A 144,179-nucleotide genomic window follows, 5' to 3' on the forward strand; every position below is an offset into this window, starting at 1 on the left:
ATGCCTTGCAGATTAAGGATGCACTGTGGTCTGCAGAAATCAAACACGAGATACTTGTTGAGCCCCAAACTGTTGACATGGGGCAGGCTCAGGGACTCTTTGGTAAACCAGGCTCTCTAGGAATAACCCTCTCCAGACTCTTAAGATAGGAACATGCAGCGTGGGGCACAGGGGGAGGCTGGAGTCTGTAAAAAGCTTCACCACTATCCGCCTTCTATACAAACCCATCTAATGAAAACCATACTGGGCCTGCTTGGTCTCACCTCCAAACTCCCTGTGCGATGTTGTAAACATTGGCAGACAATACATGTGATTAAGGTGGAGGGTGTTCCTGTAAAATGTTTGTTTCCATCTGTTAGCTGGCTCAGCTGTCTGGAGAGGAGTTCTTGTGGCCGGGCTCAGTAACAAGCAGAAGGGATTCTCAAGTCCTCACTGAGAAGAAACGGCACACAGATGGGTCTGGGTGAGCAGCTTGGATAAGGAACAGGAAGGTGAGTGTGTGGGGGCTAACATCCATTGTCTAAAACCACAGAATGCCCAATGGCTAGATGACATGACCACATTCTCCCCTATTTTAATTTATTAAAATATATGTTGGTGTGTATACATATGTATGTGTCTGTTTTTATGCAGACATATGCATGTGTGCATATATATGTGTGTATGCATATATGTTTGTGTGTATACATATGAATATATATGTGTAGACATGTGTATATATATTTGTGTGTGTATACATATGTGTGTTTGTGTGCATGCATATCTATGTATACGTTTGTGTATATTTATGAATATATCTGTAGACATGTGTATATACATGTGTATATATGCATGCGTGTATACATATGTGTGCATGTGTATGTGTGTATATATATGTTTGTGTGTATACATATGAATATATGTGTGTATACATGTGTGCATACGTGTGTGTGTAAAATATTCTTTGATTAATACCTTTCCCTGTAACCTCTCCTGACCCCTTCACCCTCCTACAGGATCCCTCCCTATTTTCATGTCTTTATTTTGTAATGTACTGTATTTATTTAGATTTGCCCGCATTATCCCCCTGGGGAGGAAGAAGGCGTCACTAACTTGAGGAAAGATAGACCAGTGGTCAAACAACCTAAACACATGACCTCTCTTCCTCTAGCAACCATCAATTGCTGATAGCTCAAGAAGGGAAAGGGCAGGGCCCTAGAGAGCCCCTCCCACATCTGTGATGGACTGTTGACGAAGCCAATCCTGTGCGGGTCTTTTGGAGGACGCCGCTACTGCGGTGTGTTTGTGGGTGCAACAGTCATGTGATATCCAGAAGACAGTTTTACAGTGCCTCTTTCCAACCTCAGGCTCTTGAATTCACTCCCCACCTCTTGCCGGTAAAGAAACACTGGGAGTCTGTGAACATTGTTGTCTTTCAATACCAAAGGGGAAGTGGGCGAACTAAAGAGTGCTCTGGCACCAGAATAATTTCTCCATTACCTCAATTAGTTCCAATGATGTGGAAAAGTTCTGTCTGGAGAAATCAAACTAAACGTAAAATCACTGCAGTGGCGGTGGCGGCGGCGGTAGGTGTTGATACAGGCATTAGTCAGCAATACTGATGGCCATGAAGTCACTCCATGGCCCTGTCGCTAGACCTGGGCTGAGAAATAAACTCATTAGACCAACCCCTTTAGTGAAGCATGTGGGTTTTAATGTGGCACCAACGCAACCTGGCACCCCGCAAAAGATTTAGCTGTCTGCCTTTAGAAGGCAACGTTTCCCAAGGTGTCTGGAAAAGAGATCTGGGTAAGTGCCATTATTTTTTTCCCTACAGAAACAAAAATAAGCCTTCTTTGTTCCTAGCCACATTTGCCATTAGCTGGGGATGGGGGGGGGGGACAGAGGGGAGAATGTTAGATTTTCATTAGAGAAATGATGAGATCTGTGTGGCTACAGAAGACAAAATGGGAACCTTTCCGAAGGGTGCCATTATCAAATGCATGTGGTCTCAGCACAGCAAAGACGTTCTGATACTTAAAATTAACCCTAAAGATACCGACTTCGTGCCAGGTGCTTTGTAAGTTCCCGATGAAGGCTGGGGGAATGGCTTAATTGGATAAGAGCTTGCTTTGAAAACACAAAGATCTGGACTTCATCCCCAGAGAGCACCTAAAAATGTTGGGTGTGATGATACTCAATACTTGGAGTTCCAGCACATGAGTATCCCTGGGGACACTGGCCAACCAAGTTACACTGATGGGTGACCCCTAGGCCAGCAAGATTCCCTATCACAAAGCAAAGTACAGGATTCTTAAGGATAACCCCCAAGACTTCAGCCTCTAGATGCATATCACATATGTGCACTCACAGGAACGCATACACAATAAACAGACAAACAAACATATATATACAAATATACAAATATACATACACATACATATACATATATGAAGGATTCTGTTGTTAAGAGCATTTGTTGCTCTTGCAAAGAACCTGGGTTTGGTTCCCAACACACACACAGCAACTCATAGCTGTCAGTAACTCCAGTTCCAGAGGACCTAATGCCCTCTTCTGGACTAAGGGTACCAGGCACACATGTGGTACATATACATACATGAAGGCAAAACAATAATACATGTAAAACAAAAACTGCAATTTATAAATGAATAAATAACTCCCCATGGAGAGTCAGTGACTTGTCTGGGACAGCCCCAAAAGATATTTGCATTAAGTTGTCATTCAGTGAGCCACAAATACTGTTCTCAAGTTCAAATACAATTCAGGGAAGAAGATACAGTGGTTTCTTGGTCCTGTGTGTTTTTCTCCATGAAATCTCTGTCTTTATTTCCTGTGGAGAGAGAAGTAAACCACACAATAAATAAACAAGGAGAGTTTGGACTGGAAAGATGTTTTCCCTCTCTAGGGTTCTATTGATAGGAACACTATGAGGTCTGGAAGAACTCACCAAAATTTAAACATTCTGTGATACACTGAGCCTCTTCCTCAATACAGCATCTCTCTCTTTCTGAGTTTAACCATTCCCTTTCTTTGGCGCCAATTTTGATATGAGGCTGATGAGTAAGACTCACATGAGGATGGATGATAGAGATAGACAGACAGACAGACAGACACATACAATGGTTACATACACAGAATAGATGAATAAATAGACAAGCAGAATTATCTGCTTCGTTTATGGTTTTCCTGTCTCCAGCATAGCCACTCTCTGATAATATTCTTCAATCATGTAACTAAAGGAACCGGACCATAGACGTTGGGCAATTTATCAAAAGTCATGTTAGAGCAGGGAGAAGTGGGGAAGAAGGTAGGTAGGAAGGGAAGGAAGGAAGAGAGGGAGGAAGGAAAGGAAAGAAAGCTAAAAGTCCATCCACACTCCAACATGCCACCTGTCAGTACCAAACAGAGCAGTGCACAGATTTCCCTGCTTAGAGAATTTGAGCATCAGTCCCCAAGTCGAAGAGAGGTAAATGTCTCATGCTTGTTTTCCATAGTTTCATCTTGTCATGGTGTTTACAAGTGGATGATAGAAAGGAAAGTTTAAAATGGCTCTTTAAAATGATTCTCCTTCTAACAGGATGTTTTGTGGGCCCCTCGAATGCTCTAAGAAAGCTGGCTTGTCATGCTGTTTCCACAGAGTCACCTGAACGCCAGCAGAGTAGTTTTTCATGATGTGAGCCCCCAGGGCGAGGTGGCAAAGGAGCCAGGCTCAGAAGCATCTTCACTCATGTTGGAGCCCTGCCTTTGAAAGTGGCTTCCCATAGTTTCACGTCTAGCATGCGGTAAGCTGGTTGACAATGGTTGAAAAGTAGTCCTCCATGCTCAGGGATGTGACACGGGAGAAATTTCAGGAAACTGTCACATGGTCTTTTTTTTTTTTCCCATCTTTATACAAAGATGAGTTGCACAGCTTAACTTTTACAGAGCAAGGCCTTTCATAAAACTGGGGCCAAGTTAGAAAAAGTCCTCTCTCATCCTCAACACCATGAAATAAAATTTGTGTATATCCAACTCCTCTTCCTTGTGCCCAGTGTCATATAGAAAATTCCCATCCAGCTCAAGAAAGAGCTCTTGTGGTTCGTGTCTGGGTTAAAATCTTGACTGTCAGTATCAATGTTGGGACAAGAATTCCCCAACAAAGACAAGCCCTAGGTACTTTGACAAGGCCCCATAATAGACTTCCAGTTCTGGAGTCCTCCCTGCTAGCTCCCCCATGTTAATTACTTGAAAACATCACAATACATTTTTATTATAGATAATTAAATATCTATGCTCCCTAGGGGTTCATCACCCCTGAAGTTGCAAGATATTAAAGTGATGATCTGAAACAAGACTGGGGGTGGGGGGGGAGAATCTTCACAAATTAGACTCCTTTGCAAAACAATTCGGGTAATCTGAAAGTTATTGTTTTATTTGGGGACAAAGTATCTGTATCGGTACTCACTTCATTCTCTGATTTTCTTAGTCTGCTGTTTTATACTTTGCCCAAGGCATCATTTAGTGTTTCAAAATATTAGCCTATTATAGGTATTCAGAAGCCCCGGGAGAAATGGAATACATTTACAGACCCATAAACATCTAAATTAGTGCTATAAAGGGGAAATATAGTCTACAGTTGGAGAGTGCCCAATACATAATATGTTGTGGCATTGAAGAAACTTCCTTTCTGGTGGCTGGAAAATCTATTTTCTCTACGTATTCAATTTTAAAATGGATCATAAACATAAATAATAGCCCCTGCTTATGCGTCCATTGCACTTTTCATGGGTGATCTCAAAGAGTTTCTCAGCCGTTCATTTACGACCCGTGGGGAAAGGTAGGTGGCAAGTAATATCTTTCTTCTCTAAATAGAGAAGCAGACAGTGAGGGGCCAGGTGACTTGTTCAGACACCCAAGACAAGCTTTGTGCAAAGGAGAGAAGAAAACCAGGAGATTCCACGAACGTTAGAAACCCACCCCATTCACCTACAAAACCCATTATGTGTGCTAATGGGGGCCAACTGATTATCTCTCATCCAGTACTGACTGTGTCATTCCATCTGGGATGGTGGCTCGGTCTTTCCACATAGGGGTTTGTCTGGAGTACTTCACCAAAACTGCAAAGGAGCATACCACACCATCATCATTGCTCATCTTCTTGGTCAAAGAAAGACAAATGGTTAGGCCCTACAAACATTCAGAGAACTGGGTACTGAACATCAAAAAAAAAAAAAAAATGGAAAATATATGACCCATCCCTCAAGTCAACTCCCTTTGAAATGAAACCTCGCAGTGTAAGTAAGAAAGGAAAATGGGCTCTTTTATGTAGCTGCACATGAATACGAATCCACGCACATGCATGTGAATGTGTGCAGGGGTTGGAGGACAACATCAGTTGTCTCCCCAATTATGCCCACTTTGACTTTGGAGACAGGGTCTTCCCCTCCCTGGCCTCCTGCTTTCTGTCTGGCTTGTAACTCACCAAGGAAATTAAGCTACATAAGTAAGTCTTAGAAATTCACAAAATTCGATCCCACCACTACTTCTGTGAGGGAATTCAAAACATGCCCACCACGTCCTTCACTTCATGTCCAGCTTTTGGAGGGATTCTTCTGGGACAAATGCTGGTCTTTGTGTGGACAGTGTGTACAAGGTAAGGACCCTGATGCCTGAGCTATATCCTTGGCCCTCAGAAGTTGTCGTATTTTATCATCATCCCTTGAGCCTCTCCAGTCTGCGCTAGTATCTACCCTGGTGACTATACCACATGTTTTTTGTAACTGCTACTCAGAAATCAATACGATCCTGTTCATCACCAGAAGGTAATCTCTGGGGGAGGTTCTCACATTTTTATCTACTGTATGGTACAGATCTCTCATTTTGTACAAATCAAACATTTAGCTGAGCTCCTTACAGAGAACAGAAATCAGACATATGCAAAACCTGGGCAATAGTAAGTATATGGTCTCTAAATATATTTTTAAATGTAATGTGTGTGATTGCTCTTTCTACATGGAAACAGGTGCACTGTGTGCCCTTAGAGGTCACAGGAAATGATGACATCAGATCCCCGGAACTGGAGTTACCGGCAATTGCCTATGGCCATGAGGGTCTTAGGGACTGAACCTGGATCCTCTTCAAGAACAGCGAGAGCCATAACTGCTGAGACATCTCTCTCCATCAGACTTTTAAAAATAAATAGAGTATTTACTGGCAACAGACCCATTCTCAACGTGTGGCCAAACTATCATCTTCTTTGGCAGCAAAATGGGCTATGAGATGTCTGATCTCCCAGGTTAAAGAAAATGGAATGTGGCGTTTATCGGAGTGATTCCTTCATGGTTACACAGAAGTTAGTAACATGGTTAGGAGGCAGGCCTAATATCTGACTCCTGAACACCTAAGCATGTGGGAATCACCACAGTGCAGTGAGATGAGGCTTAAAACTGATACGGTCTAGTGAGCACCAAGAAAGCAAAACACGAGTGCAGAAGATGGAAGAGAAGGAGAGAGTGGTCCTTATCTCCAGGTCTGTTACCTTACTGTGTAACCATGGGTAACCATGGGTAAGATGCTCACGTTCACTGTTTCCCCATTCATCAAAAGAAAATGATATCATGCTCATTTGGCTGGTTAGTACGCCATTTAAAGATGAGGCACGGACTTCCCTGTCATTTATTTCTATCTCCTTGACACTAAATACTTAATCAGAGACAGAAGCTAGACAGACGGAGGAATGGCTAAGAGCAATGGCTTCAGGTTCGGTTGCTAGCACTCACGTTGTTGCTCACAACCTTTTGTGACTCCAGGCCCAGGGAAGCTGTCGCCCTCTTTCGGTATCTATGTAGGTACTGAGTTTAGATTACAGTAAAAATGTTCATACACATAAAATAAAGCAAAATCTTGCTTTAAAAAGAATTAATCTGAGAGATCAAAAAGGACTTAATTGGGTCACCATTCTAATTAGTTACCATGACATAGAACATTTTGGCAAAATAAACACACCAAACCAAACTTCTGCCAAGGAGCCTCTTCAAAGTCCCACTGTCGTTCTTGAGAGTTCCAAGGTTTTAGGAAACCTTGATATGTACAAGACTCAGTGAAATGTCTTTAGCACAAGGGTGTTATTAGACAATTCAAAAGCTCCAGAAAGCTGCATGATTCCTTCTGACTTGCAGTATCCTGGGATAAGTCTATATCCCTGTCATGTAGCCTTGTTCTACATCTCTACTCTGTTCAGAATACATGACAAGAACAGCCAATTAAGGTAAGACACACCTCCCTTTGCTTCTGTCTCTGCCTCTGCCTCCCTTGTACTAGGGATGATCAAAGGCTACAGCTTTAATCTATCTTAAATTCTATACAACAATGTAATTTGAATCACACCAACAAAGGTAGTGCAAGATACCTTCATCTTAACCCTCAATGCTGCAAAGAGCCAGGCTCACTACATAAGGCACCACAGGGCAGCCTGTGGACAGGCTCCAGAGGACCGACTTTGCAACAGTATGTCCTTTTGACACTCTTCTTTGAAGTCTGGCTTTCTCCCCAAAGGAGCCCAGGTCCCGCCTCCATCACTGTCACCCTCTGCCTCCAGGCTCTATCTGAGTCTCTCTCTTCTCCATTAAATCTTTGGGTTCCTGTGGGGAGGAGAGTGGCCCCCACTGGCCCAGGCCTATTTCTCCAGGTTATATATGTCACCATTTTCCATGCCTTTAACAAGACTCAATTAAAAATTAATCAGTCCAGCATGGCAATTTGGAGTGGTAATTGTTTCTTTTCCTGACTCTGTGGCCATAGGCTAAAAGCACACCCAGTACCTAAATTAATCATCTAATTGGGATTTTTCCACACTCCAGACATTCAGCCTCCCTGCCGTCCCAGGACTGTGCTATGTGACCTTAGTAATTAGATTGCCTTGGTGTCCACTCCATGACTTTCTCTCTACTTTCCCTTCCAACTCCCTCTAGTGAAATGGAAGGTAGCCACATAGGGTGTTTACCTTGTTCCCTCCAATATCTAAGAGGCTTTCTCATTCAGAACCTAAAGCAGCCACACCAGAAAGGTCTGGAAATGAAGTCTCAGATTAATTTATGGAACATAACTTAAAATTTTTAAAACTAGTTACCACACAATGGGAGACCTTAGCTTATTAAATGCAGTAGGGAACATCCCACTTAATGGGCCCAATGTAGACCTCAAATATATGAGGAATGGGCTAGAGAGATGGCTCAGTGGTTAACAGCATAAACTACCCTTGCAGAAGATCTGAGTTCAATTCCCAGTACCCACATCAGGTGGCACCTGAGCACCTGTAAATCCAGGGTAATCTGACTCCTTTGCCCTCTGTGAGCACCTATACTCCTGTGCACATGCTTAAACACAGGCTCACACACGTATACATAATCCAAAGAAAAGCATGAGGAAATGTTGGATATACTACACAGGACATCCTCTGGGGTGTAGAACGAAGATGAGGTAAAGCAAGTTATAAAAAATGCAAAGAAATACATGAAATTAATCATGTATATGTAATGTATAATAGATAAAAACATGCATCTACTAAAGTGCACATGTACATGAGTCATCTCTGGAAGGAATGTCAAGAAGCTATAACATCAGTTATCCTTGAAAATGAACTCTTAAGTATAAAAATAGAAGACTGAATACAAAACTGTAATTGGATCTCCATACTAGGCCTCAGGCATTGTATTTTTCTTTACAATTAATTAACACTACTTGGTTTATAGTTTAAACTCATCTGTGTATTTATGCATGCATGAAAACAAGTCAATGTTAAATCTATGTGCATTTTTCAAAATAGTCAATCAAATAAATCTGAAACTAACATTTATTGAGCCACATAGCAGACCACACGTTTGCCCATTTATGAGTCACAGAAACCCTTCAGGGTCAAGTAGCCTTATGTCTCCTATTTAAAAGTGAATTACTGAGCATCAAGTGGAAAGTAGGGTAGTAGCAAGTATGTCGGTGTTTGTTCGTAATAGTTAATACACACATGCGAGTGTGCACACACACATTCAGGCACTTTGTTTATTCTTACCAGGTGCAAGACGAACAGCGATCTTTTCATTATTTGTTTCTGCAAACCAAAAACAAAATTTGCATTTTCACTTGAGTTTTAGTCTCTCCTAAGAGGTGACTTCAGAACCTTTGGAAGCTCTCCCTTATCCTCCTCTGTATTTATTTATAATACAGTAAAGTCTTCTTTTCCTCCTTCTCTTCCTCTTCCTTTTCTTCTTCTTCTTCTTCTTCTTCTTCTTCTTCTTCTTCTTCTTCTTCTTCTTCTTCTTCTTCTTCTTCTTCTTCTTCTTCTTCTTCTTCTTCTTCTTCCTCCTCCTCCTCCTCCTCCTTCTCCTCCTCTCTCCTCCTCCTCCTCCCCCTCCTCCTCTCTCCTCCTCCTCCCCCTTCTCCTCCTCCTCCTCCCCTTCTCCTCCTCCTCCTCCCCCTCCTCCTCTCTCCTCCTCCTCCCCCTTCTCCTCCTCCTCCTCCTCCTCCTCCTCCTCCTCCTCCTCCTCCTCTTTCTTCTTCAAAACCTCTGGATCTCCAAAAAAGATATGCTTGTCTCTTGTTACATAATTAAGAAATGAACTTCCACTGAATTTTATGACCACATTCTTCTGGGATATAGATAAACATCATTATCAACTTGGCCAGATTTAGAATCACAGAGAAGACATACCTTTTGTTATCCAGAAAGGATTAAATGATATTTGAATATTCATTCGGATTGTGGGTGGCACTGCTCCTTGGGCTGGAATGGAAAGGGAAGAAAGGAGAAAGCAAACTGAGCACTAGCCTTTGTCTCTCTCTCTCCTTCCTGGCAGCAGGTGTGATGTGATCATCTGTCTCAGTATCCTTCTACCATGCCTTCTCCATCATGATGAACTTTACTCTTTAAAGATGAACCTTAATAAATCCACTTTTCCCATGGTGCTTTCTGTCAGGTTGCTTTAAGGGATAATATACTTAATATAGTATCTGACTTCAAACTGTTCCAGTGGCAGACATATTTCTGAACTGTGAGCCACTGTACTCAACATTATACAGAAACACTGATAGTAACAGTAAGAAGCGTGTTTACTTGCAGTTGGCAGCATCCTGAGGGGTATATCCTTTTAACTGCTATCCTCCCTTCCGCCTCGACAGCTGATCCCTGGATGGTAACAGATGAGAAATCTCTGCAGATTACTGTGTGTGACTTTACAGTTGTACCAACGTATTGATTTCCATTGTTTTGCCGTGTGTGAGATCATAATACTACTCCCAGTGTATGACCTAAACCTTTCACTGAAGAGAGCCAGAAGGATGCTCTTCAGAGGGTCATGTTGCTGCTGCTGCTATTGATGGGGGTGGTAGTGATGGTGGTGGCATGTGCATGTATGTGCTGTGACGTATGTATGTATGTGTACAGCTATGTCCCTCAGTGCAGTGCACATCTGTACAGAGGCCAGAGGAGGCCTCCTGGTGGTTTTCTTTCTTTCTACCTTATTGCCTTGAACCAGAAATTTTCGCCAAGCCAAAGCCTTGGCTGGCTAGTGAACTCCACAGCTTTGGAGTCACAGCCTCACAGCCGTGCTCAACTTTTTACATGGCTACTAGAAACTCTAAACCAGGCCTTTGTGGCCACACAGGGAGCACCTTCTCCTCTAAGGCATCTCTTCTCTTCTTTGTGGCTGTGGTACCTAAATCCGTTCATTGCAACTACCATGCCAATACCATTGAGAGAGAGAGAGAGAGAGAGAGAGAGAGAGAGAGAGAGAGAGAGAGAGAGAGAGAGAGAGAGAGAGAGAGTCAATTCCTTCCCAGGAGATGCTTATCACTGAAGCAGGCCGTCCTGCTTTTATTAGCCTAACCCAAACTTTACCAAGACAAGTACTTATCTCTGGAGACAAAACAGCCTGTTGTGCTCATTGGAACGGAGCCAGTAAAATGATGCCCATGTGTGCCACAGCCTGTGTCTGCTCCTACGCCTGAAGTGGGAACAGGGCCCAGTTCTGCTTGCCCAGGGCTCCTACCATTGCTTCAACGATCCCAGCCGGACACAACACCATCACTCACACAGCTTCTCATGCCCTGTTCTAGATGCCACTGAAATGCTCCCCCTGCCATGTTTAAAACCTCACCCAGGCAGAAGGAATGGTATTTGAAGCCAGTAGGAAGCCCTGCTCTCTTTATGTTCCTATCAGAACAACTCAAAAGGACCCTCTGACCTCTGACCTCTTCTCCATGGTCCAGTTTGCCTCTAGGGCTCCTTTTCATGGCCAGCCTACTTTCCCCTCTGTCTTCCCTTCCTCCCTGGTCAGCCTCACCTGTGATCACCCAGGGCAGGAGGAGAAGCAAGCCCTCCCCTAACCCTGATAACAGGGTTACATGACTGTAATTACAGGTTTTTGCTTCCCAGCTCCCCAAATGACAGTCACCATCGAATCTGAATCCTCTCTCGGTCACATGGAATCAATTACTGAGCAAAATTAGGAGGTTAATTTTCTCCCGAATGAGATATGCCTTTTAGCTCTGCCCGTCTCTTTCTCTCCAGCTGGTAGCTTATTGGGTTGCATTGTTCCCTGGCCCAAGGAACAAAGTTCCATTTGGGAGGATCTCCACAAGAGTAGATTTGAAAAGGAAACTCCATCGGTCCTCACACGTAGAACACCTGAATAGAGAGGCTGTTTGGAAGAGATCAGCATGGATGGCTAATCACGAGAATTTCCATTCTGTGGGCATGTGAGTAATTCCGTAAGAATAAATAAAACCTATCAGGTAAGACCCTCTTCTTTAGCTATGCTGGTCCTACAGGACTAGGACCTATCCCTTGAACCATTGCCCATTTTAGAGACTACCATGAAGTTAAGCCATTGCTTTCTTTAGGATAAATCTCTGACCAGGACAAGGCAGCTCTATACAAGCAGTAACACAACTTACAGATGCAGTGAAATGTGATGTCTCTTCCACATAACTATAGCCAGGTATGACAAGGTCTGGAGAATCGTGGTGGCATTAATAAGGGACCTGTAATGTGTTTGGTGCATGCTACCGTTTAGGAAATGCTGTGTGTCTTCTTGGGAAATGGGGCACTGACAATGTGACTGACTTGCTCAGCCAACAGTTAAGGGACAGAATTAGAACGAACCCAGGTGATTAGATGCCAGAGCCCACACTGGGAGAGCCCTGCCACATGAGAGCTCTCCCCTTTTATGGCACTTTTGTTTCTTCCTTTCCTCGTGGGAGAGAAACACCACAGAGGAGGAAGGGTTTGCTGTAGATTTCAGTTCCAGGAATAGTTTATCAGGTCAGGCAGGGAATCACCATAGGACAGCTCAGGGCGTACTGGCTGGACCTTAAAATAGGCGGTTACATTCCTGTGGGGAGAAAGGAAGTAGAAAGAACTTCAGCATTGTCCAGACTAAGTTATAACCCATAAGCCAGTCCCTAAAGCCCCACGCCTGACAGGTCACATGGTCTGAAAGTCCACCATGTCTCAAAACAGCACCACCATCTATGATCTACGAGCCCTTTGGGGGACAGCCACAGAATCAGAATCCCTGAGGAACCAGTAACATCGAGATGCTAGCTAATAATCTAGAAGGAGGTTCTGTTTCCAGTAGATGCCGGGACATTTTTTGGCATGTAGAAATTAACACCTGATAATTCTTTACTCCGTAATGTTTCAGATCAGTAACATGTGATTTCTGGATTCAGAATGAAGGAAAGACCAGAATCTACTGTCTCTGATTACGCTTCTTCCCTTCCAACCATTATCTGGGACTTCTCATCCCATGGACCCTGCTTCCTTCCTAGAGAAAGGACCTCCCTAATAACACCTGGGCCACTGGCCCAGGACTCCTGAGCCCTAGCCTTTCCCCCATTTGGTGTCTTCCACCATAGGTATACAGGCAGACCTTGTAAAAGGGCCTTTCTCATTATTATTATTGTTATTATTTTGTGGTCCAAAGGTTGCGTACACTATTTTCTTTTCTGCTGTTAAAGCTTAGAAAGGGTGGAAAGCAAAATATTTTGATAATTATTCTGGCCATCGGGTTACATAAGAGCCCCTACAGCTTTCTGCATCAAACTTGAACAGTCAAAACCACAAATTCTGTTTTTGCAGCCATAAAACATTCATGGCACAAAAAGGGAGGGAGTGAGGGGAGAAGAGGGAGGGGGGCAGAAAATAATAAAATCCATTTTCCATTCGCTTGAAACTTATAAAATTTAATGTGGTGAAAAATGACAGTTTACTCCCCACGGAAAAGTGTTTGGAGCCATGGCTAGTAGGCACAGTAGACAGACTCTAATAGAAGGCTCGCCATCATTGGATAATGTGTGACATCACACACTGGCAGAGGCTGTCCCCAGTAGAGACCTGTGAGAAGGAAGCACATAAGGTGTTAGATACTAGGTGGCTGTGGTTAAAGGCAAGAACAGGATACCTGTCTCTCTTATCTATCTTGTCTCTCTCTCCTTCTCTCTCTCTCTCTCTCTCTCTCTCTCTCTCTCTCTCTCTCTCTCTATCTATCTATCTATCTATCTATCTATTTATCTTATCTATCTATCTATCTATCTGTCTATCTATCTATCTATCTATCTATCTATCTATCAGATGCAGTTTGGCTGGGAGCACACTTGTTTAGCACGCAGGACTCCCCGGGTTCTATCACTTTAATGCTGCATAAAGTAATGAAGCAGTGCCCACTTGTAACCCAGAATCTAGGGGAGTGAAGGCAGAACAACCAGAAGTCCGAGGCCATTTACAGTTACCTGGAGAGATGTAGGTCAGCCTGAGCCACAGGAGCCCTAATACAGAACGCAAAACCAAAAACTAGAAGGTTACAAGCTGCAACTTACACATCGTGGAGTGCTAATGCCTGTCACCCATGCCTTGATAAGAGATCACTCAAAGATCAGGTTCAAGACGTCGAGTGGTAAGGCCCTAAAGACACAGGGCAGAAGAGATATGGACCCGCCCTTCAAGTCAGCTGACTTTGACTCCTTTCTGTTCTACAAAGTCGGTGGGTGTTGTTCTACAAAGCCGGTGAGTGTGCGTCAAGCATCTCTACCTCCATTTTTAACTCATCTTATCCAGGAACTAGAGAAAATGGGAGTGCTCCAGTGCAGTGTCTTGAATAAGTGTCCCCTATAAAATGAGGTATTTGAACACTGGGCCCCCGGTGGGGGCACAGCCTTGCTGGAGGGAGCACATCACTAGGGGTTCAGTTTGGGTGTTCAGAGCCCTGCCCTGTTTTCAGTTCCCTCTCTGCTTTGTGCTTCCAATTGAGGCTGTGGACTTTCATCTTCCTACTCCAGCTTCTGTGCTTACCCACTGCCATACCTCCCGACCTGGCTCTTGACCCTACGAAACCCTGAACCAAAATAAACTCCCTCTTCTTAAGTTCTCTCTGGTCACGGTTTTTATCGCAGCAGCAGGAGAGTAACTAATACAGTTGGATAGCCAAAGCAAGGGAGTGCTGAACAAACTAATAACCAGAAATATGGGTTACCTTTGACTTGGATTGGCAAGATGGCTCTAGGGTTAAAGGTGCTTGCCACCAAGCCTGGAAAACTTGAGTTCAATCCCTGGATCACACATGGTAGGAACAGGTAATTGACTCTTCTAGTAAGTTTTCTTCTGGCCCCATAAGTGTGCTGTGATGTTCACTTAAATTAATTAATTAATAATGAAATGTAATGAAAATGGGAAAAAATCAGTGCCAGGAGTGTTTCTGAGTAAAATCAACACAGCCCTGTCATAAGCATCGACAGCATGCTGGTTCATATGAACAGCCTACTTGACAAGATCTAGGATCATGTAGAAAACAAGCCTCTGATTACTTCTATGAAAATAATTGTCTGGATTAGGTCATTCTCTGGTGGTGTCTATGAGGAATTATCATCGGTATGTTAGCTTCTGTGACAGATCATCTAGAATGGCCTCATTTAGTTGCTTTCAGTTTTTGACTTTGTAGGTATTAGGTTTTAATTAAATTACACAACACCTTTATTTTTTGTCCATTTCTGTGTGTGCTATGTGAGCCTGGTATGTTTTCATGTGTGTGTGTGGATGCATGTGGGCATGTGTGTGGAGGTCTGTGGTTTGTGTCCAGAACCCTCTTTCATGTATATGACAGCCCTGTCACATCCAGAAAGCACTGTTTGGGGGCAGACATCTACTACCTCTGGCCTTTATAATCTTTCTGGTCCCTCTCTTCCATAATGATCTCTGAGGTTTGGGAGAAGGATGGATGATGTAAAGTCGAGCTCTCCACTGTCTCTTATTGTCTTCATCATGAGGAGTTGTGTGTCTTTGTGTTAATCACTATCCCCTGCAAAAAGAAGTTTCTCTGATGGAAGGCAAGAGATACACTATAACCATAATAATGATAGGTTCGCTAATAGGCCCTCTGATTTCCCAGCCACAGGTTCTTAGCTAAGTCAATAGTACCTGGCTTGAGTTTTGCCTTATGAAATAGGTCTTGAGTGCAATACAGAACTGTTGGGTTACATACGTAACATTTATGCTATTCGTGCACCAAGGGGCATATCTTTCCAGGGTCAGTTAATAACATTCACAACTATTTTCCTTTCTCTGGTACCATACTCTAGTACCACGCTCCCGCACTATGAAAACAATATGGCAGGGATGAAATCTCTGAGTCCATACAGGTTTGATTCCGCCACACTGAAGTCTGTGATGTCTTTGGCAAGCAAGTCCCGAAAACCAATCAAGAGCAATGGCAATCTCCTATCATGTTTAGCACCCTGTGATCAATACCTGGAAAATAAGTATCTCAAACTTGGTGCTGGGTGTTTTGGTAGTTTTCATTGAGATGGGCATTGTTTCCTGTTGCAGAGCAAATTCATTTTAAATCTTTTAATGCGTGTGTGTGTGTGTGTGTAATTCTGAGGTAGCTTCTATACTAGTATGTTTCCACGTGGATTTCTCATGTGGTCTCAGTGTTAGCCATTCCCTTCCCAGAATTCTCTCTTCTGCTCTGCTTCCACATCTGCCATTCTGTTACTTTTACAGTCAACATTTTTACAATCTATTTGAAATTTCCCAATATCATCCAAAGGGTAAGATAAAAGAATATATTATTCTGGGATATTAAAAAATTAATACTATCAATTAAGAACCACGGCACTTTTTTTCCTCCTTGTTAGAATCTGACACATTTGAATATCAAATATAAATAAATGAATCTTTCTGTTTAAGATATAGAAAATGTAATGAAGGATGGTTTCGGTGTTTAAAATGCTTGCCCTAAAAGCAACTGGACCAGAGTTCAGATCCCAAGAACCCACAGAAATATATGGGTATGGTAGATGCGTGTTTCATGCTACCCTTAGACGGGGAGACCAGAGATTTCTAACCTAACTAGGTAGGGGGATTAGCTCTACCAGTGAGTTCTGGGTTTTGTTGAGAGACAGTGCTTCAGAAGAATAAGGTGGAGAGACATGAAGAAAGATTCTTGACATCAGCCACTGACCTTGACATACATGTACCATGAGCACATGCATGCACACATACATGAAAGGATACATATACACATGCACCCATAACACAAATGTATAAAAAGCAGAGGGGAACAAAGATAAATATAACTTTAATACGTGCAAATACAAGCACTGAAAGCAACTAAAATAAGACAGAGACTGTGCAGTGCACTTGGTCCTTAGCACCCTTAAGCTACTCAACACCAAACCCACATCTCTTTATTAGAGTTCTTAGGGTATCTCCAGGCAAAGCAGGGGGAAGGTGGATGTACTTTTTATATATTATGATATTTTACCAAGCTATTTTTGGGTGGCCCCACACAAACACAGAAAAATGGAAGCTTAAAGCCAGAACAAAAAAATCCACACATTTCATTCACATAGCAACTTGGGGTGACTGTGGTTGGCAACAAGCTCTTCCAGAAAAAAACACTTAAATCCTACAAGTTTCTCCTAAGTCTGGAGGCAATCTTAATCCCAGCTTATGGGTTTTCATCAAATGGGAACCTCTTTCTCAACCTCTGGGCTGAGGCCCCATTGGGGAGTCACATACCAGTTATCCTGCATAGCAGATATTTATATCACATGATTCATAACAGTAACAAAATTAAAGTCATGAAGGAGCAGCAGTACTGTTATGGTTGGGGGTCACCACAACATGAGGAACTGTATTTAAGGGTCACAGCATTAGGAAAGTCGAGAGCCACTGGTCTAAGGTATGCACTTGACACATTTTGAACTCTAAAAAATAAAAGGTTAAGAGATAGGAAGTGTTCAGTTCCTTTGAATTTCTAGCAGGGTAAGAAACCAAAGGTGCCACCTGTGAAAGACAGTCCCTGGCTGTTTCCCATGACCCTGTTCTACATTACTGTGCAGAATTTTACACTCTGCGGCCAGGCTTCACTACTTATTAATAGTAGGATCCTTGATGAGTCAGCTAACCTAACCGCTGTTTTTTAATGCATGTGTGAGTGTATTCATTTGAATGTCAGTTTGTGTGTGCATGCACATGTATGTGCACATGCGTGTCTGTGCATGCCCATGTGTGAGCACATGTGCATGTGTGTGCATAAGTGAAAAGTTATGTGTGAAGACAAAAAAATACAACCTCCGGTGTCATCCTCAGAGACACCATGCATGGACCTGAAGCCCACTAATTAGGCTAACCTGACCAATGAGCCCAAGAATCTGTCAGGTTCTGGCTTCCCCCGCACAGGGATTACAAGTGCATTCCATGGTACCTGGCAGTTTTCAATCTGGGTATTTAACTCAGGTTCTTGTGTTTGTAGTGTAAAACAGTTATCACATGAACCATCTCTCCATCCTGTAGCAATTTCTGTTGTACTTCTCATACATGATGTGAGGATAATATTAGACACTGCCCGTAGTGTTCTTACCCACACAAAGCATTACCACCATGTCTGGTAGGTGTTAACCATCTGATGTGTCTATCAACGGCTATTACTGCTAGAGACACACAAGCAAACATATATAAAGGAGTCTGACCAGACATATGATGTCAAACTCATTTACTCCTAATGTGTTTATTGCTAAAGAAGGGGAAATATGAGAACTGCCTCGCTGTCTCTGAGCGTCAGTGTTCCCCCAGAGCAAATCATTAATGAGACAGGGAGTCCCATCTCTCTGTTGAGTCCGTTCTCACTGTGGGAAGCTCTGTTCATTCCTGAAATCGTCTGTCAGTACTCGTAGAACACCAGGTCGGACAGAGAGAAGGGGGAAAGCATTCCACAGAGATCCAGGCTTCACGCCAGACACATCAGCCAGGGAGGAGCCAGCCATGGTCACATGTGATAACCATGTATCCATGCTTTATTTCTGCATGCACAGTAAGGCACCACACTCACAAGACACCTGAGACAGGTGAAACAAGAAAAGAGTAGTTGACAAGAAGATGCCACAAAATTTCTTATGTATTTCTTATGTGCTTGTCAAGGTAGAAGGCGCTGAAGTCAGCCACGCCGCACAGATCAGAGAAAGAATCACCACCAAAAAGAAAAGAAAAGAAAATCAAAAAGACCCTTTCTGCTTCCCAGAACGCATAAAGTTAAGGAGTAAAAGCCTGCATCGCTTCCAGAGCTGTATACAATCCTCAAAATGGGAAGAAATAACTGTCTGTATCCCCTTCCATTGTAACAGCACATTTCAATTGCTTTTGAAAAATAAGCCCCCAATGAATACTTGCTTTCCACAACCCAAATCTTACAACACACACACACACACACACACACACACACACACACACACACACACACCAAAGAAAAGAAAATCATATTTATTTTACCTCTTGCATGTACTTCTTACAAACATGGCGTTAGCCTCATATGGAAGCACTTTGAACAGGCCTCCGAAAATAATTCCTTAACCACAAACACATCTTCTACTTGTCTGATCTCAAATTGCTCTGAGTAAGTATCACAATTTCAGGTCAGGTTTGAAACTGAGACAGGCACTATCAGCCCATTAGATACGAATGATCTATGAGGTAGAGGGTGGGGGTTTTGACACGGGACAGAGATGCCAGTGAGGACCTTGCCTCGGGCTCTGTGGAGTGCCCGCCTCCCGAGGACACTACCAGGCCCACCTGAAGACTCTTAACAGGGGCACCCCAGCACAAATGAAAGGAGGAACAATGGAAGGTTTCTCTGTGTTCATCACCCAGACAGTATCTCGGGATCTCAGTGGGGCACAGTTATTGGAAGCAAAATAACACAGATAGGGTTTCACATCCGAGCCTCGGATACGAGAATCACCAAGATGCTGGGATGCAGGCAACCCCCTCCCGCTTCACTCTGGCCCCACACCACGCATACAGCCCTTGTTGCTGTCCTTCTTTCTCTTCCAGCTTCTAATTGGCTGATACCCGATCCTCACGGCTGTCTCGTTTTTGTGAACACACAAGGCCACTTGAGACCAGCTGATATGTGTGGGAAAGTGGCGGCCATGTTGACTGCACCTGCTGCGGCCGCCCCAGGCCCCTCCCTTCCCATTATGCCCCACCTGACTCCGTTTCAACAGTAGCAGAAAAGAAGTCAAAGTAGCCAGCATTCATCATGAACGCATCAAAAAATAAAAGGGGACGTGGGGGAGGCCAGAAAGTTTCCTTGAACCTCTTTCCCACGTAAGTCCTGCCCAGTGGCCTATTTCAATGGCAAATAGCAATCCTATCTCTTTTCAGAGTTAGAGAATGTAAGAATAAGAAAAGGGCAACAAGGGAACTCTTTATGATAATGGCCTAAGTAACATTACACACACACACATACACACACACACACACACACACACATACACACAACCTAATACAGAACTGCTCATATTTGGTGTCCCCAAGTAGACCATATCTATTTGGTATTTTTTTGTTTGTTTGTTTTTCTTTCTTTCTTTCTTTCTTTCTTTTTTCTTTTTTTTTTTTTTTTTTTTTTTTTTTTTTTTTTTTGGAAGTAAATAGATTTCAGATCAAAGAGACCAGGGCCTTTTGACTTTCAAGAGAATAGGCTGAAACACCAATCAGGGTCTGCAGCAACTTCCTCAGAATGCAGACAGAAGCAGAGCCATACTTCACTCAGATTGTAACAAACCAAAAGAATACACAAGTTCAAAGGAGGAGTAAACAGGAAGTCAGCATGAAGTCAGCAGCTGTCGTTTCAAGCCACTGGGCAACAACAAGAACAACAAAAAACTAAATCTTAGAGTCTGATGGACAAACTCTTGGGTGGTGGATATTAAAATGTTAGATAATACACATTCCCTGGTAGTTAAAAAAAAATACATCACAAGATCTGGAAATGGGAAAGACCCATTAAGTCAGGCAATGCCTTTACTAGCATGGAACATAGTTCCCTGAGACTACTTCTAAAATGCCCCTTGGGGTGAGCATTAGAAACCAAGCTCTCCTATCCACCTCAGTAGAGGCCAATTTATCTATGTATAGTATCCGGTTTCTGTTACGAAATTAAACTTTGGCCTCCAAAAGCATTGTCCCATACCAATCCACCCTCCATAGCAGGTTTTCATTAAAGACAGCCAGAGCCCTTGGAGGGGACCGGAAAGGTCATTTTATCCATCCCTCTACCTCCGGGCAGGTCTGCAGTGAAATGATACCAGCCTGGGTCTTATTATAAAATTCCCATAGCAGGCAGTCCAATAACCCCTGCTGTGATGCTGACTTCCCATGGCGCATAACCCACATGGCTGGTAACAGCCTCCTGCAACTTAGACAAAAGACATCTTAGTGCAGAGGAAGAGTGCCTTCCTACAGCAAGGCCTCACCGTTTACCATGTGCTTCCCAGCAGACACATGCACACAGAGGAGGCCAACACCATACTGCAGTATTCTCCTTATGACATACTCTTTCCATTTCGTCATACCGAAAGAATCACCGAGATCGCTAAACCAACTGAGTGTGCAAGTAAACAGAACCCAGAGATCTTAAAAGTATCTATCACCCAACAAATGATGTCACATCATCCTCCCATCCTCCCATCACTCAGAGGTCCCTTTGCCTGCAAGGCTCTTCTGAAATGTCAGAGCTTGCAAGGTTCCCTAGCCCCACTGAAATATCCCCCAGCCCTCTCATCATTGATTGCTACTAGATCTCTCTCTAGCTGATTGCTGCATTGTGAATCGTCCACTTGACCTTGGGAATTCAAGGGTTATTAAGGGTATGTCTTGGGAGCGTTTTCTTAATTGATGTTTGGTGTAGGAGAAACCAGCCCACCACAGGTGGGCCTGGGTTGTATTAGCCAAGCAATGGAGTGAGCTGATATGCTGACTTGTTCTGTTAATTTCTACTTCAACCTCTTGCCTTGGGTTCTTGCCTTGGCCTCCCTCAGTGATTTGCACTATAGTCTGTAAGCAGAAATAAACCCCCTCCTTCCTTAGTTGTTTGTGTTGAGTGTTTTATCACAACAACAGAACGAAAACTACCTACTGAAGCAAGGGAGGCAGGGCCTGTTTTGGAGAACTCCCCACTACTCTGTTCTTGGTGTGGTAAGTACTGGAAAGTCTTGAGACAGAAAATGGCATTCTGTTCTTATTACCTTCAACTGTTCTCTTCCAAATGGGTTGAGACCAGCCTGCATTGTCTTTTGGTTAGGGGCAGGTTTAGCCCTCTGAGGAAAACTTTACTCAACTCTCAGTCAAGTAGTCCAAAGATTCTCAGTCACCAGCTGTGCATTCTGAGGAAAGCAAGCAGAATGGATCCTGTTCATGATAAATTTTCATTTTCCCACTGTTTGAAAAACATTGTAAGTTCTAGGAATAGTTTATACTAAAAATACATAAATACATACACATACATACATACATACGTACATACATGCATAGAAACTGAGAAAAAATAGTTTATACAAGGACCCAAAACTCTTCTTGATATAAATATTTCTAAAAAGGAATCATAATAAAAATGAAGTGATACAAAATATAAAATATCTTAATAATTAAGTATCTATATTTCATGTCTGACTGAAAGTTTTGACAAGCTATGAAAACATTTCATTCAAGACTATAGTAGAGAACACTTCTGCCTTCTGCCTTTTGTTTGGAGTTACAGGGAGGAGAAAGAGGAGAGAGATGAAAGGTCTTTGTGCTCTGTGTCCATGTGTTTCCCTCCACATATTCATCTATGCACCTAGAGGCCAAGATCAATGTTGACTGTTTTAATCAATTGCCCCTACCTCATTTTTGAGATAGAGTTTCTTTCTGACTCTGTAGCTCACCAGTTTGTCTAGAAAGCCTGGCCAGCCCCTCCCAGGCATCTTCTCTTTTCCTCCCCAATACTGAGATGACAGGTGTACATGCTCCAAGACCTGGCTTTTTCATGTGCTTGCTGGCCCAACTCAAGTCCTCATGCTTGTTTCTGACTGAGCCATCTCAGAGCTCATGCACAAACGTTTCTCTGAGTCCTACCTTTTCCTAGCATTCTGCTTCCTTTGAATCAAACACATCCAACAGCTTGGGCTCACTAGAAAACAAACCACCTAAAAACAACAAAGCAAATAGATCTGGAATAAAAATAGCATTTTAAAGTATTCTCCTCCCCGCCCCCATGCAAGCTTGCAAGAGGTAATTATGAGGTTAAAATGATGTCCTCTGTTCAGTGGATCTCTGCAGCTAAAGCTGGAGAATACCTAGCCTGCCTAATTCTGATGGAGTTGTAACTTTGAGGAGCAGCAAGAGAAAAGCAGGTTTTCGACCAGGAAGTGAAAGAGGCTAGCCCAGTATCTTCAGCCTTTCTGCTAGAAATCATGATCGAAGCAACGTTTACATCCACCAAAGCCTTTGTAGGTTAATGTTGAAGCCACAGGCCCCTCAAGAAGGCAAAACTAAGTGGAGAAAGGTAAAAGATGAACCATCAAGACAATTACACCTTCTAAAGGGCATGATGTCTCCTTATATGGGATTTTAACTCTCCATCCTCTCTATCATCTTGAGTAAGCTCCGACTGGTTTTTTTTTTTTTTTTTTTTTTTTTTTTTTTTTTTTTTTTTTTTTTTTGGCTTTAGCCAAAAACCCCAAAGTTTCTGTATTTATTTTAGATAATCAAAAATATGGAGACATATAATCTTTGTTAGATATGTTAGAGGATCTGGTGGAAGGGGAAATGATTACTGGGCACAGTTGACCGTTTGGCTGACTTCAGAGCTTTCTGCTGGCTCTGGCCAGTCACTCCTGTGTAGAGAACAAACGGATAATTTTAGATCTCTGCTTTGGACCACTGGACACCGAGAATTAACAGATAACAGAAAACGGGGGAGGGGAAAGCATACGCTCTTTTGCTTCCTTCCTTTCTTTTCTTTCTTTCTTTTTTCTTGTCTTTCCAGATCTTGTCGAAGAATGATTGACACGTGCACACAGCCCTTGAAACACCAGCCACCGCCTGAGGCACTTCCTATAATCAAAGCCCACGCCCACCCAGAGCTAATTAGACACTAGATTAGTGTCAACTGATTGATTTAAAACAGCCATCCATCCCCTCCCCCACTCCCTCATCTCCAAGCACTGAGAAGATGGGGCTGGTACCCAAGATGGTTCTCTCCACAACAGACAAGACAAATTATTCATGCAACTTTCAGGCAGAAAACCTTGGAGACAATGCAGGTGGGCTAGAAATAACCCAGGAGAACTTGCCTGGGAAGAAAGCTCGTCGGGGTGTGTTTGCAAAGGGAATTGGTTGGGGGGGGGCGATGAAGATGAGAATCAATCTTTTCTGAGATCAATGAAACCCCTTGGTCCAATTTGTTGAGTTAAGAGTGTTTGTGATGTTTGAAAGAAAATTAGTTGCAATTTAGCCCAGCAGAGTTCTTAGTACATTTGGCTACAATTTAGATACCATTTTTCAAAGTCTTTTCTCTTTTTGCTGCCTTTTTTTTTCCTTCACTCTCTCTCTTTCTCTATAAATATGAGCCGGGAACATTCATCGTTGTCTTAATGGATTAAGCAGGAACAGGCTCAAGGAGAAAATTAAATATGAAGTCCGGTACAGCTGCTGCAACTAATATTGGATAGAGAGAAATAAGGAGGCTTTTCTCTTCTCACAGGGGAAGGGAGATTCCTCACAGCTCCTGTGGAGGTCAGACATACATGCCTACTAAACAGGAGGCAAGATTTCCCCCCTTCGCTAGCAACTAAAGGCAGAGTTCAGAGGCTGGCTCTGCTGAGGAGCCTCTAGTCACTGAATTTCAAGGAAATAGTGGACCCTTTCCCAGAAGAGACCACCAGAGTGGGGGGAGGGAGGGTTGCCAGGGGCCAAGTTCAGACTTTTCATTCTCAGATTAAAAGCCTTTTCCATTTGTGAGGCAGTTACTACTGTACTCTTGGGTCAGGCCTGATCCAACACAAACACACCTCTGGAATTATGTCTGTGGAAACGGCTCCTCAAGAAGTACCCTAAGTACAGTATAACCATAGAAGAGTAGCTCTAGCCAAAACACGCCATAGCCTTCCGCTATGGTTTGAGTGCAAAATGCTCTCTCCACATGTCCTTGTGTTTGAACACTTAGGCCCCAGCTGACAGTGCTGTTTATGAAATCTTCGCCTGGGAGGCACAGGTCACCTGGGGTGTCCCATAAAAGTGATATCCAGACTCTGCTTCTGGTCCTATCTTTGAATCATGGTCTGCCATGATGTGAACAAGCTACAAGCTCCCAAGAGCACTCCATAATCGTCTGTGTTCCCTGAGCCCATGAGCCAAGATAAATCCATCCCCTCTTGTCCTCCTAAGATGATTTTCTTTCAGAGCAATAAAAAAAAAAAAAGTCACTAAGGGTGTTCTGTGATATCCCAAGGTTTGATGTGGACAGAATGGTTTATCATCAACGTGAATCTGACAGGATTTAAGGGGTGGGGGAGATGACCTAGGAGAGATTCCACTGAACTTGTTTCTGAGAGAGGTTCCAGGGAGGTTTAACTGAGAAGAGCTGTCCCTAAATATGAACAGTCCTCTCTCATGGGTGCAGTCTGCAGTCTGTCCTCTGAGCACACACTCCTGCTGCCATGACTGCTTCTCTGAAATAGATTGGACCTTCAGATTGTGAGCCCAGACAAACCTTTCCTCAGCTTTCTTCTTTCCTGGCATTTTGCCATGGCAAAAAAAAAAAAAAAAAAATAATAATAATAATAATAATAATAATAATATCAGAGAAAGAACTCTAGGCAGTTACCTGGAGGCAGGGATTAAAGCAGAGGCTATGGAGGAGTGCAGCCTATTGGCTAGCTCAGTTTACTTTCTTACACTGTCCAGGATCACCTGCCCAGGCATGGCACGTGTTTGCCAACAGGCCTGTCTGGTAAGGGCATTTCCCAGTTGATGTTCCTTCCTCCCAAATGACCGCTATTTGTGCTGAGTTGACAAAACACCAGCCAGCACACAATTAGAAGCAAAGCAACAAGCTATGGAAGTGGGAAAATGAGAGGTCACATCGCAACTCTACAAGAAGGGGACAGAGCAAGTTGGAAGAGAGATGAAGCTACAAACCCTCAAAGCCACTCGAATGGTGTGCTTTTTTTTTTTTTTTTCGGCAAGACTAAAGGTTCCAGAATTTCCTCCAAACAGTGTCATCAACTAGGAACTAAGTGTTCAGATACATGAGCCTATGAAGGAAATTTCCCATTCAAACCACAAGAAGATGATGAATAGTTTATGGGAGGAGACAGGCGATAAGGAGGACAATTAGTAGCCTGTCAATAGGTCTGGGTTCCTATGGCTTGATGTCTGTAGAGCTCCTTACAGCTTTCAAGGCTGAATGCACTGTCCTACTGATGTCCTAGAAAATGACATTGATACCTTACTCAATAAAGATGAAAGACAGAAACCATATTTTTCCACCCAAGATGCTAGAACAAGTCAGTGAAGCAATTTTCAAAGGCTTTGATTCTCCAGCTCACTGAATTGCCTCCCACTTTTTCCTTGAAATTCAGTGACTAGAGGCTCCTCAGCAGAGCCAGCCTCTGAGCTCCGCCTTTAGTTGCTAGGGAAGGGGGGAAATCTTGCCTCCTGTTTAGTAGGCATGTATGTCTGACCTCCACAGGAGCTTGGAGGAATCTCCCTTCCCCTGTGAGAAGAGAAAAGCCTCCTCATTTCTCTCTGCCCAATATATACTAGTGGCGTGTAACACATATATAATACATACATACATACATACATACATACATACATACACACACTGAGGTGGGTTTTGTTTTAGTTTTTTGTTGTTGTTGTTGTTGGTTTTTGTTTGTTTTTTACTTAGATCTCAGCCCATCTGCAAGCATTCAAGAGAGCTATCCTAAGTAACTGAATAAGTGCCCCAAGCTACCAGCTGGAACCTAGGGTATCTGAAGAATCCAGGGAAGGAAATGCTGAATGTACAAGCAGTAACCCAGGTTTTTATTTGATGCAAGAATAACTTAAGCTTACTTCCCACTGATTGCCACCACTGAAGCAATAAAGGATGCAGGAACGTGAGCCCTGAAAACCTTTGACAGTGCTCTAAAATACACCCTGAAAAATGGACAAAACTTCCTGGAGACCAGCATGCACTGGGCTCTGGAGCAGAGTAAAGGGTTGCTTTGCTCAAGAGTGTGGTTTGGGCTTCAGCGTTGTTAGGCTGGCTTTCAAGGGCTGCTCCCAGGGAAGGCCAAGCATGGGTAAAGGCTGGAAGGTCTGATGGTCTTCTGACTTCCTGGGATCTCTGTGAGACAGGAATCCAGTGCTGCAAGAGGGTTGAGGCAGGCACACAGGAGAGTCCTTCGAATGCCGATTCGACAAATTTTAACTTTTTTTTTTTTAGCTATAAACCTTTCAATACCTCAAAAATAAATCCTTCAGTTTTATACGTGAGTTTGGTTTCTGCAGCTGCAGATTTATGCAGTGTGCCGAGGCTGGGCCAAGAGCAGTGAACATAAACGAAGTGACAGAGAGAGCATCAGGATGTGATGGGGCCTCTGGTGACCGCCTCCTCCCTTACTCAGGAACTTTCCAAATGTCACACATAAACCCTCTCACTAATTAGCTGCTGGACTGGTTGATCTCCTGCCAGGGATATGTCGCCAACTGCTGGGACCTGGGCTGGGGAGATGTGATAGAAAGAAGTGACCTTTGTCACTTCTGGCCTGGAGTTCTCTAAGATGCCAACAGGCTAGTCACTCCAGTACCTGGTCTGCAGACTCATCTCTGCTTTCTGGGTGTTCTGTCTGTGTGCCAGCTTATGCATCTGGGGTGCCCATGAGGAACGGAGGACTGCAAGCAGAAAAAAACAAAACTATTTAACAGACATCAACATCATAAGTAAGCAGCTGGTTTTGACCACAAGAAAGATTAACTAAGATGTTGTGAAAAATTACATGGGTCAGGCTCTGTATTTGTTTTCTTAAAACAATATATACTTATTAGTTTTTTGTTGGTTCTGGGGGGTTTTTTGGTGGTGAATTTTTTTTGGGGGGGGTTATGTTTTGTTTTGTCTTGTTTTGTTTTTATCAGCTTGACAAAGGTCATCTGGGAAGAAAGAACCTTGGGGATTAACTCTATCAGATTGTGTGCATGTATATAGGGCGTTCTCTAGGTTGATAGTTGATGTGGGATAGCCCAGTACTACTGGGGGTAATGCTACCCCTGGGCTAGTGGTCTTGGGTTGTACAGTAAGAAGAGCAAACCCTTGTGCCGAGTCTGTTCTTCCTTGGCCTCTGCTTCAGTTCCTGCCTCCAGCTTCCTGCTTGAGTTCTGCCTTGTCTTGCCTCAGTGATGAACTTTAGCCACAAAAGCCTCAACCCATTCCAACACCAATTCCATACTGTGGTGGCGCTACTGACCTGAGGTCTCCAGGATAGCCTTATTCTTGCAATTCATTCTCTGAGTGGCCTTCATTCCAAAATAATTGACATCTAAGTCCAAGCTCCTCTGAGGCAACTTTTACGTTAGTGAAGACTCTTAGGCCTCCACATATAATGTATTCAGAACTATCATGACAAGAACTGTACTGGGGCTTAGAGCTTGTGTCCTCCAGAGAAAAGGCCCGAGATGCACATAGGCCTATTTGAGACATATACAACAGCTAAGGAGTATTGTATCAGAATTTGGGGAACAGACTTGAGCCCATCCAGGGCAGAAAGTTCCCACATCCTCAGGCAAACTAGACTTATAATAGGCATGAGAAATGTAGATGTCTCCCAAACACCTTTAATGTTATCCCACCATTGTCTTGAATCACACCTGGCTTCCTTAAACGTAAGTCCAATGAGAATTCTCCACAATAAGTCTCCAAAGACTCAACTCAAAAATCTTAAGTCCAAACTTTTATTGAAGTCAAACACGAATAAGAGTTGGTCATGGTAGTGTATAGATGCCGAGAAGTGATTCTGCCATAGTCCCCTCTTGAACTATGACCTTACACTGAGCATTCTTGGGAATGTAGCCAACCATAAAAAGATTTCCTGTAAAAAAATAACATATACATAAAATATTAATATAAAATATAGATACATTATTATATATGATATAGCATACGTGATACAAGAATATGATTTATAATATACAATATGATAGTGTTATATATTATATATGTGTGTGTGTATATATGTATATATATATATATATATATATATATATATACCTCATATAGAAATCTCCTAGCTTCTTTTGTTCCAGAGGGTAGAGCTTTCTTTTTAACTATGAATATCATCTTTAAGACATATCTTCTTTCTTTCATTTTTATCATAAGTGGCTAAGAGAAGCCACATAGTATCCAGAATGTTTTGTATAAATTCTCTGCTCTTAGACCTCCCAGGTCATTGCCGTTTGGATCCTACTTTATACAAAGCACCGGGATGAGGATTCACCCAAACTCTGTCTTTATCACAGAATACCCACTTCTCATTTGCCATTGCCTATTTCCCTTCTCCAACTGAGAGCAGGCAAGAAGGTCTTCCTTCTCCTCCTCCTCTTTCTCCTCCTCCTCCTCCTCCTCCTCCTCCTCCTCCACTGCTCCTCCAACCTTCTGACCATCATCTCTATCTGCAGAGGAAATGGGGCTTTATGTCCCGCCATTTGCTTCTGCGCACAAGCAGGCCCTCCTCTCGCATTTGTACACAGCCACACAAGCTTTTTCTGGAAGTCAAACCAGACAGCCCTACCTTTTACTTATCACCCAGTTCTGAAAGCCACGTCTGCATAATTTTAGGTATTAGTCACAACAGCACCCCTGGTTCTTTAGGCCAGTTTTTGTCTTAATTGATTTTCTGTTGCTGTAACAGAAATTGGCAGAATTGGTGGTTCATAAAAAAAGAGAATTCACTAACTCTAAGTCCAAAGAGTCCATGAGAAAGATCTACAGCCAAGGCCTAAGCAAGGCCATCCATCTATAGGAGCTGCATCCTCTAGTAGAGAAGCAGGTTGTGTGGAAAAAGGATGGAAGGCAGGGACTTTAAAGATATTTTTGTGAGACCTTTAAATCCCATGCAGAGTGAATTAGCCCTGATATGGTTTGAATCTGGGATATCCCAAATAGACTCATGTTTTCAACACTTGGTCTCCAGATTGAGGTGCCATTTAGTAAGTTTCTAAAAATGTTGGGGATAGGGCATATGAGGAAGGAGGTTAGTGGAGGCAGGCAGTTATGGTTGTATTATCTCTGTTCACCCCCCCCCCCCTCTTTCTAGTTGATGTGAAAAGCCTTTGAAACCATGAACCAAAGTAAAAATTCCCTGCTCCTTGTTGCAACACAGACACTCCATATTGGCTACTTTTGTATTGCCGAGAGAAAATATCATGGCCAAGGAAACTTGTGGAAGCAAAAGTTTATTTGGCTTACAGTTCCAGACAGATCCAAAAGAGTCTATCATGGTGAGTTATGGGAACAGGAGGGCACCGCAGTAAGCTGAGTTCTCTGACTCTCAAAAACAAAAGCAAGGATGAAGGAGAGAGAGAGAGTGAATAGGATGTGTCAGGTTTGCTCCCAGTGAGGAAATTGCTCCAGCAAGTCTGCACCACCAAATCGGGACCAAGTGTCCTGACATTATTGAGGGAGCATCTTACTCTATCCACCATATGATATTCATGTCATCTTATGAATCCCTCCTCTTAATACGATCACATAGAAAACACCTGGATTTCATAAGAGATGCCTTCAAACCTTAGCAAATGACCTATATGAAAAGCACGGGGGTAGAAATTTAAGGGTAGCCCATTCTCCTTCACTCTTTGATTCATGTCGTCAAATGTATATGATCTTTCATTTCCAACCTGTGGAAGAAAAAGAGAGGATTTTTACCTAGTCTCCACCAGCCTAGAAGTTATCAGAAGATCCTCAAATGGTATCTCTTCCATGAGATCCGTAGACTGCCTGTCATCCTGGCTTCAAGGGTGCAGGAGAGCAAATCTGGAATTTGTTAACAATGACTGCATTGTTGGGTATTTAAGTGATTTTAATTTTATCAAAACTTGATGTGTATCAGTTCCACCGATGGCCAAGATGGGATGGGATGGATCATATTTACTCTCATAATTGAGACAAAAACACATGACTGTGTTTGGATGGGTATCTGAGAATTCTCTGTTGCAAGAGCAGTTGAGAGCAGAGACCAAAATAACCTTGTCGCCACAAACAGTAGGTGTCTAAACAAAGTTTGGCACGGAACAGCTTCGGTGAAATATTTTGCTAAGTGACCCGCTGTTGTGGAGATTTGTATGTGAACGTGTGGTATGGGGAGCCAAGGAATCTAAGTATTTTCTTTAGCTCTGGATTCTATTTAGAGGGATTATATTTTTCTTTCAAAAGCCATGAATCATTGACATTTGAATACACCAAGCGTTGATTTGGCAACTTAAAGAAATATTTCAGAGAAAAGGTGTGCAATCCAAGTGACTATCTTAATTATCTGCACCAATCCAATTAATTTGTGGTATATTTCAAGCTGGAACAAAGGCCCAGGAATGAAGCGGACCGTTCCAATCCAACCAGAATCATCTATGATTGCCTTCTCTCTATCATTCCAGACATGAAAGACAATAGGATGGAGTTGAGCCCTTGGGGTCTTGGCATCCAGAAAACAGAGAGGAGAGGCCTGCCAGTGCTCACAGGGTGTGGAAAATCACTTCATGACTAGCTACGGTGAAGACTTCTTGAGAATGGGAGAACAAACAGTAAAGCACTTGAGAAGAGCAAAATTCAAAAGGCTGACCTGGAAGGTGAGTCCCAACAGCTGCCTCTGTCCAAGTGATTGGATATCCTATGGAGAACAGAGGTTTATCTCGTGGATTCTGAGGTTAGAAAATTCAGGTGTATGGACCTGGCCTCTCTGGTGAGGGCCTTCTTGACCCAATGAGGAGAAAGAGAGAGAATGTCCCATCTCGAGTCTCTCTTCATCCTCCCCCAAAGCCACCAGGACTGCCATGTGGGCCTCACATTCCTGACCTCATTTATCCTTAATTACTTCCCAAAGGCCCTGCCTCAAAAAGTACCACTCTGAATTTCAGTATTAAATTTCTAACCCAGACACATTGTGGGGACACAGTCAAGCCATGACACTATTAGGATCAACTGACTGACAAAACACAGAAACTCCTCAGACTCCTTTTACAGCCCTGATAGAGTCTCCCTTCCCGTTAATAGGTTTTGATCACCGGTGGCTGGAAATGCTGGATTCTGGGGGGAGGGGGTCCCCCGACAGACACAAGGCACATACCCAGACTCTTCAGTGTTTCTTCTCCCCTTCATTTCTCTGCCATGCTCCCCTCTGTAGATTCCATACTTCCAGTGTGGCATTCAACTTAAACCAGCTCAGCATGTCCACTGTAAGAGGCTTAGTTTGAACAGTTTCTCCTTGGTAACTGATCTACGCTGTAGAATAAACAAATCGGAGTCTGCTGGGACTGAAGGAAACTCAGTCAGCATTTAAAAATTGTGGGGAATTATCATCTTCCTTGTCTCTGATGTCTGACAATTCCTGAAAAGGGGCCTTTTCCCCCCTCATCTAAAGCTCTGTATTTGTAAGTTACAGCAGAGAAATAACACCACACACACACACACACACACACACACACACACACACACACACACACACACAATTCACCATAACTGGTGATTAGATATCAACAGACTAGAAACATCCTTTTTCTAAGTGTTTCTAAGGGAAACAAAAAAAGAAAAAAGAAAAAAGAAAAGAACTGGACTGTTTGCATATGAGAAGGTGAGCCTAGAGATCCTGCATTCTGACCAAATGGAAGAAACCATGGTGGGGGTAAAGATAGGCAGAAAGGATCCAGGGAGGGGAAAACACATTAGGAAAACTCAAAAGAGTTACCTCAATCCTGTTTTGTAATTTCTCCTAATGTGCAAGAAAGTCCATGATCAACCCACCCCGAGGAATAAAATAAAACCCTTAATAGTCCTTCCCCCACCCCACATTGCTTTCACCAAAGATATAAGGAAAATCGACGAAAAGACATTTAACATCCCTCTAGGAATGATGGGAAATATCCCTGTAGGATATGGCTTTCAGTTGAAAGCCATGGCGATTGCCAGGTCAAGGGTCAGAGTCAGTGTCCCTAGACTAAAGTCCAGATTGGGCCAACAGTGGGAAGAGTATGAAAAATAATGGGTTTTTTTTGTAGGAGAGTCACAGGGCTTTTGAAAAAGTGAAACAGTCGCCCCTTGAAAACAAATGGTGCAGCTGTCCTCCCTGAATGAGGATGTCAAGCAAATACCAAATATTCCATGAGGTCGGGTTGAGGAACAAACCAAGAATAATGGGCAACACCATATGTGAGTATTGCCTAATACCTGCTCAGAACACAGGCTGAATCTAAAAGAGGCTCGAACTGACTGGGAAGGCTGCATTGTACAAGACACATCCGACTTAAGGTTTGGGGACAGAGATGGAAGTTAAGACAGAGCCAGAGGAATGGAGACTACAGCGATGGCCCCCCAACTGAGATGGCAGATCAGGTTGAGAGAGGTGAAGGGATCAAGGGTAAAGCAACAGAGCCAAGGGCCTGCACTTCCTGTAAGCTTACATCTGAGATTACATATACAACCCACCTTACTCCAGAAAGGATTTAGCGTGGCTGTTGCCAGGGTGTTTGGACTGAATTATGAATGCAATTGAGTCTAATTGACGGATTCTAAGCAGACAATGTCATGCTCGGGCACGCATTTAAAAAAGATTATTCTAGAAATGTAGAGAATGAATGGTAACGGGTATAACAATAGAGACCAAGATGGAGGCAGCTTAGGCTGAATAGAGGTGATTATAGTAATCCAAGGGAAAATGAGGTTGGTCTGAGCTAACACAGATGCTCTGGGAACCAGCAGAGGGACAGATAGCCTGAGGGGTCTGTGAAAGTGGGTAAACTGGCCTGTGGGGGGGGCAGAAAAATCGTTGCTCAGGAATTGTAGCCTGGTCAGGAGTTTGGGTAAGGAAAGATCTAGACTATTCACCTGACATTAGAGAACACTTGTCCTCTAAAAAACGAAGTGTCCGGTGCCCTGAGTTTACTTGGAACTTCTATTCAAATCCACACCTCCATTTTCTTTCAGAACACCAGCTTCTAAGACTGTCTGACGACCATTGCTGCCATGGGAACCACACGGGGCTTTTCCCCAAGGAGTGTGTATGTAAAAGCTCATCTTTGTTGAATCTAGCTCTCAGGGCTCCGAAAGTGGGAAAGGTGGCCCTTCCTACCTCTTCCCAGCTGACACTGTACATGGAAATTGAAGTAAGCCGTGTTCAGACCATGTCATGTGGCTGACAAGATGGCTCAGTGAACAGAAGTGTCATCCGCCAAGGCTGTCAGGCTGAGTTCGAGCACTGGAATGTTCAGTGGAGATATCTGAGACCCAAAAGCTTTGGCCTCTGACCCCTACGGGCTTGGCTGTACATCTGATGCCCACTCATTTCACATCACACACACACAAAGTCAGCCAAGTTCATTGCCACAAAAAAAAAAAAAAAAAAAAGGAAAAAAAGAATCACCTTCCCACCACCTTCCTCCTTGGTCTCACCAGAACAGCACTCGAATGCAAATTTGATTGGATCAAGAGACACCTAGAAAATCCTTAAGGCATACTTTGGGGCATGTCTGTGAAGGTGTACCCAGAGATTATGGCACTGATACAGAGGTGATCGAACGGAGAGGGGAAATCCAGCTCTATATGTGGGTGGAATTGTGCAGTAGGCTGGGTCCCAAGTGGAACAAAACAGAAAAGAGAGTTCCCCTGAGTGCTCAAGTTCAAGACCTTTTAGGGGGACATCTGGGTTGTTACATCTGGGATGCTGGCAGACAGTAGACAAGCTTCTTCAGCCTTGGACCTCAGGCCCTCGGGCTCAGAGTAGGGTTGTATATACAACTGATCTCTCCTGCTCTGGGGCCTCCAGCTTAGACTGAGAAGTTGCTGCATCCTTCACGCTGGCAGCTTGTAACAACCATCACAGGGTCATCTAACTTCTAATTGTGAATGGTCTTTTGCAGTTACATTGTTGCTGCCCTCAGCCCCAGCCCCCGACTCCCCATCCTCCTGCAACCTCGGCTAATTCTTGTTTTGTTCCTTCAGGAATCCCTGGCTAATCCACACATCAACCATCTGCATTCTGCATGGGGAGGAGAGATGTATGCTCCAACGCCAGCAGAAGAGCCCTAAGTAGCTTACCTGTCTTCTGAGACTCCGACTTTTCAGAGTCAACTGGCACCGAATGGAACCTTTCAGGAAAGGTGTTCTTCCACAGTGAAGAGCAGCTTAAGTAATTAACCTAGAACTTCACTGAGGCTGACTTTTCTCACGGCTCTACACAGTACAGACATATGTGTTATCCTAGCAAGGAAAGCAAGGAAAGCATGCCATTAAAATCCCCGATTTTTTTTTTTTTTTTTTTTTTTTTTTTTTTTTTTTTTGAGGCAGGGTCTCACTGTGCAGTTCTAGCTGTCCTGAAACCCACTATATAGACCAGGCTGGTCTTGAACTCAGAGATCTGCTTGTCCCTGCCTCACAAATGTTGGGATTAAAAATGTGCACCTGCACGCCCCACTACACCTCTTTAATTTTGTTAGAATCTAAAACCAGGCCCATAACTACCCCCCGACACACACCCCATGTCCTGGTTTGATTTTTAGGATGTCCTATGGATTCATATCCCTGGACCCAGTGAGAAAGCTTCCTTTTAGAAAGACAGGTTCTGAGGTGTTCAGTCTGAGATTCTGTAGTAAGAACGAGAGACTAAACAAGGAAGAGGTCACCTGGGCGAGCTGTGGAAAGCATGGGCAGGAGTGGGAGGAGAGAATCACCCCACAACACATGGAACTACAGGGACACCTGGAACCCAGCCCTGCTTCCCCGCCGCCAGTTAATTGTATTACTTAACCAACCCACTTAACCTCCCAAGATTTTTATCCCTTCTTCTATAAAAATAAGGATTCAATTTGATGGCTTTAAAAAAAAAAGTATTTTCCCCTCTAGTTCTGAAATTCATCTCCCAGAAGCCCCACCTTCTTTTAATAAATCCTATTTACTTGCAGGTGGTTAGACTATTAAGGGGAGCAAATTATTTAAATAATGTCTGACTTTTTGACTGGTCTGACTCGCCTAATAGGCTATATATGCGTTTTTATGTATAATTTTTTTGAGTAGTTATTTTTTAGGTACATCAATCAAGGAGCTAGTATTTATTGCATGGAGCTAATTAACTTCTAAAATGACATTTTCATTTGTACCTTCAGAGGAGATTTGAACTCAGATCTCAGCAATAGAAAGCAGCTGTACTAATAGCTCCAGTCCCGGTGAGCCCCCTAATTCTCCCAGCTTACCCTCACCATAAATGTGTGATTACTCGCGGGTTTATGGGGGCTCTCGGTTACTATGAAAACAAACCATTACCAGGAATTGGCATTTTTTGATTTATTTTATTTATTTTATTTTTATAACGTATACTCCAATCTCTATATTCTCCATATGTCTGGGGGCCGTTCCAGATGTTGGGGAACAATCAACACCTCACTCGCACCTCCTAAGGGGGATGTGGGGGAACAGGAAGATTCTGAAGGCTCTTTCCTGGCTCGTCCATATTTGAGGCAGAGAGAATCTGAGAACCTTGCCAGAGAAGATGAGAGACCAGCACCAGCGATTGTCGGGAAGAAAGAACAAAGACAAAGACCTATGTGACTGCTCTTTGGTCCGCTCTAGGACGCAAATGTAAAACCTCACCCATTTGTAAAACTCAGCATCCTAGAGGTTAGAGACCTGGGAATGGGATGGGGGACTGACAAGTGGTTTACAATTACCAAATTCTCTCTTCTACTGGGAAGGGACTTACCATAAGGAAGACTAGATACTTCTTACCCCACTAGACACCCTAAATGGTGGGAGCGCCGTGGCATTCATTAAAATACAGAGGTCAGAACTTTGCTGGCAAGGTAGTCAAAGAAGACGTCCCTCACTACCCCACCAGGAGCCAAGCCACCCATGCCTCATGTGGTTGAATGAATTCCTCAGGCTTCACCATCTTCTACTGGTCTTGGTCATCCATGCTGGATCTTATAGGCCAGCATTTTTGTTGACTTGGAATTAATTTATCTGCTAACAATGAGTATGAATCTCCATAAATATGGAAGAGAGGTAAAAAAGGAGGGGATAGGACACGAGGAGAAAGAAAAGAAAGTTGAAGACCTTTACTTTCCATCCTTAGACTCCCCCAAATTCCCACCTTTGTGAGGACAGCTTTGCCACAAAGATCCCCACAAATTGTCTTGTTCCTCTCTCTTGTGACAAGGACATGTGTCCTAGGACTTGTGGGATTTCCAAAAGAGCCTGAGTGTCTCACAATCACTCTCTCCAAGTTCCGGCTAACACAGAATGCTCTTTTTATCTTGTCTCCAATGGATGTGTTCACTTACCCTGTATAAGAGCCCAAAGTATATACCCCTACCCTTGAACTCCCCCTCATACCACCACTGAGACAGATTTGCATATCAAAGTATAAAAAACAAGTTTGAAGTTGGACAAAACCAGATGGCTTCATGACAAGACACCCCAGTATAAAGGGGAAATCCAGCATCTAGGCATCAAAATTCCATTCTCAGATTCAACATCCCTGAGACAGTCACTCAGTGATGGTGCCTTTGTCCTAAGCCTTAGCCCTCTTCCCTGCTTTCCGTGGGCTTCTTTCCATGGCCAGTTTCCAACCTCCCCTTCCAGATTGCTGTTTATTCATTTCTTATACAAAATGGCCCCTCTTTGTGTCCATTGCTTCAAAGACATCTGGCTCACCTCAGCTTGATTCCTTTATTAAAATTTCTTTTTCATTTATTTATTTGTGTAGGGGTGTGTATATGTGCTAGTGAATTCAAAGTGTATGTGTGGGTACTCCCAGAGGCCAGAAGAGGGTATCTGAGTCATAGGAACTTGATGGAGTTACAGGTGGTTGTGAGCTCCCTAATATAGATACTGAGAACAAAATCTGGATCCTCTGGAAGAGAAGCAAGCACTTGCAAGTGCTGAGCCATGTCTCTGGCCCTTCACCTTAGCTTTATAAAAGCCCATTATACTTTGGACCACAGTTTGGTTTTTGGGTATACCAAGCTTTCCTGCCAATCTCTATAAATCAAGGCAGATTAATGTGAATTATTTGACAGATAGAATTCTGATATGAATACATAAGCATCCTTGAAAAGCAGATAAGATTGCTTGGCTGTGAGTTTCGTTGGCTTTAGTGACAGTGTATAATAATTCTAACTCACCTAATAGTTCTCTCAAAAGCATTCATACTCTCCCCTGCCTGTCCCCCTCTCCCTTCCTCTCCCTCTTTTCCTCTTTCCCTCCCCCCTCTCCCCCCTCCATCACCCTCTTCCTCTCTTCCTCTCCATCTCTTCCCTCTTCCTTGCCTTCTCCCTCTCCCCTGTCCCCCTGTGCCCCCTCTTGTTTACAGATTCTTTTAAAGTTCCTCTAAGTCTGAAGAACTAACTCAGTCAGTTCAAGTGTTCTCTGTGCAAACACAAGAACCTGAGGTAAACCTTGGAACCGAGGTAAAGAAAAGAAAACATCTTGGGGTGATGCACCTATCTAATCTTAGTGTTAGTAAGGCCGAGACAGAGGATCTCTGGGGCTCAATATAGCTAACCAGCCTAGGCTAATGTGTGAACTCCAAGTCCTAAGGAAAGCCTCTGTCTCAATGAAGCAGAATGGGCTATAGAGATGGTACAGCAATTAAAAGCTGGTACTGCTCTTGCAGAGTGTTCAAATTCAGTTTATATCAAGCACCTCACAATTACCTGTAACTCCCAACTCCAGGGGATCCATTGGCTCTGGTCTCTCCTGGAACCTGCATTCCCATGTAAACACACACACACACACACACACACACACACACACACACACACAGCCTTTTAAAATATTTTTTTAAAGAATAGCATTACTACTAGCAGAGACTAGAACTTAGAAACCTGCAAAGAAGATGCAGACCACAAAGATGAAGAAAGCGGTGGCCAGGTATGGAATGAGAAGATGCTCTGTCCCTGTGAGGTTCTTTCCTGAAATATTTCCAGGCTTCTAATCCACCCCGCTGAGGTTTTACAAAGTAGCCCATGCTGGGGTGTAAACACATAGCAAACCTCAGTTCCTTTTCAAGGTTTCTCCCAGAAAACTGCAGCTCTCCCAAATATCCCACTCTGTGAGTCACCATTACCCACCATGAGACAGTGGCTTTGGAAAAAGATGCCCACAGACACTCCTTTACTGTATAGGACAGAGCCTCATGCAGCTTGTGGTGAGACTTTGGGTGCCAAATGTAACCAATTACAGGAGACCCCATCTACAGTAGCCAGCATCTGTGTGAAGGATTATATCCACTGACTATCTTTAGGGCCAGAGATAGAGAAAACTTTGAGATTATAAGAAAGCTTTTTCCCACCCCATCACCATTACACCATATGATAGTCTGGCATACATTGGCGTACGTGACAAAGATGCTATGACCATTTGACATAACCTAGAGTCACTTAGGGAAAGGGAACTTCAACTGAAGAATTGCCTCAGTTAAACTGCCTTATGACTGTCTATATGAGACTGTCTGAAGTGATGATTTATATAGGGAAGTGGATCAGTCCACTGTGGGAGGCAACATCCCTCACCAAGCTATTCCTCTGCGGTTTCAGCATCAGTTTCCTGCTTGAGTTCCTGCCTTTACTTCCACCTATGACTCAGTGTAAAATTAAGCTTAAGTAAACCTTATCCTCCCCAGGCTGCCTTTGGTCATAGTGTGTATGGCAACAGTAAGAACGCTAACTAGAACAGATATATTCCTATACTGTCTGTTCATCACAGTCCCTCTTCCAAGGAGATTTGAAACTGCGTATTCTGGGCTTCAAGACTGTCCATATTAGCAGAGTGAAATGTTAACTCTTCACCCACCAGGAAAAGAATGAAAAAAGATCACCTTGAAAATGGCTTCCCTGTTGCTCAGCAACATACTTTTCCAAATTCACTCTTCTGAAATATGCGTATCAAGTTTCTCATCGCAAATTCTGTGACCCTTTAGTTCTTTGGCCTCACCTGGATTCTTAGAGTGTCAGTGTTCTATTTCAACAACCGCCTCTCTCTCCAGGATCAGGAATCTTTCTACAAATAAACATCTACCTTTCTTTTTTCTTATCTGATGACCTCCTGTTCTCTTTAATATAAAACACAACGGGGTCACCGTTACATCTACATTCCACTGCGGGAGTTGGAAAGATGGCTCGGCACTTAAGAGGACCCTGACACAGTTTCTGTCACCTGTGTCAGGTGGCTCACAACTGCTTGTAACCACAGCCTCAGGGGGTCAGCTACCCTCTTCTGGCCTCCAGAGGTACCTGCACTCACATGCACAAACCACATTCAGATAAATATATATACACAATTAAAAATAAAAATCTTCTAAAATCTATTACACTATACATCTTATTGGTTCTTGCAGAATGTTTGTCTATACCCTTTATTATCAAGGTATTTAACGTTTTTTAAAGAATTCTTTTTGTTTGTTGGTTTGTTTTTTGAGATAGGGTTTCTCTGACTGTCCTGAAACTCACTCTGTAGACCAGGCTAGCCTCTAGCTCAAGGAATCTGCCTCTTCCTTACTGGGACTAAAGAAGGGTACCACTATCACCTGCTGGTGTGCACCTTTCAAAAGCCAATGCATGGTTTGTTTTGTTTTTTCTCTTCAAGGTCAATCGAAACCCTTTACATGTGTTTAAATATCCCTCTTTTCTGTTTTGCTTTTCATTTTTGTGATGTTCATTTCTTTTAGTCTTTGTGTGTATTTGTTGGAGAGGGGAAACTGTGTAATTTTTCAGAACAGCACAGGGTGGAGATTAGAGAACCACTTTCCTCTTTCCATTGGACTGCTGAGCCAATCCACCTGCCCAATATTTCTCCTATCTTGCTCTTCTCGTCTTTATAGGATATGCAACTTATCATAAATTTGTATCTTGAGCAAATACCTGGACACCAATAAACATACAGTAAGTTTTATATTTCCATATATGGTCTGGACATATACAATCAGGATTTCAGTATTCTGTGCTTTTCTATATTGAATCTAAAGAATATCTACTAAGTATGTGGCTAACAAGCACATGATGCATGTAAGAGGAAAATAGCCGGACAATGGAATCACTTGGTGACATTAATTTAGTTGCTGTAAGACTATGGCTTAACCACTGGCTAATGATCTGCTTTCACATACATGGAGAGAGATTCAATGTATATAAAATTTAGCATGCCGAGAGACACATAGAATTCAGTCCATCTGTGTTTTCTTCACTACAAGCTGCTTATTCCTTATTTCATAGGGGAAAAAAAAGTGAAGGCCTTCCAGAAGAGATTCCTTCTGTTTTTCTTTCTTTTAGATTTTTTAATTTCCATTTTGTGTCTCATAGCCCTATTGTCAAGGGTTTCTTTGTTGCATTTCTGTTGTGGTTGTTGCTCTTGCTATTGTTGTTTCTGCTGCTGTGGTTGCTGTTGTTGCTGCTGTTGCTGTTGCTTCTGCTGTTGTTGCTGTTGCTGCTGGTTTTGCTATTGCTGATACTGTTGTTGTCATGATTGCTGTTAAGTCAGTTATCTTGCTGGTAGAATTCCAGCATCTGATTTTAAATTCATCCCTTTATTAGAAAGAATCATGGCCATGAAGTCCTTGGCACCTACTGTTACTATGGCCACCGTGCTGGATGCTTTTGTGACCTCTTTCCAGTCCCCACAATCAGAAGGGGAAGTTGATACCATCTGAAAAGTTACTTGTTTAAATAAGTATCTTTCCAATGTCTTCTTACTCACTGTAACATTCAATTATTTTTATAGTGTTGTTCCTCTTCACCTTTTCTTCCTCACACTCTGGATTCATGTTTCTTGTGACTACACGGCCTCTTGTGATTCTTCGGGGACAATTACGATATTTAACGGTCCTATAAGAGTTTCTAAGTTGAAATGTTTCTTCCAATTTTGTGCATTAAAGAAAGTACTGGTTGCAGAATAATGAAGGGTGCCATCAGTTCTCTCTGGAATCTTAACCCATAAATCTCCTTAGCATGTGCATCCACTGTGTTCTCCTGCCCAGAGCAATTAGCACCCTGCATCAATATGGCTTTCCTTTTGTAGTCTGCCATCCTCTGACATTTCCTCTGTCACTACTCAGATTGTCATCTTGCTTCTTGGCATGCCGCAACTTCACTGTTACCACATCTACATGAAACAGTCAATGCTGGTAAATGGATAAGAAGCTTAGAGTTTTTCATCTGTTTTCTCTCAGGTAGATAAGCCATCTCAAGGACCAAACACTTACTAGATGTTACTTTAAACCAATATGGAATGGTAGATAATAATACGGTCCTAATATTTGCAGCCATGTGCCAACTTTATTATCTGAATTCAAACCTCATTGGATACATGGCTGCATCTGTGATGTGCAGGGCAATAGGAGGTTCCTGCTAACTATTTTTTAATTGATAGAATGTGTGCTAGGAACTGAGTGTCTGGAAACTTAAAGAGCCTTTAAATGACACTCTACACTTCCTCCAATGAATGAGATTGTTCATTGAGTCAAGTGTGCCTGAGATAGGATCCCCAGAGTCTAAGCAAAGCCAGATTGGTAGCACCGACCTGTAACACCTCCTCTCCTAGGCTGAGATAGAAAATCATGATAGCAGAATCCCAGAAGCTTGCATAGGTCAGCAAGTTTGGTGTGCACAGCAGCAGACAGTGAGAAATCCTGTCTCAAATAAGGCAGAGGGCAATGATCAACACCAGAGGTTGTCCCCTGACCTCGATGTGCATGCCATGATCTATATAGATATAAATATATAAATATTATGTATATATATATGCCTGCATGCACGCACGCACGCACACACACACACACACACACACACACACACACACACACACACGAGAGTTTAGAAGAATAATTTTAACTCTAAACTACACTAATGCCATTGCTGCTTATGAGAGCGATTTCATTTCGGTTATTTCTAGAAATCTCATGGCTCTCACCTTCCTTCCCCCATGGTCTTTCTCTGAGAAAATAGAAAAACCAGCATTCTTCTTAAATCACAGAATGAAAAAAGAAAACCAAAAAAAAAACAAGTACACACATGTGTAAGAACATAGCTGAGTATCTCTACTCTTCTCAGAGCTGAGGTAGAGGGAGTACATATAGGTCAGAGAATTAAATGATCCCATTTGAGATATTTTATATTTTCAATCTTTTGCCAAAAGGATACTTAAAACATTCACAAAGAGAATTCTCGGAAGCTGAATGGTTTCCCGGTCCAAGAAGGCCTAGGAGCCCTCTGAATTAAAGCTTCCGACTCCAAGCCCAGGGCTGCCCTTGATTAAAAACAAATGGAACATGTGCTACAGAGTCCGGGTTTCCTTGATTTATGGTTTGGAAAATTAAGTTACTATTACTTATGAGGCTTGGAAGCAAAGGCCCAATGCAATACCTAATTGAGGGTCAAGAAGGGGGATACGCCGAAATTGGGAAAATATTTTTTAGAGAACATCTGAGTGAAGACATCGGGGTATGTAATTAAATGGCTTTTCTGTAAAAAAGTCACACACTCAACAATTTCTTATATGAAACTATTGGAATGTGTTTGTTTATTAGCTTAGCTTCCCCCATTGGCTCCCTTTGGGCTGGGTAGCTCTTGGGTTAGCCTTCACTGCTGCCTGGCTATGGTCATATTGAATGTCTACTTACCTATTGATCTCCAATAATTAAAGATGATAAACAATTCAAGCAGCAGCTGGGTTTTGGTGAGTGGCCGGGTGGTCATCTCCTCATGAAACAAACTTCCCCTCAATCCTAAGGAAGAAGCTTGTTTTCTTAGGGGCAAGGGGCCAGGAAGTTCGTTGAAGGGAGGGTGGATGTTAGAGAATGTGTGTGGTGGGGGAGGGTGTTGACATACAGTCTCCTCACCATAGGACCAAAATCTAACATAAATCTATGTGTCAAGTGTCTCTGAAATCTGCAAGGTAGAGAAGACAAAAGTACGTTCTTTCATATGATGTATCATAACTATGTGATTGATAATGGACATAGAGTCACTCCATTGTTTGTCAGACAATCAAATACTGGTAGGAGGAGGTAGGATACCCTCCCATGAACGTCCTTCCTTCTTTCCCAGGAAAAAAAGCTATTCAGTCCAAAACGCCAGGAGTGCAAGGGGAATCCTCTTGCACAGCCTGTCCCTAATTAATTACACAGCTCATTAATTCCCTAAGTGGCAACTCATTCACATCTTGACAGTTCACAACAAAAAGGGTTTCCTATGGATTGGGGTCTCGGGGAGAAAATTTTTCTTTCTTTTCCAAGTGGCTGCAGATAGAGGTGTCTCCTGTATATCCAAAGTTCTTGAGAACACACTTGTTGCTGAAGGTGAGATAAAGTTGTGTGGGTTTATACAAAATAATGAAAGAATGAAAGCCTAGTAACTTTAACATCCAGAGGGGAAGCCTTTCTAAAAACATAGGCTGGTGTTCACCACAATCACGACTCTGTAACAACTTCCTGAAGAACACTTTGTTTGTAAGATGGGATCTCAATATGTAGTTCCATCTTGCAATCCCCTGCCTCAGACTCCTAAGTAATGAGGTAACTCTCAGTCCTCGGTAACAAGTTTTCTTTTCTTTAATCAGTTAGTTGAAAGACATAAGACATGGCAAATTAAGAATTTCTGTGATTACTTAAACTGTATCATGCTAAGTCTTTTAAGTGTCCATATTTTCTTTCTAATAAACTTATGTTATCAAGGTTAAAATTCTTTCCCAAAGAAACTAGACTTTGACCTTACCCTAACCAGGAAAATTATTGCATTGGCTACCTTTATTTCTCAGTGCTGGGGCCCTTGCACAAGGCAGACCAGCATCCTACCCCTGAGCTACACCCATTCCCGGGATGGAGGTTTAAAAGATTGTCTGCTGTTAAAATATAAACTTAATTAAAGGAAATGATGGGTTGATAGCACTTTGCATCACCATCTGTCTCTCTTCCTGTAAAATACTCTTCTCCGGGGAGACCTCTACGTGACTTTCAGGGGACTGTTCCAAAGTAACTTCTGTTACCAAGATATTCTGGTCCCAGAGAACTCTCATTTCCCAAGCAATTGGTAGTAAGGATGAAGCCTTTCCCAAAGCTATGTGGCCAGGGGTTGCCAGGATGCTTCAAACCAACTCATTAGGGCTGTCTGGACCCCCAAGTGACCAAGCACATGGCTAATGAATCCAGGGCTCCTCCCATGCTTACTCTAAGATCTTCATATACTGACTGCCTGTCTTTAGGTCTCTTACTGTCTGGGTGTTCGGGACATGAATGTGGAGGAAGGTAGGAATAAAGGGACAACGCACAGTAACTCTGTACAAAGGAAGAGATCTAGACTCTGACAAGGGAAACCAAGCTCTAGAGAAGAATCGCCATAGAGAGTCTCAGACATGTCAGCAGAAGTAGAGGCATCAGGCATCACTTAGGTATGTGTACTTTTGCGAAAGCACACCTCCAAACACATCTTTTTTCACCACCTTTTAAAAATTGTTGATTCCGGGCTACCGTGTGTGTGTGTGTGTGTGTGTGTGTGTGTGTGTGTGTGTGTGTGTGTGTGTGTGGATGTGTGTGAATGTCTAAGTGTGTCTGTGTATACATATGTGTGTGTGCATAAATATTATATACTGTATATATCAGACCTGGTCCCAGTGATCCAGTTTCTCATTCAAGGCCCTACCTCCCACCTCTTAAGGGTCCACAACCTCTCTCAAAACAGCAGCACACCAGCTGGGGACCAAGCACTTAAAATTATGAGCATATGGGGGCATTCCACGAGTGTGGAATTGACCTAGACTCCTCTACATCATCCACAGTCCTGGGTTTATAAGAAGAGACAGAATAGAAAATGGTAGAGGTAGAGGTTTTTTGACTTGCACCTCATGTTTAGCCATCAGCCAGCCAGCCATTCAATACCTATAGTTCTATATGTTCAGGATCCCTGCCTGTAGGGGCTATTTATGGTTGTCAATTTGACTATATCTGGAATGGACTACAAATCAGAATTGGAAGGCTCACCTGTGATCCTGATCTTGAGGCTGGGAGACACCAGTTTCTGGCCTGGATCTTGGCATGAACATCTTGAGACATAGTGGCTATGAATCCCAGGAGACTAAGTCAAGAAGATCTCTGAGTTCAAGGTCATTTGGGACAAATAAATTCCAGATCCAGGCAAGGTGGTACACACCTTTAATCTGGGCCACACCTTCTGCTGGAGACCTGCATAAGGACATTGGAAGAAGGAAGATTCTCTCTGCTTTGCCTGCTTGCCTTGTGGGATTTAGCAACTACTAGATCCTTGGACTTCCATTCACAGCTGCTACTGACCATTGTTAGGGTGTTGGACTATAGACTGTAAGTCATCAACAAATTCCTTGCTATACAGAGACTACCCATAAGTTCTGTGACTCAAGAGAACTCTGACTAATACAAGACCATTACACTCTTCAGCAAAATAGGAAAGAAAGATTATCAAAGCAGAAAAGAACATAAACATATGGTTGCATGCAAAAATGGAGAATGACAACCTCGGAGCCAGAAGCTGAAAGCTTGTCTTACCTAGACACTGTAAGTTAAATACATGCCATGGAATTTAAGACACTTGAGGCATGAACTCTGTTGACCAGCATGATCCCCATTCTTCTTCTATATGCATGGCCACTACATAGACAAAGTAACCTCTGGGGACATCTGCAAAATTCACAGTCTACAGGGAACCTTCAAGGAAAGAAGACATGGAGTCTGAGGTGGCTAACTTTGACTATCCATTGGCCACAGTGAGGAGTGGAAAGGTCCACAGGAGACCAAGAATGTTTTTGACCTCTACCCCCATGCCCCTTGCCACCTTTGAGGGGTGGATGGCTGGTTCTGGGGTCATGAGAGCAGGTGAGCTAGCTCCGCCCCTCACCTGCTGCAACACTTAGGAGAGTGGGCCCTGTACTTGACTTGGGCATCACAGCAGAGCTGTCCCCAGTAGAAGGGACTCTGAATCCTATGTACACAACAAAGTTTTTTAAATATATCAAACATTGCAGAGGATGTACTTACATATTTTTAAAGTGGTTTATTTGAAACTCTAAATTTGAAATTCTAAAATAACTTTCCCTCCCATTTTTATTTGTTAAGTCAGCAGTTCCAATAACCTCCATAGCTCCCAAACCTTTATGGGTATGTAACTTAAAACCTATTAGATGCTTCCAGGGAGCAAGAAGAATGAGCACACAATAGCTGTATTTTATCCCACACACCTCTCCCTGCTCAGCACCTACCCCCTTCTCCACCCTCTGACATTAGTCTTTAAGAACATCCCACTCCATGACCTTGGGTTACTCTCTGAGAAACCCTGGGGGCAGGTCAGAGGGAGAATGGGTTGATTGGACAGGTCTCCCTGGGAATCTGGAGGCTGAGTGGGAGAAGCCAGGTAGGAAGAGAGACCTTGACTGGTCAAAGCACATCAGCATACTGCTAATGAAAATACAAGGATGAGCAGGCTACTGTCATGTAGAGAAACGTGACCATAGACCATGCAAATCATCCTGATTAACCTACAGCTTCCTACAACAGGAAGCTCCTGGGAGTCCACTCTTCAAGAAGCACTCCGACTGTAGCACAAGCAAGTCAGCTCATTTAGATCAAGTTTTTGTAAGAATGATGTCATCCTCTTCTCCTACCCAAGAGCACACATTACCAACCTCAGGACCCAGCCATTAGCAGCATCCCAAGAAGCTGATGCTGTTACAGAAACCACGTCCCATTCTTACCCTAGTCAGGATCCTTGAAATAGAGCCTACTTCAGGGTAGATAGGGGATTGCTTGAATTCCCCAAGACAGGCTGACTGCAACTTCTTGGCAGTCATTTCTCCCTCCCCCCCGCATCTCTCTATCTCTCTATAATCATGTGTGTGCATGTGTACACATGCATGAGAAAGAGAGAGTGTATTTCTCTCACGGATTCATTAATATACAGGTATACATGTGTACTGGTACTGATGCACATGCATGTCTATGCACACAGAAGTTTATGGGTGTTATTCCTTGGCTAATACTCACCTTTTCTATAGACAGGGTATATCTCACTGGCCTAGAACTCACCAAGAAGGCTAGGCTGCCTGAGCAACAATCCCCATGAATCTGTCTCTGTAGTTCCGGAATGACACTAAAATTATCCTTAAAAATAATAATATCCAGTTCTGAGGATCAAAATCTGATTGTCATGCATGCAAGACAAGTACTTTACTGACTGAGCCATCTCCCCAGCCCTATTCTATGTTTCCAAACATATTTTATTTGTTGCTGCCTATTCACACAGATAGCCTATCTTCTCCCTGTGTCCTTTAGGATTAGAGACAAGATCAGACCTGTTCCTCAAGTAAGGGCAGATTGGCCACCTTGTTGTCTGAACTAGTGTTCTCCCTGTGTCAAAAGAAACGCCATGTCCAGGGATCAGAGAGAGAGAACCATATTTGTGCCTCTCACCTATCAGTACCAGGAAACCAGAATGTCTGCAGGAAGGGATGAGTGTTCCCATTTGGGATGCCAGCAAACTTTAGCATGGTGACAGCAGTTTCACGAAGCTCATTCAGAGTGCACTGAATGGGGTGGGGATGGCATTTCCTTGAGTCTTGATGTCACAGGAATACCTTTTCACACGTCCTCCCACTCTTTGTCTCAGAACTTTATTACTCCCCATGCCAAAGAGGCCCCACAGCCCAACAGAGAGGTGTTGTTCTAAGCTGAACACACTGACTCCCAGACTCCATGCTATGACCTTAGATGAGCCACATAAAGTCTCAAGACTCTATTTTACTACCAATAAACCAGGAGGAATTCTACTAACTCCTCCCAACCTCCCAGTGTTGTTTTAAGAGCCAAAATGTTGGGATGATCAGCTTAAATGTGTTGAGACATAAACATTAATGTGTTTGGGTGCATCGTTCTGACAAAAGTATGAACAGCCACTGACTATGTCACTGAGCCCCTGACCTCTAATCGTCCATAGTCACAGTTCAACTCAGTCTACACTAGGAGTGCTTCAGTCTTCTCCTGACTTCTTCCTGCCTGAAGTGTTCTTGCTCTGAAACTCCAAGGCTACCTTCCCCAACACTTTCACAGATTTCTCAGATATCACCTTCTCTATCTCAGCTTTACTTCCTGCATGGCCTTTTCTTCTTCTTCCTTCCTCCTTCCTCCTTCCTCCTTCATTCCTCTTTCCTCTTTTCTTTCTCCTTTCTTCTTTCTTCTTTCTCCTTCTCCTTCCTCCTTCCTCCTTCCTCCTTCCTTCCTCTTTCCTCTTTTCTTTCTCCTTTCTCCTTTCTTCTTTCTCCTTCCTCCTTCCTCCTCCTCCTCCTCCTCCTCCTCCTCCTCCTCCTCCTCCTTCTTCTTTCATCCTATGTTCCATACATGGTCATACATATCTTCCCATCCTATTATCTGATTGTTTACACTTCCTAAAATCACACACTATGCATTAGACCGAAATGATATAGTACATATAGAATTCATTGCCTGATTTTATTGCATAAAGAAATAAATATCTTTCTATTTTCCTTATTAAAATAATCCAGTCTGGTCTTTTTGGGGGGCAGTTTATTCAGCTTACACTTCCACATTGCTGTTCATAACCAGAGGAAGTCAGGACTAGAACTCAAGCATGTCAGGAAGCAGGAGCTGATGCAGAGGCCGTGAAAGAATGTTACTTATTAACTTGCTTTCTATGGCTTGCTCAGCCTGCTTCCTTATAGAACCCAGGCCTACACACCCAGGGATGGCACCACCCACAATAGGATAGTGCTTAGCATAGATTTTTAAGAAATCAGCTGGAGAGATGGCTCAGCAGATTAAGAGCACTGACTGCTTGTCCAGAGGTCCTGAGTTTAATTCCCAGCAACCACATGGTGGCTCACAACCATCTTTAATCTGGATCCGATGCCCTCTTCTGGTGTGTCTGAAGACAGCAACAATGTACATGAAATGATAGATAGATAGATAGATAGATAGATAGATAGATAGATAGATAGATAGATAGAGAGAGATAAGAAATCAGGCAATGAAAGAAAAAAAACTGTGAACGTTCCTAGTGCTAAATAGACAAATTCCATGTCCTCAGTGGAGAAACCAACAAGATCATTCGCAGTCTCATATAATCTACTTTTTAAATACAATCTTGTTCTACTCTGGGTTTTATTTCCTTCATTAGTAAACATGCCTTCTAGCTTACCTGAGTTTCCAGTAATGTCAAATGGCTTACAGACTATGTCAACTTTCTCTGCCCCATTTCTTTTGCTCAGAATCCTTCCTCTCTAAGCTCTGGCATTTAAAATTCTTCCAATGTCAGTTTCCTTAGGAAGTCCTTCTCAATTTTCAATGTTGTAACTCCCTGCCTTTAAACCTTGCATATGGCATATGATTCTAGCACATCTCTTAACATTTTTGGATTTCATAAAATATAGTTGTATCATTCCTCCCTCCCTTTCCTTCCTCTGAGCCCTTATATGTGCCCCAAATTTATAGCCTTTTTTCCTTTTTTATTGACACACACACACACACACACACACAAACACATAAACACACACACACATGCACCGAAAGAGGGGGGAGAGGAATGTCACCTAATAGGTCCATTTAGTGTTGTTTGTATGTTGCTTAGGACTCTGAGGTCATTGTAGCTATTTAGGAGCTGAGTGAACCAGCTAAAGATGCCATGGCAAATGTCACCTGATTTAAATAACTGGAATTCAATGTCTCACAACTGAGAGACCCTATGGGATGGTCCTATGAGATGGGTTTTTTATTCCAAGGCCAGCTTCCTTGATGTACAGGGCATAGAAAGCAAGGTAGCTTCCCAGTTCCTGTGAGCTCAGGTCTTCTTCCCTCTGTGTGTGTCTAAATCTGGAATAGCATCCTTTCTGGCTCACTTGCCCCTTTGTGTCCACAACTGTCAAAGGAAGCCATTCTAGGCTACTGTATGTCATGGATGTATGAATTTGAGATATATGGATTCAAGAAGGGAAAAGAATTCAACCTGCAATAGAGCTCGTGATACTATACCAATCTGGATTTCTTCCTGGGTCTCAGTTTCAGGCCTAGTTATTTCTCAAACACTGAGGGGCACTAACATCCACTGGAACTTTCTACAAGTTGCAAGTTGTCTACTTACCCTCATCTATAGCATTTCTCTGACCTGCACAGCCTGTGGCCTTACCTTATTTCCATGTGTTCCCTCACATGTTTCCCTTTGGTTAATTAAGGAAATGTTTATGCTCCGAGTATTTTTGTGAAAATGAGAATAAATTAACGCTCTCACTGGTGCGAACCAACAAGCATGCAGGTTCCTTTCAACAAGTGGGCTCTTGACAATTTGTGTTCTGTAATTAAGAGCACTGACTGCTTCTCCAGAGGACCCACATGGCTGTTAATATCCTGCTAAAACTCAAGTTCTATGCCCTCTTCTTGCCTCCACTGGCACATGATGCACAGACATACCCATATAATAACAACAACAACAACAACAACAACTAACAGGTTAGAACTGTACATCTCAGTCAAAATGTCTTAGAGAAACCGTGGTACACGGGGAAAAGCCTATGGTTACAAGACAAGTTGGAAGATTCATCAAGATTTTGAACCTGTAGGTGATACACAGAAGGAAACTGACTACTCACCCCTCCCAGATAATTATTTCTATTATTTAAATATTCTGCTACTAATAAGCTGGGCGAGGGTGGATGTTCGATGAATTTATTTAAAATACTTAGACATCTTCTAAGTACCTCCATGAAAAATCCCAGGAGCTGTTGATGAAGACACTGCCTTACTGTCCCTGGAAAAACCTGCCAGTCACCATTCTTCCTGGGTCATACATCCTCTGCCTACAGACAGGAGTTAGTATCACCCAAGTCACCTGTCCATCCACTCTGAAGATGGGTCAGACCATAATGAGATCTGTTTGTTTAGGGACTTGCAGAGCGGGTGATGTTAGTTTTTTCCTGCCCTCTTGCTATGTCTCATCCAGGTCTGTTTCTCGGGCACATTGGTTGTTAAGAGCTGTCCCACCGAGGCTCTTGGAAACACAGACAACCAAAGAATCTCATTACGTTAGAAATCTACGAAAGGAAGCATGCTGACTGTTCAAAACCAATGGATTAAGCACGGAGTTACAGAAATGATGTTAATTTGCATGTTACTTGTTTGAATCTGCATAATATTTCTACATTATGATACAGCATGTACACTACTTGGTTCCTATTTAGTGCTACCATGGTTTCTACATGAAATAACATAAAATTTAAAATCCAGCTGTAAAAGGCATCAAACCAATATGGTAATGCTACTGTAGAATGTTCTAGAAAATTTGTATTTGGAGCCAAGTAGGAAGAAGCTTAGCACTTACAGCTGTGACCTTGGAGACTTCATCTTGTCCTAAATCTTTCTCTGTTCTAATCTGCTTCCTTCCCACCATAAAGCAGACAGCTTCTGCCACATGTTTCTGCTACCAAAATGTCCTAGCTCACCATAGCCCAGAACCAATGGAGCCACAGACTAGGATCTGAACATCATGAAGCCATGTGCAAATCAAAATAATCCCCCCTTCCCTTGATTTTTAGGTATGTAACTATAATTGTGAGAAAGTCTGGGTAACACAATGTTGAATGGATCCTATTATGTGGGGCATGTTATGTTTTGATTGATCTAGTCACCAACCATGGTCATTTGGAATTTTAATTTTTTTTCATGGCCATTTGGAGCAATGTTATTACATTCACTTACAAACCTTGTATAGATAAATGCTTTTATTTGTCCTGGGTAAATACCTAAAGGTGAAATCACTGAATCAGGAGTAAATGTATGCTTCTTCTTAAAAGACAATGATAAAATGTTTTCACTAAAGGCTGGATCACTGCAGCTCCTACTCCACCCTACCTATGATGTGGAGAATCTATACATGTCCACATACTGCATAGCATTAATCATGTCTTTAGCACACAGGCAAGAGTTTTGAAGCTCATATTGCCTTTGCAGCTGTTTGGAACTAAATTCTATTCTTCATATGAATAAATGTATGAAGTAAGAAATAAACACAGTTTGTGGTCATGAAAGATGGCTCCATAGGTGAAGGAACTTGCCACCAAGCCTGTCAGTCTGAGTTTGGTCCTGAAATCTATGAGCTAGAAGGAAAGAACCAAGTGCAACAACTTGTTTTTGGCCTCCACACATAATCTGTGATGTGTGTGTGTACAAGGACAGTTGCAAATACATGCTTAAGAAACACAAGGGATAAATTATTGTATCTGTGTGCAAACTTAAAGATCTCTCAGAATTCTCTAATTACTTTCATTATCATATCAAAATTTCCCTAATTACAACCACGCACTTGCTTTATCATTTTACTTATTTATATTTATGTATCTGTGTGTGTGCATGTTGGTATAGACATTTTGATTATATATATTTACGTGGCTCTGTGTGGGTATAGATATGTATGATGCTGAAGGAGGCCAGAAATGTCTGATCCCTGGAGATAAACCTCCAAGTAGTTGTGAGCTACCCAACATGGGTGCTAGAAACCAGAGCGTGAGTCCTCTATCAAGACAATAGGGGCCCTAACCACTGTTCCATCTCTCTGGTCCATTTTTTATTATTCAGAATTAGATATTGTTTGCCACGGCTGACCTCTTCATTACTTGATGCCCTATTGTAGTATAATTTAAAATTTCTATTTTCTGCCAAAAAGAAGAAAAGAAAAGATAACCAAGAAGTAAAGGAACATGTGACAAAACAGTGTTCTACAACCAATACACCATGAAGTATGCAACCTGGAGTTTCTAAAAAGGAAATGAAAACAGCTAAAGGGAGTAGTACCAACACTTCAGATGGAGCCTAGGCCAAATATGTATATGCTGATATACATATATCATATACATATACACATACACATATACACAAGAATTTCTTGTAGACCAAATATTAATTTTCAAGAGACAAATAAATAGAACCCACATGCATTAGGCATTGCTATTGCATAGCAAAACTTTACTGAGCTGAGTTATTTCTTAAGGTGCACCATTTTGGGGAAAGTTTTAGGATATGTGACATTTAAAGAAAAAAATGAACTTTACAATACATAAGGTGTGTTTAATGCATGTTAGGGAGAGTGTGCTCATTTAAGCCATGTAGAAAATTAATAGATATGACAAAGTTACCATATGTGGCCCTAACCTTCCATTTTGGAAAGCATGGGCTTAGTGATACTTTTTCTTTTAAGACACTGGATGTTTTCTCATGTCTATAATATCCATTTTTGGCCAACAAGGAGTAGTAGTGATGGCCAACTCTTCAGTGCACATTTCTGTCACCTGTACTCGGGCATTCCACTTCCCAGAACAACCCATTCAGGTCATTTTTTTTCTCACAGTACCACACAACTAAGGATACTGAAAATGGGTGTCAACAGATTAAGGCATTGAGTGTGGAAGAGACACGTGATAAATTAAAAAATGAGACCACAGAGACAGCGCTGGGGCAAGCAAGAGCTGTATGGGCAGTGGGCAGCTCTGTACCTTGCAGAGGAAAATCAACTAAACATGGGCAAAGAAGATCCTAAAAAGCCAAGAGGCAAAATGTCCTCATATGCAATCTTTGTGTAAACCATCAGGGAGGAGCACATGAAGAAGCATCCGGATGTTTCTGTCAACTTCTCAGAGTTCTCCAAGAAGTACTCAGAGAGATGGAAGACCATGTCTGCTAAAGAAAAGGGGAAATTTGAAGATATGGCGAAGGCTGACAAGGCTTGTTATGAAAGAGAAATGAAAACCGACATCCCTCCCCCAAAAAGGGGAGACCAAAAGGAAGGTCAAGAACCCCAATGCACCCAAAAGGCCTCTTTCTCATTTAGCCTTCTTTCTTGTTCTGCTCTGAGTATCACCAAAAAATCAAAGGCAAACACCCTGGCTTATCCATTGGTGATGTGGCAAAGAAACTAGGAGAGATGTGGAACAACACTGCCAAAGATGACAAGCAGCCCTATGAGAAGAAAGCCGCCAAGCTGATGAAGAAGTACGAAAAGGATATTGCTGTGTTGTGGTTGTGGTTGATGTTGTTTTGTTTTGCTTTTTGGTGGAGTTGTATTTGGGGGGGGAAGTTCCTTAAAGCCACCACAGGTAAAATCAAAACCACTAGATAAGTTGCCATTCTGTCTGACTTCCGTGGAGACATACAGTATCTTTGTAATCAGAATGAAGGCTCATATTTTAGGTGATGACAGGTTGAGAAGGCTAGATTCAAAGACTTGGAACTGGAAGTTATCAACTGAAAAACAAAATATCTAACCCAGCCTGACGGATGGCTGGAAGAAACAGGGTGAGGTTAAATTAGCATCTTGGAAGGCCATTTCATCAGCTATGATCAGTCAGTCTTAAAAGGAAACTTAGTGTGCTCAAGCACGAGATGTTTCCAATAGAAAGAAGAAACGTATATGCTAAAAGACCAGGAATTTAACATTCAAAGACATTTCCAAAGAAGGCTGTTGGAAGTCTATCCCAAGATTCTCTTCATAACAGTTTTTAAGGAGAACTGCATGACTATCCACCTATAATGATCTGGGTAAAGCTTTCAGTAGGCCTGATATATTTCTATGGCTATGTATGTATTGTTATAGTGAAATGGTCTGACAGAAGCCACCTAAGAAAGAAAGGGTTTATTCTGACTCACGGTTACTGGAGAAAATAGTGAAAGGGATGGTGACAAGAAATCAAGGCAGCTGGCTGCACTACAGACAAGTAGAAAGTAAGAATTCTAGTGCTCATCTTTCCTGCCCCCTCTCTTCTCTCCTGACTCAGGACCCCAGACCATAGAATGGTGCTGTGGACAGTTACAATGGACCTTCCTAACCCAACCCAATCTAGGCCAGCTTTTCCTAGATACTTGTAGGTCCCATCAAGTTGACACTAATGACCACCATACAAAAATTGCATGGGAGAATATCTTATTTATCCAGATTATCAGGGTTTTTTATTTAAATGTTTTAATGGTACAGTTTTGATGTTTCTGTTCAGGCTTGTGTTGTATCAGCATCTATCTATGATAGCTGACTAGGTTTTGGTGTTCTGGGGCATAAGAAACCTAGTTCAAAGATCTACCACTTTGAACATTGCAAAACACTGGCACTGTCTTTACATATTCATATCCTATGTTTCTCCACCAAGCCACTGGAGGCCTCTGGTGGTCCAGCTTAACCAGGTAGCAGCCATCTTGAATTACAACTTCGATTATGACTTCTTAGCAACCCCAGTCATTTCACTACATATATTCTTCCTAAAAGCTATAAATATATGAAACCAAAAATGTGGTATGTAGAGCTTTAGTAGTAATATCATTGCACCAAAGTATGTTTGTGTTTGTGTATTTCTGTGAATATGTTTGTGTACTTGTGTACATGGGTGTATTTGTGTGTGTGTTTGTATGTGTGCAAACATAAATTGAAACAGAACACATGTAGAAGTCAGAGAACCTCAGGTGTTGGTCCTTATATCCCTTAGCTTGAGGAAGGGTACTTCTTAGCTGTTCTTTCTTCCCATCTAGCTGGCCCATGGGCATCTGAGAAACCTCAGCCTTCTACATTTCTTCTCATTGCTGGGATGCTATGATTGCAAATGTGTATCAATTTGCCCATCCTTGTGTATTTCTTGGGATCTGAAACTCAGGTCCTTATACCTGTGTGGTTCATCCTCTGAGCCAGCTAACCAACATCTCTTATCATCCTTTATATTGGCATCAGATAAAGCAGGTTCTTTCTGACTTGAAATTTATTATCTCCTCCTTGTTATATAGGTCTTTTGCATCTGAACCAAATTACAGAGATCTGATTATCCTACTATTACCAAGGATCACACTTGTGTCTGTAAGTCCCCAGAAAATTGTGTTCTGTGCAACCCTGAGTTTATCTGCAGTATTGAGGTAACTTTCTTTAGTCAAAGGTAACACTGGCATGAAATGTTTATTCAGGCGATTTCCAGAGTAGGCTTCAAACCTGTACCATTCTGATGTTCTCATTCCTTCCAACAAGACAAGTGCATTCTCTTTTGCACCACCAATTAGGACTGACTGCACTCTATAGACAGCTGCTGTAGACACGAAGAAGCTGGAAACATAGCTTGTTGTGATATGTGGGCCAGATGCTTTGATGACAAGTCCTGTCATGTCCATCAAGAGGTAAAGCCATGTCATTCAAAACAAGGCTCACCCATGGCTTCCTAGAGAGAGGCGAGTGAGTAGCATCTTTGAAATCAAGTTCAAATTGTAGCAGTGCTCGATCTCTGTATCTAACCCATCCCTTCAATAGAAGAAAGTCTTTGTCAGCCTTATCATAGTATATTTATCACGCATGGGGGTTGGGGGGCAGAGGGAGACAGGGGAGCGAAGGAGGGGGGAGAGAGGGAGAGACAGCAGAGACAGAGATACATTCTTTGTGCTCTGTTCTTAAGTATTACCAGCCTAGATGATTACATTATAAAGAGGTATCAGACAGAGAACGGCAATGGAGCAGAGGGGCTGAGCCACAGAGGAATGTGGATGAACAGGAGAAAGATGAGAGAAAGGATGACAGGTGAACCTCAGCCTGGAACCGACTGAGATGTTGACCCTGAGCCAATCCATTTCGCTAAGGTTCTATTTCAGGAGTTGAGCAGGGCTTCCTCCTGACCACAAGGTCAGTACACTCCTTGCTTACTTTTGCCATTGAGAAGGAAAAACAAAAAACCTGTTTGGCATCATAGCTTAGAAAAATATACGTTTCATTGTGAACGTTTTGTGTTTCTTCAAGTTTTCTTAGTTTGAATCTGATTGAGACTCACAAATTTCCCCTTTTCTCATTGTGGTAAAGACCAAAGAACAAAAGAGGAAGGATAGGGGCAGAGATGGGGAGAGGAGAGAAGGTGTATAGATGCTCTCTTGGGATCTCTTAAGGGTTGACCATCTACCGAAGAAGGAAGGTTTGCTATCTGAACCTCCAATGCTTTGGATTTGGAATGAATAATGTTGTTTGAACTTCTGATCCTTCTGCCTCTGCTTTCTGGATGCTAGGATTATAGACGTACATTGCAAAACTTCAGGGATGTGAGACAAGCTGAGCTTGTACGACAGCAGCCTTGCCCATCCCCGTTTTCAATCTTTGAAAAGACTCCTAGAAACATGTCTTGGGCTGGACCAATCAGAGACAATGTTAGAATACTGTGACCAAATGCTTCATGCCCATCTTTTCTTAGCATTTATACTGTATTGGCCAGGGACAGAGACAGCACACACTTCAAGCTCATGCCCCCATATCAAACTACACAGCTTCAAACAGGGAAAAAAAGATTGAGAATCAGATGTGGGGAGAGAATGAAAATAAGTCTCCTCTTGGAATTTGCCTTTTGCTGAGACTCTAATGTTTGGTAAAATAAATCTAAATAAATCAAGTAGAGCTGAAAGATTTCAGTTGAAACCAGAACCAGTTGCTCAGGTCCCTTATCAGGTATGATCCAACCCTGAGATGGAGGGAAAATGAGCTAAGTAAGTGAGCTATAAAACCAGATCTTCGGTGCAAGCAAATCCGCTCTCCTCGGGTTCTTACGCATTTGGAAAGGGTCTGCTGCATTTAGAAAGACTTGACTTTTAAACAATTGGTGTCTACTCACTTCATTTTCCTTGAAAGTATAGACAGATGCATACATACATAACTCTGCAAATATACAAGTCAGATACCATAGGAAATGACATAATTAGTTTAGTATGGTGCTTACGTTCACTTACACTAAACCAAATAAATTTAGAGAAAGAAAAAAAAACCTAACTGCCAGTCTGGTTATTCAAGTGCTACTTGAAAAACCTAACTAGCTCACCCTATTGAAGTCTTCTGCCTTCAGAGACTGACTTTGTACATTGTTTTTCTCTGATGCATTTGCCTGTCTAAGAGATGGAAGGGAGGAGCAAAGCTTCATCATCTGTATTCATCTTAGCAGAGAAGTCACAAAATGAGAATTTTAAGGGGATTGCAAGTTATTGATCTGAGGAAGTCAATGAGAGAAATATGGAGCCCTCACCTGATCAGGACCCTGATGCTAAACATCATCAGCCAGTACATTGAGCAATGAGGGTACCCAAGCCAACACTATGCCCCTGCTGAGTAAAGGAGTTGAAAGAGTATCTTGAGATACCTGTTCCCCGGGTGCCTACTATCCAAGCACCAGACAGAGTTCTGGAGAATGTGAGAGCTACTCAACAATATAGAGCAGCCATATGCTTTGGTTTTATACATCTAACAGGCAGAAAAAGAACGAACCAATCAGAAAGTGGCCACACACACTGTGCCAAGCTCTCTCTATATATATATAAAAAATGGAAGTGCTAGGTGCAATGAGAGCTTAGAGCAGGAAGCCTTCATCCCTTAATCTATATAAGACAGAGGAAGAGGATGACACGGCATAGGAAAGAACTTCTGTGAACCCCATCACACCCTCTGTGAGAAAAGAAGTCTTTCCCCACAAAACCATGAGAAGAATATGCTGGCGGTCAGTGCACATGCAAGCAGACTGGCTGTGGAAGGACCTTGTTTTAGCGGCCATGCCCAGCTGTCTTCATGGGTGGTTGTTGTGAAATTCCTATTTCTCAATTCCCACCCTTAACCAAGTGGATGTGGCCCAACAGACGAGGTGTGTGAGCACAGGGGTGGGGTAAGTGGACTCAGTAAGATCTAAGCTTTCATTTTGTTTTAAAAAAGAACTTACATTTTTTTCCAGATTAAAAAAGGGGGGATTCATTTGAGAGAAAAGAACCCCTAGGAAGCACGGGCAGGCAGAGACATGTGGGGCTGGGAGAGGAACTGAAGCATCTTCCGTAGAGCTACAGGACAGTTGTCATTCAGCTTCTGCCATTAGGCTGGGAGGACTCTCTCTGTTCATGTCATGGTAAAACACATCAGGTGAGAGAGACACAGCCTTGCTCAGAAGTCCCGAAGCCCGAGGGCAAATGCTTTCACTCTTTATGACAATTCCCAGGAGCCCACATCTTGTTTTCTCCCATGCTCTGAACGCCTGTGCACAGGCAGACTAAGTGGGAACGTTGCCTCTCACTCTGGGCCTGTGGGCTGGGCTGGTGATAATGGTAGAAGTCTCTTGATGCACCACAGGTTGCATTGGCAAAGGGGCATCTGAGGTCTGTTAGAGCGCTGTCAGACTGCTTTGAACTCTGGCTTTCCATATGGGTGGGGGCCAAACCCTCAGCCTGACTTGTCTGTGAACCGAAACTGGGAATCAGAAATCCTGATTCCTTCCTAAAATCTCTGCTCATATCTTTTAAATAGCGCGCGCGCGCGCGCACACACACACACACACACACACATTAAAGAAAGGGGGCAATTTCTCTGTTTTCAAATTTGAGGTTTATGAATTATTAGGTGGCCTTGTTTAAACTACAGAGTCACTTGATATATTTGCAATATTAAAAACTGACCACGTTAAATGACCGGTAAAATGCACGGCGTGACATCAAACCGTTGTTGTGCAGGTTCAAATGAATTTGCAGTATTTGGCATCACAGCATTCCTACTGAGCACTAGCGGGGAAGAAGCGAGCTTTGCTTTACTATTATAAGACTTCATTGGATGCATTTAACCTAATGTATGCAGCAAGTGGAAAATGAGCTTGTTTCGTGAAGTAGCCCCGGAGCGCTCACAGCAAATGATACAGTCATAAATCTCAGGCGTGAGATGTGCCGTTCAGGGCAGCCCTCTGTTAGGTGTTTATCAGACACGGGAATCTCAGTACTCCTACAGGACTCCTTAGATAACCCTCAGCATTAAAATCTGAGATCCAGAAAAACACCAAGAGGAAAGAAAGATCACCCATCCAAACTCCATGTGAAGGACAGATGTATTATCAAAAGCACTGCATTTCATAAAGAGAATCAAATAAAGAAACCCATTTGACTGGCAGCCAAATATAGGAATCATTTTACCAGGGGAATCAAACAAAGAGATTATCCGTCAACCAAATCAGGGGAGTAGAACCAGAGCAAAGCACATATAGCAAGTCATTGGGTTAATGAGAACTCTCAAGAAGTCAGTATATTCCTTGCTCTGCCTACACACCAGAGATGAAATCATCCCAAAGAGAATGTGACTCGAGAGTGTTTGCTTGTATGGGGACGAACGACAAGAAATGACGGTCGGACTAGGTTTTAGAGGTGAGATGTGTAAACGTCTTCTGAAAGAGGAACCTCTGAGCCAGGGACTAATAGTCAAACGAGAAACAGACAGATGAAGTTTGCTGCTGAAGGAGAGAAGGTAGAGAGACGGGTTCTTGCCAAAGGGGACAGTAAGTGCCGTGTCCCAAGGCGTACAAGAGTCTGGTGTGAGGCAGAACAGGGGAAGAAATAGTCCGAATCCCTGAAAGATGTCGGAACAAGGGATGGGATGAAGAGGGGGTGTTGCGTGACTGAGACACGGATCGCTGCTGCTGTTCATAGTCATTCACTACTGTGATCACTCCGCAGGGCTCTGCTTACGAATTCCTGGCCCCAGTGTGACCCTGTTCGGGATGCAGGAGGAGCTGCAGGGCTAAGCACAGGCAAATGACAAAGTCGTTTGAAAGACGGATAACAACATTGTCAATATGTCATGTCCTTGTAAGTCAACCTATACTCCGTCTACAGACTCGATGCTTGCCTAACCGGGTTGGGGAAATGGCTCAGCAGTTAAAAGCAGGCCCTGCTCTGGGAGATTATTTGATCCCAAGCATCTACAGCAGTCAGCTCCCTACTGCCTGTAAGTCAGGCTCTAGCGGATTCTCTATCTCGTGCTCCGTAGGCACGTGCTCACATCCACAAGAATACTGGACTAACCAGAACACCAAAGATGCACTTTGTAACTTAGACGGATACGCGTGTCTTTCTCGGTGTGTGTGTGTGGGGGGGTGTCTTGTAAATAAAATAACCAGTAAGTTTATGAAAGAAAGATACAAATAATTTAAGGAGAGGACCTTCACAGAAAACATATCCCAAAACAAATTTCGAAAACAAAAAAAACAAAATAAACTAGCAGTAGTAACTTCATATTGAACAGCTGATAAACTCACCGCAGCCAGCATAGGGTCAAAATCAGTGCTAAGAAACCACTTAAAGACCAACAGTGATGTTTATTTTTTTTTTTTTTTCGAAACCTATTTTTAAGGATGGTTACTAAATGCTTTAACCTCCCTAGATGCTTTCCCACCAGCTAGAAGTAGTGGGAAAGAAAGGATACAGGGAAAGTGGACCTGTTTAGGAAGGCTCTTTGGAGCAACTCCTGTCTGTGTTGTCTGGAAATCAGCCGTTCAGTTCACAGGTCAGCAACAGCTTGATCTACTCACTAACCATCCGGTTTGGTAGAGTCGGGATGACAAACAGGAATCAGCAGCCGTGGCACGACCTCGCAGAGACAGCCAGGCCTCAGTCTCCGTTCCAGTCAGCAGGACGGACCAGGAGGGACACCAGGAGAAATTCTAGGCTGCGCCTCTCTCAGTGCAGCGAAGAACAGCTAAGACTTGAGACCCACAAGCGTTGCACAGCTAGGTATACCAGCAAACCTGGCTCAGCTTCCGTCACTGTTTACTAACCCTAACCCTATTTACACACCCCAAACATCACATGTCCTCCTCGGGTCTTCCCTCAGCAAGTGAATGTCTGTCTCAGCTGACATCCATCTGCCAATCAGCCCAAAGCCGGGGAAACAGCAAGAAACTGCAGCACAGCACAGGAGGTGGGTTTTGGTGAGTTTCTCTCCGTGGAGTCCCAACAAATGCAGCTGAAGTGCACAGTGTGAAGTGGACCAATACACTCGTGTTGTGAGTGAAGAATTTATCACGTGTCCTTTCATGGGCTTGCTTTAGCAGAACATCTTTTCACCTGTCTCTGCTTCAGCTAGATGTTCCTTCACGAGTCTGCTGCAACAAACACCACCCAACATATCTGACCCTCCAAAGAACCTTAAGTTTCCACTTCAGTGATAGGCAAGAAACAGGACATCAACCCAAACCAAATCTGGCCAAAGATTGTCACCACACACTTTTTTTCATCCCTTTGTTCGCCTGGTCAGCAACATCAGGAGCCATGTCTCTGTGGGTATCACTTTCTTTTTATAAAAGTCCCATATTTGCCTTTAAAGTAGCAACACTAGAACATCTGAGAAATGGGCACCGCCTTGAAGAAATCCTTCCAAACACACACAACATTTGCCCTTCTCCTTTGCCCTCGCCCTGATCCATCCTGATCATTAAAAAATGAACACCCTGTTTTATTTTCTCTGAGGATCATTCCTAGACGGAGTCGAAGATATCCTAGAGGATGCGTGTGGCTGAACCGAAAGCCCAGCTCTCCCTGGGTCTGATACCTGAAGAAATAAACAAAGACCCCTTCCAGCAATACACTCATTCACAACGCTAAACCCAGCGTCTCCCAGTCTCACTCCCTCGGAGTTGACCGATGCGTACCTTCAAAGCTTCTTCGTAGAAGGGGAGAGGGCGTGCCCACCAGAATCCTGGATTACAGCATGCAGTATATTTATCTGGTGAAATATGAGCTGTGGATCCAATGAGCAATGCCTTGCCACAGACACCCTATCCATCTGCTCAAAATAGCCAGCCTCAGAAAATGAAAGTCAAAGGGAAACTTCCATTTGGATACACGGGGGAAGATTAACGAGAGGTTAAGGGCTGAGCTGCAGAGATTTTACAGACTTGAAATCGACTCCGGTAAAGGACCTGGTCATATGTGAGTGGTCTGAACTTGCTCTTGCCACTTGAAGACCAGAGCTGCAACCCACATGGAGACCAGGCACAATTCACAGAGTCACCCCTTGGATTAGAAAGGTCGCATACCTGTGACCTTCATGCCCCCCCTCCCCGACAAAATGATTCTCCAGGTCAGTCGGCTTCCTTAAGGATGCCTGTATACCATCCTGCGGTTCTGCAAACTGCCCTTGACCTTAACTGGAAATGAACTAATAACAACTACGTAATATACTAGCAATGTACCATAGCTACAGTTACTTCATAAAACAGTATAGCAAGGCTGGGCCGAATCCAGTACACCACAGAGTGCATAAATAGCTCGGCTGGTTCTCACTGTCTCATACTTTCCCCTAAAAACAGTCGTTCATGCTGTTGGGGAAAATCACATCCACAGAGAAAGCGCAGTCAGTAAGAGTGAGAGGGAGGAAGGGAGAGGTTTGATGTGGAATGACTCCGAGAGACAGGCCCGGGTAGAAGGAACAGGGTTACTGAGGAAAATGGCTACTGGGGGTTTGTGGGTATATGAGGAGTCTGATCCTCTGAGCCTGCCTTCTTGCTGCCACACGGGTCGTGATCACAGCATTATAAACTCATAAACACAACTTTCTGATTATGTTTGCACAAACTAGGGAATCACCTCCAAAGAGTTCATAAGTGTAGACAGGTTCTTTCAAGTTGGGACAGACAGCGTAAGTCACCACCAATTTAAAAAAAAAAATGTTTTTGAATCCGTAACAATTCCATGGGAGCATCATCCAAATCAAATAAGCCCAGGCGGTTCCACCACGGACCTTGAATCGCAAATTATATTTCTTCTCCCACACACCAAGACTTCCCCCCATGCAGTCCCGGGGATGACGCTGGTGTCAGCTTCAATATTAGAATTTAATTTTACATTTCCTCAGGCGGATCACTAATTCCAAGGTTCAGCTTGCCTAAATGTTCTGTGGTCGGGTGGATTTTACTGGGGACTTTAGGAGAGATTGCCTCAAATGCAGAAGTCTCTCCCTACAAGACCAGAAATATTTTCAAAGGAAAGTGAAACTCCCTCCCGCTCTACAATTTAGCCTTCACGAATTTCAAATCACTCAAAACATAGTTTGCTACCAAAATGGTGCCAGGTCCCAGGCATGGGAGAGGGCCGAACTAGCTTTACACAAGATGCCTCATCGGCTAAGTATTTATTGAGTTCTTGAGTCAGACATAGCAATGTGTAAAGAGAGTTAGAGAGAGCAAGGAAGAGAAGTCAGCTCCCTGCCCTCAGGGGCGCTTACAGAGTGATCAGAAGTCCTTTGTTTGCTTCCTCCTCCACCCCCTTCTCCACTCCTCCTCTCCCCCCCCCCCCCTTTTACCCTTTCCTTCCTCACCTTCCTTTTCCCTTTTCCAAGTTCTCCTCCATCACTATCACCACCACCATCATCATCCTCATCCTCCCCCTCATCATTTACCTACTACCCTGGGTATTCGATTGTAAAATAAATAAATAAATAAATAAATAAATAAATAAATAATAAAAAGTCAAAAAGAAAATAAACCCAAAAACAAAAACCTGAACCACATGATAGATCACCTCACATCAGTTTTGTACAATGACTTTAATCACCAAACCCTGGGATTTCCTACAGCGGAGCAGCTTTTTGTCCAGAAAGTTTCTGTGTGCATTAGGTTGACAAGGTTGGAGGGGTGTTGCAGGTATATGTGAAAACCCCACAGGCCGTGTGCGTTGCTGACATCCGTCAGTGAAGCTGAAGAAAGAGGAATGTCTGAGCAGTTCATTAAGTCTGAATAGAGGACCGGGACAGGGAGTGGTTGGAGCCAGAGCAGGAAGGCTGATTCCAAGCCACTAGGTAATAGATGCGAAGGCACGGAGCCCCAAGTAGCCAGGTAAAAGCTGAGGTTGCTCAGGGGACTGGGGCACAGCTCTCTTTGCTTTGGCGGAGATAAGGCGCGGGACTGCATTCACTCTGAACTCTCGAGCATGGGAAACAGAAAGAGTTTTGTCCCCTTCGGAGAGCGTCCCATTTTCCACTCCGGTCCCGTTTGCGTGCCACAGCCCTGACTCTGCGATCTTCCCTCAATGGGCGCTTATGTTCTCGCCGGGAAGGTCAGCCTTGCTAAATGTTATGGTTTGGAATGGTCCGGCGCAAGGATGGAAAACCGAGTTAATTCAATTAAGGCCCGGGGTCCTGGGCTTTGAACCAGCCACAGTCTCGATTTTATGAGAGGATGAAAAGTTAATTATTTGCTCAGTTTGAATGAGGTCGACTTTGAAAACCCCTTTCCAAAAAAGAGTAGTTTGCACGTCAGCTTTCCTGTGGAAAATCAAGGCAGGTTGAACCCGGGTCACAGGAGAACCTTGGGAACTGAGTCTGCCTGCCTTTGGGGTCCAGAATCCTCTTCTTTATCCATCTCCCCGAAGCAAAGGGCCAAGTGTCACCTGGAAGGTGACCAAAACCATGTTTATCTGCATGGCTACTTGGAAATGTAAGTGAGAACTTATAAGCTGAATTCTCTAAGTCAAGGTTTTAGGGGGCTTTCTAAAGAGATGTCTTACTAGTTCGTTCAGTGGGTTTACCCCATTTCAAATACCAGCTTCATTGCCGCTTTAGCGCTAACAATTGCTTGACTTTAATATTTTGCATTAAACGTTGTACACAGGCATATATGTCTGGAGATAAGAAGACACTAGGATTGCGCCACTGTTGAAGTGAGGGTAACGTCGTCATCTGTCATATGCCCGTCAGCGCCTGGTGGGGTTTGTATATTGTCACATAGAATGGCACCACGCACATAGGCACACAAGCCGATGTTTAAAACGTGTATGCTCTGGCTTTCATGGCCACATACTGTACAGACATGTTTCCCTGAAAACTGAGATAACATAAGAACAGAAATGCATGGAGAAGCGTGGGAGGTAAAGGGGGGATGTCCCCACCATCCCTAAGCTCCGGTAACAATATAACATGCGGGGTAGTACTGGGCTGTAGTAAAGCATCCTGCTTCCGGTCGCCAAGCACAGTAGGAAATCACCATGGAGACAGGAGCTAGCACCGCGGTTCTTGTGTCTGTAATCACACACTCTGTCTTTTAAAAGGGGGAGTGCATTGTAGTTACTAATGCATCACGATTTAGTTTACCACCAGGTCCTTCTTGATGGACACTGCTGTGGTCCAGCTTTCTCTCCTGCATGGGTCTGCAAAGCAGCATATATTACTGTGTGCATGCAATGCTTGCCGTTTTGTAGTTAATATAAGAAGCCAGAAGGACATAGCTTATAAGACAAATTGCGTCCAAAGTTATTGTAAACTAAGTGAAAACATGACTTGAGCAAGTTCTAGGAATAGGTTTCTTTAGATGCTGTGACAGGACCAGAATCAAATGCTTTGAGAATAATAGTCAACGGGCAAGTAGAGGGGATGTAAAAATAGAACCTAAGTCTAAACAAAGGAGCAACCCTTGGACCCTCTGGTGTGTGTGTGTGTGTGTGTCTGTGTGTGTGTCTGTGTATGTATATGTATATGTGTTTGAGAGAGTGTGAGTGTGTGTGTGTGAGTATATGTATGTATGAGTGTATGTGTTTGAGAGTGTGTGTATGAGTGTATGTGTATGTGTGTATGTGTATGTGAGTGTGAGTGAGTGTATATGTGTGAGTATGTGTATATGAGTATGTGTGAGAGTGTGTGTTTGTAAATGTGTGTGTATGTGTGTGTGGATGAGTGTGTGTAAATGTGTGTGTGTGAGAGTGTGTGTAAATATGTGTGTATGTGTGTATATATGTGTGTAAATGTGTGTGTGTGTGTGAAAACCTCTGTCAGTATCTGGGTTGTCTGGGTGTACTCAGGATGTCCTACATGCAGGATGTCTTGCACACACAGTACAGCAACAATTGTCAGGAGGGAATGCCAGACTAGGTCTGAGGTCTATCACAGACCTTCAGCTCTTCCTTTGTTAATGAGTCAAGAGAAGAACAGAAGCAGAATGTACCTCTTTCTCCTCATCCCTGTGCCAAACTCTAGAGAGTTAGGACGCCATCCTATTACAAAACACAGAAATGACAGAAATTTCTAAACCTGAAAAGTGCCCGGAAACCTGGAACAAATGAATTATTGAGTATTACTGTGTTCAAGAGAGCTTGTAAAGAGCTGTTGGTCAAAGCCAAGACACAGTTCCCTGGCTTAGAATTGCTGATGTGGGGTGAGAAAGAGAAAGTGTCCCCAGAACAAGGTCTCTGGATGCAAGCGCACTGATTATGTATCTTTCCTTGTTTCCAAAGCACTTAGAGCAGCTTAGAACATCACATGTGACACACTGCAGTGGAGAAATGAAACTAGCTCTTGTCAGATATGAGCACAGCTTAAGGCTAGAGTGAGGGTAGTACTTCCCAGTTCTGAAGAATCACGTGAGCCAGAAGAAAGAGGAGAGGCTAGATAAGGGGAAGCCAAAAGGGACTTGGTTGTAAACTGCAGTTACCTAGATCATAATGATAGTGGGTTGTACTCAATGCTTAGATAAGAACTTATTAGGTAAACTATGGGCAATGTTTGAAGAAATTTCGTATGCACATGAACTCATTTAACTTCCTGAAGTAGATACTACTATTATCTCCAGCCTGGCAGTGGAAAAACAGACACAGAGTGGCCAAATAAATTGAGCAGTGGTCAAATGAATTGCTTATATAGCTACAAAGATGTGGGTCGTTGTTTGCATGGGAAATGTCCTCCATAGGCTCAGGCATTTAATCACTCAGTTCCCACTAGGTGGCGCTGTTGGGGGAAGTTCAGGTAAGCCATGCAACCTTGCTGGAGGAAGCATGTTTCTGGGGACAAGCTTTGAGAATGTACAGCCTCAGCCTGCTTCTAGTTCACACTCTGTAGCTCATGCTTGTTGTTAAAAATGTTATCTCTCAGTTTCCTCTGCTGTCACTTGCTGCTAGGCCTCTACTCCACCATGAACGACTCTTACCTCTCCGGAGCCATACACTAAAAGTGATTCTCTTCCTTGAGTTGCCTTTTCTCATGGTGTTTTATCACAGAAAAAGAGAACTTACACAGAAGGTGTACATAGAGTATTCCACTAAGCAATTCTTCAAGGCTCTAGTCTACCTTCAGAAGGTCCCCAGCCCCTTCTCCTATGACCTCCAAGTCACATAACATAGAGAGAGAGGCTTTAATGAATTTTAAAATTCTATATCCCTTCATAGATTCTCCAGTCTCTCAGAAAGCAAATATAAGTCTGCAATCAGAAAAAGTGTTTTGTTTTGTTTTGTTTTTCATGAAAATCAATAAAGCAAGGTAACGTTTTGCTGAAGTCAGTGAGACCCGGGAGAGGGTATTGCCTGTAGTGGAGACAGTCCGGAGGGCTTTATGGGAGATTCTCAGGAAAGAAGCAGATTGGACTGGGGAGACGACCAGGCTTGACAGGGGAGGGGAGCATTTCAGTACACACCTGAGAAGTGCTTCTGCTTGAGAAGTGTCCAGGCTGTGTTGAAACCCTTGAAAGGTGGTGGTGGCTGCAGCATCCTGGAGATACTACCCTTCTTGAAGGCTAAGATGGAAGGAAGGAGCACAAACGGACAGATCCACACGTTCTCTTGGCATTTTGTATATCTGTGAAGACTCAGAAAATGGCTGCCACCAGCCATGATGGCATATTATTGTCTTTGCTATTCTGTGCACCCATGGCTCCTGTCCAGGTCCATAGTTTCTGATGAAACTGGCACAGCAGAGAACAGGAGGCTGGAGGGAGGGGAGGGGCAGGAGAGAGGGGGGAGGAAGAGAAAGAGAGAGGGGAAGAAGGGGAGAGGGAGGGAAATAGAGACAGAGGGAGGGGGAAATGGGGGGAGAGTGCATGTGTGTGTGTGGGGGTGTGTGTGTGTGTGTGTGTGTGTGTGTGTGTGTTTGTGTGTGTGTGTGTGTGTGTCTAGGTTTCAGTATCCCAATGAATGTGACTGAGTAGAAACTAGAAGGACCTTGAAAGCCGTGCTTATTAACATGCTGGTGACAGATATGAGAAAGGTCAGCCATCTGCAGCCACTTGGATCTTCCTCGTCTCCTGAGAATTCCAGGCAGACAAGACAGACCCACAGCAGACACCTCCTTCAGAACACTCACTCACTTCAAAATCCAGTGCGTGGAAGGTTGAAAATCTTCTCTGGGAACTCTGGCCGGCCTGGAAGGAGCGGGCTCTCAATGCAGTCATTGATGCCCTGATTAAGGGGGATAATTATCTCATCCCTTTATTCTGCACAGAGAATTGCTGGAGGCCAGGCATCGATTAGTGCAGGCTAACAAATCCTGCCCCCGCTTCCCAGCCCCCCTCCCACCCTCACCCCCAATGGCTCTCAAATGAACAAGGCAAAGAGCTTTCGAGCTGAATTAATTCAGGAACGCAGAAAACTTACCAAGCAGCCTCCTTTGCCATTGGCCATCATGATGTGAAAACACAAGACCAGATAGTCCGTGAATACTGTCACTGAAGCTAAGGAAGCAGCCACCTGAGGAAGTTGCTCACCTTGGTGCAGGCTGAAATCCTGCAGCAGTCTAGGTGAGATTCGGAGAAAAATGGTTAGGTTGATTTTGATCGGACAAGGAATTGCTGGGTTTGTGACTTATACATCAAGTTGCTTCCCGAAAAGTAAATATAAACAGATGCAGCACATGTGCATGCACACACACACACACACACACAGATGCTTGTATATGCATACATACACACCTAAATGTATACATAAACAGACATGCATACACACATACATACAACACACACATACACATATATATGCATATACACATTCACAAACATATACACACATACATACATACATACACACACATACACACATACACACACACCAACTTGACAAAGATTGCCTAGTAATCCCAGTATCAGGGATAGTTAGTGGTCCTGAATTCAGATAACTCAACTCTTTCAAGAAAAGAATGAAAAAATAAAAAAAAAAAAACATACATATCACAGTCCATGTGTATGATAGGCCTGGGGATTAATGACAGAAGAGAAATGAAAGAAGTAAAAATTCAACAAGAAGAGCGAAGAGGGACAGATTGGGGCAGTGAGAGAGAGAGCAAGACAGGCTCAAACCAAGCAGCAGGTGGAGAAGAGGTTGACTTTATTTAGCATTAATTACAGGAAAGGGTCTATAAAACAGTAAAAAATATTAATCCTCCAGTGTTAGGCCAACATTATGCTGTGCCCTGTCCCAAAGCAGGTGTATTATTCCCGGTCCCAGGGACCAGTCAATCAAGGCTTTCCCATGGATTCTGAATACTGCACTTCATTATTTTCTACTGACCTGTTTCTCAAGGTTTCGTGGCTTAATAGGCGCTGTTCTATGTAAACCTGTCACCCCTCCATGTCAGCAGGAAGAGTGTCAGAGAGGGGAAGCTCCTTCAGCATTTACTTCCCAAGGTAAGCGTACTCCCCACTCACCTCTAGAAATTTCTCTGGTGTCAGACCCATTTTGCCAAGCTGGGGGATACTTGTCCAGGATCTAAGAGATTTACCTCTGTCCCTCTGCTCTTGCTATCTGTGATATCCAGAAATTGTTTCATGGACACTCAGAACTTTTCTTGAATGGCCATAAAATCATGCTGATTAATTTAAACCAAAGAGATGTTGTGTTAACTTCGAAAAACTGAAAAGAAACAAAGCATGGTTGTTAAAAAAAAATAAAATAAAAAATAACTCAATTTAAAGTTAATATTCAAATTAAAACATCTAGAGAGATGGCTTGGCAGTTTGGCATAGGTACTACTTTTACAGAGAACCTGATAATTACCACACGCATACATATAATATGGAGGGACATCTCTCTCTTTTTATTATTTAGTTTTTGAGTCCAAGTAGCTTTGTGCAGTAAGCTCTCAACAGTACTTATTAAAATGTTCATGAGAACCTAGAGGGTCCCATATATGAGCTGAAAATAAACTAAGGGTCAAAAGCATCCCTAGTCCTGAGACTGATGTAGGCACTGATCCAGACAGATGCTCCTCTCTTGCACAATCACGAAGGGACCCACAGACTCCTCCAGCCAGGAACTCATCAGCCTTCCCTTATATGCCCTGCTATGGTGCCAACCAAAATGTTCTTCCCTTTGAGTCTCTCCTCACTCCTGCCCATCCTCCACATGTTGTGTATTTTTGTCCTATATCTTCAAGGGAAAATAAAAGGACAAATAGCCAGAGTGTGACCCAATATCTTTTTTCTCATTGCCAGGATGCAAAATGGTGGTAGGCAGAGAAAATTACAGTTGAGTCTTAATCTCTTATTCCAGGAACCACGTGTGTGTGTGTGTGTGTGATGGGCTTAGCCAATTCTTGGTCACACGGTTTTGAAAAAAAAAAAAAAGACAGTATCAGAGATGTCTTCAGTAGAATGTGCCTGACACCTTTACAAGTGCCACAAAATTCACTCTGGAGATTAGACAAAAGGCAGTCCTTACAATCCCACTGTTTTGGGGTGCTGGGAGATAGATTGTTCAGCAAGCACAGGCCTTACTACACAAGCTTGAAGACCACAGTTCAGTCAGCAAGAGTCACCCCAGTATCACCTTCTGATCTCCACGTGTGTGTGAACAAACATGCATGTGCCCATACTACATACACACAGAAAGGAAAAAAAAAAACAGTTTCAGTATTTCCTATGGATGTGCCATGGTGCTAATGCATTCTGTAGGACTAGTAGATCCCAAGAGATTCAACCTTGTAAGCCACAGGAAGCAACATCTGTACAATTCACTCTGTGTGCAATCATTTATACACTGGATTTGAAAGAATATATTTCTTTGGGAAAAAAAGACATCTGTTCATTGGGATTCTTCTTATATGTTTTTATAGTTAAATCTTGCATGTGATCCAGGTTCAAAACTTTACAGCCACAATGGCCATGCTACGTCATATTAACAGATAAAAATGTATAGAAATTACTTGCCAGAGAATAACAAATTGGGAGACATTTTTGTATCACATATGTACAGCTTGGACTTGGTCTTGTATCATTTTTGAAAACTTTCTTGAAATGCAAAGAAAGATCTGAGCCAAGTTTGATACCCTCAGTCTGTTTGCCGCCCCCTCTGAAAGCTCAGGTGCCAACTCCATAGCCAATGAGAGCTAGGTGGGAGTGCAAGTCGAAGCTTTATTTTCTCTGGATGATTCCTCATCCTTTTACACTGCTAGTAACATATGGGACCAGAAATTTCTGGGTGTTCTCCTCCTCCCCCTCTGTGTGTGTGTGTGTGTGTGTGTGTGTCTGTCTGTCTGTCTGTCTGTCTGTCTCTCTCTCTCTCTCTCTCTGTCTGTCTGTCACTCTCTCTCTGTGTGTGTCTCTCTCTCTCACACACACACAACAACAACAATGGCACAAAAGCTATTCAGCTTCTCTCTCTCTCTCTTTGTCTCTCTCTGTCTCTCTCTGTCTCTCTCTGTCTCTGTCTCTGTCTCTGTCTCTCTCTCTCTGTCTCTCTCTCTCTCTCTCTCTCTCTCTCTCTCTCTCTCTCTCTCTCTCTCTCTCCTTGTCTTGCTGGCTAAGTGAGCCCATTCCTATGACAAAATCGTTTTACAAGGAAAATAACTTCCTACAAATTGATTTTCCTTTCTGTTCATTTTTTTCATTTGGTATTGATTTTTCATACAATTTATTTTGATTACAGTCCCCCCGAAACTCCTCCCAGATCCTCCCCACTTCCCCACACAAGCAATCTGCACACTTTCTTGACTCATTACAACACAAACAGGTGTCTAAGAAAATAAAATAGGAAAGCACAAACAAACAAACTAGAATAAGACCAAAACAAATGGAAGAAAGGAAGCAAAAGAAAAAAAGTTGATAAGAAACACATAAAGATGCAGAGAGACATGCAGTCTCATGCACAGAAACCTCATAAAAACGCAAAGCTAGAAATCGTAACATATACACAAAGTACCTGTAAAATGGAAAGAAAAAAAAAAGTCCAGGCAAAGCATTTTTCATTATGAGACAATGAACTTCAAAATATGCCATCGGGACCATTTCCTATTGTCTGTTGCAGAGTCTGGGGCCTGGACTGCAGAGTGGTTTATATGTCACCTTAAGACTGGCTCTGCGTGTAGGAAACTTACAACTGTTCCTAAAGTACTCTGGAACGAAGTTCTTTGGCATTGTCTCTCTTTGAAGGAAGCAAGGCCCCTTTGGAGGTCAAGTTCCAGTACCCATCAGACCATCCATAGGAGCTCAGGGGAAGGGGTGTTGTGTTGACACATTCACACATGCATTATGGGTTCGCTGAGTGACTGCTACGCTCAGTTTCTAGAGAATATTGCCAGAGAGCACACAGTTATTCTACCTCAGAATCATCTCGCTCTCTGGCCAAGAGTTAGAATAACTGGCCGGAGAGCCGGGAACTTCTTCTAAAGAGCTGCACAAAGGCAAAGCCAAACAGCTCATAAAATTGTACTCCAGTCTGTAAAACAGTGAAGGAGACAGAGTTGGGGGTGTTTCCTTGGTTCTCTGTATTTTATGAGGTCTCAATAAGCTTCCTAAGGCTGCTGTAAAAGATGTTTTTTTCTTTATAGTGGTTTGCCACAGGCAATATCCCTCACTCACCCTCTCATATCCAGCCTAGCTCCTGCCTCCTCTCCACACCTCCTCTCCCTTTGTTTAGTTAACAGGACGTTTTCCAAGTCCTGTCTAGGATCTGTCAGTGGAGGTACTTTTTGCTCAAACACATTTCTTTCTCCTCAAAGACAGGGCTTGCTAATGGCACCGGACAGCATTCAAATTAGAGGCCCATCAAGTATCTACATTCAGATTTTTAAAGGCTGAGTAAATGTGGTCTGACTGGACACTACAGTGCACCACCTAGCTCCCATTCAGGAATAAACAAGGGGCTGATTTTTTAAGCAGCAGGATGTACTGACACAGACCTCCACATTCTAGCACCATTAATAATGGCTTCCACGGAGAACACCTGCTCCAGTGTGGCTACATCTTCTTCCAAGGTTGCTCATTCCTCTGAGTGATCTACACTGGTACAAAGCCTCACCCTTGTCACCTTGACTGACTGAGACAGCTGAGTTGGTGGTTCTAGTCCCAGAGCTTCCTGGAGCATCCCATTCCCTTCCATGGCTCTCCGTGCTTCATGTCTGATTTGTCTTTCTTCAACTCTGCCAAGAGATGTTGATCTTCGAAGCTTCCAGCAACATCAGATCCACATGCCTATCTCTGTCATGAAATCCACTTTTCAGAGAACTTAGTTTATGAGACAATGAACCAAGAAGTCAGGTACAAGCAGGGTGGACTGATTTGTTTTGTGCTACTTTACTAGAATAATCCAGTGATATACATAGTTAATGGCCTTAGAGATTCAAGAGCATGGTATTAATGTTTATTTATCTCCAATGAAGGCTTCGTGGTAATTAACAATATGGCAGAGAAACACTATGAGAAATGGATAAATACAAAAATCAAGCACATAAGAAATCTTGCTTTGAAAGAACCCACACTCAAGGGAACCCACACTCTCTGTGAGACCAGCATCACTCTCTTAAAAGGTAATAACTCCTCCTATTTACCTACTTATCTTTTTAATAGGTCTCACATCTTACAGTTTCTAACACTATGACACCACCACCCTGGGAACAAAACTCCACATGTACACCACCAGGAAACATGCTCAAAACACATCCAGATCACAGATGGTGAGACTTTAAGACACAGTCCCATGTTACTGGAGACATGGAGTCTAACTGATGGCCTCTCATCACTAGTACACAAAGTAAGCACACCAAAGGACAGAAATATGCCAACAATGTGATGATGATTCTGTGGAGATGGCTCAGTGGATAGAGTGCTTGCTGGTCAACCATGAAGACTTCAGTTCATATCTCTAGCTCCCATGTAAAAGCTGAACAGGGCAGCAGACATCTGCAACCCTAGCACTTAGAAACAACGACAGGTAGATCTTGGGGACTCATTGGCAAGCCATTCTAGCTAAAATGCTTCGCTCCAAGAATAGCGAGAAATCCTGTCTCAAGAAAATACAGTAGAAAAAGATAAAGGAAGATACCCATGGGCTGGAGAGATGGCTCAGCAGTTAAGATCACTGGCTGTTTTTCCAGAGGTCCTGAGTTCAATTCCCAGCAACCATATGGTGGCTCACAACCATCTTTAATGGAATCTGAGGCCCTCTTCTGATGTGTCTGATGACGGTGACAGTGGACTCATACATACATAAAATAAATAAATTTTAAAAAGGATACCCATGTCAGCCGTGTGGGTGAATATACACAGATACACACACACACACACACACACACACACACACACACACACACACACAATCTATAACCCCACCCACATGCAGAGAAATGTGGTACCAGAACAACAATGTAGTTGAGTGCCCACTGCTTGATAGATAATATAGAAGACCAGAAGAGAAATGGGATAAATCTGAAATTTAATTGTATCCAAGTGAGGTGCCCCTTGATAGAGAATTTGATATAGAAAGATCTGGAGTTCAAGGACAAAGTTAGCTATGCAGCAAGTCCTTGTGCAAAAATAAATAAATAAATGAATAAATAAATAAATAAATAAATAAATAAATAAATACAAAAGGCTTGAGTGTTGAGGAGATAGCTCAGTGGTAGACTGCCTACCTTGTGTTCAGAGTCCTGTGTTTGAGCCCCAACACTTTAAATAACAATAATGGGCTAAGAGAAGAAGCAGACAATCCCCAAAGTATCACAGAAAGAGGCTCTGACTGCATCAGAAGCATGCGAGGGAGCAGAAGAATGAACCCAGGAGGTTAAATTCCTAATCAAGCTGGAATGATTGATTGTCAAGGTTAGAGTGTTTCTCGGAAAGAATGGAGCTTCCATTTGTAATATGGAGCTATGTGGACTGAATATACTCATAAATTCTGCATTCTAGATAATGTTAGCTTCTGATACATTTGCTTCCAGACAAGCAGACTGTTCCTAGCCTTCTTTTCTAATAGTCTAGGAACAAAACTCATCCCTTAGGACAGTCACCACGAGCCACCTCCTAGGCCAGGCTGCTCTGGTATACAAACTCATCCAGCCCAGTATTGGAATGGGTCACAGTAAAGTCCACCTGTGTTTTCAGAACCCAGACAGGGGTATCAATGGTAAATTGGGGAGTAGCCTCTGATACAGAGCTTGACAAAACTCTTCTATAAAATGTCACTGAAAAATATTTTAGTAGTACGTGAGCCAAGAGGCAAAAGTGATGACATACACATGTATTTATTTACCCATGCAAGGTGCAACCGTTAACAACCGTAAACCAAGCTCACCCCATAGGCTGCTCACGGAGGGCAGACTCTAGTTGTGCTGTGTAGATTCAATTCCTTTCAGCCTGAAGGCTGGGACGAACTTCTCTGTTCCCTTCACAGTGAAGTGTGTCCTCTGATTGTCTTATCCAGGCTTCCTTGTATTTTCCACTTCGACTTAGAATTCTCTCTCTCACCCTCCCTTTCCCTCTCTTTCTCTTTCTACCCCCACCCTTTGACACCTCCCTCACTTCCTCTCCCTCTCTTTCTCCCTCCCTCTCCCTCTCTTCCTCTCTCTCCTCCCCCTCTCCTTCTACCCTTTTCCTCCTTCTCCTATCCCTTCCCCTTCTCCTTCCCCTCCCCCTCCCTCTCCCTCTCCCTCCTTCCCTCCCCCTTTTCATCGAGTTCAATTTGTACCTATTCAACTGGGCATGAGGCCTCTACCAGCGATCACACCTTTAAAAAAATCCAAAATAACTAAAACAAAAACAAAAAACAGAGTCTCTCTCTTCAGCCCCCCCCCCCCACTTTTGTCTGATATGAGCTTGCACAGGACACAAACTCACCCCTTAGGACAGTCACCACTGTGATAATATGAACATTGAGAAACAGTGGTCTTTTGTACTTTTCTTAAACCTTGCTATTTTCTTTATGAGGAACTATTTATTTTTCTCAGTCAAATTTTGTCTTTTAGTGTGATCATTAGTACTTTCCTGGTCATGTTATCATTTTCATGTCACTAATGAAACTTGATAAGTATATTATGTACCAATAGCTAAAGAAGAAAAAGGTTGCCACAATCTCTGTGAGTTTACATATGCAGCAGCCTCACTGTGTCCAGGAGCCAAAAACGTTTTGTTTTTATACCGAAGCGTTTGCTTCGGAAATATTCCAACTAGAGGGGAAAAAAACCTTTCAAACACTTCTCCCCTTGTACTTCAATAAAATAATTATAATCTAGGTGCGGTAATTGGAGTATTTAGAGTCCTGGCCCTTTTAATGGGATCTAAGATCAGAGAGAACATAATGTGGCCTGTTTTAGGATTTAGAATACTGTCATCAGAAAATGTTTTCTTTTGCATAACCTAAGATACGTCATGCTATAAAATTTACTACAGCACATTTGCTGCTGCGTGCTGTCCGCCCGCCCCAGTGCCCAGGGTTGAGCTGAAATGAATCGGTTTTCCCTGGACACTTTTGTACAAACCAGGCACGGTTATTTGCATGTTTTCCTCCCAATTGGGCTGTGACTGTCATATGTTCTTGAATATTGCCTTTCACTTAGTAAACCTTCTACAGATGTGGGCTTAAGTGGAGTTGTTAAAGTCTGTGCTCTCGATCTTAGCCAAAACTACAGAATCCAAATGTCTTTTTAGTGAAGCCTGAGGTTCAAATGGGACACAGAAAATTCATGTGTAATTGTTATATGTCTTTCACATTAAAAAGAGGCTATCAACACCCATTTCTTAATGGCCACTTAATGCTTGAAAAGGGTGCCAAGATCTTCCAGTGAAGAAAGAGTAATACTCCAATGAGCAATGCTGGGAGAACTGGAGCCTTAAACGCAAAGGGGGGCGCGGGTTAGACCCCTACCTCATGCCAAATACAAAGCATGATTCAAAATAGATTAATGTCCCAAATGTAAGAGCTACAGCTATAAATAAAGATTAATGCCCCGAATATATAAGAGAGCCGTGGTCATAAATACAAGGACTGCGTTTTCTAAGATTGCTCAGTTAGGACCCTGACTCTCATTCACAAAGCTAATTAAAGAGACAGAAAACATGTGATACATGGCACATCTAGAAATGTTAGCTTTTAGATGGGCCATTTGTCATGTTTGAGTCCAAAGTCAGGCAAGAAAGATAAGGACTTGAACTTCCCACAGAGTCGTCGCCAGAACACGGTGTAAGCTTCTGTCATTTAGAGGATACCTCTGCACTAAGCCTTCTGTTTCATCAGCAGCAGAGGCTCCTGGGATATCTCTCCTCAAGATACTCCTCAAAAGTCCCTGACTAAACTAGGAAAGCAAAGGGCCTAGGCGAGATGAGCGGTTCCTGTATAATATGGCCTTTGGGATTTCCGTTCTTTTCTGCTTGACACAGGTTCAGAGCCGTGTAGATGAGAGCACAGAACAACCATGTTTACATTCTGTAAAGACTTCCGTGCCTAAGATAGAATCTCATTTCCTGCCATCAATCTTAGGACCTTAATACCGTGAAGTCCTTTGTGCCTAAAGAAATTATGTGACACCTTTATCATTTCTCTGAAGAGCCAGGAGAGGAAGGTCGTGGAGTTAGGGAACAGGTTAGACACTGGAGTCTCTGAGAACAGCTCGTTGGTGATATGATCTCGGAGATCTTATTCATTTGACTCCCCTGCGTCATCATCTGGGAAGTGGGAGTGGCTAGGCTTACCTACTGGGGCTGTTTGTGAAGAAGAATTGGTATGTTCTGTCTAAGACCTTGCTGGCTGTTATAGGAGCCATTCAAACACAGGCCCAGGACTGGACAAGTAACTGTCTGTATAGTACTTGCCTTATGGAGTTCAATCTCGAGAATCCAGGTAAAACCCCAAGCAAGTGGCTCACACATGTAGCCTCCCCACCAGAAAGTAGAAACGGACATAACCCTTAAGTTCCAGGCCGTATGAGACCTTATGCAAAAAGATTAATGATAGTTTCTAAAGAACAGTACCTGGGGCTGTACTCTGGCCTCCAGCTGTGTATATATGCAGATGTATATATACCTGCACATACATGTACACAGGAACACATATATACACCAAGTCCTTAATCTAAAGACTGTAGACCTGAAAATCGTCTTTGAAATTGACACTGGTTCACCATGTCACCAGCTGTTTGATTGCTGGTACTTGCTCCCTGGGTCTCACTTTATCCTCCACCTCATGTACACCACTTTTGAGAAATGTTAAATGAATCAAGCATGCGAACAGCATGACACAGCACACACTCAGTTCATAATAGTAGTTCTTTCCCTGGAAGGCTGTCTGGGTGACCACAAGCATGGCTCCAAAGGAAATGCCATCTATTAGCTCCAGCTTGTCACATGTAACCAACCCGATCTGGGAATCACGTTTAGCAAGTGTAAGGTCCACTCGGCTCATGTGACCAAATCAAGGTCTAATGATGGGACTAGCTTTTGACACAAAGAGGAAAAGAAAGAAGGACGGAGAAGAATGAAGAAAAAGTGTGGAGGAAGAAAGAAACAGGCAACAGATGCTAACACCAGGTTTCTACATCCTAAACTTTGTGTTAGCATTTCAACATGGAACAGCTTTCCTAGAGGCAGAGAAAGGGCATTTTACTGCAATCATCATCGCTTGCCTGGTCCCCGGTTAGGGAGTCAATTGGAAAACATACATTCATCAACAAAAGATTCGCCCAGGGTCCTTTATGCCAAATAACTTTATGCTCTGAAAATTAACAATAAGAGAAAAACTTTCAAGAATGACTCAAGAATGGCAGAATAGCACCAACACAAAGACAGATATCTCTATAAAGACTAAAAAAGTTCAAAAAGATTTACAACACGTTTAAGAACATTCCTTTCTTTAAGGGAGAAATACAGACAGGACAGATTCTGGAAAAGAATTGTAGAGTCAGTGAAGCTTGATCTGCTTTCCATATTTGGTATCTCTTAGTGATGAGGACCATTGCTCTAAGGATGGATGCAGAGGGATTCTTGTTCTCTTGATCCATCTGGACCAAAAGAAGAACCTATTTTCAATGCATAAAGCTTCCTTTGACCTCATGACGTAAAGCAGACCATGCAGTATGAGGGACATACTTTAACAAAACCTGTTCTTTCTTGTGATCAGAAAATTCACATTTTAGCAGACTACCCTATATTTTATGAAGTGATCCAAAATGCCCTCCAGTTGGAGACAGGGAGGACGCAGAAACAAAGGTTGTGTCGCACTAGAGAAAGGAAGAGGTGTGCTGAGGACTGAATACATGCACATCAACCATGCTAGATAGCAGCTGAGTAGGGGTTCAAGATGAGTAGTTTAGCTAAGAGATAAATCTCCAGGCTTGCTTCCAAGACTGATAAAAAGCATTGTAATCTGAGCCGTGTAGATTCCTGAGGAACATGGAGTCTTTGCCTCTAAGGCATTTCCAGTATTTTAAGGGGGGGTTAAACAAGATGGTAGCCATGAACAGCACTCAGAAAAACCAGGGGCTCCAGGAAAGGCTCTCTTTTTAGAGGCGCCTAATCATTTGTCCTAGACACTTTCCAAGACTTACACACAATGTGCTAGCCATGTGTGTGTGTGCAGATGCCCCAGCTACAACTCAGCAGCTCGGGGACCATGGTAACCCTACCATTTTCATACCATTTTCCCCAATGGCACATAGCTCTTGGAGAATTTTCAGATATTCAACATATACTCTTCCTCTCCTCTCTATGGAGGCAGTGTTTCTGGGATAACTATGGATGATCAGAACAGAGAACCACATTGATGTACAGGGTGGAATTAGCATCTGGGCTCAGATAATCATTAACAGCTTTCAGGGGTTCAGTTAAACGTTGGACCCCAAGCAACTTTTTTTCTTAATCCATGAAGTGCCGACCTCATCAACATTGAAGAACAAACAACATCATCTAACACCATGCACTCAATGCCTCTCAGATTGTAACCACAAGAATGTGCACAGCAGCCATTTCCAACTTCTCCAGGAGGTAGTTATGGCTGAGGTGAAAGGTATCAGCCTAGGAGATCTCATAATATCTGGCTGCTGAGTGATAAAAATGGGGTGTGGCAGAAATGGAGTCTGGGGCCCTTGGTCATTGTTAGAGTAGAGAGAACAGGCAAGGACAAAATGACCTTGTTAGATATATTCAATCAAAACTTAATATTTGCTCATATTATACCATCCACTGAGGCCAAGGTGTACAGTGCTCATGACATGAATATTTTAGCTCAATGGAGAGTCAATCTTTCCAAAGTGTTATATGTCAGATTTCACGGAATGCAAACACGTGTTGTTGTACGGTTTTATTAATGTTTATATTGACTTTAGAATTAAATAGCATCATGCCGTCCACGTAATTGGTGTAGCCTGTGCATGCACACAGGAGAGCAGCCTGAGACTTAGGAAAATTTGGCAATTTTCAGAAGTTCCCACAAGAGGTCAAAATGCAACGTCTACACATCTTGCTTTGATGTTCATCTACTTTTCTTTCTCTGTCTTGGGGGTAACCTAACTAGAGGGGCTCAGACAAGTCAAACATTTCAACCTGCAACTCGGAATGAAGGGAACACCATGGAGGGTCATGCTACTCAGATCTAGTCCAAGTATTAAAAAGCAAGCTCCTGCCATCCCTTCTTAGCTCAAAGAGGATTCCCTGACAGGAACTCCCTATGAAAAGTATCCATATCTGTTCTTAGATGGAGCCCATGTTGAGAGAGTGGTGGGGAGGGAGGGAGGGAGGGAAATTAACTTGTAGGCAGTTTCACGAGTTCTTGTTATTAAACCAGGCCCAGAATATCATGAAGGAATATATAGGTTTGAAGAGTGGCATGACCCCACATAAATAATAGCACCATAATATGCATATGGATGGGAATACTATTCATAAATTGTACCAGGAGAGAAACTCATATATGGCAACCACCCCAGCCCACACATACATAGTCTATGTTAATATTCTGAGAGAGGTCGTGGACTGGTGCAGTGTGCTGGCATCTGTCTGCTTCTGGCAAGATAGCCTGTGTGCTTTCAACAGATGTCCTTTAATTAGGAGTGGGTTGTCCCTGCTGAGGGAAGCTTGAGAAGGAATGGTTATTTGAACTGCCCACCTTATGCCTGGCTCCTAGGACTTTTGGCTTATTATCAGAAGTGTCACAGTCATAGTTTCTGCCAACAAGTCTGAAGTCATCTGATGGCAGCCACTTGAACTGCCATCATCACTGAAGGGCAGACTCTTTGGGGACCTGAGTGGAGACACCATGGTGAACACTGAGAGATGAGTGAGATCTCAGGAGAAGAATGCAGGCAAGAAACTTCAGAGGGAAGAGTTTCTGAGTAGAGCCTTTTGCCCAGAGAACAATTGTTGCTGCTCATTCTTTTTGAGCTCAACAAACTAAGGTCTTTCAACAGTGGGAAGAGATACAAACTAGAAAGTGGAACTTTAGACTTCTTTCCCAAACCATGAAGGAAATGGCAAAGGAAAATGCTGTAGGTCACTGTAAGAAGCCAAGCTGCTGAAGGATCACAAGTTCCCTTGACCAGACACAAACAATCAGGTTCCTGTTTCACATCTAAAGAGAACATTACTTGCTGTGTTCAAGGTGGAGTGCAACAGTCATCTGAAGCAAGTTTTCTATTCCTAGGTCTTGACAGGCCTGAGAAGACTTTGGCCTTGAGGGGAGTGAGCCAGGAAACCTTTATAAATCACAAAATCAAATGCAAACTAGTCCTGAAACACCTGACCTTGAACTAAGGTCTTTTGAGAGCTAGACATAGTATGTATCATTAAAGGCAGGTTAGTGGGGAGGGAAGACCAGAGCTCAATTCTTCTGTCCCTGGTAAAAGCATGGAATGTTTGTGAGTGGGTGAATATTTAACCAGCTTCCTGTTCGTTTTCTCAGTGGTGACCTTCGAGTTTATGTTTGGATGTTGAATGGTCCTGGGGATCAGGCTCAATTGGTTTAGAGATCTTCACACTGAGAATCAATGAAAAGGGAGTGTGAGGATTCCCTTGTGTTTCATTAGAACAGGAGGCTGATGTCTCCATCCATTCATCCCTTGATGACTTGATTCCACAGGCTCAGATTCACTCTGATGATGTTTAAACGTCTTAGGAGATGGGGAAAATGTTGAGTAATTAGCTTATTTGGTAAAAGGATTTTTCATGTGTACAGAGAGCACTGAGTTTGACTCTTTGAAACCATGTCAAATACTGAGCGTGGTAAGGTATGCCTGCAATTCCAGCGTGGGGAAATAGGTTTGTGAGCCAGCGGGGTCTAATCAGCAAGCTTGAGGCAAGTGACTCAGTCTCAAAAAGCAGTGGATGGAACTGAGGAATATCTCTTGTAGTCAATGTATGACCTCCATGTGTGAGTACCCATAAACAAGAAAGCAAGTACATACAATACACACACAAACACACACACATAGGAGGGGAGGAATGGAGGGACAGATGGAGGGAAGGATAAAGGGAAAGAGAGAGAGACAGACGGACAGACAGATAGATAGACAGACAGACAGAGACAGAGAGACAGGGAATGAAAACACTATGATGGAGCCAGCAATAGTAATGTCATAGAGTCAAGTATTTCAGGCAGAGAAATCAGCAAGATTCAAATGCTTGACCTAGGTAAGGACATTCCTTCTGGTAGCCCAACCAAGAGGAGCCAGGGGGTCGTAGGAACTGGAGAGCACAGGGTCCTCATCTTCTCTTTTATAGTAATCGCGTGTGAAGTTGATTCCTTGTGTTACCAAGCACCAAAGCTCTGAAACTACAATACCAGGTCCTTTTCCAGGGGGCTTTTGGGATCTAAGGAGCTAACCTCGAGCATTTCACTGACACTCCACAATAACCTACTGGAGCAGGTACCATTTTTTGTCCCCTTTTATAAGGCAGGAGACATAGGCTTAAAGGTTAAGGAACTTGCCAAAACTGTCCTGCTGGTGAGTGCTGAAGACTTCACACCAAAGGCAAGTAAACCACAGGGGAGTTAAACCTTATCGTTTGCACTCCCATTCCACACTCAGGAGTAAGAATTCCAGCAGACACAGGCTTAGGTATGCTCTTCATAAGCAAGGTAGGGGACATTAAGAGATAAACCATACAGAAAAGCCAGCTTTCTTCCTCCCAGTGCCTCCAAAGCTGCTCCAACCTCAGTTGGGAGAAGCCCGAGGTCTGGGTTGGCCCCTGGGTGGATATTTCCATCCATGCTGAGTGCTGAGAAGCCTTCAGTATCCCTCTCCCAGTGTGGTTAGAGGTGGAGGAGAGTCTGGGCCCCAGTGCCAGGGACCACACCTCTTTGTCAGGAACATGCAATTAAACAAGAAATAAAAGGGGGAGCAGAGAGCAGAGACATTGCCTCCCACTCCTCACTTTGTGTGAGCATTCGTTCTTGCATGTGTACACACACATAAGGAAGGCAGATGTCCTTCCCTGGGGTCCACGAGCTCCTGGTGAAACATTTTCCACCTGGTACCGTTCTGCACTAAACACTCCCCAAACCCAACCTGAGCCTCCTCCGACTGTCGGCAGGGATATTTTTAAAGCCATGACACAGAGAAGTGTGACACACTCGGTTTTCTCAGTGGGTGGGTAGAGGACTATTTCAGGTTGTTCTTGTCACCGAGCCCAACATTACAAGTGTGCCCTTCATTACTACAGCAAGAAGCTTCTGCAGCCTGACCGGGCACAGTGTGTTCCCAAAGACGGGAGAGTAACCTGGACAGTGTGCAAAAGAGGGAGTGGAGGCCTCTGGGGACAGGACCTGCCCTGCTAGACTCTCCTCTACACCTCAGGTTCTTGGCCACCGTATATAAAATGTCCCAATGGCTGCTACCTAATCCCCTGTGTTCATCAACTAATGCAACTGAAGAATTGCTAGATGCTCGATTAGTGATACCTCCATAAGTCTATGAATGATTAATGTTATTTGCCTCCCCCACCTTTTCATCCCCCCGTTTCATTTTCATGGGGGGGGGGGCGGAAAATGTCTGCCCATCACGCTGAACATTTATAGGGGTATTAGGACTAAATACCTGTCTCACCATCTACATGGAGAGATGTTAGTCAAAGGCCTTCATTGTTCCTTGGAAAGAGGTGGGAGACAGTGGGTACACCTGCTTTGGGCACAGGCAATAAAAAGGTGAACAGAAGGTTGAGAATTTAAAAGCAATTAAGGAAATAATTAGGCATGGGCCTGACTTTCTCTTGGTACCTTGCATTGGTGAGTCTAAATAGTAAAAGACCCCTTCCTCTTTAAGAGAACCACCCCCACCATCTCTCCCCACTCTGCCCCCAAGAGCTGCTTAGGAGAAGGGAGATGGAAGTCTGAATTTGGAAAATCAGGGTCATGTTCATCTTATTTTCTATTAATTAAATGCAGTACTAACAATTTTTTATAGCAGCCTGATTTCTCCCATTTATCGTAACAGGAACTTAAACGTTAGTCCCTTCTGAGTAATGAGTGAACTCAAATGCTTGAAAGAGGATCTTGGGACTGAAGACACATTCCCATGCCTTGCAAAAATAAGGACCTGGATTTGATTCACAGAACACACATTAAGAAACAAGTAGTTAGACACAGTGGTGTGCACTTACACTGAGAAAACCGAGACAAGTGGATGCCTGGGGCTGGAAAGCCTACTAGGCTGTGCCAGACAGTGGGAGACTGTGTATCAAATAAAACAAAAGGCAGGTTGTGTCCGAGCAATGACACCTGCAGCAGTTCTCTAACTTCCACACACATGAACACATGAGCATGAGAACTTCACACACACACACACATACACAGACACACACAGTATACATACAGGCACAGAATACATACAGGCACACATGTGTACACATGCACAAACACAGGCACCCATATGCACACATAAATGCACATACACATAAGTACACACATGAATACATATACACACAAATGTACATATTCACACACACACACACACACACACACACACACACACACACACACACAAAAGTGGCTCTCGGAAAGAAGGTACCTGGCTCTGTGTTCACTCTGATTTTCTCATAGTTTTATTCCTTGCAGAAGGCTCAGGGTTGTTCTTACATGGTCCAGAGTCAGCTGGGACTCATTATATCTCCCACTTCCTTAGGGTATGGACTCAGCCTTGGCCGTTTCTAGATTACTACAAAGGTCTACAGACCACAACTCAATCATCAAACTCAGTCCAGTGTCTTTTAGAAAGAGGTGTTAAAACATTGACCTACATGCTAGCCACAATGGTTTGACTTTGAGGGCAGAATTCATAGACAAGACTATGGCAGAGTCTAGTCTTTGTGAGAGACTATGGGCCTGAGAAAAGTCTAAACAATTTACTATCTGAGCCTTTATAGGAAACAGTTGCCAGAAATCACACTAGAATATCTGTATGGCCTTTGGCTGGATGTGTTGTTCCTTCTCCCGATCTCTTAGGATTCATTTTCTACCAGGCAGGCAGCTCTGTGTGTCAAATGTTAAGTTATACCATAACAAAATATTACCACTCAAAACTGCCCATTAGCATTCATTACAATAAGAATAAGACACAACCTTTGTTCCCTGGGCCAAGAAGATCTCACAGTCCAGTCTCTGATTTCTCGCATAATCCCTTGGCATAGAGAAGCACGATCTCCCAATTTATACACTGAAGTTCCAACACTTAGTGTATCTATGCGCAGACATCGTTCTGTGGAAGGCAGGAAAGATTAGGTAAAGTTGTAACGATGGGGCCTTAATCCAACTCTTAGACTCTAAGAAGAAGAGAAAGGTGGAAAACTCCCTTTCTCTTGCACACACTAGGGAATAACATGGAAAGACAGAGTGAGATGTCTGTCTGCAAGTCTGCAAGCTGGGAAGAGACTCCCCACCAAAACCAAAACTGGACAACTGTATCTTGATCTCAAGCTCCAGGGTGGGGTGGAGATGAACTACCATTGTTCAAACCACCCAATTGCAGGATTCGGCTGTGGCTGCCTGAGGTAAAACCTTCTCACTGCCTCTGGTACTCCGACATGGTGGCCCTAAAACACAATGTGCTCCTGGTTGCCTGGTGCTTGCTGTTCATTTTCAAGGAGTGTTCGCTCCCCCGCCCCCTGGATCCTGCTGGAGCTGTGACCCCGCTCTAGTTCAAGAAACACCACAAGGATTGATTATTGAAAATTTGGCTATGTTTAGAATCACCAAGGAGATGTCCGTTGCGGAGCATCCGCCGATAACAGTGTTTCTAGAGACGTTTGACTGGATGAACAGTGCAGCATCACGTGGGTTAGGATCCCAGACTGGTTAAGAAGGGGAAGATGGAGAAAGAGCCGGGCATCAGAACCCATTTCTGTTTCCCATCCACAGATGCAAGGATGCCAGCTGCCCATGTTCCTGTCACCAGGCATTGCCACCAAGATGATGAGCCAGAGTAAACCCTTTCTTCTTTAAGTTGTTTTTGTCAGATATTCTGTGGCCTCAACAAGAAAGGTGAAATGGCATAAGAACTTCGTTTAAATGTCATTTTCTCACACTCAATCATTAGCCGTGATTTTAAAATGACACCTCTACCCAAAGCCTTCTTGGTACACGCTGCCCAGGAGAATCCATGATTTAGGGTCGGGTCCTATTTTAGCCCATTGTTTCTGTTAATATACTCTGTAGAACAATCCGTTTTGATGATTGGTTTTCCTGTTTTATAAAGAAAAAGGAAGAGCCAATGGCATTTTGTAGGCACAAGACCCAGACAGGTAGGGAAGGGTCCTGTTGAAGACTGGATCAGAACACCTGTGATACTCACAGAAGTGATGGAGGGGGCAGAGGGAGGGTCATAAATTCCATTTTTATCAGATCTCGGGGTGGAGATATCTCATAGTCAATTAGTTATTCAAGTTTGGAATTCATGGGAGAGATTGGGGCTAAAGATAAAAATGTGAGTCACCCAGATTTAGATGATATTTAAAACTATAATCCATAGCAAGGTTTGTTAAGAAACGATGGTACAGAAAAAGAAAAACTCCCGCGAGCTCTGGGATACACAAATATTTACAGGCTGAGGAATGAAATGGATCAAAGCTAAGAAAAAGAGAAAAGGAATCTATCAAGGGGGGCCAGAGAAACAAAACAGGAACAGTGAAAGACTCATTTTCAATGCTGAAGAAGTCCCAGATGAGGAATGGATGTCCTGGGTCTGAGGTAGGGGAAGAGTAACAGAGACAGAAAGTTTGTGAGGTAGGGTGAGGAATATCCCATTAGGACAAAGGTGGGGAGGGCAGAGCTAGAGGTAACAATTTCAAAGCGTTCTGTTAACATGACAGAAGGAAACAAGTTGTGGCTGGAAGAAACTAAGAGGAAGGGGCGGGGATCCAGAAGGGAAGGGAGTCCAGTGCATTGTGGGTGGTAAGAACACTAGGCTTCAAAGATGGCGTCACAATCAAGATTGGTCACTGATGAGGGGATGTGATTGCAATGGATATGGACAGAATAGTACCCTTTGCTGGAACCTGGGTACCAACTGTAGGGAAAGCAGAAGACATGGGGCTAGAAAAGGTAACCAGGTGACTCATTTTTAGGTGGCTGCCTGCTTGTTTTCTCAGTGAGTACACGGTGAGGTCATCAACTGAGAGTGAGGGGGTGGATGTCAGAAGAGGAGATGTCACACAGTGGCCAGGCATGGAAGGACTGAGTTGACCAGGGAAATGTAGAAAGATTGCCAGAGATTGCCAAGGGCCCATGGGAGGCCCATGGTCAAACATCAAGGCATGACCATGCAGTCCCACCCCGAGTCTTTCTCCAGCTGGCCTAGGAAACACTGGTCCAGGCTTATGGGAGGAACATGTCTATGCTGAAACCGGAAGGAGATGTTCAGATCTGTAGACTGGAGGAAACAGTGGGAGCTGTGTGCTTATGTCATGATTGGGATGGCAGAAGATAATGAAAACAGGGAAGGATGGGGGGAGCATCCTAGAGGTCAACGTGTCCGAGTACTAGGAAGAGGCAGGAATTTCCCGAGGTCCGGCTCATGGAGGTATTTGTCTAGAAGACGGAGATTGGTGTGTGGAGAGTGGAGAGTGGGGTCCACGACACGAGATATGAGACACCAGCAGGGAGACCCACGGTGACTGCACAGAGCTGCAAAAGGAACAGCCTGTCAAATGAGGAGACGAGAGCATCCTTAGAAGAGGAAAAAGCGAAGAAAGAGAAGTGGGAAGGTGGGGAGAGAGATGCAGCATCTGCTTCGGGTATTTTTGGCATAATCCTAATGATAATAGGCATGGTGGTGCCCGCGGTGTGAGCAAAGCATTCGGGAGTGGGAGAGAGGGAGAGCCGGCTGGTCATGGGGGACCATGGGGTCCAATGCCATGAGCATCAAATGAGCAGAATTAGAAGAAGGTAGAAAGGATGGTGAGATACCCTGGGGATGGAATATGGAGCTAGAAAGATGGGCAGCCGCCTTGTAGAGATGCTGCCAAAGGCCAAAGGAAAAGCCAGCAGCTTCAGAGAGGACCCTCGGGGCGTGACGAGCATCTGAGCCTGCCATCCTCAGGGAATGCAAGAACGTGGCTCGTTTTGGTACAGGCGCAGCAAGTGAGTTTTTTAAAGCCCATGTAGTGGGTAGTGTTGTGAGATTCGGTGATGTACAGAGTTCTAAGATGCCTGTTTTGTCTAGAAGCCATGTATGCCGATCTATGTAACTTAGGAGAAGAGAAATACAGAGTGCCATAGTTCTGGAGGTCATGTGTGTGTGACATGGGTGTCAGCTGTGCCACATAACCTCCATGACCCACTGGGGCAGAGTCACCTTGCCAGTTCCATCTTCTGCAGCCCCCGTTGGCTTGGCCACTGCCAGTACAATCTCCACAGGATATTGTACGGTCTGTCCCTCAAACAGTCTCTACTCTGTGCCTGGCTGTCTCTGGGTCCAAATTTCTCCTTTTTAATAAGGACACCACTCATGTTGGATGAAGGCCCACCCTAATGACCTCATCTTAACTTGATTAAATCTGTGTGCCTGCGCACTTGAGCTGTTACAATAAAAACACTATAAAACTGGTCACTTACAAGCAACAGACATTTGTGTTTTACGGTTCTAGGAGCTGGGAAATTCAAGATCAAAGCACCAACAGGTTTGAGGACGGGCGAAAGCTCCCTTCCTGATAGGCAGGTACCTTCTAATGATGTCTTTGTGGGAAAAGGCAAACAACCTTCTCTCCTGCCCCCAAAACTTCTAGTCCTATCCATGAGAGCTCTACCCTTGTGGCTTCATTTCTTCTAATATCACATGGGGGATCAGGTATAGCATCTGCCAGAATAAAACTTCACAAAACAAAAAGATCATCCACCTTTCCTCACTGCTCACTCCCTGGCATATAGATCTATACCTGGTATCACGTACGATCATAATAATCTGCAGCTATCCTAAGTCCTAACGTTCTGGGTTCCTTGGAGTTAAGGTGTTAGCGTATCTCTTGGGGGTAGCACAGTTCAACCCATAGGAAGGTCAGGCTGACCTGTCCCATGGTCCTCTACCATTCCTACACAACAGAGTTATTTCTGGGGTTTTCTTGTGTGGGTGGTCAGTTTGTGTGGTGAGATGGTGGTCCAAGTGGGTAAGTGAGAAGAGAGACTCCATGACAGAGGAGTGGTCCCACAATGATATAGTGGACACATTAGTTCAGGACAGTTCGAGAAGTTTGCGAGCCTGCCTTGTAGACTGCCGTGGTGAGATGTAGCTAAGCAGTAAAACGTCTTTCTGCTACTTGATCACTACTTAACTATACTCAAGTTACAGTGCTCTAACTCTAACAGCAACAAAAGTCCTGGGTTGTTTTGGCCTCTGAGGCTCTGCACACACCCTCCCACTGCTTGGCAAAAGGTCTCAGAGTTCATGAGAGCTGGCTTCATCTCTCTCCCAAGATAGATCCTCTCAGAAGCCTCCTGTCTAGAGAAACCTGCCATGGACATCCCTTCTAGTGTCTGACCCCATCCATCACTGATTGGCTCGTCGTTTTCTGGAAAGGTACCATTCTCTGCCTTGTTCATATGGTTAGTGTTTGCCTCTCCCACCAGCATAACTTGACAAAACAAAAGGCCGACTTCCCTCCATCCATCACAGAACCATGGCTGGCGCAGACAGGAAGAACAGCAGCAAGAGGAGCCATCCTGACCACGTTCCTTGTCTGGCTCAATAAATGTACGCATGCCCAGAGCATACGTTATTTATCTTTTCTCCTCCTTATCTATACATTAAAGAGTTAGAGCCCAGGTTTAACACTATAGATCTGTAATCCTAGCTACTCAGGAGACAAAGAAGGAAAGATTACAAGTCCACAGCTTGCCTGGGTTACATACCTAGTTGGAAGCCAGCCTGGGAGAAGGGCATAGGGTACTTTCCTACAGTCATCAAATTAGGTCCAATACCCAATATTTACCCACGCACATACTCAAAAAAAATGGGCTTAGGTCGTATCTTTGAGATGCTTTCAAGTCTCTCAACGCCAGTCACAAGACAACCTGACATCAGGAGACACACACTGGAATGCTGATGTTTTCCAAACAGGTTAATACCTCAAAGCCAATAGAAGAAAAACCCTCATAGATTATACCCATAAAAATAGCCATTTATTGGATTTGCTAACAGACCTGGTCCGAACCAAGAATGGTTTTACTTATGTGCCCTTAGAACCTTCCCTTGATTCTTCATACTGAGGCCACACTGTAAGAGTAGGCCCTAGAGAGGCGGCTCGGTAGGTAAGGAGGCTTGCTGTTCTTCTAGAAGATGGAAGGGGGTTCCCAGCACCCATGAGTGTCCTGGTGTGCTTTCTATTGCTATGACAAAACACCATGACCAAAACCAAGTTGGTGCTACTCTTCAGAAGCCCCATTCTCCCCTGGAGGAAGTCCGAGGGACTCGAGCAGGAACTGGGAGACAGGAACAGAAGCAGAGACCACAGGGGAGAGCTGCTCACTGGCTGGCTCCCCATAGTTGGCTCCACATGCTTTTTTATACAAGCCAGGATCACATGCCTAGGAGTGGCGGTTCCCACGGTGGGCTGGGCCCTCCCTTATCAACCACGAATCAAGAAAGCACACCTCATGTATTGTTCCACAGACATGCCCACAGGCCAATCTGATGGAGACATGTTTTCAGTTGAGGTTCCCTCTTTCCAGGTGACCCTAGTTTGTGTTGACATCAACAATTAACCAGCTCACTCGTCAAGTGGCCCTGACTGCCTGTAAACTTCAGTTCTAGGGCATTTGACACTCTCTTCTTGCCTCTTATGTCACCTCCAGATATGTGAACATAAATACACACACATGCATGCATGTAAGTACACACACACACACACACACAAACACAGAGACACATACACACACACACACACACACACACACACACACACACACACACACACACACAAATAAATAAGGTCTTTTTTAAAATATGAAGGGTGAGATCAGCAAACAAGATAGCCAGACCTATATGTACTGCTGTGTTGAAGGTCACCTTAGCTCTTCAGGAAAGTTCCATTTGGTTCTGGGTTTTCTTCTTGTACACTAAAAGTGTGCACAGAGTTTACCGAATGGTAGAAGTGGTCTCTCCTAAGATCAAGAAGGCTTTTATTAGCTGTTCGTCTGTCAGTTTTTCCAGAATCACGGACCTTAGGGGGTCTGCCGTAGGGTGAGGATCAAGATTTCTCCAGCTTCTCCAGGCCTTGTTATCTCTCTCCTAAATCTGCTGACTGTAAATCCTTCTGCTGTTCCACCATCTTATTCTTTGTCCCAGGTCTTTAATATTTGGAGAGAAGAAACATGATGTGACAATGCCCTCAGTTGTCTGACCAGCCTTCCTGGACCACGTTGATTTTGGTCAGCATTATCTGTGTGTGTGTACATGTTCACATAAGTATGTGCCAGTAACTGCTTTTTTTAAAGAATATTTTAATTTTGTATGGGTGGTTTGATCACCTGGAACTGGAGCCACCAATGGCTGTGAGTGTCCTTGTGGGTGTTGGTAATTCCTCTGGAAGATCAGCCATTGCCTATGCTGAGTCATCATTTACAGTCCTCTACCGTATTGTTTCTGTGACCATGTCACCCACAGAGTGTGAAAATGCTCAACTGGCTAGGTTGGCTAGCCAATGAACTCCAAAGAAGGGCCCATATCAGCCCAGCTGGGGAGCTGGAGTCAGCCTTGCTGTGCTAGGTGCTTGGAGTCTGCTTCTACGGCTTGCTCTGGAAGCGCTGCTTGGCTCTCTGAACTTGTTCCCTACCCCCAGAATTATTAGCTTTATGATCAAAGAGTATCCCCCCCTTTCCCCTTCTGTCTATCCTGATTCCATAGCTGAGCCTAGAAGAGTCTCGAGCAGGTTACCGCTCATGCTGGAGGGTGTCAGGATTTTACTGGGCCTGCAAGAGGGATTCAGGAAGCCTAGGGAGGCTGGAAGAGAGGCAGAAAGAACCCTGGAGGCAAAGTTTGACCCCTTTTTGAAAAAAAAAAAAAAAAAAACTGGTCTAAGGCTTCACACTTGAACTCTGGGTTTTATGGTTCTATAAAAGGCAGCTGACAAAAGAGAACCCGTTTTGGGAGGGTCCAGCTGGCGGGGCCTGAGCCCGGGCGGAGCTGCCTCAACCTTGGAAGGGGCCACAGTTGCTTTTTTCATCCGTGAGGTCAGAGCGGATGGGATTCCCACTCCTGGAGCCTGGGAGAGCAGACAGGCCCCAGCCGAGCTTGGTGAGTGCCAGCAGCAGCTAGGACTAGGCGCTGCCTTCCTGGCTCCACACACAGAGCCTTTCCTCCATGGAGACTCTGTGCAATGCTTGGAAGAGAAGCTAGCCCAGCCTTTGCTGCTGTCTGCCCGGCTGGGGAGCCTGCTCACCCCTTCTTTGGCTGCCTTGCGCCCCACACCCTGCTCAGCCCACGCAGCTGCCACCCCTCAGCCCCCCACTTCGAGACTGGGGGAAGGGCTGCAGTGTCTGACTCACAGGCAGACACCTCCCTTAGCCCTGGACTGTATGTAGAATTGCTCCCCAAGATGAAAATGTTTTTTGGACTCAATAGTTATTTTCCATTAAATCTCTTTAATTTTTTATTTTCTTTTTATTTTATTATTATTATTAATTTTTTTTTTTTTTTTTTTTTTTTGCTTTTGCTTATTCACTTCAGACCAGTCCACTGCATTAGCCCCAACTGTGCAGTTTCTGTGTGGACAAAGCCAGTAGCTCTCCAAGCCCTGGGGGTTTGGCGTGAAGCAACTTCTGCTCACTCAGCCCTGACTCAGAGGAGGTACCTTCTTCCTGGCCAGAAGCAGGGCTGCCCAGCTTCAGGGAGAGGCGAGAGAGAGAGAGAGAGAGAGAGAGAGAGAGAGAGAGAGAGAGAGAGAGAGAGAGAGAGAGAGAGAGAGAGACAGAGACAGAGACAGAGAGAGAGAGAAAGAGAGAGAGATGGAAGGGCGCCCAGGAGGGCAGAAGCAGGCGCCTCAGAAGGAAGGGCTTGCTTCAGGGAAGGCTTGCTTAGGGGAAGAACTGAAACAGTTTCAGAAGCCCTTGGCTCTGGCTAGCAAGCATCATACCACTGATTAGTGTGCCCTGCTCCTTCCTTCCTTCCTTTGGCCTAGCTGCAAGGCCAAGAGAACAAGGCTGGAGCAAAACCCCAGGGACATTCTGCTGAGTGGCCCCAAGTCTCCAAACCATCCATCATCATCAAACGGGATCAGCCTACACAACGTGGACACGCTACAACAGTTCTTCATGCTGCCCTGTGTGTGACACATTCCCTCAGACCTCATCCAGGCATTTGGTTACCAGATGCTATTTTCACAGCCTACTATGCACAGAGGAAGACCTACTGAATGGCAGAGAGAAGTGTGCTGAGCCTGAAATGGCTGCTGCTTTGCTTTGCGGATTGGCCTTCGAGAACACAACTCTGAATGGAGATACCCTGACAGCAAAGGAGTTACGGAGCTGCCATTCCTCTTGATCACAGGAAGCTGGGCATCAGGGATGGGTCTCTGGTACAGAAGGCCTGTGTTTGTGATGCATTTGATTTCTTCAGCTCTGTCTGGCTAACTCTCATAAAAGTCCATATTGAGGAACCATCTCAAAAAAACTTCCTAAGACAGCCAGACACAGTGGTGTGTACTTGTGAGGCATGCATACCCAGGAGGCTGTGCGAGGAAGGTGGCCTTCCAACAAGTTTGAGGAGAACTTGGGCTGCTTAGCAAAGCTATCTCAAAAACAATTAAAATAAGAAACGAAGGAAGGAAGTAAAGAAGGAAAGAAGGGGGATCAGAAGAGGAAGAGGAAGAAGAGGGGGAGAAGAAAAGGAAAAAGAAGAAGAGAAGGAGGAGAGCAAGAAGGAGAAGGAAGAAGAGGAAGAGAAGAAAGAGGAGAAAGAAGAGGGAAGAAGTGGGAGGAGGGAAGGAAAGAGAGAAGAATAAAGGGGTTCTCCTGAGAAAATATGAACAAAATACCGTAGCTTGAATATAGCTCCTTCCATCTGAAACTTAGATTGTAATCTGACCGTCTACAGGGAAGCAAGCATTAGATGTAGCAATAAAGTCTTTGAGGAATGATAAAGCCATTAGAATAGATTAGTACCTCCCTCAGGACTGGATGAGTTACTGAAAGGAGGCTGTTACAGTGTGTGGCTGCCCCTTGGCTCTGTCCCCTTTGCCTATGCTATGGGTCCTTTCATTGTCCAGCCTGAGCTGGGAAGTCCTGCTTGAGAGTTCTCATGTCTCAGAAGCTCTGTTCTCTTTAAGATTTTTATGTGCATGATGTGTGCGTGCATACATGCAGTGTGCCCAGAGAGCAGAACAGGCTATGAGATCCTCTGCAAATGGATAGTTGTAAGCCGTTGGTCCTGGGAACCAAAGCCAGATGCTCTGGAAGAGCAACAAGTGTGCTTAGCCACTGAGCCATCTCTCCAGCCTAAAACCTTCTGCTCTCTGTAACTCATCGAGTCTTAGGAATTTTGTTCTCGTCACAGAGCACGAGCTCAGACACAGCCCTTTCTCCACTCAAGAGTAAAGAAAAGGGAGTCTTCAGATGCTGCCTCTTTGTTTCTCCCTTCCCTTCTTTTGCTACATTAAAATAAAAATGGGGGGGAAAAAAGCTCCCAGTACTCCTGGCAATGACATTTGATAACCATGATGGTGTGCAGCATGACTGAATACCACACATGTAAAACTGCAATGCAGGAGTCATGGGGGCTGTGGGGGGGAGGGGAGGGAGGAAATCCTGTGATAACAGGGCAACTCACAGGGCCACTCGGGAGCATAGGAAGAATGAGTGGGGTGAATCATGGATGCTGTACTATGGGTGAGAACATGCTCAGGTCACTCTCCTACCTGTCTGAGTGAGGTCACAGAAACCACTCGGCTTAACAACAACATCCTTTTAAAGGACTTTTTGTCGTCTCAGATTGTCCATTGCAGTTGCACTTGGGAGACTGGACCTTGTGTCCACCATGAAGAAAAAAGTCTGGGATACAGCTGAGCACTGACATCTTGCAGATTTATAAAATCGAATACATGGCTAGTAGAAAATGAAGCATCCTCTTGGACTTAGTATTATCACCCAAGGAGTCTGGCACCCACACAAGACCATTGAGTGCTCATTTGAGGCTGAGGCAGTAGCTTGGACTGTGAAGATGGCTCAGAGGACACAGAATTTACCTCTGAAGTGTGAGGAATAGAGTTCAGGTCTACAGAAAACCAAGCCAAGCATGGCAGCTCACCTGTAATCCTTGTGCTCAGAGAAGCAGAGACGGGCTAACTGGACTAGCCAAATGGCTGAGCTCCAGGTTCAGGGAGAAACCTTACTTCAGTAAATAAAGTGGAGTGTGGTTAAAGATGACCCCTAATACAAAGCCTACACACATGCATGTGCATACACACACATGAGCCCGTGAACAGAAATACACCTGGAAACATTTTTTTTAATAGAAAGAGGATCTTACTATTCTTTTTTCTTAATTACTTCCTTGGGTAGACATAAAAGAACACTCTAAAAGACCTAAATCTTAATGTGACTTGAATTAAAAAGCCAGATAGATGCAGAAATACGGGCCATATTCACTGTTGGGTGCTTGAAAACATGGAGAAAGGCCAGGATGTCATAAATGCAGCAGCCTTCAGATGGAAAAGGCAGAAAAATAGACTCCTTCCTGAGCATCCAGAGAGAATCTCAGGGCTAACTTGGCCTTGCATTTTTAGCTCTATAAACCCCACTGTTGGTTTCTAATTGCTGAAACTGTAATGTGACCAGCATGTGCTGTTTAAGCCATCAGATCTACCACGAGCATCCATACAAGACTATTAGGCATCAACAATCCAGCTGGAGCCTCCTTGTCCCCACTCATGTGTATCTCTACCCACAAAACATCAACTAACAACCAGAATTAGGTCTGCAAAGCTAATTGCCCAAGACCCCTCAGAGGGTCTCTCTTGACTATGACCATGTCAGAATCAGTGAATTCAGATCCTTACTATGTCATTCCCTCTTGGTTAATAGTTGTTTCTGCTAAGGCCAGTGCCAGGTTACAGTCCCAACTGTGGAGGCCCATCAACTGAGCACCACTGTACAGTGTGAGTAACCTCTTGGTTCAAGTTTATTGTTCAAAAACGGTTTAACTCTGTCATCACTAGGAACCCAGAAAGCCATGAGGAGGCCAGAACCACACACATCACACAGGGAAGGTTTGCTGGCACCTTCTCAGACTCTTCATATGTGACCCCATCAATCCTACAAATAGATGATTGTCACAATATGAAACTACTTGAAAGTCAAGACAAGAGGAGAGGCCCGTGTCTGTGGAACTCCATGAGAAAGACTTGGGGAGTGAAAGTGGGTGTATACAGAACATATAAATAAAAAAAGCTCCTAGATTCATGAGAAAGACCCTGGAGTTTCTAACCATAGCATGTGGCCACCTTGTTTTTCTTATCACTGTGACAAAAAAAAAAAAAAAAAAAAAAAAAAGTGGACAGAAGCAACTTAAAGGGGACAGGATTTATTTTTGGCTCGGGGTTCAGAGGCTCTCAGTCCATCCTGGCAGGGAAGATATGGGGTGGTGGCTATGAAGTGACCTTGCACGGCGGTTAGCTTCATCCCAAAGATCAAAAAACACAGACATGAACCAGAAGGCTGGACTATTATTTTCCATAACTTAAAGCTGTCGGCCAGGTCCTGTGTCCAAAGCTCCCACAGCTTCCTAAGGCACAAGCAACAGCTGGGGACCAAATACTCAAACATGAGTCTGTGTGAACATTCCACATTCAAATCACAATAGTGACCATTAGTGATGACTACAACCCAGATAGCTTACCTCCCCTCCCTTCCCCCTCCCCCTCCCATGTCTCCTCCTCCCTTCCTTCCCTCTCTTTAAGGAATACTTTATCTATAACATCTATAGCATTTGAAAATGGGGAAGTTTGAGTTCTCAGCAGAAAATAAGAAAGAAGCTCAAAACTGCTTCCCTTCTCTCCCTCTTCCTGGTGCTGGGTCTCATCGACCTCCTTGAGTGCCATCTTTTTTCCTTGAAAAGGAGGAGACAGCATCACTAAATACATGGTGTGGTTCAGAAAATGAGCGTAGGAGTGACGTTGCTTGCATTTGACCATTCCATATGCAATCAACAGATAGTCGGTTTCTCCCTTCACCCTGCTTGTATACATTACAATATGGTGTGTGTGTGTGTGTGTGTGTGTGTGTGTGTGTGTGTGTGTGTGTGTGTGTGTAAAAAAATATGGTATATTATCCATGGGTGGTCCTGATCCCCCAAGTGGCATAGCTCCGTCTGCCTTTAAAAATTATTATAAAAGTTTCCCAGATTATAGAAACTAGCATTTTGTTTGCTTGTTTGTTGTTTTTGCATCTAAGGGCTCATTACATAGTTTCTACAGTCTCCTGTGACCCCATTCCCTCTGACCTCAAGCCAATTTGTCTTCCTTCTGTCCCCAGCAACAGTGACAAAAACGGGCTCCTACCTTCCCACAAATAACACAGTTCTTGTCATACCCCTGAATGCTTCCTTCATGTCCGATGGATGCTGGTTTGGAGTCTCTTGGTATCTGACTAACTTGCTCGTTCCCCAGGCATTCCAATCCCCTAATTCAGCCCCATGCATGGAAAAGCCTTGGTCACGGAGTTCCTTCACCATGATATCTCTGTGTGTCTACCCACAGGTCTGAAGAACGTGATGATGGCTTCATTAGCTAAATATGTTCTAGAAACATTCACCCCTGTGCTCCTGAATCTCAACCATGAGTCAGGTCAGATGACTCCATGTCATTCCCCGCTAATAAAGTTTGCTGGCCTGGGAGGCAGAAACCCAAAACCTTGGCAGGGCCCCAACAGGTCTTCCCTTCTAGCTCCCCACACCTTGCCATAGAGGATAGAGATGGCTTGTGACCAGCACAGGAACATAGATCCTTTGCAGTGATGCATTATCTGAGTATTTCCAGAACCAACAGAGAGAGGATATGCTGTAGATTCTAAACCCTGTGAGGTTTCTTTCTTGTCACTTCAGGCTTAGCTCAGGGTCTGTTCCTGTTCATCTTTCTTTGGATTCTTCTCTATGTCTTATTCCTACCTCTAAAAAGATGGCTTGGGCAAAATCAAATGATTTGTAGGTCATAATCTAGTTCCCTATTTTCAATCTTATGGTGATGCCTTTATAGTTAAGCATATTTATAAAACACATAATACGTAATATATTATTTACATGTAATATATCATATGTTTATATATAATATGATGTATTATATTATCTATTATCTATGTGTGTGTTGTGTATTATTTATTTATTTACATATGTGTGTGTGTGAGTGTGCATCTGTGTGCTCAAGTGAGTGACACTGAGCAATTTGGAAGTGAGAGGACAGCTCCCAGGAGTCCGTTCTCTCCTTCCATGAAGTGGATTCTGTGGATTAATCTCAGGAGTGGCAAGTAGTGCCTTTCACCCACTGAGTCATCCACAGCCCATGGAGATGCTGGGGAAAACCTGAAGGAGTTCATACAAAGTCTTTTTACCTGTGTATTAGTAAATGGCTTCTGTTTTCTTTCACTTCCTGTTGACCTGTCTTGGTGGAAACCCTCCATGGTTGGAAGCAATGAGTTGTGAATAAACACTAAGTATGGCACTGGGCTGTGTCTTAGAAAGAAGAACTGAAGGCAGCCGAGCTTGTATTTGAATGGCAGGAGGTAGGAAATTAGCTCAGAAGCTGTGGTAGGGAGGGCCGAAGTTGAATGAAGATCTACGAGCATCATATGAATATTAGAAGAAAGAGGACAAGATACCAATCAGAAAGCATGAAAATGCCCATAAATCTGGTGTCTGAATACCCAGAAGAAATTCAGAATGGCTAGACCACCAACATACTTAGTCATTTCAATTTGAAGGGTTAGTATATGGTCAAACCTTGGTGACATGACCCCAGCTATTGAGTCCAGAGAAGGTCACATAATCCTCAGTTTCTCACCATAGACCGTAGTCATTCTTGGAGACCATGTATACTGAGGATTCCCGGACAACCGCTTCTTCATTCCCTCCCAGTTAGTTTGCCAGTCTGCTATGAAGGGCTGAGATCTAAGGAGGTGCCCTAGTGCAAGATGGCAAAGTTGGTGTGCTAGGACATGTACCTTGCCCAGCATGTGTGTGTGTGGTGGTTGGGGTGGAGGGAGATCATGCTGAAGGCACAGAGGAACACGTAAGGGGATTAAGCTCTGAGCATCTCAGAGGCATGGTAAGACCCTCATTCAGACAAAGGGAAGAATGGTTAGGCCCTGGTTCAGAAGAAGGTTGGACCCTGGGAACCGTAGAATGTGAGGGAACATAAGAACTAAAATGAACGTAGGCACTTTACCTCCAGGCATCTTGTTCAGTTATATATATGACCTCTAATGTAGGAGAGCCATGTGAAATTAGGTAAGATGCAATTTCTTCTTACCTCCAATGAACCTGAGCTTGCTTCTCCCAATTCCTTATTTCTCATCAAATTACTCAATATAATAGATGCAGTTTTTCTGACTCTCTGCCCTCATACCATGGTATAAGTAAATGTTTGAAATTATTTTTGGTTGAATATGAAAAAGAGTAATGAAGTTTTACTTTTTCATTACTTCATTTCATTTTTCATTTGAAACTTCTTAAAGTTTCAAATGACCCTTAATATGTCAATATATTTATTTCCATTCCTTTATGCATCTCTACATTAACTTATTTTCTGATTATCATCGGTACTATTTTACATGTGTAATTTCATACCCAGATTTATTACCATTGTAGTTTTTTTCTATATTGTAAAGCTCAGTAATGATAATTGAGTGGTAATAATTAATTATAACAGTAATTAATGACTGGTGATACTCCTACAGAATGATATAACAGAATTCACATTATCATTTCACTTCTTAAAAATTAGTAGGACGAATGAGCCTTGTTTTGTTGTTGTTGTTTGTTGCTGCTGCTGTTGTTGTTACCATAAAAAAATGCTGGAGGCTGTGAGGTTTATCAAGAAAAAAGGTTTGCTTATAGATTCCAAGGTGTCAGCCTGAGTCTGCTAAAAGTCAGCATCACAATGACAGAAGCACCTATGGAAGACAATCATAACATAGGAAGAGAGGAACTCTTCCTGGTTGGTTGGCAGACTTGCAGATTACATATTCTCTTTCTAACATGTATACCACACTAAAACTGTAGTCTAGAAGCAGGAAGAAAAAGGCATTTTGAATCCTACAGAGTTCTCTTTCCTCCTCTTCACAAACATTCATCTTTAACTTTTTTTTTCTTACCAGAATATGAGGTAAATGTCTCCCTTCTCTCCGGCAAGTGACGTTTATCATACAGGACATTGCTTTTGCATCCTTTTCTCCTTCAGGAACCTTCTCGGACAAACAAGTTCCATTTACAAGGAGAACTGTGGTGAACAAACTTTTCCCAATTCATTACATATGGGCAGATCATTCCAAACTCAAGATTAGAGACTCCCTTCCCCCACCCCAACCCCTCACTCTTATTTTGGTCTCCTCTTTGTGTATCTGGCTACTTACTTCATCCCTTCGGTCTCTATATTGTGGTGTGGGATTTCAGGAAAGATGCCAGCCTTACTTCTAATAGTCAACCACTTGTCCTAAAAATAGACACTAGGAGATGGAGGACAGGCCGTTTGTGATTAATGTTGGCACTTGAAATCAGAAGAGAGTCATTAAGAAAACACCATCTTATTTTTCTGCACTGAGCACCCTTCTGCCTCTCGGGTCTTGCTCACTCACCATAACATTTTGATTAAACCTCTCATCACAGTCTGTGAAGATTTTTCTGGCCACGTCGTATCCTCTGTTTCCCAGTAAGTGTTAGGTTGACTTCTTAAGTGGCCCCTTTGGCTTATATTATATTAGCATTTTACTGAAATCATTCAAGACAAACTGGAATATGGGCAGGACAAGAATCTTCTTTCTAACCTCCTTAGGAGAACACTCGGGTGAGTTTTTGTTTGTTGCTGTTTGAGTTTTTGGTTTTGTTTTTAATCTGTCAGTGTGCATCATGGTAGATTTTCAAATCTAATTTCCTATTTGAACTGAGAATTTCAAAATATGTCAGTGGCTGATACCACAGGGACAGATTTTGCCATGGTTGTTGTTTTCTAAGGAGTATTTTTTTATTAATTCTTTGAGAATTGCATACACTGTATTTTAATCATACCCCAGACTCTCCCCATACTTAGCATCTCCTCTTTAATCATCCAACTTTGAATTTTCTTTTCTTTTTTTCTTCTCTATCAAGTTCAGCTTGTATTGCACAACTTGGCTATGGAGTCTACCTTGCCCTGTGGTCAACCTGCCAGGGGTCTCGCTATTAAGGAAAGTTGACTCCCTCTCCCAGAAGCTATCAAATGCCAACAGCTCCTCAGCTGAGTGTGGAATATCATGTCTACCTCCTCGTTTCTTTGCAGGGACTCTGGCTGGCTGGAACTTGTGTGCACTGTGACAAACACTGTGAGTTCATACATGTGACTTCCATGATTTTAATGCATGGCTGTATGTCAGCATTCTTGAGTGAGCATGGGTGTTCAAGTGTGTGAGTGTGTGGGAGTGTGTGTGTGGATGCTTGGGTGAGCTATGTTCACTTGTATGATTGTGGTCTATATATACCACACTAGACAACCTTAAATGTCCTTTAGCAGGTACTACTAACCATTTTTTTCCCTTTGAGACAGGGTCTCTCACTGGTCTGTCACTCTCCAAGTAGGCTAAACTGGTTGGCTAGCCATCACTATGATGCAGCTACCTCTGTTTCCCCAGCCCTGAGATTACAAGAGCACACTGTTACACTTGCCATTCTCACGTGCATTCTGGGAGTCACACTCAGGTCCTTGTGCTTGCATGGCATGAGGAAGCCACCTCTCACTATCACTGACTCTGCTGCCACCAACATCAACTCTGGCCTCTCTCCTCTGCACCTTGATGCCCTTTGTCAAGCCGCTTGCTGTTGCTTTGCAGGTATCTTATTTCTCCTCCATCCCAGGATACAGGAACAACTGGTATCCCGTGAAACAGAAGAGAAGCCAAGAACACAGAATAGAGTCAATGGAAAGGAACAAAGGGGCTTTGTGATTTTGATTTTAATTATACTGACTCCTTGAGGAAACCATTTTCAGAAGTGTACTTTTCTTCTTTCAGGATACAGTTGCATTTTTTTCTTCTCTTTAGTTCTTCCATGGGTATCTCCAACCTCCTCCCTCCCTCCCTCCCTCCCTCCCTCCTTCCTCCCCCTTCCCTTTTTTCCTGTTCTTAGATGATTTGGAGCTATAGAGCAGCATTTACAAACAGCTCCTCTATTCCCTTTCTCCTTGGCTCCTCCCATCGCTCGCTTACACACCTTACCTGGAGGGCAAGTTGAGAATTTACGAAGGAAATGAGCAGATGAAAGAGCACATTCCCTACCTAGTTCCCGTGTCCAGAACTATGAGGGGGTGGCCTGACAAGGCGTGCGTGGCTTTCAGGCCCTCGTCTACGCTACTCTGTCATCAAGGATGGTGACCCTTGCTGAAGGCTTCTCTTTGAGATATGACAGATAAGCTGCATAGGGCTCTGCAGTAGGAACGCACGGGGCAAAGGGAACCTGCCAGAAGTGTGGGAGGCAAAGACACTCTGCCCTATAAATCTCATTTCCAGTCGCAAAACATGCAAGCAGCAACTCAGCCCTGTGACTCAGTGATTCCCAGCTGTGTGGGTGCCGAGTCCGTGCATCTCAAAGGTTAAGCATGGGCCACAGGGCACTGAGCATTGGTCTGGAACACACAGGAGCTAGTTCAAGTCTCGAAGAACCCCTGAGAAGAGTCCTGAGACTACACACCCTTACATCTTATGAGTCGGTGTGATGGCACTAAAAATGGAGAGAAGGGGATGGAATGTGCAGCTAAGCCCTTTAAGTTCTAACTCAGCCGCAGTCCTTCTCCTGAAGAGCTCTACCACAGAGGTAAGAGCCCGGAGTCTACCTCAGACTTAGCTCCTTCTATTAGTCAGCCATGAGGCTTCACTTCTTAATAAGGTGAAGCGAGAGAGATGAACAGCTCACCCATTTGCTAAGTAGTGATGAGCTGAAGTCATGTGTGCCACGGCCAGGACAGAACTGCTAATGACAAATGAGATACTCCACAGTACTCTTGCCGTCAACCTCACAACTAAGACATCACAACCCAGGTATATATGTTATATGTATAAGTATGTGTATGTGTATATGTATACATGTGTGTGCATGATATATACATACAATCAGGGAGCTATTGGTGAGCTGTGATTATTATGACATGATTCAGAGTCTTCCTTTTATATGTGTGTGTATGAGTGTGTGTGTATATGTATGTGAGAGAGAGAGAGAGAGAAAATGTATGAGTATATGTGTGTGTGCTCATGTGTGTCTCACTTATGTATTTGTGTCTGTTTTTTTGTGAATGTATGAGTATGTGTGTTCATGTGTGTGTGTGTGTGTTTTCTTGTGTCTGTGTCTCTGTGTGTCTGTGTATGTATGAGTGTAAGCATGTGTGTATATGAGTGAATGTGTGTGAGCTTCTCCATATTTGTTTCTGCCTGAGTTTGTTTATGTGTCTGTGTGCGTATCTCTCTCTCTCTCTCTCTCTCTCTCTCTCTCTCTCTCTCTCTCTCTGTGTGTGTGTGTGTGTGTGTGTGTGTGTGTGTATGTGTGAATTAATGTGTATGAGTGTATGTGTGTGAATGTGTGTATCCCTGTATGTGTTTGTGTATGTATTTGTTTCTGTCTGTGTGTATGCATCTGTCTGTGTATGTATGAGTGTGTGTGTGTGTGTGTGTGTGTACACAAAATGAGTGCTGTGCTATAGACTAGAAGAGAATGTTAGATCTCATGGAGCTGGAGTTGCAGTCTCTACCTGAGGTGCATGCTGGGAACCAAACTTGGGTTCTCGGAATGAGAAGGAAGAATGCCTGACTGCTCAGCCATCCCTCCAACCCCTGAAATTATACTCACAAGTCCATGAAGCAATCATAACAAACTCCTAACTGCATATTCATTTCCTCATTTGTCCAAGGGAGGGAATCACTAACCTCACAAAAGAAGACGTTAGAAACATATTATCTACAAACGCTTACCAGTGAGACCACCATGGATTCCGTACCTTCTGGGTAGTCGTCCCTTGGGCTTATTTTCTTATCCAAATAAGAATAAGCAAAATGGCAGTTGGAAAAATCTCATCTCACATCCAAGAAAAGAAGAAAATGTGGGAGGAAGAGAGGAAGGGAGGGAGGGAGGGAGAGAGGAAGAAAAGTAGACTAGTGGATAAGGGAGAGGAAGGGATCCAAGAGGAGGAAAAATGGAAGGAGAGAGGAGAAGGGAAGGGAAGGGAAAGGAGCAGAGGGAAAGAGAAGAGAGGAAAGGAAAATGAGAGAGAGAAAGAGAGAAGGAAAAAATATATATGGATGGCACTTATCTGCTATATGTGTGTTTGTGTGTGTGTGTGTGTGTGTGTGTGTGTGTGTGTGTGTGTGATAATTGATAATTTGTGGGACTCCGCTCAAAACAATCAACACTTTACTTCCCCATCTCAGATGCCAATGTTCTCAGGCCTCCATGAGAGCTAACAGAGTAAACTGGGATCTTTTCTCAGATAAACACCTAAGGAGAACACAGGCTTCAACACTTGAACAGCCTTCATTCCGGATGCCTTCTCCCTCTCTGGCAGGTCTGGGAACAGAGGCTGTGCACTGGGAAAGGAAAGGTGATGTCTAGAGGACCTCCCTTAGTTTCTCACAGCAGGGAGGGAAGCAGACTTAGGGTGTGGTGTCCCCTGAGGGCCTCTCTACATACACATTCCCCTTGGGATGTCTCAGCATACCAGAGGTATAGTTAAGCAAGTATCGCTCCACCCATGTGGTGTCTGCTGGCCAAGCCTCATCATACCTAAACTCTCATCAAGAACATTAAGAGAAGTATACAGTAGCAGAATCTCTCGATGTCGTGATGCCCTCTGACCTCCCAATAGACTGGTGGGTGTGTCTGCTGAGATAAATCTACCCATAATCAAGTCATATTTTGTCAAGAAGGTAAGCTACTTGAGTAGGCCTCACGCCTCTACAGCTCAGATGTAGTAGCAAAGGGTTCAGTATAGCCCAGTACAGGAGAAGGGGCTAGTGCTGGGCTACAGGCCACATTCTAACCTCACAACAGGGCAGCCAGTCTCCTGATAGCACTGCTCAGATGATCTTAGTATAGCCACACAATGAAGACATCCATGTTTCATGGAGTGCCCTGTAGCTCAAAAGACATAGTACAGCTCAGAAGCCATGCCTCTCCCCCTGAGGATAAAATCATTTGCAAGTTTAGGTTGTCCCAAACACCAAGACAACACCCCCAGAAAAACATTGGAAAATTCCTATGCACATCTACATTGAGTTATCAATATCTTCTCCTGAATTAGTATCTGTGTTAGAGTTTTACTGCTGTAAAAACACACCATAACCAAGAACTCTTATAAAGGACATTTAATTTGGACTGGCTTACAGGTTCTGAGATAGATTCAATACATTATCATGATGGCAGGAAGCATGACATCCTTAGGGAAGGCATGGTGTTGGAGAGGCTGAGAGTTTTATATCTTCATCCAAAGGAAGCCAGAAGCAGATTGGCTCCCACATGGCTAAAAGGAGGGTCTCAAAGCCCACCCCTGCAATTCCACACTTCCTCCAATAAGGCTGCACCTACTGCAACAGGGCAATACCTCTGAATAGTGCCACTCCCTGGGCCAAGCATATACAAACCATCACAATATCCAAGCAGCACTCACCTTAAGGATTAAAGAACACAATAAAGGCAGATAGATACATAGGTTTAGATAGACAGGTAGATGGATAGATAGATAGATAGATAGATAGATAGATAGATAGATAGATAGATAGGTGATAGATGGATAGATGATAGATAATAAACATAAATGGATGGATGGATGGATGGATGGATGGATGGATGGATAGATAGATAGATAGATAGATAGATAGATAGGTGATAGATGGATAGATGATAGATAATAAACATAAATGGATGGATGGATGGATGGATGGATGAATACATACATACATACATACATACATACATACATACATACATACATACTGTTGACAAGTCTTTTAGAGTGACAGAGTAGAGAGCAAAGAATTAGATGGACGCATAGCAGCTCCTGTCAACTTTACTTCAAAGGGAGCAACCTCATTTGAGACTTTCCACACAGAAGCTACAAATGATGCTTAGCTGTTATCCTTGATTCTACAAATAGTGATGTTAGAGGCCAGTATGAAGGCATGCTGTGTCTATTACCCTCAACCCTGCTTGAACTCTCGTCAATCTGTGTTTAGACACTCCTGAGCCAGAAGAGGGTGTAGAAATGATGAGTTTTAGGCTGTCTAAATCAAGATAGAAACGGTCATCAGACAAGACCAGGAAATAGCCAGGCAAGCCCAGTTCCAGTAAGACATTAGAGAGATCTGAGGAGTAAAAGAAGACTTGCCGGCTACCTATGCACTGTTGATCTTCATCTCTTGCATTTGCTTGTCTTCATTCAGTGGAAGAAGGTGGGTGAATGCTACATCAATTCTGAGACATCTACTAAGACATAGTTATACCTGGCTCTTATACGAGGATCTCTGTTCTATCAGCCCCAAATCCAGAGAGGTCACACAGAAAAGACATGGTGGCATAAATAATACAGTTTCTCCATACAATCCTTAATTTCTGTCTTATCTATAGTGCCAGGGCTGGAGGTCTGGGATTCAGATAGTAAGGGGCTTTCCTTGAAAGTGGGAGGATGTGAGTTCAATCCCCAGAAGATGCATAAAAAGGCAGGGTTGTTAGTGGATGCTGATAATGCCCGCACTGGAGGGTGGGGTGAAACAGAAGATACTGATACTGATGGACCAGGTCCATGGCTGAAATGGTAAATTCCAGACCCCATGAGAAACTCTAACTTAAAAAACAATAAGGTGAGCAGTGTCCTGAGTCACAAATGAAGTTGGCATTTGACCTCCACACCCATGCGTGCTCATGAGCACCTATGCCACATGGCTATACATACATTTACATGCACACACACAAAGTAAACTATATACAATAGTATTGGATGGTCTATAGCTTACTTATAATAAAGACTGATGAGCCTACAGTTGAATGACATCGATGATCCATATAGAACCCACCGGCTTGCAATTATCCACTTAGCCTTCTACACTAAACCTTGGAGAATATGTCTCAGAAATGGTAAGGATCCTGACTCATTGGTATTTTTTATCTAGGGCTAAAGGGTCTGGCATGAATCCCTGGGATTCACTGAACTCACTCAAAGATCCTAAATAATCAACCTGAGTTGATGGAAATTGCCATTCCCAAAGGATGCTTCTACTGTCTGGTTCAGCAATTTGTTGAATGCTACTCCTTCCTTGAACCTTCTTTTATCTAGTTTTATAGATGGGTTCCCCCACTGTGTAATTCACATCGAAGAGCGGGCATTTCTAAGCAGACAACTATTAATTGCATTGAACTCTGCCAGATATGGTGTTACTTATTGAAGGAATAATATTTTAGGATTATGCACAGGAGAAATTTTTGACTCACTGGGATTATTTTTATCCTCATTCAAATCCCATAAAGCCAAGCAAAATCCTAGCATGAAGTCAGGGAAGTGTGGGCATGAAGTCCCACCCCTAGCTGAAGAGTTATTGACAACTGATTGCTTCTAAGAGAGGAGAGTCTGTTTTCTTTGAGGGCATGGCCCTTTGTAGGTCTGTCACGCCCCAGTGGATGACTATGCATCCAAGAATAGATGGACAACACAAATTGGACATGATTGGTTTAAAAGAACTGAGGCCACACACTGTCAGGTGGGTAGGGAATGGGGGGAGGTAAATAGAGAAGAGAAGGGAGGGGCTGGCTCCGATCAAAATACTTTGCATGAAATTTCTAAAGAATTAAATTTTTAAATCTCACATAAGTAACGCATGTCAATCACTTATTGCATTTAAAAATGTTCAGATATTCTTAGATATTCTTCCTATAGTACTTCATTGTGTAGCCCATTTCTATCTGTTTTCTCTTCCCTCAAAGTAAAGCAAGTGGAAGGCTAGCTTTCTCACCCACTAAATGCTTGCTCTATACGTTTAAATTTACAGGAGGTTGTCCATTTAACTCTCCCTTGCCACCACCATCACCAATCATCAAGGGGTGATAAATCATATATTTCTACATTGAGACTGAAACTGACAAGTACTAAGGCCTCTGCCAAAGGGTGTGCCATAGCCAAAGGCGGAGAGTCCCTACGGGAATCCTGTTCCCAGGCATGGGGACTTGAAATGCCACTGGAATTTGCCTAAATGCCAGAGTCAACAACAAAGGTCTCAGTGGGAATCTCAGAACTTCCTTGGGACTGGCCAATCCACCTGGTCCAAGATGCACTTCCTAGAGGAAGATGCAGGGCATGTCAATCAAAGTGCAAGAGAATCCTTCTGCCTACTGCCAGACTCTGCCACCTCCAAAGGTGATGATGGTGTCTCTACACTTTTATTCTGAAGACGGGAACAATCTACCCTTCTCATCTAGAGCAGGCTGGGAAGTGTTGTTATTACCACCTGTCCTCTTCCATAAAGAATATTTTTGGCATGACAACTTACTCACTCTTTACTTGACAGTCAATGTTTAGGAAAGGGTGTGTGTGTGTGTGTGTGTGTGTGTGTGTGTGTGTGTCTGTGTGTGTGTGTGTGTGTGTGTGTGTGTGTGTGCCGTTTATTCTTTCATATAGATAACTGGTCATTAATATTAGAAAGGGAAGTGATATTAAAAATAAATGAAGGAGGGTTGGTATGGTGAATTTAGGCCAGCCTGTGCTACATAAAAAGCCACTGTCTCAAAATAGAAGAGGGGGGGGGAGGGGGGAGAGAGCCCTGGGAAATGTGGTTAAGAGAGTATTTGCTGCTCTTACAGAGGACCAGATGACAGCTCCCAGCACCCTTATCAAGAAAGCCTAAACTACTTATAACACAAGGAGTCTGACACCATATTCTGCACTCAGTGAGCACTCACACAGAGACATTCACACACACACACACACACACACAGAGAGAGAGAGAGAGAGAGAGAGAGAGAGAGAGAGAGAGAGAGAGAGAGAGAGAGTACAGGTGCCCATGAAAGCCATAAGAATGTGTTGGATTCCCTAGAGCTGAAGGTAAAGGCAATTGTGAGCCTTGATGTGAGTGCTAGCAACTGAACACTAATCTCTTACAAGATCAGCAAGTGCTCTTAACCATGGAGCAATCTCTCCAGACCCTATTTTAACACTCTTAACACTTTCTGGCACTCTGTACTTGCTGTTGACTCCCTCTAGACGCTTCTGCGATCTTTGCATATCTACGTTTTATTAGCCATCCGTGTCTCAGCTCAAATGTTAGAGCTTCCAAGAAGAATCTCCAATACTAAAGAGCTCCCCTTTGACCCAATTTGGTTTCCAATCACCTGCTAGAGGCTGATTTATTATCTTCTAGATTTAAAACCTGTAGGTACTTTAAAATGATTGCATTGCCCCCATGAGAGTAGTAGCCTTCCCTGCAACAATATTTGGCACACAGTAGTCATCCACTCGATGCCTGCTGAACAAATGAATGAGGAATAAATCTGCCGGTCCACATGCTCCAAAAAACTGTTCTTAGCATCCTTTGTAGCCCTGGAAAAAGGAAAGAAGAAAAACAAAGGAATGCCATTGTTAAGGTCCACCCCATAATACCCCATTCCAACTTAAACCTGTCATTGAGTTAGCCACAACAATTATCTTGCAAAATATCTTGCAATTCTAAATCTTCCTGGCTCAGCTTCCTTGCTGGAGTGGAAAGATCTCTCTTTGTACGCCATCCTCCTCCTCCTCCCGTTGTCCCACCCCTACCCACTGCACCTTTCCTACTGGCCACTTAGATCTTGCTGAAGTCTGCATGTGATACTCTCAGTGTCCCTCCCAACAGCATTCTCAGGATCTAAGGATCCCATGTAAATTCTCTATTGTGCCCCATAAGGTCTTTCCCAAACCAGGACCGACCTGTCAGTCCACCTTCTTCTACTACCTCTTGCCCATTAACCTCAAGCACATAACTCATGCCATGACTGCCTGGCTGGCAATGAACAGGGTGACTTTTCTTCCTTCCTGAAGCACCTTCAGACAAGCAAGACCTGTTAAGTGACAATTACTACTAGCTGGTTAAAGCTGAGCGCAGGGATTTGTCAACTTCTCTAGATACACAAATATGCCTTGTCCAATCTCCCTTGTATTTGCCAGTATTTTTGCTGCTACGGCAAAAGTCAAAGGAATGGATTTATTTTTGGCTCACAGTTGGAGAGTGCAGCCCCTCATGGTAGAGAGAAGTCGTGGCTTCAGAAGCGCAAGGCAGCTGGTCACATGGTGTCCATAGTCGGAAAGAAGGTGATACTGGTGCTCAGCTCACTTTTATCTCTTCCTCAGTCCAGGGTCCCAGCCAGGAAATGGCACCACCCACACTCAAAGTGCGTCTTCTCACCTCCACTAATCCATTCTAGAACCTACATCATGGGAATGTATGCCGAGAGGTTTCCCTCCTGAGTGAGATTAAATCCTGTCAGGTTGACAATATTAATCATTGTACTCCTCTGTTATAGGATGTGTTTCTCGTTATTATATTTAACATCTCCATTTTCATTTTCTCCTCCTAGATTTTTAGGTTTTATGGGGTCTGTGTCTCCTTTGACGTTGTGTGTTCAGCACGTATCCTAGGAACTAACACCTCTAAGGTGCTTGGGAATGTTCATTCCTCATGAATTAAGATATCGATGGGTGTCAAGATAGGACAGACGCATACACAGAACACAGTGAAGGCAAGTTTGTAGCCAAGGCATCTATATTGTTTTTTTTTTTTAAACTGGAGATACCCCACATTAATAGCTTGACAATACAGTTGGAAGCTGTAGAAAAGCAAATATCAATAATAGCCCGAAAGAGTTGGTGCAGCACAACAAACTCAGGGCTAAAGTGAAAGTAATAAAACAAAGAGATACAAAGACTCAGTGAAATGAATGTTCGGCTCATTTAGAAAAATCAGCACAGTTGACAATCCATTAGCCAAAAGACAAAAGCAGAAGATATAAATTAGTAATTATAGGTGAAAAGGTAGAAATGACCACGGACTCTATATAATCTATACATCTTGCCCAGTGGTCCCAGCAGTGGACTGGACTCCTGCCACATCAATTACTAATCAGAGAAATATTCCCTAAATATATGTCCGCAAGCTATTCTGATGGAGGTGCTATCTCACTTGATGTCCGCTCTTCCCAGATGACTCTAGCCTGTGTCAAATTGACAAAAGTAGCCTTCATAGACTCCATGGGGGGTTTGACAGCAGGACATGGGAAAGAATGGAAGCCATGGGTTGGGTAAGCAAAGAGAGTACTAAGGGGTGGGGGGGGGAAGTAGGGGTTTGGGGAGGGGGATCTCTGAAAGACAGCAGCCATACTTGGGCTGTGAACACATTGATCATAGCCTGAATGACTTTGTCAGGGAAAAAAAATCCATTAAGTCTAAGAGTGAAATGGAGACTTGAGACTGCATGAGACTGGGAGACATTTGGACCTATGTCCCATCCAGAAAGGAAAGATATTTTTACCATCCTTAGACTGCAACTAAACACCAAAGAAGCTATTACTTAGATGGCCCATTATGTGTCATCTGCTTTTATAAATCAAATTTTTCTGATACACGGGCAAGCCTATTTGCTTACATATCTCTATGGCTGGTGTCATGTTATAGTTAAAGAACTAACTAGTTAAACACAGACACTCATCTGGGGCCCAAAATATTTACTGCTATACTCTTGAAGGACAGTCGGAGGAAAAAAGACACCCAAAGTAAATAATACTCCAGGATATCACAACTGAGCCCAAAACAAAAGTTCTTCAGGCTCAAGGAGATTCCGTGTAGAATGCTCTGTCTCCCAGGATATAAGCTCCCTTGAGGAAGGACAGTCTCCCCTGGAGACCTCATCATTCATCATGTAATTAATCAGGAAACCAGAAAAGACTAAACATGTACAAGACATGACAGCAGATGCTTACAGTCCTAACACTCTGGAGGATGAAGCAGGAGGTTCATAGTTTATGATCAGCCTGGGCTGAGTAGTGAGCCTCTGTCTCAGATAAACAACAACAAATGAATTCAGAAAAGAAGTAACAAGTGACTGGTGATCACTCGGGAGAAAACAAATACCATAAAGAAGCCCAGGGTCTCCCCAGGGATGAGAATTGTGGGCACCAGCTTGAAAAGAGATTTCAGTTCGCTGTTTCAGTTAGTCAGGAGCTCGGGGGAATAGGAGGTCTCGGTGAACAAATAGTCCATACAAGGACACAAGAAACTACTGAACTCACAGACTTGGAAACAATGTATTCTGGAGAGCTGAGTATAGTAATATGATAGAAGACTGGATTAAAAGAGAGAAAATGGGAAGGGGAGAGGAAGAGAGAGGGAGATTAAGCAAAAAAATAAATAAATTAGATCCAAATTGAAGAACAGAGAAAAACAAAGAAAACCATTAAGCCAAGCAAGCAGGGAAGTGGGCAGACAGACTGCTTAGCAGGTAACAACGTGCGCTGCTCTTGCAGAGGACCTGGGTTCAGTTCCCAGCACCCATGAAGTGCCCACCTGGAACTTCCAGAAAACCCAACAGCCTCTTCTGGCTTCCATGGACACTGTATATATGTGGTTTACTTACATGCATGCAGGCAAACATTAACACATATAAAATATGAAAAAATAGATCTTTCAAAGGGAATAGAGAAGAAAAATAGAACCGTAATGACTTGTGGGAAAACTTCAAGGGGCTCAAAATGATGGAAGGAAAATGCAGCCTAGAAATCATGAAAAACTATGGAGAAACATGTACACAGGCCAGGTGCAGTTGCATACACACTTCATGCCAACAATTGGGAGGGGGAGCCAGAATGATCAGAAGTTCAAGGTCAGTTTTAGCTACATTGCAAGTTCAAAGCCAGCCTGGGCTACATAAGAACCCATCTCAAAAAAAAAAAAAATTGTTCAGACATTTTTTCATCCTGGTGAAAAATATCCATCTCCACATCAAAAAAGCTGAGAAAACAAGATAACTACCATCAGAACAAACTTCGCCATAAACCAGATTTCTGAAGAAAACTGACAACTTACCAAGCACCTATAATAAAATTATCGCAGATATGATCAATGCTAGCAAGATAAACAGATATGAGAAATAATAAACAGACAAATATTCCCAATTTAGTAGTTCCAGTGTCTAAATTAAGTTCAAGCTTGGCATGAACGGTCTTTGAGTCATCTCCAATGGTGGCAGCCAAGAAAGGAAAACAAAAAGACAGAAGCTACATAAAACCCCTTAATGGGATTTGCCCAGAATACTTGGCATGTCAGAGAGCAACAAGTCAAGGGCTTCTGTATGCCATTCTGGTGGACCGAACCCAGTATCTTTCAGACATATCATGTGAACAATAATGTTTTTGTCATTCTTTAACTTTGTTAAATTGTAAAGAAATCTGGGATCGTGTTCTGTTCCAGGCAGAGGGGAATAATCAGTGTGTTACTCCATCCAACAAAAACAACCCAACGTGAGGGCTGAAAGTCTGAATGCCTCCATTTTCTTAGTTTGTCCCTCTCGCTCTCTCTAAAGATGTGGCCTTAATCAAATTTTACCCCCAAAGCAACATGGACTTGCTTTTCTGTTGGAGGTAAGTCTCCAAGGACTGGGAAACGAAAGAACTCTAGATTCCGAACCAATGATCAAGCCATAGGTGTCCAGCACCACTTCCGGTATGAACTGACTTAATACAAGAAGCCAACTGAGTTGTGATCAAGAGAGACAGACAGACACACACATACAGAGAGAGAGAAAGAGGAGGAGGAGTGGGGGAGAGGGGTGCTGTGACCAAAAGTGATAGAATTCAGAATCCCCTTATCTATATACACAGCTCTGAGTGTTTCAGGCCAGGACTCTACTGACCTTGAACCTGAGCATCTTTCGGCAGCATGGCTCTGTGCCTGAGCAGCAGGAAACCCTTCCATCAGCCCCTTCCAAGGCTCACTGTTCAACACAGCTTACATCATTCTTTATTGCCCCTGTAACCCACCCCTCTCTACAATTCCAGGCCATCATTGTCCTTATTTTGTTCATTTGGTTCATTTCCTGACCTATAACCTGAAAGTGGCTTCCAGGCACCATGAAGAGAATCGAGGAAACATGTTCCAGAAAGCTAATGAATTTGAATCCAACTGGAAAGAGAGAAAGGGGAAGCGAAGCATGAGGCTTTTGGGGAAACGGTTTCTGATCTGGATGGTCCACTCATGGAGATGCAATAGCAATCACCTTAAGGAGATGTGACTCAGGAAAGGATGGCGAGGGGTGGGCAGAGGACCAGAAAAGGAACAGTCTGGGTAGGAGACCCCCTATGGTTGGCCAGGTTCAGTTACTAAGTCTCAGGAAACCCTGAAATATTTCTGCTGGAAATGAAGCCGAGATTTGAAACTAATGAGGGGGCCCATGTATACAAGAGTATTGGATAGCATGTGCAGCTAATTACTTCATCCAGAGGGGTCGAGGGGACCTTGGGACATTCCCACGCAGCCTGTAAACTAGAGAAATTAATTCTAGGCTTGGACGGGGAAAAAATCAAGATTCCATCATAAAAGCACAGAGATTAAATCGTTTCTCCTCACCTTCTGAGAAGGTTACACCAAGGTCAGGAATGCCTGGTCACAATTAATGTCAATCTAGCCCCATTGTAAATATTTGGCTGAGAACAAAAGGCTGCCGTCACCTGGCCAATCCCAGACTCCTCGATATATTTCCTCTAGAAGTCCAGTGTGCTGGGGTGCAGTTTCACTTTCGGGGGTGTGGGGGGACATTCTTTCCCAAGGAGAGGGAGGGAGGCAGAGTATGTTTTGAGGAACTGTGATAGTTAGTATTCCCATGACAAGGCTTAGACACTTCTGTGTACAAAGTCCACTTGCTATAGGGAATGCAGGTTGGGAGGGGAAGCTGTGAGGGTTGGAGGCTAAGAGATGTAGATGGGAGGAAACAGAACTTCTTTGAAGGAAGGCCAAGTCAGGTGGTATCAGTAAAGCAAACAGAATCTCTCAGGGGAAAAAAAAATGTTTAAATCTAGTAATTATCCTGGCTAGTAGGCTGTCAAATCAACCTGAGTCTTACTGCAAGTGGGTGGACATTAAAGCCAAAGCCCAAGCACATAAAAACTCTGGGTTCCATCTGCAGGCTGCTGGTGGAACACAGGCAACTGTTAAGTCCCCAGTGCAAACACTGGTTTCATTAAATATCTATTTTATTCTCTTTTATTTGTATTTTAAACCTAATTTTGACAGGTTCATACGTACAATGTTGTGAACATATTCATTCCTGAGACCATTTCTTCTCCTTTCCCACACCAGGAGTCCCTGCCTCTTCTTCCTAACATGTTCCCTCTTACTTTCATGCCATGTGTGATTGTGTGCAAACACGCGCACACACACACACACACACACACACACATACACACACACACACACACACACACACACACACCACATACTCAAGCACAGTTCTTTTTATGACAGGTTTTCTTGGGCTTCTGATTCCCCTGTCTCCACCCCACAGTTGGGATGACAGGTGGACTCCGACATGCTGGGTTTGTGTGGTGTTGGAGAGCAGATTCGGGATTTGCGCATACCCAGTTGGTAACGTGCACTTGAACTATAACCCCTCCCCTTATCTAATTTATAAGGTATCAAACATCTGGGAATGTAGCACAAACCAAGCATTAACATGAATGTTTTTATATTAAAAAAAACCCTAAAGCAGACTATAATTGGTAAGAATGCTACTCAACAATTTTTAAAAGCTTATTTATAAAAATATATTTAACCACATTCATTCTCTCTCCCAACACCTCCCAGATCCAACCCACCACCTATCCTTCCCACCTAATTTCATGTTCTTTCTTTCTCTTCCTCTCCTTCTCCCTCTCATCTCCCTCTCCTTCTCCCTCTCGTCTCTTCTTGACCTATCATGTCTCTTTGGGTGGCCCAAACACTCTTGAGTACTAGCTCATCTCTCTAGAGCAGTGGTTCTCAACCACTAATGTCCTAATGCTGCGACCTTTCAATCCCGCTCTCCATGTTGTGGTAGCCCCAACTACCAAATTACGTTCACTGCTACTTTATAGTTTTAATTTTACTACTGTTATGAATTGTAATGTAAATATATACTTTCTGGTGATCTTTAGGTGACCCATGTGGAAGGGCTGTTTGGCCATCCCCTAAAGGGGTTGTGACCCACAGACTGAGTACTCTCCTAGAGCATGGTTGACCCACAAAGAGTGACACCCTTAAAGAAAACTGACTCTCTCCCAGCAGCTATAAAATACCAATAACTCCTCAGCCAGGGGTGTAATGCTGCATCTTCCTATCTACCCTTGGATATTTGTCTAGCTTGAGCTTGTAACTGCTGTGAGTGCAGGCATAACCCTATGAAATTGCAGATATAGCTCCCCCCACCGCTGTGACTGAAAGGAGCTGTTCCATTGTAGCCATCCGCTACCTCTGGTGTTTATGATCATCCTGTCCCCTCTTCCTTGATGACCCTCAAACCCAAGGGAAGAGGTGTGAAAGAATAAGAGACTTCAGAGGGCTCAGCTTCAAGTGGGACCTCCACATCCACCGATGTTGTTAAAGGGGGAAATGAATGTACACTGTGGCACATGCAGAAGGAATATCGAGGGTACAGACGTCTGCTTTTGAAATTCAGTCAACATGGTGTCATGAACAATGGGCCAGGCTGAGAAACACTTTCTATTAAAAGAAAAAGAAAAAAATATGTATTTCATTTGTTTAAACCCTGTAGTTACAACCCAAACAAATTCTGCCAATGAAATGTCATAGCTTAGCAGACAGTAGGCAGTAACTTAGTGAGAAGAGCCATGTTCTGATGAAAATCTATGGAGGATGAAGTTGGAACAATCACATCCCTTCTACGTGTCATAAAGGTACTTCTCCCGGTCAGGAAAATATAGAAAATCCATAGTGTGGCATAGGGAGACACATTGTGATCCCAATATTAGAAAGGAGGGTCAGTAAGAGTTAAATGCTAGCCTAGCCTGAATACACAGTGTTTCAAAAAAAATCACAAAGCCTGGCAGGGTGGCTCAGCAGGTAAAAGTGCTTGCTGCCAAGGCTGAGGACTGATTTTAAGCCACAGATCCTCCATGCTAGAAGAGAGAAGAGTCCTCCATGTTATTCTCTGACCTCTAAACATGTGCTGTGGCATTCACATGTACCACATACATACATACATACATACATACATACATACATACATACACACATACACAGACACACACACACATCACACACACACACACACACACACACACACACACACACACACACACACACACATGTATAAAACTAGTAGCCATTCTTATCTTGCGATTGAACAAAAACAGGCTCTAGGGCCAGTTTTGCACAAAGACCTATGTTTTCCAGATACAGGGAGTTGACTGTTGCCATTCCTGGAGCCACCCACAATAGTGTGTCCCTTTACAGCTGGGTATTGTTCACTTTCTCTCTACCTCACTTTCTTGACAGCAGCTAAATTCCAACTATGAACCCTTGGGTTTGGAACAGGCAGACCACGGAGAACAACTTGAGTAACTGACTCCCCTGTGGTACACTAGGCATTTGCACATTGGCATGCACCTGTTAAGTATGAAGGAAAACCCTGATGTCCTTAAAGGCCATCTCTGCCACTACTGCAGGGAACATCTGATTTGCAGAACAATGTAAATCCCAACTTTGCCTGCCAGAATTTCATGTACATTATGTTAACATCAGGTTTATATTAAACATTTACACTAAAGATTGGACTGTTGGACTGGATGATTAAATTGCTTGCATATGTTGCAGCCACTGAAGGAAGAGCCCCACCAACTCTCTGAACTTATGCTTTTGGGTGTCTGCAGAAAAATGATCAGACAAAAGCCATCAGAGCAAGTAGGAACTGAGCCCTCACAAAGGTAGGTAAATCCTGATTCAGGAGCCACATAGAAGTTAGGAAGTCTCAGTTTATTCGGCCTGTGTCCTTATGTAGCAAATCTTCTGAATTAAAATATTCTGTTTAGAAGAGAAGCTCTCAATAAAACTCAGGAAGTCATCAACTCACAAGTCTCAGGAAGTCCCTAAAATTTACCAGATTCATCAAGCCCCTCCCTCTTCAAGGTTATATAGGCAATAAGGACTGTTGAGGAGAGAAAGACTCTGAGACCTGTTGAAAAGCATGCAAGCCACACAGAAAACTCCAGGGTTCCAGCTTTCTTTGTCACCCATGCTGTGATAGGCTTTAGGGATGCAGATATCTTTGAGTCATCACACTCCTGTCCTTTGCTTCTATCCCATACTCGAAATTAGCCATAAAAATTAGCTCACGACTTCACCAGGTTGGACTTTGGTGGTATGATTACTTTGGTCTGTCATAGGGTTCTTATCTGGAGTGCACAGATATCTGTTCATCTCTCAGCAAGAACAGTGTCACATAGCAGTCCTTCAATTTTCAGGCATTCTATGCACTAACCTGCCAACCCACAGCCTCTAATAAATTCCTCACACCAGGAATTACTGCTTCCACTCAATATTTAGAACCAGGGCCTTTCTCCCCAGCACTATCTCTTCCCTCCACACACGCATGGCTGTTCACATTTTGCCACGAGGCTGTGTAGGGGTATGATTCTAAGTCAAGTCTCCCAGGAACATCACTGGTCTTCCCCTGAGGAACTCAGAGCTATGGACAGAGAAGCAGCTGAGAAGTGCGTGTGTGGGTTAGCAGGCTCCCCTGCATGCCATCTCCCTGCCACAAATGCAAAGGCCAGGCCAGTTCACAGTTACCCAAGTAACTGTTAACAAGCACATGGTCTGCGGAGGAAAAAAAATCTTTCTGTGGGGGAGGAAAAAAGACACACACACACACAGACACACACACAGACACACACACAGACACACACACAGACACACACACAGACACACACACAGACACACACAAGCCACCATGGACGCCAAGTGAAGTGGCTGAAGAGGAGTAACACTGGTCAAGCGTATGATTCATTGGGTCTTGTCTGAGTGTCAGATGTTCAGCATTCGGGCCCATTGCCTCAAATTTAAATCATCTTTTAAAGACGTGCCGGAAGAGGTGCTGAAAGGCGCAGCGCTCCGTTCCTTCTCTTGAAAAACAGTGTCTGCCTGCAAACTGCGGTGCAACTTTGCATTTTGGCCAGACACCCCGTGTGGAGCTCTGCTCAAGCTCCGGCTTTTTTTTTTTTTTTTTTTTTTTTTTTTTAATGGTCACCAAGAGGCCGGAAGACAAAATAGTATTTTCACAAGCCAAGGAATCCCTCCTGGTGGCATCTGTGAAATAAAAAACGAGAGAGTTAAAAGGCTAGCCTTGCTGTGCTGAGAAACTCTATCACAAGGCTTTCCTGGTGTCCAGGAAGCCCGTGGCCTCCTTCTAAGAGCTGCTGGGAGAGCTAGACCCCTGGAGTTCTTCAGCGAGGCTCAAGGAAGCTTGGCTAGTGGGTGCTTTTATCAGCACCAATTAAGGCTGAGCCTAGTGTTACTAGCACGCCTTGGCTCATTGCCGATACCCTGTGGCTTATGGAGTCTCCAGGCAGATCGGTTCCCCAACAACCTTCCAACGCCTCTGAAGCCAGTAACTGCCACCCCTCCTCACACACACAAAAAGGAGTGTATATCCTTTAGGGATGAGCATTAAAGACAAGATTCTCTAGGAAACAAGCAAGTCCCAAACTCTGTGCAATGATGCAACTTATGAAAGTTACCCAGAGGGATAAGACTCAGAGAGGAAGAAATGGTATCCGGGCTGGGGCCTGGAGGAAGATGAAAGGGGTCAAAGGGCATTGGTATTTAATGGAAATGGAATTTTGGTGCTACCAGATGAATAGTTCCAGTGGTCCAGAATGGGCATAGTTGCATAGCAATGTATTGATATCAATGAATATAAAATTTGAAATTAATAAGGATGATACCCCACACTGACATTTATTGTTTTTGTTGTTATTATTATCATTATTATTAGGTGTGGGGGTGTTCTTTTTAAACTCACAGAGATCTATCAGACTCTGTCTCCTGAATATTGGGATTAGGAGGATGCACCTTGTACTGTCATTTAAAGAAAGACATGGACAAGATGGTGCATTATGAAGGAACTAGGAAGCTCCCAGCTAAAGGACTTTCCCAACTGCAGCTTCCAGGGGTTGGAGCTGAGACCCATGTCCATAGATGCTCAAGACCTTTCAACGGGACATTATGCATTCTGTGAGAAGCGCAGCTTTTGCTGATAGAAATTTCACCTACTCCTTGGGTTTTTGCTGTTCCAACCCTTTTTAGTGGAGCAAAAAATGCTTGAGACTTAGCTACAAAGTTAAGGTGGCTCTGTTTCCCCAGTTCAAAGAGGACCTAACAGGTAGTTGACTAACTTTGAAAGGCTGGCTGGGGAGCGGGTAGACATGGGCAGATTAAAAAGTAGCACAGAGAAATAGCGGTGGTGACTAATTGGTTTAGCAGTGTGTAGATTTGCAAATATCTTCACCAATACAAATCATACCATCTTCAAAATAAACCTCTGATTTATTGACACCATTATAGGCCTGGGATGTGCCAATCTTTGTGGGGATATGTGCAAAGAGTGCATACCCTTATATGTGCAGGTGCCATAAGATGACATAGGTATCCTAGCATATCCCTTCCCATGTTATTTTTTTTGAGAAAGATTCTCTTATTGAACCTGGAGCTGGGCTGTGACCCAGTAAACTCCAGTCATCCTCCTGTCTCAGACCATCACAGTGCTAAGATTACAATTAAGGGCATAGCCACATCTGCCGTTCACATGGCTGTTTCAGATTTGAACTCAGGTCCTCATGCTTGCATAGCAAGTGCTCTTTCTCACTGAGACAGCCCCTTGGTGTTGCCTACACTGCATTCTTCCATCTTCAAGTCTGTGAAAAAATTGTGAGGCTTGGAGACATGAGACCAGGGCCATTTCACTAAAGCAGAATCAACTCCGATTTGGGTTTGGATGAATGGTTTTGATAGTGGATTGGCTGGTTTGTGTTTCATTCAAATGATGCCTTTTTACTAATATGTAAATTAAAGAGGAAAGAAAGGATTGTGTCCTTGTGATGAATCTAGGTGATAGAAAGGCACGCCAAGCCTTGGAATGAGCTAGATTAGCATCCTTGAAAAACACCTTTCAGAAATGACAACCAAGTGCGTCCTTGAGTCAGTCATTCAAGCTGTCAAGTACTAAGACTTTCTCCTTAACCCTCTTTCTCTAAATGTTTGTTTTCATTTTGGGACAGAGTCTCATGTATCCCAAACTGGCTCAATTTCACTAAGCAGCAGACATTGGCATCCATGTTCTCAGTAGTGAGATTTCATGCATATACAATCATGCCCGGTTCATGTCATGTTGGGATCATGTTCATAATTTCATGCATGCTAGGCAAGCATTCTATGAGCTAAGAGGTATGTTCAGTCCCTCCATTCTAAAATTGTGCCTACTTTTTAGAAGCACAGCATACACATTTGCTAATAAGAAATGAGCTGGATCAAAAGCACACACTATTATACCTAGCATTATAATTACCAATTACTGTCACCATCAGAGAGACAACCGCTGTGAAGGTGACTTCTTTCAGCCAACCATCCTGGATGTGCATACCTGAGATAAAAATTCCCTGTCATGGCTTCTCCCCTATCCTAAGTGTAGATGCCTTCAGTACAGTGACTAAACAATAGTAAGCCAGTTATGCAAGACTCCTGTCTTCGAGCAGAACAGAGCATCATTAATAGTGTCAAGAATTGGTCCTTGCTCATGAGATGAACCTTAAGTTGGGCCAGCCATTGTTTGACTGTTCCGTCAGTTTTTGCAACATATTTGTCCCAGCATTGCTTGTAGGCAGGACAGATTTGGGCCCAAAGTCTTGATGGATGAACCTGCAAGGTGATCTCTGAACCCTTTCTACACAAATATAATAAGCTTTCAGGAAATGGCAATCCCCTCTCTGCTTTGCTGACTTGTTGGAAACTGTTCCTTGCATGATCAGAAAAGGCTTCATTACCGTTCATCCACCTTGTATCTCACACTCTAGCAGGAAAATAAATGAGTGAGTCCAACTCTTTATCCTGTAAAATGAAAATCGGCGTTTATAGTGGTGGCCACCTAATCTCAACACTTGGGAGGAAGAGAAAGGTCCATCTCTATGTGCTGGGGTCAGCCTGATCTGTATAGTGAGACCCTGTCTCAAAAAGGAACAATGGTGTAGAATTGATAGATAAAGTGTGTTGTGGTGAACTTAGAAAAAGATGCAATATTCTGCAAAAGGACAAAACAGAAGGAAGCTTGTCACTTAAAACACATCCTAATATAGAGAGGAAGTAGAATTCAATGGGAGAGTATTTGCGATTGGGAAAACTTTGAGAATCTACAGTTTCTGAGCAAGGCTGGAAACCTTGGTACCTGGAAATGTATTTGGACAATCCCTTCCTCCCCCTCATCAAGTCTCTCATCTGTGTCTCTCCCATGATTGCACCATAAATAAAATTTCCTAGATACACCCACATCGAAGCGAGTTTGCTGGTCTCAGAGCATCCACATCCACCCACGAGTGAGTCCATTTCAAGCACTCATGCACGTCTGAGCAGGGAAGAGATGGTGAGCAGAGCAATTGTGTGGTTTGTCTCTGCTTAGGCAGTATGTTCCTAATCTCCTGATTAGAAACAGACTTGTACGAATTAGGAGCAGAAATTGGAACAGCCACTGCTGTGTGCAGGATGTAAAGTGGATAAAATGAATGGTGCATTAACCTCCAACCGCTGAATATTAATCAGCTTTTCATAAGAAAGAAAACACACAGCCTGCCATACTAAATATTTTCAGCGCTTATTGACAGGATATGATTTCCTTTCTCCCTCAGCATTGCTTCTCCCAGTCAAAGGCCCAAACACCGGACAATGGTCAACTTGACACAGATTAATGTGTGATTTTAAAGGGCTCAGGTTCCATGCCAAGGGTGGGTGAAATTCTGAATGTGTCGGACCCGATGAAACGATAGGACGTTATCAAAGGCAAAGCTGTCTTCCAGTCTTTCCTACAAACATGAGCCAAGCTGAGCCCAAAGGGACCTTGCAGAAAGATCACGCGTGGGACCTAATGTCCTCATAGTGAGTGTGGAGACAGAAAGGCTTGGCAATGGGAAAGGACTCCTTGTGGATATTTGGATGAGAGAACCCACGCCCAAGGGTGCCCGAAAGGTTAAAAGAATCATGTAACAATAAAGTGTGGGTGGAAACAGAATTGATAATAACCATCCCTTTGCCCTACACAGCAGACGACTTTGCTAAAGAATGCAAAGACTTGTATTCATACATATTATGATAAGAACTCATATATTATATTTGCCCACACATGGCCCTGTCTAGTGTATGTGTCTATACATACCCATATATAATCAGATCTTCACGTCCACAGACTCCACCAGCAAAACACCAGATACATTGCAGAACCTCTGTGTGCTTGTAGTGAGCAAGCAGACTTGTTCATTTGTTTTATTGTTCCTAAGAAATTCGGGATAACAACTACTTACACAGGGTTGGCAGTGTACTGTGTGTAGTTCCAAGACTTAAGAGATACATGGGGATGTGCCTAGGTTATGTGCATGTATACAATCTTATGGAAGGAACTCAGGCATTTGTGGTCTTTCTTTTGGGGCAACCAAGCCCCGTGAATATGTAGCAGCAAAATACATACAGATACAGATGTAGATGGGTATAATTCTTTGTTATGGCATCAAATGAGGCAAGAGACCCTTTGTGCATGATTTTAAAGTAGCATGTATCATCCATAAATTGATACCAATATCCTGTTTAAAACTGCTTACATATAACTACAGAGTTCGGTTCACATAACTTAAGTGGCAAATGCCATGTCTTATAGATACATAAATAAATAAATGTGATGGGTTGTCCTGTTTGAATTCTGATGTTAATTCTACTTCCTCAAGAGGGGTTGCCCCTACCCCCTGCCCCCACCATGAGCAACCGATCAGGTACTCTGGTGAGCTCATGTAAACCTTCTCCCCATTTTAACTGGTCGGTAAAGGCTAGAGCCTGTGACTGGGCAGTGGAAGGAAAAGGTGGGACTGGAGGTTTGAGTGTGGGGGCAGGTAGAGAGAGGAAGAGAAGGGAAGAGAGGGGGCAGAAGAGGAGGAGAAGAAAGCCAAGATGGAGCAGAACTATGTGGCCAGGAGAAACTGCAGGTAGCAACAGGTGTCATAGCTGGGGAATGATGTAGCATAGGCTAAGGCTGCCCACTCTAGGCTTAGAGCTTATAAGTATAATAACCAGATTGTGTGTATTTTATACAAACTTATTGGCGTTGGAAATGATTGCAGCAAACAAACAAATATATATATATATATATATGTATGTATGTATGTATGTATGTATGTATGTACATACATACATACAAAACCTAAGGAGAATATGATTCTTCCATATCTAGTATTTGAGGATTTCTCTGTCTGTCTGTTTTCAAGATTCATTTTATTTATAACTATGTTTGTGTCATGTCTGCGTCTGTATGTCTCTGCCCCCTTTCTCTCTTTCTCTCTCTCTCTCTCTCTCTCTCTCTCTCTCTCTCTCTCTCTCTCTCTCTCTCTCTCTGTGTGTGTGTGTGTGTGTGTGTGTGTGTATGTGTGTGTGTGTGTGTGTGTGTGTGTGTTTTCCTGGGAAGGCCAGAGGCCTTGGATCCCTAGAATCTGGAGTTACAGATGGTAGCAAGCTTTTCTAGGTGGGTGCTGGGAACTGAACATGAGTCTTCTGCAAAAGAATTCTGTGCTCTTCACAGCTGAACCATCTCTCCATTCCCCCATTTCTGGTTTATGTGAATCTCTTCCAATATTTTCAAGATATCTAAATACTTTTGTTTATTTTTATCAATGAGGATCATGTGTAATTCTTTTCACCCTCAAACATGCTCTCACAAGGTTTGTCTACAAAGCCCCTAACCCTTGACCCTGCAGAACTAAAGACTACACAGTCTCTTGAGGCACTAAAAGGGGAAACATCTCCCTATTCCCTTCAGCTGACATCAGTGTTGGAAAACCATCTATTTACTAGCTTAATGCTACAGAGGAGTTGGTGACTGAGGGTATCTTCCTGCATTCTGTGGTGGGAGGGGTGCCATCCAAAGACTTATAAAGATGCTTTCCCCTTCTGAGTGTCCTATCAGGGACTGTCCTAGGTCCTGTGATGAAGGGATTTGGAAGATAAGATTCCCTAATCTGCTGGCCTCGAGGCAAGGAAAGTAGCCTGAACTGCTCACATAAGCGCAATAGATCACAGCAGCCTTTGAGGCCTCACCCCTCACTGAAGAAGTGATGGTAGTTAATGATTGCTGGGGAGGACAGATTCGTTCTTCTCTGAGGGTGTGGCCATTGGTGGGTTACCTGTGCTGCAGTAGATGACCCCACATCTGAGTACACAGAGACAGCATTGATTTGAGAAGGGGGCAGGAAGGAAGCAGAGGAGGAGCAGGAGGAAGAAAGGAGGTGAAGGAAAATCCAGTGAAGTCAGGAGGAGGATAGGTTGGGCTGGACCCAGGGGAGTTGAAGGAGGGAAGTGAAGGGGTAAATATGTTCATATTCTGTTGTATGCATAGATGAACTTCTAAAAGAATAAATGTTTAAAATAAAACTAAACTGACTTTAACATTGTAAAAATCAAAAAAAAAAAAAAAAAAAAACATGAAGAGGGGAAGGCAAAAGAGACAAGGACAAAAAGCTGGTGGGAAAGTCAAAATATAAAATAGAACTTGTTTTGCTAAGCATTGAAGAAGGTGGGAAGGAAGCACCAAGGAATGCAGTTGGCTAGGCTGGCCGCAGGCTAGCAAAGCTGACTCTCCACCCTACCTATAAGGAACTGAAAGTAGGCAACCCTAAGGAACTAGAGAAACTACCCTTCCCCAGAGCCTCCACTAAGGGACATTCCAGCTGATGCCTTCATGTAAGCCCAGTGAAACTCCTTCCTACCGAAATGATACTTTTCTTTTTCTTCACACCACTAGGTGTCTGGTAAGTCATCACAGCAGCACCGGAAACACCAAAGTGCACAAACACACACACACAAAGTCACAACCTTTATAAGTGAAAATTAATAAATCTCAGGAGAGGTGCAGCCTTCGAAAGGATGGGGCAACGTTGAGGGATAGGAAGCCAACAGCTATGACAGGACAACCTTAAGTCCTCTCTCAAGTCTGCTGGGGTTTATGATCACCTATAAGGATTCAGAGCTGCAGGGGCTCAGTCGGAAAGTGCTTGCTGGCTTGCTACACAAACATGAGGACCTGTGTGGGGATCCCAGCACCTGACAAAAAACCAAGTAAAGCGTCGAATGCTTCTAATCCTAGTGCTAAGAAAGCAGACACGAGAAAGGTCCCTGTGGCTGATCAGCTAGAAGAGTTTAACTTAATTGGGGAACTCCATGTTCCATGAGAGACTCAGTCTGAAGAAGCAAGATAGAGTGTGACTGAGAAACAAGATGCCCAAAGTCAACCCCTAGGCTCTGTAATAGTGTATATGTCTGTGTGTGTGTGTGTGTGTGTGAGAGAGAGAGAGAGAGAGAGAGAGAGAGAGGAGGGGGAGAGAGAGAGAGAGAGAAAGAGAGAGAGAGAGAGAGAGAGAGAAAACACATACAATCACATACCCACACAAATAAGTTCATGGCTCCTCCCACTTGATATTATGGCTAAGGAGTAGTTCATTCTTTTATACTGTAATGCTGTTGAAACAATGATTTAATGGTGATCTACAGGCAAAAGCTACCAAAATTCCCTCCCTGTGCTTTGCTAGCATATTCTATCACAGCATCTTTCTGATCTTTTCCCACTGATCATCTTTGACTTCATAGGCGTCGGATGGCTTTGCTAAGGTTGTATCCTTGGTGAGCAATGCATCAGAAACTTTAATATGAGTCCCTAATACATTATTCTATCTTTCCACGACATTGCTTTAATCTCTATCATCCTAGCTGGCTGGAATTCAGAAGAAGAAGAAGAAGAAGAAAAAAAAAAAAACAGTTGACAAATAGGCAACCAAACGTGTGTTATGTTTGGTACCCATAAAAAGAGCAAAACTAATCACCTGCATCATTTATAGCTCTAGTCATATCATTGGTAGGCAATGCTGAATGTCTGACTCATTAGTGATGACAGAGTGACAGAGAGAAAATAAACACCTGGGACAAGTTTAGATTGCCTTAATAAATGTTTTATTGTCGCTGTGTTTTCCCTGAGACCTCATGGCCACTTGTTAGCACTCAGGATCCCTGATACCAACAAGCCCGAGTCTGCCTTGGCAGGTGAAGTAATACACAATCCTGGAAGGTGCACCAAAAACCCTAGGAAGAAGACAGTGATTCATTCTGAACATTGAGGAGTGAATCCAAGGACTCGAGGCAGTTTCTTACTGGGAGAGCTATATTTGTAGCATCCTTCCCCTCCCCACCTTTCGGCATCCTGCTAGTATTGCCAGCATCATCCCTTTGGTCTTGGATTTTCCCATCATTCTCCAGCAAGAGCCAAATACCTCAGTCCAAAAAGCACAACAGCTGTTGCTGTCTACTGAGACCTAAGCACACATCCAACTCCATTCCAAGTCACCTCATCAGGAAACCCAGATCTGGACCAACTCGGGACACTTCTATTGGAACAGTTTCTATGGACACACGTAGAGAGTTCTAAAAATGGGAGGACATTTTCACAAGGCATCTTGTCTCTGTTGATAAAGATGTGGATCCACACCCTTGACCTTGGGAAATGATTTCTCTGAGGAAGCAAAATCATCTTCATAGCAATTCCAGAATCCATGGGACATAAGACACTCTCTTTGGAAATTCCTTTGGGGGAGTTGCAGGTGTATCACAGTGGTTCGAGAATTTGGTACTCTGCTGAGGACTTGGGTTTACCTTTCAACTACCACTGTGGCAGATCACAACCACCTACAACTCCAGGTCCAGCATATGTAGCCCTCTCTCTGTCCTTTGTGGGGACACACACACAGGAAATACACATACACTGAGACAAAGACATTCAAATAAGTAGAACATAAGCATATAATGAGAAAAGCAATCACTTCTTCTGTTTAGGCTTTGGCCGGAGAATTGCATGTGGTCTATGGCAGTCATAAATTGTTGTGTTTAACTCTTTCAAGGATAACTCAAAATTACATGCACACAAACATAGATCCACCTCCCTTTCTATGTTGTTGTTTTATTTCTTTTAATACAGTCCTAGTTTATAACCCAACATAGCCTCAAGTCTTAAGTTCTTCTTCATCTGCCTCCTGAGTGCTGGGATTACAAGTATAAGCCCAGACTATTACACAAATATTAATTGATAATGAGTAAAGACATTAAAACCATTGAAGTCAACTACCATAATCTATTCATCTCTTGACTCACTAAGAATGTAATATTATTTTTAATGATTTATTTTTAGCTGCGTAGATGGGTGTGCATGCACACGTGCACACACATAAGCATATATTCAAATAGAAGTGTCAAAAGTGGGTGTCAGATAGCCTGGATTTGGAGTTACAGTTTTCTGTGAGTTGTCCCATGAGGGTGCTGAGCACGGAACTTGGGTCCCCTGTGACAGTAATACATGTTCTTAACAGCTGAACACCAACGTCTTAGACATTAAATAATTATCTCAAGTCTAGGTTCAAAGACGTAGGCATTTGGGAGGTGGATGAAGAGAGGAAGGGAGATTCCCTCTGCATATAGAGGGAGCACTTACAAAGACCTAGAACTTTGCCTTCTCACTTCTTAGGGGCAGTTCTACTGCGCTCTTTTTGGGTTCTGAGAGGTACTACTCTAGACTCTAGCGTTGAGCTCCATACATTTGATACTCTTTGACTTCAGATGAATGTTTCTAAAACTCCAAAGTTTGCTCAAAGGGATTTCTGGTGGGCTACCCTCCATGTGAGAAGGCTCAATCTTCAGATATGGGACTGTTGTCTAGTAAAACAAGACAAGCTCCTATAAAGGCATAATAGGAATCAAGGAAGATTCAACCAGGCCTGAATTCTAGTAATGTTTTTATTCATGGATAGAAAGTCATTTCTTCCAGATAATGCATCTTAGTTCATCAACCAAACGATGTTCTTTCCTGTCTCTTCTCTTTCTTCCTGTTTGAAGAGAAAGTACAATTCCGTGGATAACAGACTATAATGAAGTGGGACACCTAGGTAAGTAGAAGTCAATGGGGCCCCTGAGGGAAGGAGAAAAGACATAGCTTCCTTCTCCAAGGAGGAGAACATAGGGAAGAGAGAGACGCATTTGGTCAGAGATGAAGCAGCAACTGACCCAGATCCTGCCTCTCGGTTCACCTCTCCAGTCCTGCACCGCTCCCTGTCTTCCATCAACTAGAAGATATCACTGATGGTGACTTAGAAAGAAGAAAATAGCTCTGTATTTATTTAGTTCATTTTGGCCAATAGGACTCGCAAGGCCCCTGGGCTCTGGGAATTCATCTGCGGCCATCCTGTCTACGCTAGACTAGGCACCCTTTGGAAGCCAGTAATGGAGCTCACTTCCCAGCAATGACAGCGAAAGGCCCAAACCTTCAACTCTCTCCCTTCCCAACACACTACCAACAGCAGCCATCTCTGGAGCACAGCATGACAGGACACCAAAGGACAGCTTCCTTTTGTCTCTCACACCTTTTGCTATTTTCCTTTTTTCTTTTTCAGTTTTAGAAAAAAACACTACTCCATACTTCATCGAGAACATGGAAAGTGGTCAGCTTCAGAAGGTACATATCATCTCAAACTGGGGGGTCTTCCTCCAAGCCCCATTTCACAAACCTGTTCCAGAAAGAGAGACCAAACATGATTAAAATATTTTGCAGCAGCTGCTCCATCGATGCTACTGATAATGCCCACCCTCTATCCTGGCATTTAATGCAATTTTTTCCCACATAGTAGAGGGTCAGGAAACCAAGTGACAAGGAGCCAGATGAGACAGACTGAGATCTCTCCCACTCAGTCTCCCTAAATTACCTGAACTCGTGTGCCCACGCACACACACGCACACACAAAATCACTTTCCCCTGGTGAGAAAATGGCACACTCCTGTTTGTTTCCTTGGAGACCTGGGTTTTCCAGCACAGTGTTACATCAAGAAAAGGGCGGCGGGGCTGTCCCTCTTTCAAATGCAGACAGAATTAATTTGCTTTCATTAACTCCTTATCAAGTTCTCTCAGACTTTGATTCTTCACCACAAAATGTATTTTTAGAAGGGGGCGGTGGAGTGGGAAGGGCTGGTAGATTTTCAGGAAATAGCAAGTTAAGTTTTTTTCCCTACTGTGAAGAAATCATTTGGCAAGCCAGGAAGAAATGCTTCCAATGTAGGTTTATAAAGGAGAGAAAGAGTAAGGAGGGAGTATGGGAGAGACCAAGGGTTGGAAGGAGAGAGGGAGGGAGAGAAGGAGAAAGGGAAGTAGAACAGAGGAAGAAGGAGGCAGGAAGAATGAAGGGGAGAGACAGAGAGAGAACCCAACAATCCCAGTGATAGCTATCTAGAGGTTCCACAGGAAGCCTTCCTAGTCTTTCAGTGGAGCAGAGCTAGGAACCCAGCTCCCCCTGCAATGTGAATGGGGACCTTGGTAGAGCTGAGGTGGGAAACAAAGGGAAGAGTGGGGGTATTGAGGTCTGAAGGAGGGAGAAGAACTTCATTCCCTCCATCTATCCAAATGTAAAGAGTGAATCTGGCCTCTCTTCTCCTTCAGCAGAGTACTAGATGAATCTCTTTTCTTGTTGCTTTGAAGAAATACCAACCCAAGGGGCTGCCTTGACTTCCTTCTTGGTTGTTGATGTGGAACGGCTGTGGCTGGCACCGTTTCCGGAGTTTGGCTCCTGAGCTGTGTGAGTGAAGAAAGCACACATTCATTCTCTCTGTCTTGACTATGGATAGGAGGTGCTTCAATCACCTGCTACCTTGATTTCTCAGTGATGCTGGACTCTCTGGTGGTTTAAATAAAAGATGTTCTCCTCAACTCAGATAATGGGATATCTGGTCCCCTGCTGGCATCACTACCCAGGGAGGTCATGGATCCTTTGAGAGATGGAGCCTTGGTAGAGGAAGTGTGTTGCTGGGGGCAGGGTTTGGAAATGTATAGCTTACCCCAACTTGCAATTCAACCTCCTGTTTCATTTGTCGAAGACGTGGACTCCAAGCTTCCTCTCCAGCCTCTTGTTGCCATGCCTCCCCCACCACAATGGACTGTCCCTCACTCTAGAACCAAAAACCAATATAAACTCCTCCTTCCAGAAGTCCCTCTGAGCCATGGCATCTTTCTCACATGAGCAGGAAGTGGCTAATACAGACCCTGGAATTGTGACCTGAAACAGCTTCTTTCTCCCCTAAGTTGCCTTTCCTGGGCATTTTATCACAGTAATGGAGATAAGACATTCATCAAATAACTAAAGCCTCTTCCTGAAAGTTTTCTCCATTCCTTTATATCAATGTCATTGTGGGGTGTAGTAAGCCCATATCTAGTCAGCCTGTTAGGAAAGCTAAACTTCCACATCTTACTACTCTTGGCAAGACAGGCTATACTGAACCCATTTTTTAACCTTACTTTAACCTGCTGTCCTTTGTATGGTAACCACACATGCTTTGAAGTCTTAGACAATGTCTCCATTTCATAGACATCACAAATCCCCTTCCCAGGCCACTGTGCCCTGTGGAGATAGTATAAAGACTAGATGGACAAGCTCCCTGCCACTGTGTCCACGGTCAGATACCTTTCTCAGCCCTCCTGTGGAGAGGTGTCAAGGTGTGGCAATGCCTAGTTCCCAACTTGGGGTCAGCATGAAATAAGCCCATCAACATAAGACTCTTAGGAAGCAGGGATGTGCATTAAACACACACCCGGTAGGTATAATGGTTCTGATTATCTTTACATTGGGAAGCTTCATCACCTCAGTATCTATTTGATATATCTTAGCTAATTCACCAGCCCTTATTAAATGAGTCCTTTACGTTCAATCATGGGGTCACTGGGCAGGACATCAGCAAGCTAACCTTCAGGGTGGCTAACAACCTACTAAGAAAAGAATAGAACACCAGGAGAGAATCTTTGCTTTAGACCCACTTAAGTGAGCCATGTCTGGATCCTTGAGAGGCCAGCTTTTTCTCATTCTGAGAACACATGGCTTCCATTAGCTCACTGATACTGACACATCTGAGCCTTCCAAACTGCTCTGGGCCTCTGATGAGTGAAAGGCTTGCATGCCTAACAAGGAAAAGAGGGCCGTGCAGGCAGAGAAATGCTGCCAGGGATGGGGCGTGGAGGTGTTGAGTTTAGGTAGGAGATGGAATTAGAATCTGCTTTCTATGACCGTCCTGTCTACACCTGTACATAAACTAGCCACACCTGGTGAAGTCTCTGCCGCTGCCCTGATACAGACACCATTGCATGTCTACAGCCTTCATTACTGAGCAGGCGGGACTAGTCCAACAGAGAATCTTAAAGGTGAGCATTCAGCGTCTGTGAGGTTTCTAATCCAAAGCAAACCCTGGCTTAAATGCACACATGTTCCTTTTATTTTGTGTGCTAAGAGCGTCTCCGATTAGTTGGGCTTTGGGGGAAAAAAAAAACAGGTTTGAATGCTAATTAATTTGCAGTTGGAACATGTACAATAGTAATTCAATCCTGTGGTGACCATTAGCATCAGTTTCCTATCTTCAAAACCACAGGACCCACCTTCACACAACCCAGAGGCTCAAGAAATCTCATCAGAAAGAAGAAATGACAGAGCCATACCTGACCTGAGAGATTAGGGACAATGCTTTTCTCTAGATTGTGTCTCCAAGGAAATAGGGCTTTGTTCTCCTGATTAAGGAGGTGGACCCACATACTCTGGCCATTTTATCTCTCAAGGCATTTGTAGTCTGAGACAACAAGGCAAGGGTGAGCAAGAAATGATGATCAGAGTCCTGAGGGGACAGTTAGAGGCACACAACCATTTCATACAACAAGTCATTGCCCTATGAGCTCAGCAGTCCTACGAGCTAGGAGAAGTACTGTTCTTTGTCTGCTTTACCTTTGAAGAAGTCAGACTGGAAAAATCAGCCCACCTCCATTTGGATTCACTCATTTGCTTCTTTAACAAGAAAGAAAAAATAACCAACTTACTTTACTGGCTTGTTCAGGACTCAGGGGTTACCTACACTCTTGGGCTATCAAATGCTAGAACCAAGGAAGCCATGGGCATGCCCAGACAGCTGGTCACCCTCCACAAAGTTGGTCTGGATGGGTCTCATTTAATAGATGAATAAATTTTAGTTATTCTGAGGAGGAAAGGTTTCTCAGCTGGTCCAGCTATATGGTGGTGTTAGATGTGGGCGTTTAAGCCACAGACAACTACCTGGAGGTTTTTCCTACAGTGGGACAATGACAGTATATTAGCTAATGATCTATCAGACCCTTCCTTTGTTGCCTGGACTATATTTTTATTGTTAGCGTTAACTCTCATTCTAGTGTTTTGGGGAGGTCTCCCCCTTGTTTTATAGTTGCTATTCTTTCATAGGATTTGGGGTACATTCTGATATGTTCACCCCTCCACTTTCATTATTCTAGTCTACCTTTTGGAAGGATGGATGCTTATCTGCTCTATCAATTCCAAAATCAATGAGACTCACTTTCTTCAAGAGTTTCTTTCTAGGTAGAATATCTGGAACCTGAAAACACAAATCCTTAAGATGCTCCAAATGCCGACGCGTTGAGTGCACTGGAATTCAACCGGCAAAAACTACACAAATTTAAGAACAAAAAAAAAGAAAAGGAAAAAAGTAACTGAAAAACGTCAAAATATGAAGCATGAGGGGTATGAGACAGTCAACTTGCAGTGTTGCCTTTCTTGTAATAAGAAATGTGAGAGCTAACAAGTGACTTTCAATGAACTAGAATTTGAAAACCACTAGGACTCTCAAGGGGCACTCTCTTAGCTCCTATATATTTCCCAAGGTAGTTTAAGGCTACACGTCACCTATTATCCTAGCTTATAAAATAGACTCATACAATGAATCATATATGCATTGCTATGTGAACCAGAGGAGTCACCAACTCATTAACCAGAGGCTGTGGAAGGAAAGAAAGACTCATGCATGGAAAAGCGCTTCCCAGTGTCCCCAATAATTGTCCTTGAATGAATTTATTTAGTCAAGAGCATAAGTACCTTTCCAAATGAGCCACTAAGTATGGCTGCAAGAACACTGTAGACTTACAAGATGCTTAGGTCCACTCTAAAATCCCAAGGAGAATGTGATCCACTTGATGTGATGGAGAAAGAGAGACAGTTGGAGCTTAGCAGACTGGTTCGTTTCATCTGCAGTGGGACGTGCCTGCAAAGTGAACACCAAGGAACAGATAAATCCCTGGGTATGAGAAGATAAAAGATTTTAATAAGATCATTGAGGAAAAAACAATCGTATTAGTGGTAGATAAAAGCCACACTGTGTTGAAGATTTCAGCCTTTCAGACTCCTAGAGATGGATGAGCTTCTAAAGGGACTTTGACTGTCATCAAAGGAGAGGGCCCTTGGAGAGAGCCACACTTTGTATCATTGGCTTCTCAGGCTGTGATTTTCCACTCTGGCTTCAGCCAATGCCTAGGCTTGATTCCACTGACTCAATGAATCCTTGTTTTGGTTTGGTTTGTTTTCATTTTCCTTCATTTGTGTGTGTGTGTGTGTGTGTGTGTGTGTGTGTGTGTGTGTGTCTGTGTGTGTCTGTGTGTGTGTGTATGGGTGTGTGTGTGTGTGTGTGTGTGTGTGTGTGTGTGTGTGTCTGTGTGTGTTTTCTGTTTATCTCTGTCCAGTAAGTAAGGTCTGTGCTTTCTAGCTGTCCTCTCAGAAGACAGTGGACTCTCTGCCCACTCACCACAAGACAATGAACTCACTACATTCTAATTTAAAAGCATACTGTGGCTTTCACTTACTGAGATTAAGTAGAGATTGGAAGGGAAGTTGATAGAAATCGAAGCTCAACTAGAGTTTTTCATTAAAATGAATGGGAGGGGAAAAAATTCCCCACCAATAATTTCCACGGGGCAAGCTAGCTTTGCAGAACTGCAGAGACTTTGTTGTTAAACACAACAGACCCAATTGAAACCAATCCAAAAACAGAAATTTAAATAGAGCTAATTTCCTGTTTGTTTATCTTTTGAGGCTAGAGAGGCTGGCTATAATTCAGAGGAAGGACAGTAAACAACCGTGTGGTTGAGAAGCTGAACGTCTCTTTTATAAAGATTTGATTTGTATGAGTGTGTGTGTGTGTGTGTGTGTGTGTGTGTGTGTGTGTGTGTGTGTAGTAAAGCTGGGGGTGGTATATAATGCATGTAAGCTCAGGAACCTGACAATACCAGGAGAAAGGACTAGACAGCCTGGAGCAGGGAGCAGGCAGCTGTAATTCACCTGTTATGGGTGCTGGCAACAAAACTCTTTCTTCCGACAGTACCTGCTCTTATCTGCTAAGCCATCTCTCCAGCCGAAGATGGCCCTCATCCTTTTTGTTTTGTGCTCTTAGAGTTTCCCTACTAATTTAAATATATATCTGTTCATCATGCCCATTGTGACAAAAGGGATTTCCCAAATCAGATGATTGAATGAGTGAATGAATGAATGAATGAATGGATTCTTATAGTTATAAACATTTGCCTCGCTAAAGTCTTGACACAATTCTGGTTCTCAATAATTTGGCATACATTTAGAATCTCTTCTGTCTCAAACCCTTATCTCCCAGAAAGCCATAGAACAATTAATCCTCTGACCCTGACGAACATGCGTGTATGAGCACGCACTCGAGCGAGCACGCACACGCACACACCTCCTACAAACAGACATGCCATGGTAAACAGTCATAACAAGAAGGAACTTTTTATCATAAAACAAACATGCTGAAATTCACTGTTTATGGGAAATAGAGTATGAAGAAGAAGAAGAAGAAGAAGAAGAAGAAGAAGAAGAAGAAGAAGAAGAAGAAGAAGAAGAAGAAGAAGAAGAAGAAGAAGAAGAAGAAGAAGAAGAAGAAGAAGAAGAAGAAGAAGAAGAAGAAGAAGAAGAAGAAGAAGATACAAAGGCTGAGATTAAAACGCATTTGTTTTTATGGCCATCGCCTACCTCGTCTGTTACATAACTTGGGTCTTTCTCAGAAAATCAAAGTTCACTTGTGAATAGACGTCAGGGGCTGAAAACTGGATTCTGTTCTGGCCACTTTACCGGTGGGGGAGACCTGGATGACAGAGTGGCGTTGGAAGCCATCTGGCGCCCATCCCGGTCCTCTTTCGGAGGCTGGCTAATGATGGAGAGATGCTGGCAGCATTCTTTGCCGATGGATTAATTAGTGGATGGTGACGCAGTCCTTTGAGCAAGAAGGCAACATGTACATCTAAGTATGATCTTTCACCTTCCTGCTAATGATCAGTTAATTAGTGTTTTCTGCCTGGATTTTACAGTCTGTACAGAGGAAAGCTATGGGAGGGTGGAGCTTTCAATAGTGCCATGAGCTGGGACAGACCTTTGTATGTATACCTGGACCTATTAAAAATGGAGGAAATGATCAAAATATATGATATAAAATTAATGTTTTATTATTTAAATAATTTTAATTATTAATTTTTAAATTTTAAAAATCTTAATAATTACCAGTGCAGTTCAGCATGATAAGAGAATAAATGTAAAAACAAAGAGAAAGTTTGAAACAAATTATGAATTTGAATGGACTCCCCCACCTTTCTGGCACTTGAGCTGCAAATAGGGAACCAAAAATAGAGTCGGGAGTGTTCCTGCATTGTTTACATATTAATTAGCAGAATTTCAAACGACAGCATGAATTGATCTGTTTTGGAGCTTTGTGGCAAAATCAAAAGCTTACAGGGATGAGGAAAAGTGTCTGGATATGAGGGAGGAGCTTCACACATGGCATTTCTCACAGAGCATCAAGCCCAAGTTGAAAGGGATGTGGTAAAGCTACATGCTACTCAAGCCAAGTAAGTCACATACTCTCACATAGATTTCTAAAAGATTCTCTATTACGGTCTCCTGACTAGGTTAGTTAGTATATGGTACTCCACCCGTCTTACCATCTGCTTCCCGCCTTATCCAGCTCTGAGTTCCCATCCATCAAACAAGCACATCATAAATAAATTATAAGAAATATCCATGAACATGGATGAGGAGAACCCCCCCCCCTTAGCTATATGCAAAGTAGTCTATGAGCTTTTTTAAAAGCACCTATGCAGAGCCAGAGATCCGGCTCATTGGGGAGGTGCTTGCAGTGCAAGCGTGAAGACCTGAGATCATACGTCTTCGCCCACATAAAAGCCCTAGGTGTGTCACTGCCAAGGCAGAGGCAGCAGGGTCCTAGGAACTCACTGGCCAGTTCTAGGTTCCCCGAGAAACCCTGTCTCGAAAAGCAAAGTGGCCGAGCAGCTGAAGAAGACTCATTGTCAAGATCGTGCCTCCGCAACAACTTCTGCACACTAACACACACATCTGACATGTCCACATGCGCTGCATCCTCCCTTCCTACTCAAGCAGGAAATGAATGAAAACAATATTTATAGAGGACGTGAAAAATGTTTCAGCAAGGTAACAGATAACAAACGTCAGATTGTGTGGCTTTGAGTTTTTGAAGAGGAAAAGATGTTGGGAACGGGGAGAAAAAGTATGAGCAAAATATACTGTATGAAATTCTCAAATGATAAATGAAAGTAGTAAGTACGATAAGAAAGCTGCTGCTGTACAATAGCCCAGCCTTGGTTGAAAGCCCAGCTCTGATCCTGGCTTGTCGGTCAATACGAACAGGAAATCAGGAAACATGTCTGGCCAATATTCCATCCCAGCCTGGCACTGAAGCTGTTGGTTTCTCTGATCAATATCTCTGTCGTGGGGTTTTTAAATAAGCCATCATTTCCTTAGCAATGACATCCACTACTGGGGCAGTGAAATGCCAGAAACCTGATGCTAGAGGGTAGTAATCATTTCAAACGTGCCAGAAAACATCAGCTTCTGTTGATCTTTCTATGGGAACTTTGGGGGACAAAATAAGGCAATTCAAAAATGCACGACCTTATCCTCTAATAACTTCAGGTAGCACAAAGCCAAACTGGAGATGGGGGACAATCCATTCTGAGAGTGGAAGTCATGCCCCACACCCCACAACCATACCCCATCACCATACAGTGGCATTCTGTGAAGCTAGTCGTTCATATATAATCTAAAGCTCAAAAGGCAGGGGCTGAGGAGGTGGTAGGGTGGTTGAGTATTCTTCAAGAAAAGTTGAGAAGCAGAGCCCAGTTTCCCAGAGGCCCTGCAAATGCTGGAGGGTGTGACATCCACCTGAACCTCCACCCTCTGAAGGAAGAGATAGGATCCACAGAACAAGGTGGCCAGCAAGGCCAGCCATTCAGCAGGATTGCTTATATCAGGTGGATTGGCAGCATCAATGTATCTGAGCTGACTTCTGACATCAGGCTCATACCTTCACAAGCACCCTCACCCTTACACACATGTAGACATGCATACACACACACATACACACACACACACACACACACACACACACACACACACACACATGCACGCACACCACAGAAGAGATGGTTGACTGCCCAGTCAGCACTTTACAGACCCATTAGTGAAAAAAGCCATCCACTGAGAGCATTTGCTTGCAGAAGTTACAAGCATTGTGAGACGCAATGGAATTTCCTTTTCATCATGTGAAAAGCTAAACAGGTCATATTTGAAAATAAGACTTTTTCTTTTTCAGATAACATTATGCAAACAATCACAGAGATATTGGTGTTTGAAGTGGCCCTCGAAGAACAAAATAAAGCGCAATTTGTCCCCTGAAAATTAGTGCAATGAGTAAAACCATGACGTCTGATGATAAATGATACAAGGGTTGAGACTTGAGAACCAGGGGGATAGTTCTGCTTCATCTTCAGTGCCAATTCTGAGTGAAATGCCCATAGGTACAAAAGCACTAACCGTGATGGCAGTAAACTGGATCACTCCAATGTCCTGGTTTCTAATTTTAAGCTACTCTTTGGTCTTGACTGTGCAAACAGAGTGAGACTGGTAAGAAACTCTGCCAGTCATATGTTCATCTCTGCAATCAGATGTCTAATAAAAAACAATGTTAAGAAAGAGGAAATTTGTTTTGGGTGACAGTTGCAGAGGTCTGGGTTCATTTTCAATTGATTCTATTTGTTGTTCCTTATGCTAATGAAGGTGATGAAGGTGGCAGTGTTGTTAATGATGGGGGTAGTGGTTGATTCCACTGCTTAGGGACTGTGTGGAAACCAGGAAGCAAAGAAAACCAGGAAGCGGACCAGGATCCAAAAAGCTTCATCAAGAGCATGCCCCAATGACCTAAGTTGTTCCTACCAGACACCCCCCCCCCAACATCACCTAACCTCCCGATCACGACACAGCCTGGCAACCAGGCTTTCAGCCTGTGGGGCTTTGGGAGCCATTCAAGCTCCAAACCACAGCAATGGCACAATAGAAAGACTGAGTGGGTAGACAAGAGCCCATGGTTTTCCAGTCCTGCCAGATCATCTGGCCACTGACAGGGTCATGAACATTACCACTGTGCACACACAGAATGTATTGAATGGGTCACATGTCTGCAGCCTCAAAACTCACTACTGGACCTTTCTCTCTGTCTTTAGGTCAGTCCTTGATCTGCTGTAACACACACAAGATCACGGTGCCCTATAAGACTATCACCACATAAGCTGGTTTTCCTTTCTTTACAGTTGCTGTAATAAAATACTCAGACAGAAAGCACTTGGGACAGTGGTTCTCAACCCTTTTAAAGCTGCAACCCCTCACTACAGTTCACAGTGGGGTGACCCCACCAACCATAAGATTATTTTTGTTGTTGCTTAATAACTGTAATCTTGCTGCTGTGGTAGATCATCATGTAAGTATCTGTGTTTTTTTGATGGTCTTGGTTAACTCCTGTGAAAGGAAAATTGAGCCTTGCCCACACTTTCTCTAAGACATGCCCCCTGAAAGCTTGGCAGGACCTACAGAAGGGGAGGCAGACAAAGTGGGGAACAAGGTGCCTTGTAAGGATAGTGTTCCCTCTGATTTTACTTGAAGCTTCTCATGGATACATGGCTGAACAAGCCAATGAGACAGTCATGGGCTAATATGTACAAGATATGTATTAGTAATATATATAAGATATGTATTAATAATATATACAAGATATGTATTAATAATATACACAAAATATGTATTAACAATACATACAGGATATATATCAATAATATATACAAGATATATATTAATAATATATACAAGAGGTTGTTTAGCAGAAAAATTTGCAAAGATGGATGAAATATCAAAGACTGAGAGGGGAATTTTGCAAATCCCCTTTACCTCCAACAGTCTCCTGGCCCCAGGTCCTGCTTCCTCTACATAAAAAAAACCCACTAGGATTTGATAAACGAGAAGCAATTCAACGTGGAGATCCCACAGGAAATACAAAGCGAAGGTGACTTTGCTCTGATTTGCTTTGGGCTTAACTTTTCTGGGAGCTCTTGGTTCTTCAGAGCTCCTGGGCATCTGCGGACAAATAGCTTAGTGGGAACTGGTAGACTGGAACAAGTCAGAAATACAGGAAAGTGCTGAGATGTCTGAGAACCAACTTAGGTCCCTTCGGGGAGCTTGAAATGTGAAGGAAAGGTTGTCAACCAAGGCAGAAAACAGGGCAGACATCATAAATGCTCAGTTCCAGTACAGTTTTCTCAGAGGCTTCTAAGGTGAACGTCAAGAGCGTGAAGAAAGAGAGAGTCCAGATGGCTCAGTGGGTAGAGAAGCTTTCTGCACAAATCTGGCAGGCTGAATTAGATCTGCAGAATACATGTAAGGATGGACAGAGAGCAGTGACTCTACAAAGTTATCCTCTGATTTCTGGATATCACCCTACTATGTGCATTCATGCGTGCACATGCACAAACATGCACATGAACATGCATGCACATGCACACATGCATGCACATGCACACATGCACACACATGCACACGAACACACATGCACATAAACATGTATGCACATGCACACACATGCACTTGCATACACATGCACACATGTGCACATACACACACCAACACAAGCATACACACATATGCGTCTACCACTCACATATGCACACTCGCACACAGATACTCACATATACACTCAGACACACACACACAGCACTCACATATACATTGTATTAAGAGACACGTATTTGTGATGCAAGCTGATTCCTTTTCCCCCTAAACAATCACAAGGGCACCCTTTTCCCTCACTGGGCTCCTCTTCCTGTACCTAAAAATGGAGGATAAAGATATTTGACGTCCCTAAGTCTGCAACAAGTAGAAATGAGAACAAAATCATACAGCCACCAGGGCTACCAGTGGCCTCAATTCTGTGCAAATCCGAGACCCATCCTTTCTGCCCAACAAATCGGGATGCTTTCTGTTTGCATGTCCTGCCATGCACACTTCCATACCCAGAGCTAAAGACCCGACTCTCCAGTACATTTCCAGGTACACAAAACAATGCAGGTCCTTCCTGATAACTTAGCCCTCCTCTACTACCTCTAGGAGTTTGAGCCTATCTTTCTTTTAAAAAAAAAATCTTAGAACCTTTGAGATAATTTATTAAAAACATAATAAGGCTTGTCTTTATATATGCATGTATATTATATATAATTATATATAATGTATATTTATATCTTTATATACATGTGCATGTATATATGCCTGTATGAGTGTATACGTCTGTAGCTCCATGAATGTATGTCTCATTTGTGTGCGTACCCATGGAGACCAAAAGATGGCATCAGATTCTCTGTAGTTACAGAGGCTTCTGAGCAGCCAGGGGTGCTGGGAACCGAACTCAGATCCTCTGAAAGAACAACTAGTTTTCTTAATCATTTAGCCATCTCTCCTGCTTCTCAAAAGGATATATACTAACACATTAGCAAGAAGGAACTCTTTCCAGCTCAGGAGATAATCAGATCAAAGACATGCGGTCAGCATCTATAATAAACAGCGACCACCGACCACCGAGCACTAAGGGCTTTCTGGCTTTTGTATTCGGAATTCC

The sequence above is a fragment of the Micromys minutus genome, assembly GCF_963924665.1.
Source record: "Micromys minutus genome assembly, chromosome: 10".
Taxonomy (NCBI): Eukaryota; Metazoa; Chordata; class Mammalia; order Rodentia; family Muridae; genus Micromys; species Micromys minutus.